This window comes from Nannobrachium achirus, assembly GCF_963921795.1.
Source record: "Nannobrachium achirus genome assembly, chromosome: 3".
NCBI classification, from domain to species: Eukaryota; Metazoa; Chordata; class Actinopteri; order Myctophiformes; family Myctophidae; genus Nannobrachium; species Nannobrachium achirus.
The window spans coordinates 23241204-23385382 of record NC_137812.1 but is presented as its reverse complement, the minus strand read 5'-3'; the positions used below and the strand labels follow the sequence as shown (position 1 = coordinate 23385382).

Here is a 144179-nt window from a genome sequence, read left to right as displayed (position 1 = left end):
TATGACAGAGGAGTCACAATGCTATTAATCCAAAATCATCATCTCCCCATCCTACAAGGAATAGAACCCCAGGCTGATCGGTAAACCGCCCTCAAGAAAAAGCCATTGCTTTCCCCATCCCACAAGGAGCACAACCCGGGCTGCCCTCATCCTGTCCATTCACTAATTACAGTCACGGTAAAGCCACCCTTTAGAGAAACAATAAACCCCACTGTCTTTAAGAAAGAAGACTAAACAATAACCCAACAGGGGCCCTTTACACATGCCTCTACACATATTCACTTTTGAAACACACACACACACATACACACACACACACACGCACGCACATGCACACACACACACACACACACACACACACACACACACACACGCACGCACGCACGCACGCACGCACATGCACACACATGCACGCACACCTACTGTGACGTCACCAACTGCCCTCCCGACCTAACTGCCCCTTATCCTACTGAGGCCATTAAGTTGGCTTATGATGGTGTGAATTTGCCTAGACCTGAAGGTTTTACTGCTCATTCCACTAGAGGAATGTCTTCCTCTTGGGGTCTCTGGCAAGGGGCCACCATTCAGGAGGTTTGTCTGGCAGCAAACTGGTCGTCGCCCTCGACTTTTGCAGCTCATTATCAGTTGGATGTGGCCCGCGCTCGTTAGCGCATTCGGTCCTCCAAGCAGCTGCTACCTCTTCTTCTTATGTGTGAAGAGAACCCTTGTTGTTCTCTTCATGGGAGGCCTTCAGTAAGCCATTGTGCTTTCTGTGGGGTCTCCTGCCCTTACCTTTTACCTCCCTGACCAGCTTGTTGTGGTCTTCGTGGAGGAGGGGCCTTCAACTTCTCTACTGGTGTAGGGAAGCTGGGGTCCCTACTCCCTACTTTCCTATTCACCCCACCCCTTGGGTCCCTTGGATTCGGGGGGTTGTATAGGCGGGGCCACGTCCGAGAGGGCGTGGTCCTGGATACATGTATATGTGGTGATTAGACGTTGGCCTACGTCGCACGGGAGTTGACGTACCCATAGGATGGAGTACCGACTGGAAGACCAATAATAAACACAAGTGTTTCGAACGAAACACCTGTTTATTTAGGTCTGGAAGGAGGTACTCCATCCGAGTCTCTGCCCTCTGTTCTAATTTCGGAGCAGAAGCTTTCAAGAGACTGAACGGAAGGAAGTCGCGGGTCTTATAGGGGGTGGGCCCAACGGCCCGAGACCTGATTGACATCCCCATTGGCCAATCGGAGATTGACCTCCGGGAGCTGACGAGATACGTTTCTGTATTTGGTGCCGAACAAGCGCCACCCATAGGATGGAGTACCTCCTTCCAGACCTAAATAAACAGGTGTTTTGTTCGAAACACTTGTGTTTTCACTGTTTGGCATCTACCATATTGCCAAGGCCCTTACAGGGCTTGGCCACTAATAAATTAATGCCTACTTGGATCTCATTTGAAAGGCCACTGAGGGAGCTAATTGACACTGAACAAACTTTTTAAAGGGACTACACCATGAATTTCATTGTTTTTGGTCTTCTCAGTGTCTCTTCCAGCCAAAAAAACAAAACAAAACAAAAGAAATTAATGAACTCTAAGGCCTTGCCTTTCATTTCAGTGATTTTCTGAATGGGCATGTCTGAATGGTACTCTTTTGAGATCTGCCCTCAGCGTACCGGTAGGTCACCTTTGGGCTCATTCTGGGCTTGCCGTAGGCGAGACTACTATGTTATCCTCATTATTTATAGTGAGTTCCGCCGCATATTTCCGCTGCAGACAGTTGGCATTTTCTGCCACAGACAGTAGAAAGGCAGAGCCACTAGCCAATGATGTGGCTATGTTATCCTCCACTAGCCAATGAGGTGGCTATGTTATCCTCATTATTTATAGAGTGAGTTCCGCTGCATATTTCCGCCACAGACAGTAGAAAGGCAGAGCCACTAGCCAATGAGGTGGCATGATTGTATTTGAGTTCCGTCGCAGACAGAATAAAGGCTTAGCCAATGAGGTGTAATTGAGGTGTGGAAAATCTGGGAGTGGTGTTAGCTGGGGTATTGGTTGAGCTTCATATGACAATTAATACGTCGCCTTTTGGGGGAAATATATAATGAGTTCTGTCGTATATTTTTGCCACATATTCCTAATATGTTGATATAGCTTTGAAAACAGACTTTGGGCATATTTCCGCTGCAGACAGTTGGCATTTTCCGCCGCAGACAGTAGAAAGGCAGAGCCACTAGCCAATGAGGTGGCATGATTGTATTTGAGTTCCATCACAGACAGTATTAAGGCAGGGCCCTTAGCCAATGAGGTGTAATTGAGGTGTGGAAAATCTGGGAGTGGTATTAGCTGGGGTATTGGTTGAGCTTTACATGACAATTAACACGTCACCTTTGGGGGGAAATACATAATGAGTTCTGCCGTATATTTTTCAGGAGGACTGGATAATGTTGTCTACATAGAGAGAGTAGAAGATAGTTTGAAACAAGGAATAATACGCAGACAGTTTCCCATAAGGCTTTCATTTGCATGTACAATACACAAGGTTCAGGTCATGACAACCTCAACTGCAGTAATATCACTAAAGAATATCTTTGAACCTGGTATGGCTTACGTAGCTCTCAGTAGAGTTAGCTCTCTCAGTGGATTACATATTATAATTGATATGGATGAGAATACAATCCAAGTTAGCTTTGAAAACATAATGCCAATTGTTCAGAGGACACAAACTCTCAACGGTCATGACACACTAACCATAATCCATCATAACACAGAAGGACTAGCTCCTCATATCGATAATATAAGATATCACCATGAGCTGTGTTTAGCAGATGTATTATGTCTTACAGAAACTCATCTACAAGGATCATTTTTAGTGACCGTTTCCATTTAAAAGGTTACACAATGTTCAAACTTAACCGACAATTTATTTAATTATGAATCTTTATTTCTATTTTATTTCTTTTTAAAACATTTTTTGAGCGGTGGTAAACCGCTCCATAGAATGGCTGTGCGTGTGTCTGTAGCCTTTTTCCTCAGCGTTTTGCCATAGCAAAATGTGTGTGTGTAGCATATCGCTCCATAGAGTGGCTGTGCGTGTGTCTGTAGCCTTTTTCCTCAGCGTTTCACCATAGCAAAATGTGTGTGTGTAGCATAGCCTGTACATCCTAGACTCAAATCCTAGTCTGAAGACGTTATGCAAGCACGACCACCGCTCACTTCACATTGGGTGTGATTTTTTGTTTTACAAGCGAGCCCACACTGTTTCGTAGGAACAGTATCTCTAGTTTCCTATTGGGCCCCCTCGAGCAGGGGGCGGTATTTTTTGGGAGGCTATATTCTATTGAGACTATGAGGTGGGCGGGGTAAAGAAATAGAGTCTGACTGCAGACCACAGAAACTGTCGGGTAAAGTGGTGCTAAAATGTAAACGATACAGAGAAGATTAGCTTGGTGCCATGCTAAAATTGGAACGATACAGAGAAGATTAGCATGGTGCCATGGTATCTTCTCTGTATCATTCCAATTTTAGCCCAAAGACAGCGCCCCATTGCCAACAAAGGGCATTTTGGTATCACATCTGAAATAGCTTGGAATTAGAGACAGACAGAACATACAATTTCAATATCGGAGTGTTTTTTTAGGCTAAAATCGGTATAAAACCGTATTATGGACCAATATTTATATAAACTATATATTTTTAAAATCATGGTGTGGCCCCTCTAAACCTTTAGAATTTATGAATATCACAATATCAAGCAGATCCTACCACACTGGTACACCAGATTTACAACAGGTCACTGACTGAAGAGTACACTATTCTTTCTCTTCATCACACCCTGGCGCAAGTTTATCTTAGCTGCTATGTTGCACCGGCTCGACCCATAATGGACTTCTTAGTGTTTCTCTGAGGTCTTAGCAGGATGTTATAACACTTTGGGCCAAACAGAGGCACCAAAAGGCCAAAACTAGATGCTAAAATAGCAAATACCTCCACTGCATCTGCATATTTGCCTGGAGAGCTGATATATGCTGGGATGAAGGCTATCCACACGGCACAGAAGATCAACATGCTGAAAGTGATGAACTTTGCTTCGTTGAAGTTGTCTGGAAGATTCCTGGCCATGACCCAGCAACACTGCAAACCCAACCGTTGATCCCACGGCACATTCATAGACTATCTTATCACTGTGGTATTGTGTGTTTTTATGAGGAGCTGGTGAGGAAGACACAAGCCACACTATGCAGATTATTCCCTGGATGAAAGTAAGGACCAGAACCGTTCCTCTCTGCTGCATGGCACCAAACCACTTCATAGTGTCTGAACCTCCAGGCTTGGAGGCCTTGAACACCAAACCACTTCATAATGTCTGCTCCTCCAGGCTTGGAGGCCTTGAACACGGCCAACACCACCATAGTCTTTACCAGGATACACGAGACACACAATACAAAGCTCGTCGTACAAACGTGTGGGTGGTGTCATTTGACTCGTTTCAGAGTTCTTCACCTTAATTGGTTTAACTTAGCTCCACCCCCTCTTCTGATTGGCCGAAACTTTATTTGGCTATAACTCATCAACTTTTTGTTGTACAATACAAACTTGTGGGTGGTATCATTTCATTTGTTTCAGAGTTCTTCACCTTAATTGGTTTAGCTTAGCCTTGCCCCCTCTTCTGATTGGCGAAGCTTTATTTGGCTCTAACCCATCAACCATTTGTCGTACAACATTGTGGGTGGTGTCATTTGACTCGTTTCAGAGTTCTTCACCTTAATTGGTTTCATTTAGCCCTGCCCCCTCTTCTGATTGGCCGAAACTTTATTTGGCTATAACTCATCAACCGTTTGTCGCACAAACTTGTGGGTGGTGTCATTTGACTCGTTTCAGAGTTCTTCACCTTAATTGGTTTAACTTAGCCCTGTACCCTCTTCTGATTGGCCGAAACTTTATTTAGCTCTAACTCATCAACCGTTTGTCGTACAAACTTGTGGGTGGGGTCATTCGACATTTTTCAGAGTTCTTTACGTTAATTGGTTTAACTTCACCCCGCCCCCTCCTCTGATTGTCCAAAACTTTATTTGGCTATAACTCATCAACCGTTTGCCATATAAGCTTGTGGGTGGTGTCATTTGACTTGTTTCAGAGTTCTTCACCTTAATTGGTTTAACTTAGCCCTGTACCCTCTTCTGATTGGCCGAAACTTTATTTAGCTCTAACTCATCAACCGTTTGTCGTACAAACTTGTGGGTGGTGTCATTCGACATTTATCAGAGTTCTTTACGTTAATTGGTTTAACTTAGCCCCGCACCTTCTTCTGATTGGCCGAAACTTAATTTGGCTATAACTCATCAACCGTTTGTCGTATAAACTTGTGGGTGGTGTCATTTGACTCGTTTCAGAGTTCTTCACCTTAATTGGTTTGACTTAGCCGCACCCCCCCCCCCTTTCTGATTGGCCGAAACCTTATTTGGTTATAACTCATCAACCGTTTGTCGTACAACCTTGTGGGTGGTGTCATTTGACTCGTTTCAGAGTTCTTCACCTTAATTGGTTCAACTTAGCCCCGCCCCCTCTTCTGATTGGCCAAAACTTTATTTGGCTATAACTCATCAACCGTTTGTCGTACAAGCTTGTGGGTGGTGTCATTTGACTAAGCCTTGCCCCTCTTAAGCCCCACCCCTGTCTTCCTATTGGCTGAGCTTTAAAGAGCTATAACTCCAGTTTGCAGCATTGTGCCGTCTCAAAACTTGGCGTGAGTACTTAGATGGCCAATAGGGACGAGCTGTAATGATAAGTCCCGCCCCCTATTTATTCCTATTGGCTGGGCTTTAAACATCCATAACTCTAGTTCCCAACATGTTACTGTTCTCAAACTCGATGGGTGGTCCGACAGACCTAACGGCTAACCGCTACTTCAGCTAATGCTAATGCTAAAAATGCTAATGCTAACATTAAAATGCTAATGCTAATGTTAAAATAATATTTATTTAAAATAATTGCTGCTATTTCGCACCGGCACGACCCATAATGGACTTCTTAGTGTTTCTCTCAGGTCTTAGCAGGATGTTATAACACTTTGGGCCAAACAGAGGCACCAAAAGGCCAAAACTAGATGCTAAAATAGCAAATACCTCCACTGCATCTGCATATTTGCCTGGAGAGCTGATATATGCTGGGACGAAGGCTATCCACACGGCACAGAAGATCAACATGCTGAAAGTGATGAACTTGGCTTCGTTGAAGTTGTCTGGAAGATTCCTGGCCATGAATGCTAATAGGAAACTTAGGAGTGCCAGTAAACCAATATAACCCAGCAACACTGCAAACCCAACTGTTGATCCCACGGCACATTCATAGACTATCTTATCACTGTGGTATTGTGTGTTTTTATGAGGTGCTGGTGAGGAAGACACAAGCCAAACTTTGCAGATTACTGCCTGGATGAAAGTAAGGACCAGAACTGTTCCTCTCTGCTGCATGGCACCAAACCACTTCATGATGTCTGCTCCTCCAGGCTTGGAGGCCTTGAACACGGCCAACACCACCATAGTCTTTACCAGGATACAGCTGACACAGAGAACAAAACTAATCCCAAATGCTGCATGCCTCAGCTGACAAGTCCAGAGCCGAGGCCGACCGATGAACAGAAGAGAACACAAGAAACACAGTTTGAGTGACACCAAGAGAAGGAAGCTGAGTTCTGAGTTGTTGGCACGCACCATGGGTGTGCTTCGATGATAGATGAAGATTCCCAGGACAATGGCACAGGTAAGTGTGCCTAGCAATGAGATGGTGGTCAAGGAGATCCCCAGGGCCTCGTGGTAGGAGAGGAACTCCATGCTCTTGGGGACACAGTGGTCACGCTGGGGACTGGACCAGAAGTCCTCTGGACAGCTTGTGCACTCTGTAGAGTCTAACAAAGAGGTCAAGATTAAAGGGACAGACAGTAAAGCATCATTCCAAAGATAACTCACTGTAGATCGAATTTTATGAATGTAGGTCAGTTAACCTACCAGTCTCGTTGCTGATCTCTCCCTCAGAACAAGCGATGCAGTCAAAGCAGCAGACAGGTTCTCCTTTCCTTCTGGCCACCCGGGTTCCAGGGGAACAGCTCTCACTGCACACTGACCGAGGTGCCTACAGAGGAAAGAGAAAATTATCACTTTCAGACTAGGCAAGTCAAATTCCTTACTAAAGCATATTTAAAAACAATTATAATTGGCCAAAGTGCTGTACATACAGTACCAGGTCACCATGGTTTTTCTTTAGCTCAAATGCCATATAGAAACAAAGACACAGAGGCACAAATAGACAATCAGCAATAAATAAAAAACAATTCAACTCAGCCTAGTAGGACAAATTAAAATTCATTTTATTCAGATGTTTTCTGGCATCTAACACTTTATAAGGCAGCTTCTGAGGCTGACTAGTCTAAACTAAATTACATGCACAACATTAGCTCGACATGAGCCATTTTAGAAAGAAAAGTGACCTTTGTGAATACAAAGTTCCAGAAGATTCTGTGCTCATCAAGGACGAGCTCTTCATCTCCGGAGGGCGTCTTCTTGACCACACCCACATTTTGAACCTGTGTGTTTCCGTCAGGGAGCCACGCCCAGTTCATGACATCATAGATTGGTATAGGATCACCATTCTCATCAAATGACACATGATCACCAAATGATGTGGTGTAGTTGATCTTCTCCAGGTAATACATAAGCTACAGTTATACGGATGTAGAAGCGATGATAAGCAAAATAATGAACAGTAAGAGACCCTAAAGATTTTCTCTATGTTCAGCCGTATACCGGTACATGAATATTGAAATGTGTAAATTATTATGCTTGTAACGTGTATTCCCAGTCCCACAGAAGGTGCCCATTCTGTTGTGCCTGGAATTTCTAATATCTTTTTTTTTATTGACACAGTCAGGAAGATGCTGTTATGAGGGAGCTGCCAGTTTGTGTGATTCGTGCCTGAAGCGCTGATTGAGGGGTGCCTATAGCTGATTGATTAGACTATGGGGAGCATCTTGGGTTGATTTGAGTTGTAGTTTCTTGAGTTGTACAGTTTCCCCACAATTTGTTGTCCAGGCCTAAATCCAATTATTTTCTTTTTTTTCTCCCTTCTTGCCTATTTTGGAGTGGTGATCACACCGGGTTTTCATCGACTTTGTGCCGATCTACACTCCCACTTTTTAACATCCTTTTTAACAATACAACTATGTTAGGAGAAGACTGTCGCACACCCAGTAGTTCCTCTCAAGCAGGTGCGTAGGTCACAAAGCAGTAGAATTAATGAATTTCAATGGAGAAATACACCTGCACACTGCCACTTGCACGTTCCAGAGGTAATTTTATTAAAACGATACAATACAACTCTGAATTAAAGTTACCTGCCATGGCTGTATTGTCTGCAAACTGGCACAGCTGTGCCCAGTGAAAGGCCCTCTTCCTGGCACACACTGCAACATGTCATGGAGGGCGTGGGCCACAGCATACACAGCCTTGTACACATTGTACTCTAGCCTGAGCTCAGACACATCCAAAATTGTAGTTTCTGCTGTTTCAAGGTCCTCTTGTCCAGTACACACCCCTCCACCGGCATCCACCCACCCTGACGGAAGGGGTGCAAATTTACACCCAAATGTGTTCTCCCAGAACTGCCTCTCCTGAGAAACACAATAAAGACTTACGCATAGATGCATGCCATGTGAATATTGATCAGACATCAGTTGGAAATAGCTTCACTCTCAATTTCCCCCATAATTTTTATTTAGTTTTAGATACATGCAAAGTACATTGTTTACCTAGTAGTTGAGTTATATACAGTAGTTGCACTGTACTTTAAAAAATAATCTTGTTTCTTCTGCTTATTATCTCACACTCTGCTAAATGCCTGAATTGTAAATACCGGTACTAGTTTAAACAAAATACTCACTATGGTATTTTCATGTCTGTTCTCAGGGTCATTGTCAGGATGTATTTTCAACAAGAAGTCCTTGAGACCTGCTATCTCTCCACGACGGACGGCAACCCCCAGGGTGCCTGCCAGGAACGGCATGAAGTGCGGAGTCTGGAAATTGGTGTCTGTGGTCCAGCCCACATCGGATATCCATTGCAGACCTGTGACGTTCTGCTTAACCACCTAAGCGATTAATACAATTCAGATTAATCATTGTTTAATCCTTTCTCTGTAGATTTTTGGGTAAATAAAATCACACTTTATCTCTCTCTCTCTTTCAGCCTACGTAAATTGGGCAGCCTTTTCACGAAAAAAGAAAAAGAAAAAAGACTAGTGTATTCTCCCAATCCAAATAGGGCCATCCAAGCGTGAGTAATCAATAAAAAAAAGTCATTTTGGGGGTGAACTACTCCTTATATTATATCTCATTTCAGATTCCTTAATAATTATGAATCACTAGAGTCACATCAATCATAACCCCAACCTCCTCCAGCAGATTAAACATATGGATCCCATAGACAACTGGGATCACCACGCGCGCTGTGGAGGTCTTCATCACGGTGACAATCCTCTGCAGTTCAGCTGGGTCATTGTTCCAGGGCAGGACCTCCACATAGGCCAGACAGCCCAGACCAGACTGGGCCAGCTCAGACTGGAAGGTCCTGGCTGCATCGCGGCCATAGGCGTCATCAGTGAACAGCATTCCTGCCCAAGTCCATCCAAACCGCCTCAGAATCTGCAGCATAGCTCGCACCTGATAATGTGTGTAGGGATGGATGGGACGATATGAAAATGTCATGTCACGATTATTGTGACCCAAAAAAATGCTATTTAAGAGATTATTGCGATAATCAAAATATCCCCAACATCTATTATCCTGGGGAGGAACATTTGCCAAAAAATAGCTGATCTACAAGCTCACAATGCATCAAGTATGTTATTTCCAGGTCTGTTTTACTAATTATAGAGGGTTTAAATGGTACCGGATATGCAGCTCGGCAAATAAAAGGTGAATTGATTAATTTCATGATACAATGATACGATTCGTTTTTTTTATCACGATAAACGATAATAACAATAATCGTCTCATCCCTAAATGAGAGGTGATATTGATTACACTCCATGCTTGACCTCAACGCCACTGCGCTCCTTGTCATTTCCTTCAGCAGCTGAGCTGGCCTCGTCCGCTAGGGAAACGTTGTTGCCAAGTGTGTCGAAAATGTATTAGGCTACTTGATAACAACCGTTGTTTACCTGGAAAGCACCACTTGGGATTGTTCTAAAGAAGGATGGAAACTTATTCCGGTCACTCAGACAGGAGCAGGTGGCGTAGTAACTAACCTGCAAAAAGAACAAAACATGTGTTCTGTACTACTACTACTACTGCTACTGCTACTGCTACTGCTACTGCTACCACCTTTCCCCTGCAAGCAGAGCATGTGGTGGAGCTGTGTGGGGAGAAATCCCTCTCCATGCTCACAGACCCTGTCACTCTGCATACTGGGTCAAAAATAATCTAGAAGATTCCCTCCTCTCCACTCACCGCTCACAACCAAAACACATAGAGACAAAACTATTATCATTATTTTGCTGCGCACACAGTGGCAGCTACCCTGCCAAACAGTTGGAACGCAATGCATTGTTTTGAAACAAGCACGTACGTACGTACACTATGCCTGTGATTTGAGGCATTTTGTCCAAAATGGACCAATCTTACAAACTTTGAAAGCCAATATCAGCCAATCAGGATGGAATATGGACAATCAGACAGATCCGTGTCAATCACATGACTGTAGAGATACTGTCTACCGATTTGCGTGATTTTTGGACAAAATCTGTAGGAGTAGTGTACATAAATGTGTTTTGCAAACATCGGCCTCATGGTGGCGCTAGAACAGGGCCATTTGAGAAATATAGGGCAGAGGTTCTAAATTGGCATCCAAGGAGTGTATGTGCTCATTTTGGCAGCGACCGGGCCAACGGTGCCAGAGATTAGCTGGTAACAAACTTGGAGGACGGACGGACGGACGGACGGACGGACGGACGCACGGATAGGGGCGAAAACATACTCTCCCCCTGCCTTCGGCTGGTGGAGAAAATGAACTCAAAGGCTTTGACATATATTGTTGCTTAAAGCTGTAAAGAAAGATGACATTATTACATAATAAATCAATTATACTATAAACAAAACATAACACAATACAATGCGTTGTTTATCTGTAAATAACTGAATTAAACATATCAAATTGGTGATGATAAGATGTATATTCACGTATAGGAAACTTACCATGGGCACTCTGTACAAACCTAATATACTAGAGATGGCAATGGAATTTGTTGAGGAATCATCACCCACAATTCCGAGCACTGGAGGAGACCCGACACAGCTCTCATCCAGTTTGAACTGCTCCTCTCTCCCACTGACCATTGACAACGCTGCACGGAATGCCACTCCAAGAGAGTAGCAGTTATCATGGAGACTGTATCCCAGAGTCACATTGGGCAGCAGGCTTGGGCTTCTGTTGATCTCTGCAATGGCAAATGCCATGGTCTGGGCCCATCTGAACCCTTCAATGTTAAAACTAACACACAGAACGCCACTGTAACCTTTTAATATGTATCATTGTTGAAATGTACAGTATCAGTGAAATTGACACTCGCTGATATCTCTTCTTGCACTGATGTCTAGGAACAGATACCATGCTGTTCACTTCATTTTAAAATCTCATATCCTATGTGTGTAAATATGAAGGTATTGTCTCTTTTCTCCCTTCGAAATATATATATTTTTTTGTCCACCTGTAAACAAGTGATGTGATAACAAAGATTCTGATTCTGATCTATCAAAACAAGTCCCCCTTTCTCTTGCTTGCCATTGCATTGCGTGACACTCACGTGTTGCAAGTGGGGTCCAGTGGCTTGGAGGTGAACGACAGCTCCGGGAACACGGAGGAGAAGTGGATCGTGAACAAGCCACCCAGAATGAAGTCCCCGGCCTTGTAGATTCTGTTGAGATTAAACTGTGCCTGCAACTCACAAGAAGAGGAGGGCGAGGAAGACAAAGGAGAGAAGGAGGGAGACAATAGCAAGTACAAGTACAGATATGGAAGCAGGTGTATGTCGAGAGAAGCTCTCATCATGACTGACTGTCCTCGTCTGTCTAACCCCCCCTCTCCCCAAGTTGTTTGTCCAGTTGTTATGTTTTATAGAATGCTGTGCCGTCCCCTGTGTCGACACCCATCTGGTCAGAGACAGAAGTAGGGGCATGGCTGTAATTTAATTAACATTCATTTCATATCAAAATAGTGCGTGCACGCGTGTGCGTGCGTGTGTGTGTGTGTGTGTGTGTGTGTGTGTGTGTGTGTGTGTGTGTGTGTGTGTGTGTGTGTGTGTGTGTGTGTATCCTGTAATAAACAACACTATCTCACCTGGGCTACTACAATTAAATGAATTATGGATATTAATCATGGACCGGCCTGGGGTTCTTTTATCATATTATTTGTGAAATTATTCACAATTGATAAACTCCCATTGGGCCAGGACAATGACTCTGATTCAGAATCTCGACTCTTAGACTTGACCCACCTGCCATGGAGGCCCCTCTACTACCCCTCTACTGTGAGTTCACACATAGGACTTAATACGCCAACAACAGCGAGTCACATCCAACCTATACAATTTGAAGGCAAAGCCCAACTTGCTTAGCCTGTTTCCAGCCCAGATAGGCCCGCCCAATCTCTGAGCAGACGCTTCAGCTGACTCTGAAATCAGGCTACAACTTGCTGCCACACATAGGCCTACTCTATGTCCTGAACACTGTTGCCTCTGAAAGGGGCCCAGGAAGTTACTATCCCTCTGGTGGAAACCTGCTTCCAGCTGCCCCTTGCTGCTGTATGCCAAAGCAGTCGCCTGCACAATCCAGTGGGAGAGGCGGTGTTTGCTAATAGGCTTACCTCTATGAAGTTTCACCCATGATTGGACATCCATAGGCCTTGAGTTCTCTACAGGCGTGATGGCCTTATACTGGGCAAAGCGAGTGCAAGGCCTGGTGAGAGAGGGCGAGATCATTTAGCGACCTACAACCGGGTTGCAACCTGGTCGGTAGTTTTCAGCAACCGGGTCGCTAAATCTACCGACCGGGCCGGTAAATCACGGACTGGGTCGCTAAATCTACCAACCGGGTTGCTAAATCGACCGACCGGGTCGCTAAATCCACCGACCGGGACGCTAAATCCACCGACCGGGACGCTAAATCCACTGACCGGGTCGCTAAATCCACCAACCGGGTAGGTAAATCCACCGACCGGGTCGCTTATCCACCGACCGGGCTGCTAACCCTAACTCTAACCCTAACCCTAACCCTAACCCAGTATCCCAGCACACTTTAGGGAAAAAGACAATCTGACGAAATTACAAGTAGCTGCACTTAGATCATTAGCGAATAACAAAGACATAGTTATAAAGCCAGCAGACAAAGGGTTGTGCATTGTTTTAATGGACAGACATCAATATCTGCTGGAGGGTGAACGGCAGCTCAGCAACCCTGATCATTACAGACAACTAGAAGAGCCGATTTACAAACAGACGGCCATCAAAGCCAAGGACATTATACAGAGACTGAGGAGAAAGAGACACATTAATGCAAAACAAGAGACCTATTTACTGGGTCAAGACACACCTAGTGTTTTACTTATTGCCAAAGATACACAAGAGTCCGGAAAACTGGACTGTACCGTACCAAGTACCCCCTGGGAGACCAATTGTAAGTGATTGTTCTAGTGAAACGTATCACACCGCTGAGTACATAGAACACTTTCTCCAACCGCTCTCAACCAGACATCCCAGCTATATTAAGGATACATATCATTTTTTGGAGAAAATCAAGAGCATTTCAATTCCACAGGATGCCTTTCTTTTCTCGATTGATATAGATTCATTATACACTGTGGCGTCTCGGTCTCTAACCGCTCTTGTATTAAGTTGTGTTACACAGGGGAGAAGTGGAGAGGAGACAGAGGCGGCATTCACACAGGCACGTTTTATTACGATTAAAACAAATCCTATAACGTATTGTTGGAAAATACACAACAGTTGGGCATGTGTGAAGACGCATCCGTATTCTTTTTCGAATAAAAGAAACGAATGCAAATCCACAAAAAAATGGTGGTTTCGATGCGCTACCGCAAACGCTTCCCTGTTGGTGTGAATCCATCCGTCTCAAATACAGGCAATATATAGAGCCATGTGCGGGTTAAATCCATATAGTTATTTATAAAAGGTTAAATCCCCCTCCAGACCGTCTGCTCTCATTAGATTTCTGACCATTCTGGCCGCCTCCTCCCCTCATTGATATCATTTCTGATCACCGCTCCCTCGATCGCACACAGTGTATTATTTGTGAGGAGTTGCTCTCAGTTAGATGAAAGGCAAGTGCCACTGGAGTCACTTGTATATCATATAATATAATATATAGGCCGATGTGTGGGTCTCTCGCCCTCGCTCGCGCTCTTGCTCTCTGTGCAATCATGTCCAAATGGAGACGCTTTACGAGCGCCGCGGAGCGCAGAGAAGGAGCCAGCGGAGGGCAAGACGAGGGGCAGAGAGAGAGAGAGAGAGAGAGAGAGAGAGAGAGAGAGAGAGAGAGAGAGAGAGAGAGAGAGAGACGTTGACGTTGTCCTCTTCGTAGATATTCATATCTTGCTAAAGTAGGCCTATTTGCTGTCTGGTTTATTGCTGCTAGATTTTGCGAGTCCCTCCCGCCGCCGCATGGTTTTATTTTTTGATCGCCCGTTTACGACCGTCCACCGCAGATAAATATTTGCGGGGGTCCTGCGGTTACATTGTGAGTTGAACTTGAAGAATTATTAAACACAGGGAGATGGAGGAGGCATTATGCAGCTTGGATACATGTCATACATTGCATCAGTCACCCGGTCATGTAGGTTCACACTCTATAACATCCGTAAAATCAGACCCTTCCTCACCCAGGAGGCAGCCCAGCTCCTCATTCAGACATCTGTCATATCAAAGCTTGACTATTGTAACTCTCTCCTCACTGGTCTCCCGGCATGTGCACTTAAACCTCTCCAACTGATCCAAAATGCCGCGGCACGACTGGTCTTCAACCAGCCTAAGTTCTCACATGTCTCTCCCCTTCTCCGCAGCCTCCACTGGCTCCCGGTTGCGGCCCGCACTGAATACAAAACACTGATGCTGACCTTCAAAGCAGCCAAAGGTATGGCTCCTCCATACCTCCAGAAGCTGATCAACCCCTACACCCCCACCCGGTCACTTAGATCAGCCAACACAGGGATGCTGACAGAACCCTCGCTAAAAACTCCAGGGCAAAAATCCACTTATCCGAGACAGTTTGCCCTCCTGGCCCCCAAGTTGTGGAATAAACTCCCTGTCGCACTTAGAACAACAGACTCACTCGCTAGCTTTCGCCGTGGACTGAAGACTCACCTTTTCAGACTCCACCTAAACCCTTAGCACTACAGAAAAATCAATGAATACATGAAGCTAGTTAGCATTTGTTTTGTTTTTTATGTTTTTCAGAACTTTGATTATATGGTGTTTTTCTAGATAGATATCCTTTTGCATTTGTTATATTGTTGATGATGTACTGACATATTATCTTGTTTATTATTGTGATGTTATCTGCTGATTGTAAGTCGCTTTGGATTAAAAGCGTCTGCTAAATGCCTAAACTGTAAACTGTAAACTGTATGTCCCGTGGACAAGACGTGGACTCAGCGATTCCTTGTTTCGGATGACAATGTGTGTGAGCGCAAACGTATCAATTAAATATGCAAGAATGTGGCAACTTCACCCCTCTCATTCGCACAATTAAACCGAATTATATTATGAGAATGTGGCCAGAGGCGCCCAGAAGGAGCCACACTCACACTGGAGCCGTGTCACTGTAGGGCGGTGCCTGCCAATGAACTGGGCTCGTCAGTGTGATCAGTGGGCACCTGTGAGTGCCCTACCCCAAACATATAAGTAGGCTCCCTGGGCTGCTGGGCTTCAGTTCTCCTCTCCTCTCCTCCTCCTGTGCTGCGGGAACACAGCTTTGCGGCCGCAGGGCTGTCCCGCGCCAACCCTCGAGCCTGGCCTGGCATGCTTACTTGAGATAATGATGATAATGATGATGGCATGAGAATGGACTCTTAAATACCCCTGAAGAAGGGAAGAACTTGTGTTGAGTATAAATACTCCCCTTACCTTAAATGAGCTGAGAAGGCAACGGCCTGCCTGGGCTCCAGAAACCTTGAACTGAGTAAAAGTACTTGATTACTCACCTGATTGGATACTTACCTAGCCCTACCTGCTAAAGTACTCGATTACTCACCTGATTGGATACTCACCTGGCCCCACCTGCTAAAGTACCAATACCTACCTGCTGTACTCCCCTTTCCCGAAGTGTCCGATTACCTACCTGGTGCAGCTCCTACCGCCCCGCCTGGAGGCCGGGTGACCTGCCTGAAGTAACCAAAGACTCACCTAGGTATCCGAGTAGTCACACCCCTACCTGTGCCTCCTGGCACCGCCCCGGCCCAAAGACTGTTGCCCACTCGATCCTATGTTGTGAATGAACATTTAAGTTTGATTTCTGCTGTTCTCCCTTGTTTTTCTAAATAAACGCCGTCTGGAACGGCTCAAACTGTGAACTTTGACTGGTCTCTTGCCCCCGTACTCTACAACACAAACATTGAAACTGAGGCTGGATTGCAAGCGGTGAGAGAAACGTGCCAAAAGTACCCAGATAGCAGCAGACCAGATGAAGAACTGCTGGAATTGCTAGAACTAAATCTAACGCAGAATGATTTCGAATTTAACAACAAGTATTATCTCCAGATAAAGGGCACGGCTATGGGTAAAAGATTTGCCCCCAGTTTTGCCAACATTTATATGAGCCTTTGGGAGCACACAGCTCTACAAAAATGCAGGCAACAACCAGGCCACTATTATAGATTCCTGGATGACATTTTTGGGATTTGGCCTTATAGTGAAGAGGACTTCAAAGAGTTTATCAACACTTTGAACACACACCACAGGTCAATCACAATCAAGTACGTACTGAGTGCAGAGAAAATAGATTTCTTGGACGTAACAGTGTTCAAGGGACCAGAGTTTGGAACTAGCCAAAAGCTGGATCTGAAAGTCTTTTTTAAACCCACAGACACACATGCACTCTTACACAAGACATCCTTTCATCCGGCTCATTGTTACACAGGAATAGTAAAGTCACAACTCTTAAGATTTAAAAGGATCTGTACTCAGGTCAGTGACTTTAAAATAGCCTGTAAAACACTTTTTAGCCCATTGAGACACAGGGGATACTCACGAACCTTTCTGAGAAAAGCATATGATACCTTCCAACAGATAAGAGAGAGGGACGAAAGGCCAAAAATTGCCCTCGTAACAACCTTCTCTACACAGAGTAGAATAGCAAACACCAGATTGAAAAGAAACTTCGAGAACAGAGCAGAGGGCCTATTGGAGGGCTTTACAATCATATCTGCCTTCAGAAAGAACAAAAATCTCAAGGATTATTTGGTTAAAAGCAGACTGGCGGATTCAAACAGACCACCACGCGTACCAGAATATTTTCAACCCAAAAGGCTGGTGAAAAGTAAAACTACAAAAATAGTATATGAAATAAAGCAGAACATACACCAGAACACAACCAACTCGGTCTACCTGATCACATGCAGCAAATGCAACCTACAATATGTAGGAGAGACAGGTAATACGATAGCAGATAGAATTAACCAACACAAGTACAATATTAATAATGACAAACAAAACACATTAGTGATTGTACGACACTTTAGGACACATGGGATAGAAGCCCTTTCTGTGACCGGGCTAGAACATAACCCACATTGGACAATGGGTCAAAGGAGATTCCATGAGAGACGGTGGATAGACAAATTAGACACAATGTTCCCAGCGGGACTGAACATGAAGGGGAGACTAATGTCCCTAGAGCAGTAGGCAGATAGAAACTCAGCAGAATCATCAACACATCTCACACCTGGGGGGAACAATAGGACAAGTGTCCTTATGGGCCATCAGAGGTCTTTCTCACCCAAGGTGTGATAAGTCAGGACCACTATGCTTAGTCTCCAAGGAGATCTATTGAAATGTAAAGTGAATAGCTGTTGCTGTTGTTGAATAGCTATTGCTACTGTTGAATTGCTGTTGATGTACTGACACATTATCTGGTTTATTATTGTGATGTTTTATCTGCTTATTGTAAGTAAGTAAATTATCATGGCGTTTATCGTGCGCTTGCCCAGGCCTTACGGCGTGGGCATAAATAGAACGATTACATTCACCACGGCTTCGTAACTCGCGCGGCCGGCCCTGGCCCGCTCTTCGCGGGCACTCGCGCCTGCGGCGCTCGGGCGCGAAGAGCAGGACCAAGGTCCGCTGGCCTTCGCGCCGCTTGCAATGTCGTGGACAATAACTGTAATCTATTATTGGGGGAGAATAGGGTTGTTAGTTATGAACAATGTACCGGTATAAATCTGAAAGCCATTGGTATGCGGTCAGAAATAAGAACACTTCTGGCTCACGAAATTTGACCATCGTGCCATGCACAGTCTCACACATAAAACCCACAGGACATAAACTACAAGATGACCTGTAGGATTTTATGAACTAGGGGAACCAGCCCAATTTAAAATTGCAACATTCTTTCTTTTTAAAAACAAGATGGCGAAAGCACTTTTCTCTATACTGCATCTTAGGCATTGACTTGGCCTAGGACAATATATTGAAGTCTTCACTCCCTAACCTAACCCTAACCCTAACCCTAACCCTAACCTTAACCTCAGTAACCGTACCTCAGTAACTAACCTGCCGACGCAACCCTAAATCACCGACCGTGTCGCTAACGCTAAATCTTCCGACCGGGTCGCTAAATCACCGACCGGGCCGCAAAATCACCGACCGGGTCGCTAAATTTACCGACCGGGTCGCTAAATCTACCGACCGGGGCGCAAAATCTACCGACCGGGTCGCTGGATCTACCGACCCGGTCACTAAATCTACCGACCTAAAACTGCAGCCCGGTTGGTAGATTTAGCGAACCGGTCGGTAGATCTAGCGACCTGGTCGGTGATTTTGCAGCCCGGTTGGTAGATTTAGCGACCCGGTCGGTAGATTTAGCGACCCGGTCGGTGAAAACTACCGACCAGGTTGCGAGCAGGTTGGAGGTCGCTAAATGATCTCGCTCCTACTGGGCCTGGTGCTCCTGAGATCAGAAACGGGGAGGCTTAAAGCCTACAACTCAACAGGAACACACTCCATCCATAAGGGGATTCTTAGGTGTGAATGGCAGATGGGGCTTTAATACCATCCTTAGGATATTTTCTGCAGGTGCACTGCACCAGCACAGATCCCTCCATCGTTGTATAGTTTTTATCACACCTGCATTGGCTGTATTGTCTGCAAACTGACACATCGGGCCCAGTGAAAGGCCCTCTTCCTGATGCACACTGTAACATGGAGGGCATGACATGTTCATATATGAAGTATAGAATATGATGAATGCAACAAAAGACGTAATTATAACGGTTCTAATGTGTATGGATACATTTGACTTACAGTCTAGTAGAAAATAATTAATAACTGTGATTCATTCATGTTGTACAATGGGGCTTTTAAGCCGTGACATCATTTTGTAGTCAGACCTCCAAGCAGATTTATTGTCAATATCTGTCCCTCGCTATTTCAACAGATCCGAGACAAAAATAACGACTAAAGTATAATTCTACCACTTTCCTTTCAACAACAAAGAGAAGAAAAATTAGTAAATAGTAAAAATAGTAAAAAGATTCGCTTTTTTGGGGGGCAAAAGTTCTCCTCTGCCTACAAAATGATGTCAGACTTAACAGCCCCATGGGCCTAGCTGTAAATTATGTTAGGTAAATATATAAATGAGTATTTACTAAATACTAAATACTAGAGAATATTGTGGATATCCACCAGGTAGGAATATTTAGAGGATACATTTTTTTTAAATTAATTGCGGGATCAGTTGTCGGCGGGTGAGATAATATTATGGTGAACATTTTTATCTGCTCATCCACTGTCATGTCAACAGAATGTCTACAACAGGAGAGGCTTGTGTAATGTGTGCGAGGCACAGCAGCATTACTTGATTACTTGAGTCTACCTCCCCATTGAATCAGCGACAGTAGGCTATCAGTCTGCTAAAACCATTAGATGGATACACACAACATACGAAACGTTCCTCACCAGCGTATACAGTAGTTGCCCGAGAATATGTGCAGGACTAACGGTTGGCTTGTTCGCAGAAACAATCAACTTTTCGGTCTATAGCAAACGTGATGGAGGCATGAATTAGTGTCTGCACTCTGTAGCAGTGTGGTGTAGTTGTTACAGGTATAGGTGAACATGCTCACTATGTCACTACCAACTTTTCTTTTGTATTTAATGAATGGATTAATTAATTGAAACACATTCTTTCTTTCATTGTCTGAACAGTAACAGTTTTGTACAACCACGCTTTCCACCCTCCTTACTGGGCCCTGGGTTCAAGGATTAAAGGGATGTTTCACTTTCAAAATAACTTTTGGTCATTCATTTTATCATCTAATCAGGCTTTAATGAAAACCCTGAACAGTTTTTAATTTTCTCAATTCAATATTTAGATATTTGATGTAAATGTTATCAGGCCCTCCAGGCCCAGGGCCTCTCCCCATACACACCCATTGTAACTTCAAACTCCATTTTAACCATGATAGATTAATTAAAAAACACCCAATATTCTTTTCTGGTGACTCATACTACCCTCCTTATATGTGAGCAGGCCGTGTTTTTTTTTCAATAACCTTTTTCATTTATTTTTAATAATTATTTGGGAAAATGGAAAAAATGTTATACAATAAAGTAATATTAAAAATAAATGAAAAATGTTATCGAAAAAACACGGCCTGTTCACATATTAGGAGGGTAGTATGAGTCACCAAAGAAAATAATGGGTGTTTTTAATGAATCTATCATGGTTAAAATGGAGTTTACAAGTGTGTATGGGGAGAAGCCATGGAGGAGGAGGGCCTGATAACATTTACATAAAATATCTAAATATTGAATTGAGAAATTTAAAACTGTTCAGGCTTTTCATAAAAGCCTGATTAGACGATAAAATGACCAAAAGTTATTTTGAAAGTGAAATATCCCTTTAACTCAAATTTTGTGCTTTAATTATTGAAAAATAGCAGATATACAAGCTCACAGAGCAAGCTTGTAGATCTGCTATTTTTGAGTCTTTGAATATTTCAAATTTCAAAGTTAAAAAAAAAAAAAAACCTATGTTTCTATGTCAGTGGTGCTCAAACTTTTTCATGTGAAGGACCCCCAAAATGTATTTGGCCACGTATTTGGCCACGGACCCCCATCTAAAATAATTTGTTCCAGGGACCCCCTAGGAGCAAAATTTGAGTCATAAATGTTCACTTAAAAATACATTCAAAGATTTGCACACATTCTCATGACTTTTCAAAAATAGCAGATCTACAAGCTTGCAGTGTGGCAATAGCTGAAGTATAAAATAATTAAGGCCCCTCCACCTTGGGCCCTAGTAACCCAGAACCCCCAACTCCCCCCCCCCCCCCCTTGTGACGCTCCTGGATATTGGAGCTGTGACATGGTTGGTCTCAATAGCAGCGGTCATATAATATAGTAGCTCAACTAGCTTGCATTCAGAAGTCCCCAGATGTTTTGGTCGTCTGGCAACACGACACTTATGCCCAGGTGGGTGTGAATCCAACGTGAGCTAGGCAAGCTGCGACAAGTATTTAGTACATGTTTTCCAGTGATCACATCGGCGCCAGGGGCTATGAAACAGGTGTGATATTAGAAAATGTTTTTTTTAACAGATCTAATGAGAGGATTGAGTCATTGGAGATCGTTTCAAAAAACACGCTAACGTTAATTACCGCAGCTAGGTCCATTACAGTATGTTATAACAGAGACAGGGCAACAATACAACTGTGTGGTTAACCAAATACCCCAAAATTAGAAATCTTGATAAAAGTAACAGCATACAGTTTATGTATTTTGTAAGCTTTGAGGAGAAGTTTGAAGAGCACAATATGTAATGTTCTTTTTTCAGTAATAAAATATGCTTCACAATCACACTTTAAGGGTGTGTTCACATAGTTAAGGGATAACTTATCAAAACCTTATCAGAACCTTATCAAAACCTTATCCAAATAAGAATCTATTTCCCACAATGCTTTGCGGGAAGTGGGCGGTGTCACTGCAGACCAGATGCTCTGATGTAGACAAACAATCAGACCTGATGGTCATAAAGAGTAGATTTCAGACTCTGCTCACGCTTTAGTCTGAAACTGTGCTCTATTCTGAACGATTTCTGGGGGAGGGACTTTTGTGCGAGCGTGCACGCACGCTGCCGCACACGAGTGATCGCGACGCACGGCGATCGCGATGCACGGTGATCGCAACACACGGTCGCGGCGTGTGTGTGTGTGTCTTTGTCTGTGCCAGTTACTGCTTCCACACAGAACTGCGACCAGAAACATATAATCAAAATTAACAGCTTGGTGAAATCAGCGCACACGTGCGCGCGTGTGTGTGTGTGTGCCTGCCTGCCTGCCTGGTGGTGTGTGAACTTTGTTTGAATCGTTTCAACTGCTGCGTGGATTGGATATTCGTTAGACCCACCCCCACCCCCCGCGCTCATTGGAGCAGCCGCAATTTTTGGTTGGGAACGGCCGATTCATGGGGTGCGTTCGGAAACCCGCACCGGGTGTGTGCTCAGTGTAGTGAGTGCAGTGGGCGTGACGTTGGAGAGTGCGTTCAGTGTGGCTTATTTACGAACGACCAGTTTTAACAGGCAGCTGTGTGCTTTTTCACTCTGAACTCTGAAGGCAAACTTTCTGAAAAGCAGCAGTTGCTAAGTATGCTAACGTAACGTTGATATTGAAAGGAGATGTAACATTGGCATACCTGCTGTTAGTTTACACGTTAATGAGTGTGAAACTATCAAGGCCAAACGACCAATTAAGCTGCAAATGCTGCATTTTGCGGTAATTTCCTCCATTGTTCACAGCTGAGAAGCATTCGAGACACGGCCATGAAAACCAACCAATCAGAACACCGCACCACCGCACCACACTGCCTAACCCCATCTTCTGAGTAGGGTTGGTGAGTGCGTGCACTCAACACACCAGTGCGCCGCGCACTGGATTTCCGAACGACAACGCACCAAGTGCACCGAATAAACGAACGACAACATAGCACACCAGTGCGTTGAGTGCGCATTTCCGAACGCGCCCATGTACTCAGCTCCAGACCAGAGAAACAGTCCACTCTGAGAGTGGGCGGGGTCTATGGTCTGGAAGCAGGCTACATAAAGAGCAAAGATATATTTATTGTACAGTAACATCTAAATTCTGCCCAAAGCCCTTAAGACTTCACATTGGTTCTGTAATGCAGTTATTAGTTTTGTCAGGATCTGTCTCTGTATACCCTTATTCTGTAGTGTTGTTCTAGTGTGTCCTGTATTACCAAGTTACTGTTGCCTGTCTTGTCTCACCTCCCTGTGATTAGTTATTGTTCTCCACCTGTGTCCTGTTAGTCTTCAGCCAATCATGTGTTGGTCTTGTGTCTATTTAAACCCTCACTTCCTTGTGTGCCCTTGTCAGATCTTAGATGTTTGTTATGGTGTTTAGTCCTCGTCATGTTACTTGTATTCTCCTGCATCCATCCGTGTGTTCCTGTGCTTTGGAGAATAAATCATCTTGCATTTGACCTGCTCTGCCTCTTGACTGTCTATTCTGCAATTGGGTCCTACATCTACTGATCTGCACCGTGACAGTAAGATCTGACCAAAAGATGGGCCCAGCAGAACAGAGACAGTTTGAACAAAAGGTGGATGAATTTGAAGATGCAGTGTCTTGCCTCATTGCCTCAGCTCCCAATCAGCATGCTGAGATTGAAAAGAGGATTTCTACCCAGCAGCTATGGTTCCAGGAGAGGCCGTGGGTGAGTCACTTTGTCCCTCACTTGAACATTGTCCGTGAGAGGCTAAAAAGCTTTGTTCACTCCACCTCGGTAACAACTGCTTTCCAGCCTGCTCCTCCTGTCAGGATTGGGGCACTGAACCTGCAACCTGCCGGCCCCATTCCTCCCCCACAGAAAATTCAGATGAAGACCCCTTCCTAGATACCAGCCTGGCTCTGGGAGGTCCCTGTGGGGTATGTGATCAGACCTTTGTCTTGGGTCGCGTTGCCACTTCTGCCCAGTCAAATCCTCGTAAGAAGTCTGGTCGCCGCTGCTCCCGTCGACACCAGCTCAACGCAGTGAAGCCCACGCCGCCACAGCTCAACGCAGCTAAGCCCACGCCGCCACAGCTCACGCCGCCACAGCTCAACGCAGCAAAGCCCACGCCGCCACAGCTCAACGCAGCAAAGCCCACGCCGCCACAGCTCAACGCAGCGAAGCCCACGTCACCGCAGCTCAACGCAGCGAAGCCCACGCCGCCGCAGCTCAACGCCACAGAGGCCCCGTCCTCGCAGCTCGGCTCCTCTGAGGCCCCGCCGCCACAGCTCGGCGCCACAGTGGCCTCACCGTCGCTGCAGTTCAGCCCCGCAGAGGCCCCGTCGTCACCGCAGCTCGGCGCAGCAGAAGCTCTGCCCCCACAGCTCAGCAACGCAGAGGCTCTGCCCCAGCCTTCTGCTACACCAGAACCTTTGTCACCCACCGTCACCTTGTCTGCACCCCAGTCAGCTTTCCCAGGTGACGATCATTCTGAACTGCCAACGGTCCACAACACCAAAGTCAACCAACCACTCAAGAGGTCAGTCTCTGCCCCTGTCCCACCGCCCATTAGCCCTTTTGTTCCCCGGGGCTCAGGGCCTTCGTTTCCACAGACTGCTACCTCTCCACAGACCCCTCTGCTCGGCTCTGGAGCTCCATGCCCATTAGGTGGTTCACAAACCAGTCCATTGACTGTTCTTCCGAACTGTCTGTCTGCCTGTATCCCAATATGTATGTCTGCTTGTGTGTCTGCCAGTCTGTTTGTACGCCTGTCTGTTCCCCAGTCTAGTCTCCCTTCCATCATGTTTAACCACCTGTTATGTCAGACCGCCTGTTTGTCCGCTTGCCTTTCTGTATGTCAGTTTGTATGTTTGTCTCTTGGTTTGTCTCACCTTATGCCTGTCTGTTTGTCTGTGTGCTTGTCTGTGTGTCTTCCCGCCTGCCTTGCTGTGTGACTCATTGTATTGCCCTGCCCTAAATTAGTCCAGTGTGTCCAAGTTGTGTGCCCCAATATGATTCTTTGTAGGCCTTGGACCCTCCGTCCGACTCCCCTCCACCCACCCTGCTTGGTGTTCTGACTGTTATTGTGGGATGTCTGGGATGTCTGGGATCCATCCCTTGAGGGGGGGTACTGTCAGGATCTGTCTCTGTATACCCTTATTTTGTAGTGTTGTTCTAGTGTGTCCTGTATTACCAGGTTACTGTTGCCTGTCTTGTCTCACCTCCCTGTGATTAGTTATTGATCTCCACCTGTGTCCTGTTAGTCTTCAGCCAATCATGTGTTGGTCTTGTGTCTATTTAAACCCTCACTTCCTTGTGTGCCCTTGTCAGATCTTAGATGTTTGTTATGGTGTTTAGTCCTCGTCATGTTACTTGTATTCTCCTGCATCCATCCGTGTGTTCCTGTGCTTTGGAGAATAAATCATCATGCTTTTTACCTGCTCTGCCTCTTGACTGTCTATTCTGCAATTGGGTCCTACATCTACTGATCTGCACTGTGACAAGTTTACTTTATTTTGATATTTTCATGACTAGTTTCCACCCAGTTGTGTTTTTATTTTTATTTTTTTCTAAATGGTAATACATTGTATTATTTATTATGTCACTATCCAGTTCATTAGCATCTAATATCCAGAATCTGACTTATGAAGTACAGTATTAAGGTCTTTGCACACTGCTGCGTTTTTCGTTGCGAAATGCGTTTTTTCAGGGCAAGGAGAGAGAGAGAGATAGAGAGAGCAAGGGACCGAGTGGTGCGCGAAACGGGCGGCAGTGTGCAAACGTGACTAACATAACGTGAGGTTGATTTTTTATTTGCGCGCTCCGAAATTCACTCCGATATTCGGCCCGAAAAACGCAGCAGTGTGCAAAGACCTTTAATCCATTAAAACCGAGCATCCAAGTCATTTTAGATTTAACCGCATTAACCACTATTAGATACTTAGGCAGCGTGTCACCCTGTGCTGCACAATGAACTTTAAACTAAACATTTTTAACTCAAATCTTTGCATCTGGGGGTCCCTCCCTGGAACACAACAATTTGAGATGGAGGCCAAATACATATCATTTTGGAGGCCCTTGACATAAAAAAGAGAACCACTGTGGAAACATGTTGTTCTTTTGTTTGTTTTTCCAGAACATTGTTAGTATTTATAAGGCATTTGCAGAATCTGCCTCAGGTCTTGTTACTGCATTGTAATGAATATCATGCAAATATTCTCCAGGTACTGGTACCACCCTCAGCCTGATAACAATGGAGCGTGGTACAGCACTCTGAATACAGAAGAAGACTATGTTCTTGTCTTAGCCGTTGGATTTGTGAAAGAGTTGTCTAGAGTCAATGTATTACTCCATTGCATTACAGTCTAGACTCTAGACTCTTGACTGTAATGTTCGCCCATACCCTAGGTGGGGTTGGCAAAAAGGCCTTTCTGTGTGGAGTTTACATATTCTCCCTGTGTCTCATAGGGTAGGTACCCTCACAAAAAACATGCATTAATCCTAGTCTCTATACTGCCTCCCCCTGGCCAGCTGGGGTGCCTGATGGAAGGGAAAGGAATTGGTTGGAATAACGTGTTCCTTCCATGCGCTATGTCCAGCTTGGGAAACTCCCCTCTGTCAGGTGAAAAGAAGCAGCTTGGACTCCTCATGCATAGAAGGAAGCATGAGGTTAGTCCTTTGCTCTCCCCAGGTTGGCAGAGGGAGTGTAGCTCTAGACAATTGGCACTGCAATTTAGAATTGGACGTGGACAAGTCTTCTAGCTTGCTAAAATAAATCATCCCCCACTGCTATTCTGTAAATATACGTTTCTGTTCCTAGCATTGATTATCTCTTATATAGTATATGTCTTTATATGTCTTGATGAATTGAATACAAAGGATCACAACAACGGAAAGAAGCCCTCAGGGCTTTTTATGTTATCCTTTTAGCATTATTGTATATAGTCGAGGACCCACAAGCCCAAAAGCTCAAGGAATAGGGTTGAACCTGTGATTTTCTGCCGTACTTTTTATTTCTGTTTTATCTATTAGTTTGGTCATTAAGGTCCACCGGACATTTGTATATTCACTGTCCCATCGACTCCACTAGAAATATTACAAAAATAAAATAAAAATCTGCTTTAAGTAGCATGTGAGGGGTCAAACTATAGGGGTTCTTCATGATTCTGAATCCATTGCAAGCATTTGTTTTGCATGAAAAACATTCCTTGGAAATGCAAAATGTCGGCCACCCAAAACTGTGAAAAGTGGAAAAAAGTGATAACTCATCACTTTTCACAGCTTTTGGTGGCTGAAATTTTGCCCAAGGAATGTTTTTCATGCAAAACAAATGCTTGCAATGGATTCAGAATGATGAAGAACCCCTAGTTTGACCCCTCACATGCTACTTAAAGTTTTTTTTTTCTTTTTTTAATATCTCTAGTGGAGTCGATGGGACAGTGAATATACAAATGGCCATAACTTTTCTTTGCGATGTTTCTGGCAGAGCAGGCCTCTCATTCTGTGCACCATAATGACCAAAATAATAGATAAAACAGAAATAAAAAGTACGGCTGAGTTTGAACACAAACCCCATCATCCCACCAATAACTGAAGATGGGAGATGAGCTAATCCTGGCCTCTTTATCATAGTCAGGCGTGAATAACATGGATCCAACATCCATGTTCCATTTGTCAGGGGATGCAGAGGATTCTCATACCCGAATTTCGCCACGTACGCTCAACGCTAAACTGTAGACGGGCAGACCTACTCCCTCCGATTCCAGAAGACGTGGACGATGTTTGCATAGAAGGTACATGGGCCAAGACATGGCGGTGGAGGCCCTTTATATCTCGCCAGGACAATGAATTTTGAGAGAATTTTGCAAACCTCACAAGGTATAGGGACATCTTCATGGACCTTCAAAACCTGCCCCAGTCCCTCTACCCAATTCGTCACCATCTATGGCAGATACCTTGGCAGAGTGGTACCTTTTTTATGTGCCTGGTGTCAGGCAAAACTGTCGTCCAGTACCACCAAATCCTGGTGCATGTAAAGTGCAGGGTGCTGTGTGTAACAGGGCTTCAATGGACACCTGAGCGCATAGTGACTGACTTTTAAAGTTTCTTGCTGCTGGCCATCATCCAAACTGAGCTCCCTCACGTCCGCCCAGCAGCACGCTACTTTCATTTCCGTCAGAGCCTTTGGAGAAGAATCCAAGCGCTCGACCTCGCAGGCCCCTACCAGAGGCACGTGTGTCGATGCTTAAGAAAGTTTATGGCCAGTTTATGGCCATGGTTTATTAAGAATAATTGCTGCGGCATAGGAATCATTGCCGCGGCTGTTGCCGGCACTTCTGGCGGCGCCGCAGCAGGTGCCGGTGCCGGAAAGTGTATTGGCTCTTTCTGGCTTTTTTCTCCCTACACCAAACCTCTTTGCTGAATATAGCCAATCTACGAACTCACAACACAGGATTGTCCTTGGCCTCGGCCTCTAGGGAGTGCCTATAACTCCTCTCAGTGTTTACCACCATGAAGCAGTGGCATTTCTTCCTCTGCCTATTGGGAATGTGCGTGCACAATTTCACCAAAATTGCACTCTGTGTTCGTGATTTGAGGCATTGTACAAAATGGCCCAATCTTGCAAACTTTGGAGGGCAATATTAGCCAATCAATGTCTACCGATTTGCGTGATTTTCTTGGCTAAATCTGTATAAGTACTGTCAAAAAAATTTGTTTAGCAAAAATCTACCTCATGGTGGTTGCGGAGATTCGCTGGTAACAGACGGACGGACGGACGGACGGACGGACGCACAGACACACGGATGGACGGACAGGGTGCAAAACATAGTCTCCCCATGCCTTCGGCCTGGCGGAGACAATAAAGGAATGACGAAGATACTATCTAATACTTCAAATAATGTGGAATACACCATTCAGAAGCTTTGGTAAGAGAGTTTATTGCTGCCACAATAGCATTTGTTTCATTTGTTCATATCAGCATCACAAAGTCTAGAACTCTAGAACTTTAGATCTCTGGCAGATGGTAGGCTTGGTCCCTCAGAGTTACTGCAAAACTTGACAGACTTCGGCCATGATAGGCAGACGTCCAACATTTGTATTGTTCTACATCTATGTTACGTCACACACAATCTGGGAACCCATTGTTTTTTTCTTCCTTTGAATTTGCCTCTGGGGGCACGGCCCAATAGAATGTGGATGACAGGATGTTGGCCTGTTTGTTCCCCCCTCAGCCCTCCACTTCCGGTCCACGTGTCCTTCCTAACACTAACGGGAGATGCCAACGGATTCAGCTGCGGAGCTCTGAATCTGTCTGGACTCTGGAGAGATTACGTCACACACAACGCATATATAACAACAACCAGTATGGAACAAGGCAGTTTATAGCGTTTGACAGCATCAGTTAGAATTATATACTGTAAGACACCACTCAATAAATGAACAACAAAACACTAATAGTTAACTGGCTATGCTGATCTGCCTATATATGTCATATACAAAATAGAGAAACATGGAGGTACACCTGACAGCCCGTGCAAGAGCCACATCTCGGGGGATGAAAGAGATGGTGGAAGACAACAGCCACATACAGGTTTCGGGCAATGAGAGGGATGAACGTTTCACAGAATTAAATATATCCAGGGAAAACCAGATCTTGATGGAACATTTAGAGAGCCGTAGGGAAAAGATCTCTGCAGAAGCCGGAGAAAAGGAGGCGTTGGCAAAGAGGTTCTTCTTGGAACTCCAGAACCAACTGTACCTCATTCAAAGAGAGCTGAGAATCAAAGAGATTGCATTTCGTGAACTTTCAAATTCAGTGCGCCGTCTTATTGGCACCAAGGATAACCAGATCAAGCAACTTCACTCTGAAAAGGAAGCGATGCTGGCTGAGCTTTATGATAAAGAAAACACAGAGCTGGCCGGTCTCAAGGAAGACACTGGAAGTCGAAATACTGTTGTGGAGAAACTACAGAGTCAAATGTGTATAGCCATGCGAGAGATGGAAAATAAGGACAGGATTATACAACAACAACAGTTCAAGTTCCAGGTAAAAGATGAGACCCTACTCAAAGTCCAAAAGCTACTGGACGAGAAAGAGGAGGAGATCAGGGCACTCAAAGAGAGTCTCTTGATTCAGGTGGATGCCTGTAAGAGGAGTCTGTCTAAGAAAGAAAAAGCCTGGGAACAGGCTAGCAGGAGAGGAGAGCAGTTGGATGACCTGTGGAAAATCAGGGAACAGATGTATCAGGAGGAGCACATGAAGATGATAAGTGAAAATAGACAACTCCAGTACAAGCTGGAGCAAACTCAGGAAGAACTGAGAACCAAAAGCATTCTGTTTGATGAACATTCAAAGACAATGAGTCTCAAGGCTCAGGACCTGCAGCACCTTAATGCAACCATGGATAGCCAGATCAAGCAACTTCAGACTGAAAGGGTAATGATACTAGCTCAGCTTCATGAGCAAAGGGGAGAGGGGGCAGGTCCCCCGAAGAAGGACAACATGCTGGAAAGCCCAGGGGTAGAAAAGAAGGCCATGGCCAAGGACGAGCAACTCCAGAAAACACTGGACCTCATTGAGGAAGAACTGAAAGCCAAGACAAAGGAGTTGGAGGAGAAGGAGGAAGAGATCACTGCCCTTAAAGACAATCTCTACAAGAGGAGTCTGTCTGAGAAAGACAGAGCCTCGCAAGAGGAAATTGAGAAGTTAGAAGAACAGTGGAAAATGTATGAACAGATGTATCAGGAGGAGTACGAGAAGATGACCAGTGACAGCTCTCAGAAGGAAATCACAGATGATTATATCCCTACGGCAGAGAAGGAAAAATGGCAGAAGGAAATACAGGGGCTAGTTAGAGATAATGAGGCTTTAGCTAAGAAAAATGAGCATCTCCAGAATGAACTGGACCTCATCCAAGAAAAACTGAGAACCAAAGACGATGAAATCCACACAAAGCATGAGACCAGCCTACAAGTCCAAAAGGTGTTGGGGGAGAAGGAAGATGAGATCACCACCCTTAAAGAGAGTCTCTGCATACAAATGGACGACAAGAGGAGTCTGTCTGAGAAAGTCAAAGCCAGGAAAAAGGACATTGAGGAGTTAGAAGGGGAGTGGAAAATTAAGGAACAGATGTATCAGGAAGAACATCAGAAGCTGATCCGTGAAACATTAATAATAATCACTGAGGATAATAGACAGAACGAACTGAACACGAAAGAGACTCTTTGCTTAATGGAGGAGGAGAAGTGGCTGAAGGAAATAGAAGCAATAGCTGGAGAAAGAGATTATACTGTTAAGAAGAATGAAGAACTCCAGAACGAAGTGGACCTTATCCAGGATGAGCTGAGAACCAGAGAAGATGAGTTACATAAAACACTCCTACAAAATAAGGCTTTGACTCAGAAGATTGTGCAACTCCAGAAGGAACTGGACACCATTCAGGATGAACTGAGAACCAGAGTAGATGAGTGTCATAAAAAGGATGAGAACCTGCTACAAAATCAGGCTTTGGCTCACAAGAATGAGCAACTCCAGAATGAACTGGCTCACAATAATGAGCAACTCCAGAATGAGCTGGACATAATGCAGGACGAGCTCAGAACCAAAGCAGATGAGTTGAATACAAATCATGAGACACACCTACACGTCCAACGGGTGTTGGGGGAAAAGGAGGGAGAGATCACCACCCTTAAAGAGACTATATCCATCCAAATGGAGGACTACAATGGGAGACTGTCTGAGAAAGACAAAGCCTGGCAAATGGAAATTGAGCAATTAGAAGAACAGTGGAAGAAGAAGCAACAGGTGTATCGGGAGGAACACAAGATGAACAGTGACACTTCTCAGAAAGAAACACTCGTCCCAGAAGAGAACATCCAGGAAGATGTGAGAACCAAAGACAATACACTCCAGACAAAGGACAAGAACCTCTTGAAAGTCAAACAACTGTTGGAGGAGAAGGAGGAAGAGATGACCGCCCTCAAAGAGAATCTCTACATTCAATTGGAGGACTACAACAGGAGACTTTCTGAGAAAGACAAAGCCTTGCAAGATGAAATTGAACATTTAGAAGGCCAGTTGAAAATGAGGGAACAGATCTACCAGGAGAATATAATCAGTGACAACTCTCAGAAAGAAGCACTCATTACAGGGAACAATAATAATAACACAGAGAAGGGGAAATGGGTGCAGGAGATGAGACAGGGACTAGCTAAAGAAAAGAAGGCATTGGCTAAGACGAATGAGTTACTCCTGAATAAATTGTACCTCATCCAAGAAGAACTGAGAACAAAGAAAAAGGACGATACCCTCCTACAAGTCCAAAAGCTGTTGGATGAGAAGGAGGAAGATATCGCCACCCTTAAACATAATATCTGCATTCAAATGGAGGACAAGAGGAGTCTGTCAAAGAAAGAAAAAGCCCACAAGAGGGAAATTGAACAGCTAAAAGGCCAGTGGAAACGGAGGGAACAGATGCACCAGGAGAAGCACAATAAGATAAGTAGTGACAACTTTCAGAAAGAAACAGAGCAGGAGAATAAGCATAACGTGGAGAAGGCGAAATGGGAGGAGGAGAAACTGGGACTAGCTCGAGAAAAGGAGGCTTTGGCTGAGGAGAATAAACAACTCCACAACAAACTGGACCTCATCCAGCAAGAATTGATAAACAAGGAAGATACATCCCAAAGAAAGGATGAGACACTCATACAAGTCCAAGAGTTGTTGAAGGAGAGAAATGAAGAGATAACTGCCCTTAAACAGAAACTCTACACTCAATTGGTGGATTTCAAGAGGACTCTGATTGAGAAAGAAAAAGCCTTCCAGGAGGAATTTGATAAGTTGGAAGACCAGTGGGAAATTAGGGAACAGATGTTTCAGGACGAGCACGAGAGGATGATCAGTGACAGATCTGACAAAGAAACTGTTATCAGAGAGGAAGCTAGACAGCTCGAGTACAAACTGGTCCTCATCCAGAAGGAACTGAGAACCAAAGAGGAGGAGTCCCAAACAACCTACAACTCTCTCCTACAAATCCAAAAACTGTTGGAGGAGAAGGAGCAAGAGATCAACACCCTCAAAGAGAGTATCTCTGTTCAAACAAAGGACAACAATAGGAGATTGTCTGAGAAAGACGATGCCTGGAAAGTGGAAATTGAGCAATTAGAAGACAAGTGGAAAATTGAACAGATGTATCAGGAGGAACACAAGAAGATCAGTGACAACAATGCTCAAAAGGAAACACTCATCTCAATGGAGAATGACCGTAACATGGAGGAAAAATGGGAGGCGGAGAGACAGGTATTAGCGATAGAAAAGGAGGCTTTGGCTAATATTAATGAGCAACTACAGAACCAACTGGACCTCATCCAGAAAGAACTGAGGACCAATGAGTCTATTTTCTTAATGGACAAGGATAATTGGGAAGAGGAGAGACGGGAACTAGCTAGAGAAAATGATGCAAATAATCGTAACATGGAGGAGAAATGGGAGGCAGAGAGACAGGGACTAGCTAGAGAAAAGGAGGCTTTGGCTAACATTAATGAGCAACTAGAGAACCAACTGGGCCTCATCCAGAAAGAACTGAGGACGAAAGAGTCTCTTTGCTTGATGGACAATGATAAATGGGAAGAGGAGAGACAGGAATTAGTTAGAGAAAGCGATGCTGCGGTTAAGAAGAATGAGCAATTTCAGAACCAACTGGACCTAATCCAGGAAGAACTGAGAGCTAAAGAATACACACTCCAAATAAAGGATGAGACTCTCTTAAAAGTCCAAACGCTGTTGGAGGAGAAGGTGGCAGAGATCACCGCCCTTAAAGAGGTCTATAAGAGGAATTTGTCAGAGAAAGACAAAGGATGGAAAGAGGCAATTGAGAAGTTAAAAGTCCAGTGGAAAATCAGGGAACAAGTGTATCAAGATGAGCACAAGAAAATTATCAGTGACAGCTCCCAGAAAGAATCACATGTCAGACAAGAGACTAGACAGCTAAAGTACAAACTGAACCTCCTACAGGAAGAACTCAGAACCAAAGAGAATAATTTCTTAATGGAGAAGGGCAAATGGGGGAGGGAGAGACAGGGACTAGCTGGAGAAAAGGAGGCGTTGGCTAAGAAGAATGTACAACTCCAGAACAAACTGGATGTAATCCAGGGAGAGCTGAGAACCAAGACGAAGGACGAGACCCTCCTACATGTCCAAAAGATGTTGGAGGAAGATATCACCACCCTTAAAGAGAATCTCAATCTTCAAATGGAGGATTACCATAGGAGTCTGTCCGAGAAAGACAGAGTCTCACAAGAGGAAATTGAGCGTTTAGAAGACCAGTGGAAGAAAAGGGAAAAGATGTGCGAGGATGAGCACACACAGTGGATCACTAACAGCTCTCAGAACGAAACGCTCCTCACTGAGGAGAATAGACAGCTCACCTACAAACTGGATCACATCCAGGATGAACTTAGAACCAAAGAGACTCTTGGCTTAATGGAGGAGGAGAAATGGGGGAAGGAGAGACAGGGACTTGTCGAAGAAAAGGAGGCGTTGTCTAAAAAGAATGAGCAACTCCAGGGAGAACTGAGAACCAAAGAACATAGCATCCGGACAAAGGATGAGGCCCTCTTACAAGTCCAAAAACTGTTGGAGGAGAAGAAAGAAGACATGACTGTCCTTAAAGACAATCTCCGCATTCAAACAGCGGACTACAAGAGGAGTCAGTCTGCAAAAGACAGATCCTCACAAGAAAGAATTGAGAAACTTGAAGAACAGTGGAAAATTAGCGAACAGATGTATCAGGAGGAACACAAAAAGATGATCAGGGACAGCTCTCAGAAAGATAAACAGATGAGAGAAGAGGCTAGACAGTTCAAGTACAAGCTGGATCTTATCCAGGAAGGACTGAGAACCAATGAGACTATGTCCTTAATGGACAAGGAGAAATGGGTGAGGGAAAGACAGGGACTAGTTGGAGAAAAGGAAGCTTTGGCTAAGAAGAATGAACAACTCAAGAACAAACTGGACCTCATCCAAGAAGAACTGACAAGAAAGACAACGGACAAGACTCTCCTACATCTCCAAAAGCTGTTGAAAGAGAAGGAGGAAGAGATCACCACCCTTGAAGAGAAACTCCTCGTCTGGAAAGTGGAAATTGAGCAGTTAGAAGTCCAGTGGAAAATTAAGGAACAGAAGTATCAGGACAGCTCTCTGAACCATAGCATGGAGAAAGATAAATGGGAGGAGGAGAGACAGAGAAACACAGGAGAAAACGAGGCATTGGCTAAGAAGAATGACCAACTCCAGACTGAACTGGATCGCATGCAGGAAGAATTAAGAGACAAAAAAGATGTGTTCCATACAAAGGATGAAACCCTCCTACAGGTTCAGCAGCTGTTAGAGGGGAAGGAGAAAGAGATCAACATCCTTAAAGAGAATCTTGGCGTGCTAACTGGGGGCTACAAGGTGACTCTGTCTCAGAAAGATAAAGCCTTGCAAAATACAATTAAGCAGTTAGAAAGCCAGTGGGAGATTAAGGAACAAATGTATCAAGAGCAGCACAAGAAGATGATCAGTGACAACTCTAAGAGAGAATCAGACATCAGAGAGGAGGCTAGACAGCTCAAGTACAAAGTGGACCTCCTCCAAGATAAACTAAATACTAAAGAGAGTGTTAGCTTAATGGAGAAGGGTAAATGGTACAGGGAAAAACAGGGACTAGTTCATGAAAAGGAGGTGTTGGCTAAGAAGAATGAGCAAATCCAGAACAAACTTGGCCTCATCCAGGAGGAGCTAAGAATAAAGACAAAGGACGAGACCCTCCTACATGTCCAAAAAATGTTGGAAGAAGAGATCTCCACCCTGAAAGAGAATCTCCACATTCAAATGGAGGGCTTCAAGAGGAGTCTGTCTGAGAAAGAAGAGGAAATTGAGCAGCTGGAAGGCCAGTGGAGGATTAAGGAACAGAAGTATCAGGATGAGCACACACAGTGGATCACTGACAGCTCTAAGAATGAAACACTCATCACAGAGGAGAATAGACAGCTCAAGTACAAACTGGATAGCATCCAGGAACAACTGAAAACCAAAGAGTTACTCCTCCTAATGAAGGAGGAGGAATGGGGGAAGGAGAGACAGGAACTAGTTGAAGAAGAGGAGTCTCTGGTTAAGAAGATTGCACAACTCCAGAACCACACAGACCTGACCCAGAAAGAACTCCAAACCAGAGAACACGAGTTCCAGACAAAGGGGGAAACCCTTCTACAAGTTCAAAAAAATATTGAGGAGAAGGAGAAAGAGAACACTATGCTTAAAGAGAATCTCACCATTCTAACTAAGGGCTATAAGAGGACTCTGGCTGAGAAAGACAAAGTCATGCTTAAGACAATTGAGCAGTTAGAAAGCGAGTGGGAAATTAAGGCACAGATGCATCAGAAGGACCAAAAGAAAATGATCAGTGACAACAGCTCCCAGAAAGGATCATCTCTCAAAGAGGAGCATACCCATAACATGGAAGAGAAATGTGAAGAACTGAGAACGATTCTCCATAACATGGAAGAGAAATGTGAAGAACTGAGAACGAAAGAGTCTATTTACTTGGCAGAAAAGGTGGAATCTGAGAAGAAGAGACAGAGACTAGCTGGGGAAAATGAGGCACTGGCTATGAAGCATGAGCAACTCCAGAACCAGCTGGACCTCCTCCGGGAAGAATTGAAAATCACAACAAACGAGACCCTTCAAGTACAAACGCTGTTGAAGGAGAAGGAGGAAGAGATAATCACCCTCAAAGAGAATCTCTACAAAAGGTGTCTCACTCAGAAAGACAAAGACTCCTCGCGAGAGGAATTTAAAATCACAACAAACGAGACCCTTCTCCATAACATGGAAGAGAAATGTGAAGAACTGAGAACGAAAGAGTCTATTTACTTGGCAGAAAAGGTGGAATCTGAGAAGAAGAGACAGAGACTAGCTGGGGAAAATGAGGCACTAGCTATGAAGCATGAGCAACTCCAGAACCAGCTGGACCTCCTCCGGGAAGAATTGAAAATCACAACAAACGAGACCCTTCGAGTACAAATGCTGTTGAAGGAGAAGGAGGAAGAGATAATCACCCTCAAAGAGAATCTCTACAAAAGGTGTCTCACTCAGAAAGACAAAGACTCCTCGCGAGAGGAATTTAAAATCACGGCAAACGATACCCTTCGAGTCCAAAAGCTGTTGAAGGAGAAGGAGGAAGAGATAATCACCCTCAAAGAGAATCTCTACAATAGGAGTCTCACTCAGAAAGACAAAGACTCCTTGCGAGAGGGAATTGAGCAGTTAGAAGGCAAGTGGAAACTTAAGGAACAAATGTATCAGGAGGAGCACATTAAGGCGATTAGTGACATCACTCAGAAAGAAACACTCCTCAGGGAGGAAGCTGAACAGCTCAAATGTGAACTTGACCTCGTCCAGAAAGAACTGAGTGCCAAAGAGACTATTTACTTGAGGGAGAAGGCGAACTGGGAAAAGGATAGACAGGGACTAGCTGGGGAAAGGGAGGCTTTGGCTAAGAAATATGAGCGACTCCAGAATCAGCTGGACCGCATCCAGGAAGAGTTGATAACCGAGGCAAATAATGAGACCCTCCAAATTCAAGAACTGTTGGAGGATAAGGAGGAGGAGATCAGTTCCCTCAAAGAGAATCTCCGCATTCAAATGGAAAACTATCAGATGAGTCTGTCTGAGAAAGAAAAATCCTCACAAGAGGAAATTGAGCATTTGAAAGGCCAGGAACAGGTTTATCAGGAGGACCACAAGAGGGTGATCAGTGAAATCACTCAGAAAGAAACAGCCATCAGGGAGGAGGCTAGACAGCTCAAATGTGATCTTGACCTCACCCAGAAAGAAGTGAGGACCAAAGAGACAATTTACTTCAGGGAGAAGGCAAAATGGGAGAAAGTGAGAATTGGACTAGCTGGAGAAAATGAGGCTTTGGCTAAGAAGAATGAACAACTCCAGCACTACCTGGACCTAATCCAAGAAGAACTGCGAACCAACACAAAGGACGAGACCCTCCTACGAGTCCAAAAGTTTCTGGAGGAAGAGGTCACCACCCTTAAAGAGAATCTTCGCTTTCAAATGAAGGACTACAAGAGGAGTCTGTCCGAGAAAGAAGAGGAAATTGAGCAGTTAGAAGGCCAGTGGAGGATTACAGAACAGATGTATCAGGATGAGCACAAGAAAGTTATTAGTGACAGCTCTCAGAAAGAAACACTCCTCACAGAGGAGAATAGACAGCTCAAATACAAACTGGGTCACCTCCAGGATGAACTGAGAACAAAAGAGTCTCTTTATGCAGCGAAGCAGGAGAAATGGGAGAGACAGGGACTGGCTGGAGAAAAGGAGGCTCTGGTTAAGAAGAATGAGCAACTCCGGGACCATTTGGAACTTATCCAGGAAGAACTGAGGACCAAAGATGCCAAGTTCCGGAAAAAGTATGAGACACTCCTACAAGCCCAAGATCTGTTGGAGGAGAAGGAGCAAGAGATTGACGCCCTTAAAGAGAGTATCTCCATTCAAACAGAGGACTACAATAGGAGACTGTCTGAGAATGAAAAATCCTGGAAAGTGAAAATTGGGCAATTAGAAGACAAGTGGAAAATTAGGGAACAGATGTATCAGGAGGAACACAAGAAGATGATCAGTGACAGTACTCAGAAAGAAACTCAAAATAGACGGATCATGTATAAACTGGATCATATCCAGGAGGAACTGAGATCCAAAGATACTCTTCGTTTAATTGAGGAGGAGAAATGGGGGGAGGAGAGACAGGGACTAGTTGGAGAAAAAGAGACTTTGGCTTATAAGAACGAGCAACTCCAGAACCAACTGGACCTAATCGAGGACGATCTGAGAACCAAGGAGACACGTTGGTCGCTGTCATTTAGCTTGGAGCGGGAGAAATGGAACAAGGAGAGATTGGAACTCGTTGAAGATAAAGAGTCTTTGGCTGCAATGACTGGGCAGCTCCAGAACCAACTGCACCTCGTCCAGGAAGAACTGAGCGCTAAAGATACCCATCAGCGCATGGAAAGGGAGAAATGGGATGAGGAGATACAGGGACTGGCTGGAGAAAAGGAGGCTTTGGCTAAGAGGGATGAGAAGAATGAGCAACTCCAGAACCAGCTGGAACTTGTCCGGGAAGAGCTGAAAACCAAAGAGACTTGTCTGTGCATGGAGAAGGAGAAATGGGATGAGGAGAGAAAGGGGCTGGCTGGTGAAAAAGAGGCTTTGGCCAATAAGAGTGGGCAACTCCAGAACCAACTGGACATCATCCAGGGAGAACTCCGAAGCAAAGAGTCTCGTTGGTCCCTGGCATTTAGCTTGGAGCGGGAGAAATGGATGAAAGAGAGGCAACAACTTGTTGGAGACAGAGAGACTGTGGCTACAAAACTACGTCACATAGAGGAAGAACAGTGCATAGAGAAGCAGCAATGGTCGGAGGAGAGACATGGACTGTCTCGAGAAAGGGAGGCTTTGGCCAAGAGGAATGAGCAAATGGAGAACCAACTGGACCTTGTCCATGAACAAATGCAGAAGAAACTAGACCTTGTCTCCCGTGTGGAGCGGGAGAAATGGCAGAAGGAGAGGCAGGGACAGGCTAGAGAAAAGGAGGTTTTGGCTGAGAAGAATCGTCAACTCAAGTCCCAACTGAGCTACATCAGTAATGAGCTGATAGTCAAAGAGAAAGAGTTAAGTCAGCTGTCCCATTCGACCAGCGTCCATGCTGCAGACCTGTGCCAGAACATCAGAAACATCTATCCGCAACACTGTTGTGAACAGACGCGGATTTAAAATAATTACATATGATTACAACAAAAACACTTTCTGCTAGAGCAATCTTTAAAAAAAGGCGATTTTGGGATTTTTTATCATTAGATTAGACCACCAAATAGTAATGTTGCCAGGATAACTTAGCCTGTTACCCTCGCCTGGCTAAGCTTATCCATGACTCAATTTGACGAAAGCAGTGACTCATAAGTTACCATGAAGATTCATTCTGTGAAGCTAACCTGTTCACAGACCAGTTTAACACCCAGGCTGGTGCCTTATCAGTCAGCTGTCAGACTGATGAGAAACCAATGAGTTTTTCAGAGTTATTGCATGTTCTTATGTGTATGTTTCCTTATTTTATTAGCCTGTATTAAAATACCAAAGGTTTGACATTCACTTAACTTCTTAAGCGGTTAACCCTCTACACGCTCACAGAGCTTACACATATCTATGTTATTGTCTGCCTATATATTTTTTTGTTATTTTTCAATTTTTTATATTATCAATAAAATCTCAATGATTTTCCAATTATTTGGGGCCCACTCGTCAGATCCCCATGGCCCATGGGTCTTGCTCTCTTATTTCTTTATTGTAGTTCCTTAGGTCCACTTAGGTCCTGGAGCACCACCAAGAGTTATGGCCTACTTTGATCTTGGTGTTTCTTTTCCTTAAAGGTAGGGTAAGTGATTTCATTTAAATTTCAGATTCAGTTTTCATGTAGGTGACATGCGGGACCTTCCTCCAATCATGATCAAGGCGTGCCTTGGTGCACATAAGGCCCACCCCCACTCAACCATGATTGGAGGAAGGCCCCACTCCATCCTAATTGGAGGAAAACCTGTCTCCTCCACCAAAACTGAAACTGCTTTTTTCTCCACACAGGGGATAAGGCTGAAGTCCAAACAAGGACCAAACACTTTATAGTAATTAGTACTATCAGAACATAGACCCATCTTGTTATTATTTATAATTAAAATTAAATCACTTACCCTACCTTTAAATGTGGGGTAAGTGAAAATGTTTAGTCAAAACAAAACTGTTTTTGTTCAAAAGTGAAACCTCCATTATAGTTTGAAAATAATCATTACTACAGTGTTTGTTCAGTAACACGTAACTCTCCCAATCTTCAATAAATATAAAATTAATGGTCAGTTAATGTTAAAATACTTATTAAATACTTATTATAGTTATTAATTAAAATATTCACAATTATAGTTATAATATATGGCCAATGATCCGTGGGTCGGCTGTTCAAATCCGTACTCCTCCTGTCAACATGTTGAAGTGTCCTTCTCCTTGGGCAAGGAGCTGAACCCCACATTGACTCCAATGAGTTGGTAGGTGCTAGCCTGCCACCATTGGTGTGGGGTCCTTCCAAGATGGCGCCATCCAGGGCTGCTATGGTGACTAGGTGTGTTGCGTCTGTTATTTGTGTTATACGTGTCCTGGGAGCCTTCTTACACTAAAGAAGAGCTGCTGCACATTGGGTGTTCTACACCACTGGACATTATACCAACATTACTCACCCGTTCCACGGATGTAATGGATATTCTGTTGAGGGGGGTGGCGTTCTTTGCCAGTGCTGTACGTTGGACCAGAAGACAACGGGGAAGCAAAGGAGGTTGTCTGGTTAGCCTACGGCGGAGAAGTTCGCGTCCACCGCTCCCAGGTATATTCCTCTACAACGTGAATTCCTTACCCAATAAAATGGATGAACTCCAGTTCCTAGTTTCACAGGAAAATTACTTCAAATCCACGGCTGTTTTCACGTTCGTGGAAACGAAACCGACCCCGACAGTCCCAGACGGGGCTGTACAGTTAGATGGCTTCTCCGCGTTTCGCGCTGACAAAAACTTCGAGCCAGCTGGGAAGTTGAGTGGAGGAGGATTAATGTTCTTTGTGAACAACTGCTGGTGTTCTGACGTGACAGTGTTGCAACAACACTGTTCTCCTGCCATTGAAACTCTTTTCATCCTCTGTCGCCCATTCTATTCCCCCTGTGAGTTTAATGCGTTCCTCCTCGTGTGTGTGTAGATTCCTCCGGATGCTGATGTCACCGCAGCAGTGGACACACTGGCCGAACAGCTGTCGGGGGCGGAACGTAATTACCCGGACAGCTTTGCTGTGGTGCTTGGGGACTTTAACCAGGCTCATCTTAGTCGGGCACTCCCCAAATACAGACAGCAAGTTACATGTGCAACTAGGGGTGTGAACATTCTGGATCACTGCTACTGTACTATCCGGCAGGCTTACCATTCTGTCCAAAGTACTGCACTGGGCAAAGGTGACCACCATCTCATCCATCTAATCCCCCGCTACAGGCAGAGATTAAAAATATAAAAACCTGTAGTGCAGAGTTTGAGTGTGGTCCAGTGAGGCAAGTGAGCGCCTCTGTGCCTGGCTAGAGAAAGCGGGCTGTGGCCAGGACTTTGTTGAGTGGGCTGAGGCTGGAAACAAACTGGATGAATACACAAATTCATAGACACTGTGACGAAGTCACAGACACTGTGACATCATTCATCAGCCTTGGCGAGGAGGTGTGTGTCCCCCTCCGCTCCAGGAAGATCTACAACAACGACAAGCCCTGGTTTTCAGTCCATCTCAGGAGGCTGAGGTCGGAGAAGGAGGTGGCCAGGCGTAGCTGCGATGTGGCCTTGTTTAGGCGAGCCAAGTACGAGTTTGCCAAAGCGGTGAGGGAGGCGAAACATCGCTTCTTGGAGAAACTGCGGCAGCAGCTCTCTGAGGGGAACTCCTCCTCTGTCTGGAAAGGCCTCAAGACCATCACCAACTACAAGTCCAGGTCCCCACAGGCGTCTGACAACCTCCCCCTCGCCAACAAGCTCAATGAGTTCTACTGCAGATTTGAGAAAGAGGTTCCCCCCGGCCCTGATTGGCCGTCCCCTGCCCTCCCTCAAGTCCCTGCACGACTCCAGGGCGCTGAGGAGGGCAAGAAAGATCATGGCCGACCCCTCCCACCCTGGCCACGGCCTCCTCACCCTGCTCTCCTCTGGGAGAAGGATGCAGCTGCTGGGAGCCTCTACTGAGCGCCACAGACGCAGCTTTTTCCCCTCAGCCGCCGGCTGCTCATGGACTCTGGTTTACCTTCTTCCCCTGTCCCCTAGAAACACCAGAAATATGACTGTGCTGCTCAACTGAACTGAACAATACTGCATTTTATATTTATTTATTTACTTCTTGCACAGTGTTGTTTGTGTTGTGGGTTTACGTTATATGAGGACTCTGGCGCCGAATGTTCGTCGCTTCACTTCCCAATGTATGAATGAATGGCCCATTGTAAAGTGCTTTGAGCACTTGGAAAAGTGCTATAAAAACACAATCCACTCAATCCATTACAAAAACACCCAGCATGAGACCGGCCCTTTCCTTTGACCTCCATATTTACTGTACTGTACTGTACTCTCTCTCTCTCTCTCTCTCTCTCTCTCTCTCTCTCTCTCTCTCTCTCTCTTTCTTTCTTTCTCCCCCCCTCCCTATCCCCTCAGACGGCCCTCAGGACCACAGTTAGAGCATTGGCGCTCCACACTGTGATGGAACAGGCTAGGTGGCTGGACAAGTCCAAACTCAGCAGCCCTGAGAGACGCTACGTCCTTCACTACATTGTTTCCCAGGAGGGTCTATTTGGAGCCACAATGGCCTCCATGGCCACCAACTGGGAGCAACGCAGGAGGGAACAAGAGGTGCTGAACATGTAACGTGCCTCCCTAGGAGGACACATCAGCAACCATGGCCTCCCGTTCGGTCCAGCCAAGTGCCGGCAGCCCTCAGGAGTGGTCGCAGAGGCTCTGCACCCCTGGCGGTGCCACAGGTCACTCAGGCCTGCCCACGGCGACCTAGCCGGGACAGGCAGGATGCCAGGCACAGGCCCACATCACATCCATCAGCCACAGGTTCACGCCAAGGCAGCTACAAAGGCCACTACAACAAAATTGTGTTATCAAGAAATAACACACCGCTGATTTCAGCGATCAGAATCATGCATCCAACCAAGCCGTGTAATAAGTGCATATACGTACATATGTAAAGCTTAAACTGACTGTTTTCTCAGTAGTTTCGCAAAGCTACCTTCTGCCTCTCATACTCTGATGAAGACATACCGGTAACATGTCGAAACGGGGCAAAACTTTGCTATTTCGTCCCATTATTTCAACTATGGGCGTCGGCAGGTTAGCTACTCAGCATCAGGGTTACTGAGGTTAGGGTATGGGTTAGGTTTAGGCATAGAGGTTAACATTCACCAGCGTCGGCAGGTTAGCTACTCACCAGCGTCAGCACGTTAGCATTTCAGAAGGTTAAAGGGATATGAAACCCAATATCACCTTTTCTCTGCATACTTGACCTAGAGTGCAAAGTGTGGAAGAATCGTCTATTTGCACAGGAGTGATGTCAGAATAAGTCAGCAGAAGTGATGTCACAATGAGTCAGCGCTTGTGCAGGTTTCCGGAACAGCCTGATGTCAGACATGTCCCTGCTCTAGTCTATAGGTGTTCCTCTGCGTGGCCTCCTCATGGAGATGTGGAAGAAGCACACAAACATCTATCTATAAATGCGACAATGATTCAGTGGCTATTGCTATTATTCAAGAGTGCATGCTGATACAGTATTTGTTTCGATTGCTTATGGCATTAGAAATAAATGAACTAATAAATTGCCTGTATAAATTCACTCAACTGATGATTCCTATTATCCATGATGATGATGGTGATGGTGTGGCTCTGCCATTTAATCCTGTCCCCATGCATCAGCCATTTCATCTTGTCCCCACAGATCAGCCATTTCATCCTCTCATTCAACAGGATCAGCCATTTCAGGTACAGCAACACTAATGAACAGAGTTGTGTGTCATTTTACACTATAGTATACAACATAGTCATATCTAAAGCTATAGACCGATTTGGCAACCAAGACTGTTACCACAACTGCGGTGTCAAGTGGCACCTATATGTGCAGCTGGGTGCCGACACCGCATGGCGGTGCTCTGGAAAAAGCTTGATACACTACCAATTCGGCCATTATAGCCACTTCTTCCACAGAACATTGACTGTTGCAGCTTTAGCTTTCAAACACCATGGCAAGTAAGTCAATTCCCTTATGTTAATGAACTGTATAAAGGCACAGTATAGGCCTATGCACATGACACAACTTCAAGTGACAGTGACGTGGTATGTCATCACATCAAAGTACATCATGAACTTGTAATATGAGTTTACCTGCGTTATCCGCAGCTTTTACAATGTATACTGCTGCGGCATTAACAATGACCAACAGAGTAAAGAGCAGGAACACAATTTCTTCATTTTCTGTAAGAATGTTGTAAGACGAATTTGTTAAAAAAGGGTCTGTTATAAACAGTGTACAGTACATGGTCAATTAATTATAATAAGAACATTGAACATAATGTTATGTCATTTTCATATGCAATCATTGCATATTAGCAAGCCAATACGTAGCTCACCTCCAGTAGTTTGTGGAAGTTGTTTCTTTTTGGAGGGTATGTTTACTTACTCTGAGGTTCTGGATACCTGACCAGCTGTAGCTGCTGAAATGTGTGTGTTGAGGAAATCAAAATAGCTCTGAGCAATATGATCAACTGGACTGCAAATAGTCCTGAGCTCCAAGCTGCAGTGCCTATGCCTTATGTGAACACAACGGACAGTGTTCACAGTATAGGGAATCTGGCAGGGGAATCATAAGGGGGGACATAGATAAGCTTTCCTGGCTGGAGATTGTGTCCCTGCACCAGCGACTTAAAGTAGGTTAAATACACCCTTGTAGGCTGCCCGGTCCATATTTGGACACTGTGCTACATCTGCTTTACGTCACAACCAAATGCAAATACTGAGGACACAAGACAGTATAGGTTCAATGCTTGAACAAACAGAATACTAACAAGTAAATAGTTGTTAATGCTGATTACGGTGCCATGAAGCCATACATGATAGCCCGACCAGGAGCCACACGTGGGTTTCAGGAGATCAAAGACACAGCAAATGACAACAGGCCGGGCGACAGAGACGTGTGCTTTAGCTGCATGGGAAGTATTTCTGAAGGTGAAATGGAGGCTCTGGGTAAGAATTATATTGAAGACCTACAGAACCGACTGTCTCACAAAGAAGAGATTGCATGTCCTGATCTGGACACCAAAGACAGCCAGATCAAGCAACTTCAGGTGGAAAAGGAAGCAATGCTCGCTGAGCTTTACAGGCAAAGTGCAGAAGAGGCCATTCTCAGGAAAGATCTGGGAAGATGCAATACTCTTGTGGAGAAACTTAAGAATGACTTGCGTACAGCCGTGCGTGAGATAAGAATGAAGGAAATGTTAATACAACAGCAAACATGCAAACTTAAGGTAAAGGACGAGACATTCCTGAAAGTGCAAAAGCTGTTGGAGGAGAAAGATGAAGAAATCACCACCCTCAAAGAGAGTCTCTTCAGACAAACAGACCTCCAGCTGAAGATGGAGGCCCACAATAAGAGCATGTCTAAGAAAGAAAAAACCTTTAGACAGGGAAGCAGGAGAGGAGTGCAGTTGGATGACCTACAGAAAATAATGGAACAGGTGCATCAGGAGGAGCACATGAAGATTATAAGTGATAACAGACAACTTCAATCCAAGCTGGATAAAATTCAGGAACAACTGAGAACAAAGGAGTTTGTTTTTCATGAAATTACAAAGACAATGAACCTCCAGGCTCAGGCCAGGGATAGTGAGATCAAACACCTTAAGGAGAAACAGGAGGCTGAGGCACAGGGGCATGGTCGAGAGAAGGAGGGTTTGGTTAAGAAGAATGGGGAACTCCAGATCAAACTGGAGCTCATCCAGGAAGAACTGAGAACCAAAGTTACTGATTGGTGTGTGGAGGAGGATAAATGGAAGGAGGAAAGAAAAAGACTAGCTCAAGAAAAGGACGCTTTGGTTGAGAAGAATGGGCAACTCCAGAAACAACAGGATCTCACCCAGGAAGAACTGAAAACAAAAGATACTTTTTGGTGCAAGGAGAGGGAGAAATGGGAGGAGGAGACAGAGAGACAAGCTAAAGAGAAAGAGCTTTTGGCTGAGAAGAATAGACAACTCCAGAACCAACTGCACCTCTTGCAGGAAGAAATGAAAGCCAGAGATACTGTTTGGAGTGCGGAGAAGGCAAAATGGGTTGAGTGGCAGGGTGAAGCTGTAGAAAATGAGGCTTCGCTTAGGCAAAGCCTGCTCCTCATCCAGGGAGAACTGAAAAACAAAGATACTCAGTGGTGCATGGAGAAGGAAAAATGGGAGGAAGAGAAAGAAAAATGGGAGGAGGAGAGACAGGGAACATCTAGTGAAAATGAGGCAATGGCTGAGAAGAATAGGCAACTCCAGAACCAACTAGACCTCGTTCAGGAAGAACTGAGAAACAAAGATACTTATTGGAACGCGGAGAAGAAGAAATGGGAGGAGGAACTGGAAGAACATGCTGAAAAGGAGTTGTTGCTTAGGCAAAGCCTCATTGAAGTCCAGAAGCAGCTTGACCTCTTCCAGGGAAAACTGCGAAACAAAGATACTCAGTGGTATGTGGAGAAGGAGAAAATGGAAGAGGAAAGACAGGCACTAGCTCGGAAAAATAATGATTTGGTGGAGAAGGTTCTACAACTCCAGAACCAACTGGAAGAAAGTAAAACCAAAGACTTCCAAAGAATTATTTGCATCGAGAAGAGGGTGGAGGAGAGACAGGGACCAGCTAAAGAGATGGGAGCTTTAGATAACGAGAATGAGCAGGTTCAGAAATGGGGGGAAGTGTGCCAGGGACAAACTGGAGGGGAAAATCTGGATATTTTTAGGCAAAGCCTCCAGCTCCAGAAGCAATCGAACCTCCCCCAAGAAGAACTAATAAACACAAATACTCAATTGAATGTGGAGAAGGGGAAGGGGGGGGAGGAGACATTGCGATTAGCCCGGGAAACGTATTATTTGGCTAGGAAGAATGGGCAACTCAAGAACCAATTAGATCAAGAAAAAGACTATGAGGCTTTGGATTTGAATGGTCAGCTCCCAAAATGTGAGGAAGAGATAAAGGCACAAAACCCCAGCTTGTGCACCAGCATGGAGATGGTGAAACAGGAGGCGGATAAATGGGAGGCGGATGTCCAGAACCAACTGGACCCCATCCAGGAAGAGGAAAGGAAAAAGGTGAAATGGGAGGCGGTGCAACCTAGAGAAAAGGAGGCTTTGGGTGAGATGAATCATCAACCCCGGAACCAATTGGACATCACACGGGAAGAACAAGTTAGAGAAAAGGAAGCCTTGGAAAGCCAGGATGAAGTGGACAGACAGAGACAAAGCGGGGAAAAGGAAAAGGGGGTGTTGCCCCAACTGGACCTCATTCTGGAAGAAGTGAGTATGGAAGAAACTGGTGTGTGTATTAAGGAGACTGAGAAGGAGACATCAGGGGACAAAAGACCACACCAAGCTAATGGATATGAGTTTTTGGCAGAGAATGCACATTTCTACAACCAACTGGATCGGATCCAGGAAGACGTCCCAACCAAAGAGAAGGATACATGGGAAGAGAAGAGACAGGGACCAGCTCGAGAAAATAACAATTTGTCCAAGAATGAGCGACTCAAGAACAAACTTGAACACCATCAGGAAGAAATAGAAAACATGGAAAAGCAGAAATGGAAAGAGGAGAGAGAGAACAATGACAGAGAGGAGAAAGAATTGCATAAGACATATGGGCAGGTCCCCCAGAAATGTGTGGAAGAGAGACAATCTGGAGAAAATACCCATTCACCTAAGGTGGAAGGTCAACACCAGAACCAATTTAGCCTAGAAGCGACAACCAAAAGTACTAATTGCTACGTGGAGAAGGATAAACGGGAGGGGACAAAGAATCAAGCTACAGACAATAAGGCTTCGCCTGAGAGGAAAGTGCAACTACAGAAACAACTAGACCCCACCCAGGAGGAAATGGCCATGGAAAAGGAAAACTGGGATCAGGAGAGACAGAGACATGCTAGAGAAATGGAGGATTTGGTTAACCAGAATGGAAAACTCCAGAACCAACAGGAAATCGTCCAGGAACTGACAGACAGAGATACTCCTTTGTGCAAGGAGATGGAGCAACGGGAGGAGGAGAAACCGGGACAACCTAGACAAAATGTTTTTATGGATGAGAACTATGACGAACTCCAGAACTTGGGGGTGAAGAGAGAGCGCCAAGCTAGAGATTGGGATGCTTTGGTTGAGAAGAATGGGCAACTACAAAAGCAAATTAACCTCATCCAGGAAGAACTGGGAAGAAAAAAAAGTCATTGGTGGACAGAGAAGGACAAATGGGAGGCAGAGAGATTGGAACAAGCTAGAGAAAAGGACACTTTCATTGAAAAGAATGGGGGACTCCAGAAACAACTCGATCTTGTCCAGGAAGAACTGAAAACAAAAGCCACTCTTTGGTTTACGGGGAAGGAGAAATGGGAGGTGGAGAGACAGGGATTATCTCAAGAAAAGAATGATTTGTGTGAGAAGAACGGAAAACTCCAGAACCAACTAGATCTCATTCAAGAAGAAATTAAAACAAAAGAAACTTGTCTGTGCATTGAGAAGGGGAAATGGGAGTTGGAGAGAGAAGAACAAACTAGAATACAGGTAGAACTGAAAACAAAAGACACCTTTTGGTGCAAGGAAAAGGATAAATGGGAGGTAGAGAAACAAGCACAAACTAGAATAAAGGACACTTTGATTGAGAAGAATGAGGAACTCCAGAACCAACTCAAACTTATAGAGGAAGAAATTAAAACCAGAAATACTCAAAAGGATGCTTTGGTTGGAGAAAAGGAGTATTTGACTGAGAAGAATGTGCAACTTCAAAAACAACTAGACCTCATCACAGAAACACTAAGAACAAAGGAGAGTTATTGGTCCACTGAGAAGGTGAAATGGGAGAATGAGAGACTTAAACAAGCTACCAAAAAGGAAGCTTTGGGTGAGAAGAATGTGCAACTTAAGAACCAACTAGATGTCTTCACTGAACAACTTCGAGAAAAAGAGAGTTACTGGTGCACTGAGAAGGTGCAATGGGAGAGAGAGAGACATGAACAAGCTTGCGAAAAGGAGTCTTTGGATGAAAAGGTCAACCAACTCCAGAAACAACTGGACCTCGTCCATGAAGAGCTCAGAAAAAAAGATACTGATCAGTGCAATGAAAAAGAGAATTGGGATGCTGAGAGACAGGGAGAAGCTAAAGAAATAGAAACATTAACCATGACAAATGGCCAACTCCAGAACCAACTGGATCTAGTGATGGATGAATTACACGAACAAGCTAAAGAAAGGGGTACTTTGGCTGAGAAGAACAGAAAACTCCAAAGCAAATTTGACCTCATCCAGGAAGAAATGGCTGCCAAAGACGATAACTGGCGTATGGAGAAGGAGAAATGGGTCGATGAGAGACACACACTATCTAGAGAAAAGGAAGCATTGGCTGAGACAAATGGTCAACTTGAGAATAAACTGCATCTCAACCAACAAGAACTGGAAACTAAGCGGAGTCTTTGGTGTGTGGAGCAGGAGAAATGGGAAAATGAGAGAAATGGACAAGCTAAAGAAATGGACACTTTGGCCAAAAGGAATTTGCAACTCCAGAAGAAACTGGATCTCACCCAGGAAGAATTGACAACAAGAGATACTAGTTGGTGCCTTGAGAAGGAGAAATGGGAAAATGAGAAAAATGGACAAGCTAAAGAAATGGACACTTTGGCCAAAAGGAATTTGCAACTCCAGAAGAAACTGGATCTCACCCAGGAAGAATTGACAACCAGAGATACTAGTTGGTGCCTTGAGAAGGAGAAATGGGAGGCTGAGAGACTAGGACAAGCTAGAGAAAATGTAGAACTACAGAAACAACTGGTTCAAACAAAGGATGAATTGAGAACTAAAGATATTCATTGGTACCTTGAGAAGGATAAATGGGAGAATGAAAAACAAGGACACACTAGAGTGAATTTACAAATCCAGAACCATATGGATCTCATTCATGAAGAATTGAGAACCAAAGAGATGAGTTGGTGCCTTGAGAAGGAGAAATGGGAGGCAGAGAGACAAGGACAAGCTGGAGAAAGGGAGGCTTTGGCTGAGAGGAATAGACAACTCCAGAAACAACTGGTTATCATACAGGACACATTGAGAACCAAGGAAAATCATTGGTGCCTGGAGAAGCAGAAATGGGAAGAGGACAGACAGACACAAACTAGAGAAAGTGAGGCTTTGTCCAACAGGAATTGTCAACTCCAGAACCAACTAGATCTCATACAGCAAGAATTGAGAACCAAAGATACTCATTTATGCCTTGAGAAGGAGAAATGGGAGGCTGAGAAACTAAGACAAGTTAGAGAAAAGGAGGCTTTGGCTGAGAAGAGTAGACAACTCCAGAAACAACTTGATCTCATCCAAGACAAACTGAGAACCATAGAAACTAATTGGTGCCAGGAGAAGCAGAAATGGGAGGCAGAGAGAGAGGGACAAGGAGAGGAAAATGATGCTTTGGCAAAGAATAATGGGCAACTCCAGAACCAACTTGAGCGCATCCAGGAAGAACTGGAAACAAAATATCGTCGTTGGTGCACAGAGAAGGAGAAATGGGATATTGATAGACAGGAACAAGCTAGAATGAAATTGTCTTTGGATGAGAACAACTGGCAACTGCAGAATGAACTGGATCTCATCCAGGAAGAATTAAGAATGAATCATAACCTTTGGGTTGTGGAGAAGGGTAAATGGGAAGATAAACTACAGCGACAAATAAGAGAAAATGACGCATTGGCTGAAAAGAATGTGAAACTGCAGAACCAAGTGGAACTCATTGAGGATGAACTGAAGACCAAAAATATGGATTGGTGCATGGAGAAGGATCAATGGGAGGAGGAGAGAAAGGGGCTAACTAGAGAAAAGGGGACTTTGGCTCAGAAAATTGGGCAACTCCAGAAACAGCAGGGCCTAATCCAGGAAGAACTGACAACGGGAAATTCTCATTGGAACATGGAAAAGGTGAAATGGGAAGGGGAGAAGCAGGGGCTAGCTAGAGAAAACGAAGCTTTGGCTAAGAAGAATGGGCAACTCCAGAACCAATTGGACCTCATCCAGGCAGAACTGAGATTGAAAAGTTCTCTATTGTGCACGGAGAAGGAGAAATGGCAGGAGGAGAGACAGGGACAAAAAAGAGAAAAGGAGGCGTTGGCTGAGAAGAATGGGAAACTCCAGAACCAATTGGATATCATACAGGTAGAACTGAGAATCAAAGATACTCATTGGTGCATGGAGAAGGACAAGCGGGAAGTGGAGAAACAAGGACAGGCTAGAGAAAAGGAAGATTTGGATGAGACGATTGGGCTACTTCAGAATAAACTGGATTTCAGCCAGGAAGACCTGAGGACAAGATATTCTCATTGGTGCACAGAGAAAGAGAAATGGGAAGAGGAGAAACAGGGGCTAAAAAGAGAAAAGGAGGCCCTGAATAAGAAGAGTGGACAACTACAGAAAAAACTAGAAATCATTGATGATGAAATTAGAAGTAAAGCATCTCAATGGTGCTTGGAAAAGGATAAATGGGACGAGGAGAGACAGGAACTAGAAAGAGAAAAGGAGGTTTTGGTGGAGAGGAACAGGCAACTTCAAAACCAACTGGACAAAATCGAGGAAGAACTGAGAACCAAACACGTCAATTGTTGCATGGAGAATGAGAAATGGGAGGAGGAGAGACAGGAACAAGCTAGAGAAAGTGTGGCTTTAGATATGAAGATTGAGCAACTCCAGAAGCAATTGGACATCATCGAGGAAGAACTGAGAACCAAAAATACACATTGGTGCACAGAGAGGGAGAAATGGCACAAGGAGAGACATGGACAAGCTAGAGAAATTGAAGCCTTGGATGAGAAGAATGGGCAACTAAGGAACCAACTGCTTGTCATCCAGGATGAACTTAAAAGCAAACATTCTCATTGGTGCAAGGAGAAGGACAAATGGGAGGAGGAGAGACTGTTTCTAGCTAGGGAAACGGAAGCTTTGAATGAGAAAACTGGGCAACTCCAGAAACAACTGGCTGCCATCCAAGAAGAACTGAGAACCAAACATACTATTTGGTGCACGGAGAGGGAGAATTGGAAGAAGGAGAGACAGGTGCAATCTAGAGAAAAGGAGACTTTGATTGAAGAGATTGAGCAACTACAGAAACAGCTGGACATCAACCACGAAGAAATGAGAACAAAATATAATCATTGGTGCACAGAGAAGCAAAGGTTAGAGGAGGAGAGACAGAGAAAAGCTAAAGAAAATGAGGTATTAGCTGAGAAATATGCTAAACTTAAGAAAAAACTGGACCTCATTCAAGAAGAATTCAGAACCAAAGACAAGGATTGGTGTGTTGAGAAGGAGAAATGGGAAGAGGAGAGACGGGGTCAAGATCGAGAAAAGAAAGCTTTGACTGAGAAGAATTTGCACCTCAAGAACCAACTGGATCTCATTCAGGAACATACTCATTGCATGGTTAAGAATACATGGGATCAGAGACAGGGACAAGATCAAGAAAAGGAGGCATTGGCTGTGGAAAATGAGAAACTCCAGAACCAAATGGATCTCATCCAGATAGTGCTGAGAAGCAAAGATACCAGGTGGTGTTTGGAGGAGAAAACAGAGGAGAAACATGGAAGAGGAAAGGATGCTTTCAGACAGGTACAATCTAGGGAAAAGGAGCCATTGACTGAGAAGACTGTGAAATTCCAGAACCAATTGGATCTCATCCAATTAATACTGAGTGCCAAAGACACTCAGTGGCGTGTGGACGAGAAATGGCAGGAGGCACAGCATCACACTAGAGAAAAGGATGCTTTGACTGAGAATAACTCTCAACTCCAGAAATCGGGGGAAGAGATAGTGGGACAAGCTGGAAAGATGGAGGCTTTGGCTAAGCAGATTAGGCAACTTCTGAACCAAGGAGATCTAATGCAGGAGGAACTGGGAACCAAAAACACTTGTTGCATGGAAACAGACAATTGTGAAGAACAGAGACAGGCACATGCAATAGAAAAGGAAGATTTTGCTGAGACAAATGAAAAACTCCAAAACCAACTGGACATCATACAGGAAGAACTGAGAACAAATGATGCTCACTGGTGCCTGGAGAAGGAAAAATGGGAGGCTGAGAGACTGGGACAAGCTAGAGAAAAGGATGCTTTGGCCATAAGGAATGGACAACTCCAGAACCAACTAGAACTCATCCAGCAAGAACTGAAAACCAAAGACACTTATTGGTGTTTGGAAATGGCAAAGTGGGAGGCTGAGAGACAGAGAAATGTTACAGAAAAGCAAGCTTTGGCTGAGAATAATCGGGACCTTCAGAACAAGATGGATCTAATCCAGGAAGAACTGATGACCAATGATGCTCGTTGGTGTTCTGAGAAGGCAACATGGGAGGCTGAGAGACTGGGACAAGTTACTGAAAATGATGCTTTGGTGGAGAAGAATGGAGAACTCCAGAAACAACTTGATGTCATCCAGGTAGAATTGAGAATTAAAGAGTCTCATATGTGTGTGGAAAAGGAGTCATGGGAGATTGAGAGACAAGCAAACGTTAGAGAAAGGGACACTTTGGCCATGAATAATGAGAAACTCCAGAACCAATTGGATCTAATCCAGGAAGAACTGAGAAACAAAGATACTCACTGGAACATGGAAAAACTCCAGAACCAACTGGATCTCATCCTGCAAGACTTGAAAAATAAAGATATTCATCATTGTATGGAGGTGAAATTGGAGGGGAGACAGCAACAAGTTAGAGAAAAGGAGCCTTTGGCTGAAAAGAGTCGGCATATCCAGAAATGGGGGGAGGAGATACATCGACAAGCTGAAAAAGGGGAGGCTTGGGCCGAGCATATTTTGCAACTCCAGAACAAAGTGGATCTCATCCAGGATAGAATGAGAACCAAAGATACCAATTGGTGTATGGAGAAGGAGAAATGGGAGGAGGAGAGGCAGGGACATGGGAGAGAAAAAGAGGCATTAGCTAATGAAAATGGCACACTCCAGAACCAACAAGCTCTCATCCAGGAACAACTGAGAATCAACAACACTCAATGGAGTAGGGAGAAGGAGAAATGGGAGGCGGAGAGACAAGGACAAAATAAAGAAAATGAGATTTTGGCCACAAAGAATGTGACAATCCTGAAGCAATTGGATTTAATTCAGGATGAACTGAGAACTAAAGATACGATTTGGTGCCTTGAGAGGGAGAAAATGGAGGAGGACAGACAGAGACAAGCTAGAGAAAAAGGTGCTTTGGCCAACAGGAATTGGCAACTCCAGAACCAACTGGATCTCGCCCAGGAAGAGTTCCGAACAAAAGATACTCATTGGTTTCTAGAGAAGGAGAAATGGGAGAATGAGAGACGAGGACATGGTAGAGAAAATGATTCTTTGGCTGAAAATAATCGACAACTCCAGAAACAACTGGATCTAATCCAAGAAGAACTGAGAACCAAAGATAGTTATTGGTGCACGGAGAAGCAGAAATTGGAGATGGAGAGACAGGGACAAGCTAAAGAAAAGGACACTTTGATTCAGAAGAATGGGGAACTACAAAACCGACTGGATCTCATACAGGTCGAACTGGGAATCAAAGATGCTCAATTGTGTATGGAGAAGGAGAAATGGGAGGCGGAGAGACAGGGAAAAAATGGACAAATTGACACTTTGGCCAATAGGAATGAGCAACTCCAGAAACAAATGGGCCTCATCCAGGAAGAACTGAAAACCAAAGACAGTCTTTCACGTGTGGAGAAGGAGAAATGGGAGGAAATACTGGGACACGCAGGACAAAATGAGGCTTTAGCTAAGCAGATTAGGCAGCTCCAGACCCAAATGGATATCATCCAGGATGAACTGAGAACCAACAATATGAATTGGGGCATTGAGAAACAAAAGTGGGATGAGGAAAGACGGGGTCAAGCTAAAGAGAATGATTCTTTGTCTGAGAAAAATAGAGAAATCCAAAAACAGTTTGAACTCATACAAGAAGAACAGAGAACCAAAGATAAAAATTGGCGTGTTGAGAAGGATTCATGGGATGCTGAGAGACAGGGACAAGTTGGAAAAATTGACGCTTTAGCTAAGAAGAATGGGCAACTCCAGAACCAACTGGACGTCATCCAGGATGAACTGAGAACAAAAGATACTCAGTGGTGTCTTGATAAGGAGAAATGGGATGAGGACAGACAGAGACAAGCTAGAGAAAAAGAAGCATTGGCCAACAGGAATTGGCAACTCCAGAACCAAATGGATCTCGCCCAGGAAGAATTACGAACCAAAGATACTCAGTTGTGCCTTGATAAGGAGAAATGGGAGGAGGACAGAAAGAGACAAGCTAGGGAAAAAGAGGCTTTAGCTAAGAAGAATGGGCAACTCCAGAACCAACTGGAAGTCATCCAGGATGAACTGAGAACAAAGGATACTCAGTGGTGCCTTGATAAGGAGAAATGGGAGGAGGACAGACAGAGACAAGCTAGAGAAAAAGATGCATTGGCCAACAGGAATTGGCAACTCCAGAACCAAATGAATCTCACAGAGGAGGAATTGAGAACAAAAGATACTCATTGGTGCAGAGAAAAGGAAAAATGGGAGGCTGAGAGACTAGGACAAGCTAAAGAAAATGATTCTTTGGCTAAGAAGAATAAACAACTCCAGACACAACTGGATCTCGTCCAGGAAGAGCTGAGAACCAAAGAAACAAATCGGCGTGTGGAGAAGGATACACAGGATAGTGAGAAACAGGGACAACTTGGAAAGATGTATGCTTTGGCTAAGAAGAATGGGCAACTCCAGGAACAATTGGACATCATCCAGGAAGAACTTAGAACCAAAGATACTCAGTGGTGTCTTGATAAGGAGAAATGGGAGGAGGACAGAAAGAGACAAGCTAGGGAAAAAGAGGCTTTGGTCAACAGGAATCGGCAACTCCAGAACCAACTGGATCTCACCCAAGATGAATTGCGAACCAAAGGGACTCATTGGTGCCTAGAGAAGGAGAAATGGGAGTCAGAGATACAAGGCCAAGCTAGAGAAATGATTTCTTTGTCTGATAAGAATAGACAACTCCAGGAAGAACTGAGAACCAAAGATACTATTTGGCGTGCAGAGAAGGATATAGGGGATTCTGAGCAACAGGGACAAGTTGGAACAATTGACGCTTTGGTTAAGAAGAATGGGCAACTCCAGAACCAACTGGACATCATCCAGGATGAACTGAAAACCAAAGACAGTCAATGGTGCCTTGATAAGGAGAAATGGGAGGAGGAAAGACAGAGACAAGCTAGAGAAAAAGAGGCTTTGGCAAGCAGGAACTGGCAACTCCAGAGCCGACTGAATCTCACTCAGGAAGAATTAAGAACCAAAGATGCTCATGGGTGCCGAGATCAGGAGAAAAGGGAGGCTGAGAGACTAGGACAAGCTAATGAAAGGGAGTCTTTGGCTGAGAAGAATAGACAACTCCAGAACAAACTGGACATCATCCAGGAAGAACTTAGAAGCAAAAATATGAATTGGTGTATGGAAAAGGAACGTTTTACGAAAGAGAGACAGGGACAAGCTCTAGAAAATGAGATTCTGGTTGAAAAGAATGTGCAACTAAGGACCCAACTCGACCTCATCCAAGAAGAACTTAGAACCAAACATAACCATTGGTGCCTGGAGAGGGGAACATGGGAGGAGAAGAGACAGTTACACGCTAGAGAAAAGGAGGCTTTGGAAGGGAAGATAGGGCAACTCCAGAACCAACATGAACTCATCCAGGAAGAACTGGGAAAGAAAATGTCTGATTGTTATATGGAAAAGGAGAAATTGGAGACTGAGCGACAGGTACAAGCTAGGAAAATTGATGCATTGGCTAAGAAGAATGGACAACTCCAGAACCAACTGGAACTCATTCAGGAAGAACTAAAAACAAAATATTCTGATTGGTGTGGGGAGAAAGATAAATTGGAGGCTGAGAGACTGGAAAATGCTAGAAAAATTGACACTTTGACTAAGAAGAATGGGCAACTCCAGAACCAACTGGATCTCATCCAGGATGAACTGAAAACAAAAAATATGAATGTGCACAAAGAAAGGGACATCTGGGAGGAGGAGAGAAGGGGACAAGATAGAGAAAAGGAGACTTTGGCAGAGAAAAATTGTCAGTTAAGGAACCAATTAGACATCATCCAGGAAGACCTTAGAACCACACATGCTCATTGGTGTGTGGAGAGGGGGAAATGGGGGAAAGAGAGACAGGTAAATGCTAGAGAAAAAGAAGCTTTAGGTGAGAAGATTGAGCAACTCCAGAAACAACTGCATCTCTCCCAGGAAGAACTGACAACAAAAGACACATACTGGTGTGTGGAGAAGGAGAAATGGGATACTGAGAGACAGGTACAAGCTAGACAAATGGACACTTTGGCTAAGCAGATTGGGCAACTCCAGGAAAGAGAAAAAGAGGCATTGGATGAGAAGATTGGGCATCTCCAAAAACAACATGACATAATCCAGGAAGAAATTAGAACAAAACATTGGTGCATGGAGAAGCAAAAATGGGAGGAGGAAAAATGGGAGGAGGAGAGCCAGAGTAAAGCTAGAGAAAAGGAGGCATTGACTGAGCAAAATGGACAACTAAAGAAAGAACTGGATCTCCTCCAGAAGGAACTGAGTACCAAAGAAACTGATTGGCGTGTGGAGAGGAACAAATGGGAGGCTGAAGGACATGAACAAGCTAGAGAAAATACGGCTTTGACTGTGAAGAATCGCAAACTCCAGAACCAACTCGACCTCATTGAGGACAAACTAAGAACCAAACATTCCCATTGGTGTGCAGAGAAGGATAAATGGGAAGAAGAGAAACAAGAACAATCCAGACAAAATGAGGCTTTGGCTAAAAAAAACTGTAAACTCCAGAACCAACTGGACATCATCCAGAAAGAACTGAGGTCCAAGGACACTGATTTGTACATGCAGAAGGAGAAAAGGGAGATGGACAGACAGGAACAAGCTAGAGAAATTGAGACTTTCGCTGATAAGAATGTGCAACTCCAGAACCAACTGGATCACATCCAGGAAGACATGAGAAATAAAGAAACTAATTGGTGTACAGAGAAGGGGAATTGGGAAGAGGAGAGACAGCAACAAGCTGGAGTAAAGGAGGCTCTTTCTGAGAAGAATATGCAGCTCATTCGTGAACTGAAAACCAAAGAATCTCTTTTTTGTGCAGAGAAGGAGAAATTGGAAGAGGAGAAACAAGAACAATCCAGACAAAATGAGGCTTTGGTTAAAGACAATAGGCAACTCCATGACCAAATGGACCTCACTCAGAAAGAACTGAGAATGCAGAAGGATAAATGGGTGAAGGAGACAGAGGGACAAGCTAGAGAAAATGATGCTTTGGCTGAGAGGAATGGCAAACTTCAACACCAACTGAACCTCATTCAGGAAGAACTGAAATCTAAGAACGCTGATTTGTACATAGCGAAAGAGAAATGGGAAGCTGAGAAGCGGGGACATGGCAAAGAAAAGGAAGATTTAACTATTGATAATGGTAAACTTCAGAATCAACTGGACCTGATCCAAGAAAAACTGAAAACCAAAGATAATTATTGGTGCATGGAGAAGGAGAAGTGGGAGGCTGAGAGTCAGGGACAAGCCAGAGAAATTGAGGTTTTGTCTGATAAGAATGGGAAACTCCAGAACCAACTGGATCACATCCAGATAGACCAGAAAATCACTGATATTCATTCATTCAGACCTGGACTAGCAAGAAATACAGAGGTTTTGGCTGGACAAGGACAAGCTAGAGGCACTTCTGCTTTGACTGAGAAGAATGGGCAACTCCAGAATCAAGTGAATCACCTCCAGGAAATACTGAGAAATAAAGAGTCTTATTGGAGCCAGATGAAGGATAAGTGGGAGGAGGAGAGACAGGGACGGGCTAGAGAAATGGAGGCTTTGGATGAGAAGAATGGGAAACTCCAGAACCAAGTGCATCACATCCAGGAGATACTGAGAAAAAAAGAGTCTTATTGGAGCCGGGAGAAGGAAAAGTGGGAGGAGGAGAGAATGGGAACAGCTACAGAAAAGGAGTCTTTGGCTAACAAAAATGAGCACCTCCAGAACCAACTTGATGTCATCCAGGTAGAACAGAGAATCAAAGATGCTAATTGGACAATGGATAAGAAGAAATGGCAATATGAGAGACAAGAACTTGTACGAGAAAATGAGTCTTTGCTTGAGAAGAATAGGCATTTACAGAAAGAACTTAGGACCAAAGATACATTGGATGAACGACCAGCACAAGCTGGGGAAAGGGAGGCTCAGAGGAGTTGGCCACTGCATCACAAATTGGACGTCAACCAGGAAGTGCCGAGAACCAAAGGTGAGTTCAAGAGATGGGACGAGACCCTCCTAAAGGTCCAAAGGCAGTTGGAACAGAAGGACATAGAGATCACCACCCTTAAAGATATATATAAGGAGGAGCACACTAAGGCAACACTTATCACAGAGGAAAATAAACAGCTGAAGGAGAAGTTGCATTGCCTCCAGAAAGATCTAAAGCAACTTTCAGAGACGGCAGACTACCATGCTGAGGACATCAGAAATTGTCAGACATTATCATCTGCATGACCTTTGTGATAGGACTGGAAAGTAAAATGTGTAAGGCCATGTGGAAGATCCAAAATGAGGACAAGGATTATACGACAAACTTTCAGCTGGAGCAATATTAAAATAAGGAGGGGGGACAAATTTATAAATAGTATATACTAAATCGTGTAAAGAGAGAGGACTGATGTCAGATAGGACCTCAATCAAATCAAATAAATCACGGTGGTACCATGATTTATTTGATTGACGTTTTTGCGAATTTTGTGGTTCTGATGGCACCATCGGTCCGGGACCTTCAGCTCTAATTGGATCGGTTCGCAGAGTGTGTGGCGGCTGGGATGAGGATCATATCCAAATCTGAGGCCATGGTTCTCAGCAGGAAAACAACGGATGGATTGGCTGGCTCTGTGACGTCACCACCTCAGAAGGGCTAGTCGACAAGGTGTAAGCTGGTATAAAATGACTGTGCCATTTTTTTTTATCTCCTCAAAATAATGAGCGACAGTAAAAGGCAGGGCCCTTAGCCAATGACGAGCAGCGTTCTTGGTGACATAAATAACAACAAAACGGTGGGCTTGAGACCAGCATGTTATACCAAAACTTTATAGACCAAGGTTATTCTCCTCAAAAGCCAAAGGGTAGATCTTTGTGCCCATACATGGTGTTCCATGCGAGCCTACACTGTTTCGTAGGAACATTGTTTCTAGACTTTTTTTCTGCTGCCATTGGAAATGGCAGAGTAACTCCTCAAAAATTATGTAACTTTCATCATCAATGATTTTATGAACTTTATTGATTACTAGGGTAACTTTTCTGCCATTGGAAATTAACAGAATCAATTGGAATGGAAATCAATAAGGAATCAATGGGATAGGGAATCAACAGGGCAACAGATTATAGTCCTTGGGAAACTTTATAGACTTCTAGGGCAACTGTTTATAGACCTCTAGGGTAACTTTAGCTTACTGTAGAATATAGTCAGCAACCGTCAGCAACCACACTCGCAATTTCAAATTGCATCTTTCTAATTTTTATTGTCATCCAGACTGCTGAGAAATCTTATACAATAATTTAACTGCCTATAATTAGTTAGGATTCTTGTATTGTTCGGAGTCTTCGTAATGCCAGGGATATGACCAGGTTTAGTTAAAAAGTAACGCATCGTTTGTCAATGCATACTTATTAAGCTACTGATGTGTGAACTAATGTTTAAATAATGCTTTGTCTGTACATCTGCTACTGCGATGGTGGAGAAAAGATCACACCCAGTGTAAAGTGAGTGGTGCTATTTATAAGTTAATTACCGTACTTGCACCAGCAGAGCGCGCAAGTAGGGTGATGAGTGCTGTCTGTATGTACGTAGGTGGGTATGCGGCTGACAGTACAAAGGCAGGGCCTTTACCAATGAAGGAGCGGCGATCTTGGTGACGTCACCACCAACCAACAAAAGCGACCTGATACAAGGCATGAGCTTGCACCACTTACCCACAGACAGATATCATCAGTCATCACCCTAATTGCACGCTCTGCTGGCTCGCAAGCAGGGTGATGTAGTACCCTACAAGTGCCACCTGATACAAGGCGCAAGTTGTCATCTCGACAGAATACATTCTGTTTTCATTAAGTGTCCCGTGAAGCTTGACCAATGTGACCGCTAGTGTACAACAAACTTTGAGAGCTTTGTGCAAATATGTAGGCAAAATGTAGGCCAAGCTTTGCGCTGCCAATGTGACCCTGGGAGTAGATGCCTGCAACGGGAGTGCACTCCCACGGGACCTGCAGGACCCGTCACCATATATTGCGGCGCGGGCGATATTTTAATCCCCGCGGGCGGGGACATGCGGTCAAAATAAAATCAGCGGGCGCCGCAAAATCCCGCACTCTCCCGCAATAAGCTTATATCTATACTTTAACATAGGGTGACCAGACGTCCCGTTTTACCCGGGACAGTCCCGTTTTCAAGCTGCGTGTCCCGGTGTCCCGACAAATATCTCTAAAACACCAATATGTCCCGGTTTTCAACATTCACTGCAAAATTGTCCCGGTTTTCGCCAGAATTAAAATAATAGTAGCTGTTTTCAGTGGAGGCTTTGGCTAAGCAGATTAGGCAACTTCTGAACCAAGGAGATCTAATGCAGGAGGAACTGGGAACCAAAAACACTTGTTGCATGGAAACAGACAATTGTGAAGAACAGAGACAGGCACATGCAATAGAAAAGGAAGATTTTGCTGAGACAAATGAAAAACTCCAAAACCAACTGGACATCATACAGGAAGAACTGAGAACAAATGATGCTCACTGGTGCCTGGAGAAGGAAAAATGGGAGGCTGAGAGACTGGGACAAGCTAGAGAAAAGGATGCTTTGGCCATAAGGAATGGACAACTCCAGAACCAACTAGAACTCATCCAGCAAGAACTGAAAACCAAAGACACTTATTGGTGTTTGGAAATGGCAAAGTGGGAGGCTGAGAGACAGAGAAATGTTACAGAAAAGCAAGCTTTGGCTGAGAATAATCGGGACCTTCAGAACAAGATGGATCTAATCCAGGAAGAACTGATGACCAATGATGCTCGTTGGTGTTCTGAGAAGGCAACATGGGAGGCTGAGAGACTGGGACAAGTTACTGAAAATGATGCTTTGGTGGAGAAGAATGGAGAACTCCAGAAACAACTTGATGTCATCCAGGTAGAATTGAGAATTAAAGAGTCTCATATGTGTGTGGAAAAGGAGTCATGGGAGATTGAGAGACAAGCAAACGTTAGAGAAAGGGACACTTTGGCCATGAATAATGAGAAACTCCAGAACCAATTGGATCTAATCCAGGAAGAACTGAGAAACAAAGATACTCACTGGAACATGGAAAAACTCCAGAACCAACTGGATCTCATCCTGCAAGACTTGAAAAATAAAGATATTCATCATTGTATGGAGGTGAAATTGGAGGGGAGACAGCAACAAGTTAGAGAAAAGGAGCCTTTGGCTGAAAAGAGTCGGCATATCCAGAAATGGGGGGAGGAGATACATCGACAAGCTGAAAAAGGGGAGGCTTGGGCCGAGCATATTTTGCAACTCCAGAACAAAGTGGATCTCATCCAGGATAGAATGAGAACCAAAGATACCAATTGGTGTATGGAGACGGAGAAATGGGAGGAGGAGAGGCAGGGACATGGGAGAGAAAAAGAGGCATTAGCTAATGAAAATGGCACACTCCAGAACCAACTAGCTCTCATCCAGGAACAACTGAGAATCAACGACACTCAATGGAGTAGGGAGAAGGAGAAATGGGAGGCGGAGAGACAAGGACAAAATAAAGAAAATTAGATTTTGGCCACAAAGAATGTGACAATCCTGAAGCAATTGGATTTAATTCAGGATGAACTGAGAACTAAAGATACGATTTGGTGCCTTGAGAGGGAGAAAATGGAGGAGGACAGACAGAGACAAGCTAGAGAAAAAGGTGCTTTGGCCAACAGGAATTGGCAACTCCAGAACCAACTGGATCTCGCCCAGGAAGAGTTCCGAACAAAAGATACTCATTGGTTTCTAGAGAAGGAGAAATGGGAGAATGAGAGACGAGGACATGGTAGAGAAAATGATTCTTTGGCTGAAAATAATCGACAACTCCAGAAACAACTGGATCTAATCCAAGAAGAACTGAGAACCAAAGATAGTTATTGGTGCACGGAGAAGCAGAAATTGGAGATGGAGAGACAGGGACAAGCTAAAGAAAAGGACACTTTGATTCAGAAGAATGGGGAACTACAAAACCGACTGGATCTCATACAGGTCGAACTGGGAATCAAAGATGCTCAATTGTGTATGGAGAAGGAGAAATGGGAGGCGGAGAGACAGGGAAAAAATGGACAAATTGACACTTTGGCCAATAGGAATGAGCAACTCCAGAAACAAATGGGCCTCATGCAGGAAGAACTGAAAACCAAAGACAGTCTTTCACGTGTGGAGAAGGAGAAATGGGAGGAAATACTGGGACACGCAGGACAAAATGAGGCTTTAGCTAAGCAGATTAGGCAGCTCCAGACCCAAATGGATATCATCCAGGATGAACTGAGAACCAACAATATGAATTGGGGCATTGAGAAACAAAAGTGGGATGAGGAAAGACGGGGTCAAGCTAAAGAGAATGATTCTTTGTCTGAGAAAAATAGAGAAATCCAAAAACAGTTTGAACTCATACAAGAAGAACAGAGAACCAAAGATAAAAATTGGCGTGTTGAGAAGGATTCGTGGGATGCTGAGAGACAGGGACAAGTTGGAAAAATTGACGCTTTAGCTAAGAAGAATGGGCAACTCCAGAACCAACTGGACGTCATCCAGGATGAACTGAGAACAAAAGATACTCAGTGGTGTCTAGATAAGGAGAAATGGGATGAGGACAGACAGAGACAAGCTAGAGAAAAAGAAGCATTGGCCAACAGGAATTGGCAACTCCAGAACCAAATGGATCTCGCCCAGGAAGAATTACGAACCAAAGATACTCAGTTGTGCCTTGATAAGGAGAAATGGGAGGAGGACAGAAAGAGACAAGCTAGGGAAAAAGAGGCTTTAGCTAAGAAGAATGGGCAACTCCAGAACCAACTGGAAGTCATTCAGGATGAACTGAGAACAAAGGATACTCAGTGGTGCCTTGATAAGGAGAAATGGGAGGAGGACAGACAGAGACAAGCTAGAGAAAAAGATGCATTGGCCAACAGGAATTGGCAACTCCAGAACCAAATGAATCTCACAGAGGAGGAATTGAGAACAAAAGATACTCATTGGTGCAGAGAAAAGGAAAAATGGGAGGCTGAGAGACTAGGACAAGCTAAAGAAAATGATTCTTTGGCTAAGAAGAATAAACAACTCCAGACACAACTGGATCTCGTCCAGGAAGAGCTGAGAACCAAAGAAACAAATCGGCGTGTGGAGAAGGATACACAGGATAGTGAGAAACAGGGACAACTTGGAAAAATGTATGCTTTGGCTAAGAAGAATGGGCACCTCCAGGAACAATTGGACATCATCCAGGAATAACTTAGAACCAAAGATACTCAGTGGTGTCTTGATAAGGAGAAATGGGAGGAGGACAGAAAGAGACAAGCTAGGGAAAAAGAGGCTTTGGTCAACAGGAATCGGCAACTCCAGAACCAACTGGATCTCACCCAAGATGAATTGCGAACCAAAGGGACTCATTGGTGCCTAGAGAAGGAGAAATGGGAGTCAGAGATACAAGGCCAAGCTAGAGAAATGATTTCTTTGTCTGATAAGAATAGACAACCCCAGGAAGAACTGAGAACCAAAGATACTATTTGGCGTGCAGAGAAGGATATAGGGGATTCTGAGCAACAGGGACAAGCTGGAACAATTGACACTTTGGTTAAGAAGAATGGGCAACTCCAGAACCAACTGGACATCATCCAGGATGAACTGAGAACCAAAGACAGTCAATGGTGCCTTGATAAGGAGAAATGGGAGGAGGAAAGACAGAGACAAGCTAGAGAAAAAGAGGCTTTGGCAAGCAGGAACTGGCAGCTCCAGAGCCAACTGAATCTCACTCAGGAAGAATTAAGAACCAAAGATGCTCATGGGTGCCGAGATCAGGAGAAAAGGGAGGCTGAGAGACTAGGACAAGCTAATGAAAGGGAGTCTTTGGCTGAGAAGAATAGACAACTCCAGAACAAACTGGACATCATCCAGGAAGAACTTAGAAGCAAAAATATGAATTGGTGTATGGAAAAGGAACGTTTTACGAAAGAGAGACAGGGACAAGCTCTAGAAAATGAGATTCTGGTTGAAAAGAATGTGCAACTAAGGACCCAACTCGACCTCATCCAAGAAGAACCAAACATAACCATTGGTGCCTGGAGAGGGGAACATGGGAGGAGAAGAGACAGTTACACGCTAGAGAAAAGGAGGCTTTGGAAGGGAAGATAGGGCAACTCCAGAACCAACATGAACTCATCCAGGAAGAACTGGGAAAGAAAATGTCTGATTGTGATATGGAAAAGGAGAAATTGGAGACTGAGCGACAGGTACAAGCTAGGAAAATTGATGCATTGGCTAAGAAGAATGGACAACTCCAGAACCAACTGGAACTCATTCAGGAAGAACTAAAAACAAAATATTCTGATTGGTGTGGGGAGAAAGATAAATTGGAGGCTGAGAGACTGGAAAATGCTAGAAAAATTTACACTTTGACTAAGAAGAATGGGCAACTCCAGAACCAACTGGATCTCATCCAGGATGAACTGAAAACAAAAAATATGAATGTGCACAAAGAAAGGGACATCTGGGAGGAGGAGAGAAGGGGACAAGATAGAGAAAAGGAGACTTTGGCAGAGAAAAATTGTCAGTTAAGGAACCAATTAGACATCATCCAGGAAGACCTTAGAACCACACATGCTCATTGGTGTGTGGAGAGGGGAAAATGGGGGAAAGAGAGACAGGTAAATGCTAGAGAAAAAGAAGCTTTAGGTGAGAAGATTGAGCAACTCCAGAAACAACTGCATCTCTCCCAGGAAGAACTGACAACAAAAGACACATACTGGTGTGTGGAGAAGGAGAAATGGGATACTGAGAGACAGGTACAAGCTAGACAAATGGACACTTTGGCTAAGCAGATTGGGCAACTCCAGGAAAGAGAAAAAGAGGCATTGGATGAGAAGATTGGGCATCTCCAAAAACAACATGACATAATCCAGGAAGAAATTAGAACAAAACATTGGTGCATGGAGAAGCAAAAATGGGAGGAGGAGAGCCAGAGTAAAGCCAAAGAAAAGGAGGCATTGACTGAGCAAAATGGACAACTAAAGAGTTAAGAGTTAAGAGTTAAGATCTGTTTATTTGACAGGGACCTTGCTCATTAATGGACATGTCAGTTTTCACTTCAATGTAAATGAGCCAGATTTAGCCCGCTGTGGGCTAATTTCCATCTGCAGTCCCTGGACCCCCATTGGTGGTGATCAACCCCCCCAATCCAACCCTTGATGCTGAGTGCCAAGCAGGGAGGCATTGGGTCCCATTTTTATAGTCTTTGGTATGACCCGGCCGGGGAATTGAACCCCCGACCTCCCAGTCTCAGGGCGGACACTCTAACCACAAGGCCACTGAGCTGGTCAGACAGACAGACAGACAGACAGACAGACAGACAGACAGACAGACAGGATCCCCATTGGTGGTGGTGATCAACCCCCCCAATCCAACCCTTGATGCTGAGTGCCAAGCAGGGAGGCATTGGGTCCCATTTTTATAGTCTTTGGTATGACCCGGCCGGGGAATTGAACCCCCGACCTCCCAGTCTCAGGGCGGACACTCTAACCACAAGGCCACTGAGCTGGTTGAAAGAACTGGATCTCCTCCAGAAGGAACTGAGTACCAAAGAAACTGATTGGCGTGTGGAGAGGAACAAATGGGAGTCTGAAGGACATGAACAAGCTAGAGAAAATACGGCTTTGACTGTGAAGAATCGCAAACTCCAGAACCAACTCGACCCTCATTGAGGACAAACTAAGAACCAAACATTCCCATTGGTGTGCAGAGAAGGATAAATGGGAAGAAGAGAAACAAGAACAATCCAGACAAAATGAGGCTTTGGCTAAAAAAAACTGTAAACTCCAGAACCAACTGGACATCATCCAGAAAGAACTGAGGTCCAAGGACACTGATTTGTACATGCAGAAGGAGAAAAGGGAGATGGACAGACAGGAACAAGCTAGAGAAATTGAGACTTTCGCTGATAAGAATGTGCAACTCCAGAACCAACTGGATCACATCCAGGAAGACATGAGAAATAAAGAAACTAATTGGTGTACAGAGAAGGGGAATTGGGAAGAGGAGAGACAGCAACAAGCTGGAGTAAAGGAGGCTCTTTCTGAGAAGAATATGCAGCTCATTTGTGAACTGAAAACCAAAGAATCTCTTTTTTGTGCAGAGAAGGAGAAATTGGAAGAGGAGAAACAAGAACAATCCAGACAAAATGAGGCTTTGGTTAAAGACAATAGGCAACTCCATGACCAAATGGACCTCACTCAGAAAGAACTGAGAATGCAGAAGGATAAATGGGTGAAGGAGACAGAGGGACAAGCTAGAGAAAATTATGCTTTGGCTGAGAGGAATGGCAAACTTCAACACCAACTGAACCTCATTCAGGAAGAACTGAAATCTAAGAACGCTGATTTGTACATAGCGAAAGAGAAATGGGAAGCTGAGAAGCGGGGACATGGCAAAGAAAAGGAAGATTTAACTATTGATAATGGTAAACTTCAGAATCAACTGGACCTGATCCAAGAAAAACTGAAAACCAAAGATAATTATTGGTGCATGGAGAAGGAGAAGTGGGAGGCTGAGAGTCAGGGACAAGCCAGAGAAATTGAGGTTTTGTCTGATAAGAATGGGCAACTCCAGAACCAACTGGATCACATCCAGATAGACCAGAAAATCACTGATATTCATTCATTCAGACCTGGACTAGCAAGAAATACAGAGGTTTTGGCTGGACAAGGACAAGCTAGAGGCACTTCTGCTTTGACTGAGAAGAATGGGCAACTCCAGAATCAAGTGAATCACCTCCAGGAAATACTGAGAAATAAAGAGTCTTATTGGAGCCAGATGAAGGATAAGTGGGAGGAGGAGAGACAGGGACGGGCTAGAGAAATGGAGGCTTTGGATGAGAAGAATGGGAAACTCCAGAACCAAGTGCATCACATCCAGGAGATACTGAGAAAAAAGAGTCTTATTGGAGCCGGGAGAAGGAAAAGTGGGAGGAGGAGAGAATGGGAAGAGCTACAGAGCTACAGAAAAGGAGTCTTTGGCTAACAAAAATGAGCACCTCCAGAACCAACTTGATGTCATCCAGGTAGAACAGAGAATCAAAGATGCTAATTGGACAATGGATAAGAAGAAATGGCAATATGAGAGACAAGAACTTGTACGAGAAAATGAGTCTTTGCTCGAGAAGAATAGGCATTTACAGAAAGAACTTAGGACCAAAGATACATTGGATGAACGACCAGCACAAGCTGGGGAAAGGGAGGCTCAGAGGAGTTGGCCACTGCATCACAAATTGGACGTCAACCAGGAAGAGCCGAGAACCAAAGGTGAGTTCAAGAGATGGGACGAGACCCTCCTAAAGGTCCAAAGGCAGTTGGAACAGAAGGACATAGAGATCACCACCCTTAAAGATATATATAAGGAGGAGCACACTAAGGCAACACTTATCACAGAGGAGAATAAACAGCTGAAGGAGAAGTTGCATTGCCTCCAGAAAGATCTAAAGCAACTTTCAGAGACGGCAGACTACCATGCTGAGGACATCAGAAATTGTCACACATTATCATCTGCATGACCTTTGTGATAGGACCGGAAAGTAAAATGTGTAAGGCCATGTGGAAGATCCAAAATGAGGACAAGGATTATACGACGAACTTTCAGCTGGAGCAATATTAAAATAAGGAGGGGGGACAAATTTAGATTTTGTTCTTATTCTTTCTCATTTATAAATAGTATATACTAAATCGTGTAGAGAGAGAGGACTGATGTCAGATAGGACCTCAATCAAATCAAATAAATCACGGTGGTACCATGATTTATTTGAATGACGTTTTTGCGAATTTTGTGGTTCTGATGGCACCATCGGTCCGGGACCTTCAGCTCTAATTGGATCGGTTCGCAGAGTGTGTGGCGGCTGGGATGAGGATCATATCCAAATCTGAGGCCATGGTTCTCAGCAGGAAAACAACGGATGGATTGGCTGGCTCTGTGACGTCACCACCTCAGAAGGGCTAGTCGACAAGGTGTAAGCTGGTATAAAATGACTGTGCCATTTTTTGTTATCTCCTCAAAATAATGAGCGACAGTAAAAGGCAGGGCCCTTAGCCAATGACGAGCAGCGTTCTTGGTGACATAAATAACAACAAAACAGTGGGCTTGAGACCAGCATGTTATACCAAAACTTTATAGACCAAGGTTATTCTCCTCAAAAGCCAAAGGGTAGATCTTTGTGCCCATACATGGTGTTCCATGCGAGCCTACACTGTTTCGTAGGAACATTGTTTCTAGACTTTTTTCTGCTGCCATTGGAAATGGCAGAGTAACTCCTCAAAAATTATGTAACTTTCATCATCAATGATGTAACTTTATTGATTACTAGGGTAACCTTTCTGCCATTGGAAATTGACGGAATCAATTGGAATGGAAATCAATAAGGAATCAATGGGATAGGGAATCAACAGGGCAACAGATTATAGTCCTTGGAAAACTTTATAGACTTCTAGGGCAACTGTTTATAGACCTCTAGGGTAACTTTAGCTTACTGTAGAATATAGTCAGCAACCGTCAGCAACCACACTCGCAATTTCAAATTTGCATCTTTCTAGTTTTTATTGTCATCCAGACTGCTGAGAAATCTTATACAATAATTTAACTGCCTATAATTAGTTAGGATTCTTCATTCTTGTATTGTTCGGAGTCTTCGTAATGCCAGGGATATGACCAGGTTTAGTTAAAAAGTAACGCATCGTTTTTCAATGCATACTTATTAAGCTACTGATGTGTGAACTAATGTTTAAATAATGCTTTGTCTGTACATCTGCTACTGCGATGGTGGAGAAAAGATCACACCCAGTGTAAAGTGAGTGGTGCTATTTATACGTTAATTACCGTACTTGCACCAGCAGAGCGCGCAAGTAGGGTGATGAGTGCTGTCTGTATGTACGTAGGTGGGTATGCGGCTGACAGTACAAAGGCAGGGCCTTTACCAATGAAGGAGCGGCGATCTTGGTGACGTCACCACCAACCAACAAAAGCGACCTGATACAAGGCATGAGCTTGCACCACATACCCACAGACAGATATCATCAGTCATCACCCTAATTGCACGCTCTGCTGGCTCGCAAGCAGGGTGACAAGTGCCACCTGATACAAGGCGCAAGTTGTCATCTCGACAGAATACATTCTAGTTTCATTAAGTGTCCCGTGAAGCTTGACCAATGTGACCGCTAGTGTACAACAAACTTTGAGAGCTTTGTGCAAATATGTAGGCAAAATGTAGGCCAAGCTTTGCGCTGCCAATGTGACCCTGGGAGTAGATGCCTGCAACGGGAGCGCACTCCCACGGGACCTGCAGGACCCGTCACCATATATTGCGGCGCGGGCGATATTTTAATCCCCGCGGGCGGGGACATGCGGTCAAAATAAAATCAGCGGGCGCCGCAAAATCCCGCACTCTCCCGCAATAAGCTTATATCTATACTTTAGCAGTTTAGCAAGATGTGAATATGTAGAGAACGTAATTTCCCCTGCTGAGCCTGAGGACAACACGCAGCACACACCTACAGCACGTGGACTTTCTCTTTCTCTCTCTCTCTCGCTCTAACTCCCCCTCCCTCCCTTTCTCGTTTGTTCTCAACGGTTAATCGGTGTGCAGATATTTGCGGCGGCAGTGTCACTCACTATTTAGCCTAACTATTTATTATAATTCTACTAGATTCTACTGTCTCATTCACACCACAGCAAGAGATGGCACAAAACACTGCCTCCTTAGTCCCTCAGCTAAAGTAAAAAAAAAAAAAAAAAATTCTATGGTTTCTTGGGCTGGAAATGTAGTGCAGCTAAACTTGCATCTGAAAATATAGCATTTTGTCAAGATGGGGAGAAAACAAGTGTGGAGAATATTATAATACCTTGACCATTTTGTTAATTTGTAGTTATTTTACTGTAATTAACAACATAATAAACAGCACAGATAGACAAAGATACATTCATGGATTTATATTTAAAACTTTTATTTTCCCCCCTGGACCCAGGGTATGGCAGCTGCATACCCTGCCATACCCAATTGACGCCCCTGACGAATAGGTGATTTTGGTTGCACATTCGCACCCCCAAATCTCCAAACCCAAAAGTGTGACTAATAGATTATTATAATTTCTTTGTTTGTTTTTCAAGTAAGAAGGACAGAGAAGCTTATTGCCGCTATCGGCTGCAGGCCCTGATGCAGGCTATATTTACCATGCTTGTGTACCTCGCCCTCTCGTTTGAACATGTCTGTGGCTCTTTTAACTCGGAATTGACTGGATCACTTGACCACATGGGGTGTCACTGGCAACGTGTGTAAAAAAAAAACAGGATCTTGGGTAAGGCAAGACATGCCTGCGGAAGCTCTGATTGGCTTCGTTGCCACCCCATGTGGTCATGTGATCCAAGATGGCCGCGGTGTAAATATGGTCAATTATACGTCTTGTTTTGACTGTTCAAAACTGGCAACTGAAGTGCAAACGAATTCACAGCAACACCACTAATAACACAATAACACAATCCACAATAAAGTGTCTCTCCTGTACCTCCTAATGAACCACATTTTACACTGGTTATTATTTGACAGGAACTGTAGTCTTAGTCGCAGTAACATAATAGCATGTATGTTTGAGGGAGAGAGAGAGAGAGAGTGTTTGCGAGGAAGAAAGAGAGAGAGAGTGAAAGAGAATGGAGCGGACCACCCCACCCTGGGCACTGAAGCGACTACATCCCCCTGTATCCCCTATACCAGTGCTTCCCACACTTTTTAGTCCATGACCCAAAACGGAAATTTGGGTCCCCTTCCGGAATCGATGGGAGTAAATTTACTGTAAAGACTTTTTTTTCATGGGAATGCGACAAATACAAAACATATATATTATTGAACTCAAGTCTCCATGGTGTGAGTAATAAATAGAAAAAAAGGTCATTTTGCGGGTGAACTACTCCTTTAAATGTAAGGCATCTTTTGTAACGCAAATAAAGATGTTTAGTGTGTGTGTGTGTGTGTGTGTGTGTGTGTGTGTGTGTGTGTGTGTGTGTGTGTGTGTGTGTGTGTGTGTGTGTGTCGGGGGGCTGATCAAGTTGCAGAGGATGAGTCGGCTGGTGTGCGTGCGTGCGTGCGTGTGTGCCGTGTGTGCATATGTGTGTCTTCATGACCCGGGGAGTTGGGGAATACTCAGAAGAGTGAGAGAGAGAGAGAGGAGAGGGTGCATGGGGCAAACGGCAAACCATGTACAGTACACTTCACATTTGAACTGGACATGGAAGAAGCATTTTGCAATCACACCTCACTGGCTTAGAGTTAGGATTTAAAGTTTAGAGATTGTATTTAAGAGTTTAGAGCTTGGAGTTTGGAGCCCAGTGTTTAGAGTTTGGAGCTCAAGGTTTAAAGTTTGGAGTTTTGATCTCAAGGTTTGGTATTTGGAGCTCAGAGCTTAGAGTTTGGAGTTTGGATCGTACAGTGCTGCTAGGAGGGTTCAACTGATTTCAGTGTGAATCCTGTCAGCTGTGGGAGAGACACGGCACAGGCATGAAGACGTAAAGTTCACATCCCTTCCTCTGACTATTCAACCTATTAGATATACGCCGTCATCTCTGGATTTTCGTCTCCTTTTTGCCGTAGTAGTAATTTGTTCATCCTCCCGTTACAATCTCTGCTGGTGACCAGAGCTGCCCTTCTCTGCTGGTAGCAGCCTGGACATGCAGAACAGCAACAGAAAGAGACAGGCTCAGAAGACCACTCTGCAGGGAGGCACCGTAGTGGGCAGCAGACCCACACATCAGTGAGTAACAACATCTCCATAAGACCCTAGGAATATGTTTATGTGTGTGTATATAAGTATCAATTTATCTATGTTCATTGGTTGTTTTTATAGTATGTTGTGTATTTGTTTTATGTCTAAAAGTGGGCCACAATGGAAACAAGCTATGGCGTTTTTGTCTGTCCACGTTGGTGATTTTATGAAGTTATGACGTTGTGGTGATTTTTTATCTGCCAATAAAGTATTCTATCTATCTATCGATCTATCTACCTGTTCACACTCGTGAAAAGTAACTAAGTACATTTACTCAAGTACTGTACTTACGTGCAATTTTGAGGTACTTTCCCTTTACTGGAGTATGTCCAATTTCCATTACTTTTACTTCTACTCCACTACATATCGGAGGCAATTATTGCACTTTTACTCCAGTATAATTATTGGAAAAGTTAAACTTTAGTAACGAGTTACTGTACTTTGTAGATTTTGATTGTTAGTACAAAAATACGTTAACCACTTCTTCAACGCTACATTTCAGTCATTTGAAAAAAGGCAATCTACAACCCAGCAAGCACGGTCAGGACCTGGACCAATCAGTGACGTCTCGATTGGGGCCAGATCAAGTCAAAACCATGAACTAGTCAGATCTGGCCTAGAATATCACCCGAACATAAATCTTGCCCACAAAAACAGACGTCCTGGATTAATCAGAGCGGGTATGATTGAGGCCAGATAAATATCATAACTAGTCAGATATGTCCCAGAATATAACCTTATATGCTCATATTTCAACTAACAAACAATAACAATAATCCTGTCAAACAGAAAAGTCCACATGAAGTCCTGGTAATGACGTCAAGATCATCCCCATATGAGCTGTGATTTGGCCTAGTTCTGAACGTCACCGGAGTCACTGGAGGATGTTATCATAACGTCATTATGGCGTCATTTGGCTTGCAGGGAAGCTCACAATGCACCGCAGCTATTTTCAAAAGATTTTCATACATTTTGGAAATGGGACATTCTGGACAATGAGTACCTTTACTTTTGGTTACTTGTAACAGGGTATGTCTAGATTGCAGTATTGATACTTTTACTTAAAGGAGTATTTCACCACTTTTCAACCTGTCTTCATATAATAGGTCCTCACTAATGTTCATGATAAAATATCACAATTTCTTTCTACTCAGTCCAAGTCTCCTAGGAGAGCTGTGGGAAGTTCAGAATCCATCCTCTTGTGACATCATCATTTTCCCAAAAAAAAGATTTTTATTATCGCGAGAACAATGGCTTCCACTTTAAAATTGCAACTTTTCAGGAATAGTAAGCCTGCAGTTTCTATAAGCTGGATTGGCAATCGATGATGTCACAAGACGATGGGTTTCTGACCTGCCCCACAGCCCTCCTCTGAGGAAAAAAAATGTATTTTTGAGTGAGGACCAATTATATGAACATAGGTTGAAAAGTGGTGTAGTGCCAATTTAAGTAAAACATTTGAGTACTTATTTTCTACCATTGGTAACAACGTCTCCATAAGACCCTGTTCGCACTGCAGGCACAATCTGACACGTTTCTGAAAATGGGACCAGGTGTGCTTTATACTATGATTATTAGTGGCACTTGAGCAAAGGTGGAAGAAGTACTCAATACCGAAATGTAGAACGACTCTGTTACAAGTACGAGTCTGATATAAAAATAAATAAATAAATGACTGTAAAGTACACATCAAAACAATTGGCATCAAGATATACTGAAAGTATAAGTATTGCAAAATGTCCCATTTCACACGTTTCCAATTGTTGTGTGTTGCATTTACCCATTCACACACACATTCATACACCGATGGCAGTTAGGGGTTCAGAGCCCAGGATCGAACTGGGAACCCTCCGTGTTCTACTGATAGTTTCTCTCCCCTTGAGCCACTGCCACTGAGCCACTGGGTCTTCAATGTATTCAAAGCATAACTAGGTAGTTGGAGTGCTGTGTGCAAATATTGCTTTCTTTAGACTTGAGAGTGTAGAGACGGGAAGCTGAGGTCAGAGACATGAGGTCAGAGACGAGCAAACACACGACTCTGTCTGGAATTGAACACTGCAAGAAACCAGACCTGTTGAAAGAGAGAGAGCTATGGCACTTTTTGATCTTGCCGCAATGCGATCATGTGGCTCACGTCATATTTTAGTCTGCACTTTCTTTGAGGTATTTAGTGTCACTGTACTGTACTGTGCATTCAATCCCTGAAGAAGATCATTCCAGGTTGAAACGTTGGTTATCATTCAGTTATTTGTGCATCACTGCACCAAGACCTGCAGCACCTCAGCAATACTGGTGTACGCCATTCACCTGTTCGTTTGCCTGCCAGTGTCACTGTACATTAGCAATTCATGTTCCATTTTAAGAAAAGGTTTACCACAGTTCACCCCAAAAGCTAACAATACTCTGAAGAAGGCTCTATAGCCGAAACGATTAAGTGATCGTTTATTGGTGTGTGCCAATAAAAAAGTGGAAATGTGAGTACTGGTATGTGCTACCCTTTGGAGATCTTTTCAATTCCTATTTTTGATTGCGACCGTCAGGTCGCAGTTACTATCAAAACCTCTACCGGCTGTACAGTAAGTCACACGTCACACGTCACGTCACACTTTTGCCCTACTCATATCTCCGCCACCGTTGCCCCTATCCTTGCCAAACTTTGCACACACACTCCTTGGCTGCCACCATGAGGCAGATTCTTGCAAAACACATTTTTGGACACTGCTCCTACAGATTTTACCCTAAAATCACGCAAAGCGGTATACAGTATCTCTAAAGTCATGTCATCAACATGGATCTGTCCCATTTCCCATATTCCCTCATGATTGGCTACCATTGCCTTCTAAAGTTTGTGTATGCGACCTGACGGTCGCTTATCTCCCGATTTAGGGAGTCTTACTGGTAGTACTGTATACTGGATTTTGGGTCTTTAGCACTCCAATGCGCAACCTCTTTCTATTATGTTATTTTCATGTTGCCATATTTGCAAACCATTTTATAAAAGCATTAAAACAAAAGAGGCCACAGTAAATCACATACTCTTGTGTCTTATTGCTGCATCAGAATCCTCAGTTGTTATCCTGAACTCTCTCTCCTAGTCGGAGGTGGTGACTGGTCAGTCTGATCGAATTACCGTTCTGCGAGAAAGCGTGAACAAGATGACACCGAGGCAGTATCACACATGTTCTATCGTTTATGAGAGGATACTGTGTAAGTTTACACTCGTCATATTATGTGGCCTGGGAGATATTATGCGAGTTGTGACTGATACAGAAGTAGGCAGGAAAATATTTTAACTAGCAGATGACAGGTATACTTTGGATAATCTGTATACATGGGCCCTCATTTATCAATGGAGTGTACAAACTAGTGTAAACAGGAAGCCAACGTTGAAGTGGTATTTACCAAGGGATCCTATACAGCCGATCCTAGCATATATTTGGTCGGAGCATTGATAAATCTCACGGCTGAAACAGACCTTCTTAAAGGAGCTATAGTCAACATTTTCTTGAAAAAGCCCCGGGTCAAAAATCCACTCGTCCAAGACACTTTGCCCTCCTGGCCCCCAAGCTGTGGAATAAACTCCCTGTCGCACTTAGAACAACGGACTCACTCGCTAGCTTTCGCCGTAAGACTCACCTTTTCAGACTCCACCTAAACCCATAGCGCAAGTTTCCCAGTAGCGCTTTGGGGGCCGGACGCGAACGGACGCCGTGTGGCCGGAAATATTTCCCCACATGCACGCGCACGGACGGCACCGAACGGTGCACGACCGTGTAAACGCGTGCATACCCCCCCCGCAAGAGCCGTGACAACCCCCACCCCGCGAATCCGCGATAACTACAAGCAATACTTTAATCAGTGGCTACAACTTTGCATAACAGGTTTCTAGTGGTGAATGTGTGAGCGTCCTCAAGCCCCCTCTATTCATATGGATATAGCCTACTTTAACACCTAGGTTTCCAGCTGTGACTGCATGTGCGTGTGTCGATGTGTGTGTGTCCTCATACATAGCCTATATGTCCTCCATATTACTGTGGTATTTAGTGTTTGAGATTCGTTCAAGGCAAACTTTGTTTCTCTAGCCTATACAGCGCTGTATTTTCGAAATGAATTAAAAGAAAGTAGAACATAAAATCTTAAGTAACAATGCAAATGTAATTAAGACAAGAAAAGTATTGTTTTCCCACCATTAGATCTGCTGACATCCTTTCTATCTAAATAGCCTCTAGGGGCGCGTGCACGCGGCGTCAATAAATGACCGTCCGCCCGGGAAAAAAAATCCCAAAGCACCACTGAGCGCAACTGAAACACTCAATGACCATACATGAAGCTAGTTAGCATTTGTTTTTAGGTTTTTTAGAATCCTTTTCTTTACTGATTATATTGTTTTTTTTTTATATTGATATTCATATGCATTTGCTATATTGTTGATGATGTTCTGACATGTTATCTTGTTTATTATAGTGATGTATTATCTGCTTATTGTAAGTCACTTTGGATTAAAAGCATCTGCTAAATGCCTAAACTGTAACTGTAAACTGTAAATTAAAAATAATGTTCGAACATATTTTATAAAAAAACATGCTTCATATATGTGTTTCTGTTCAGAAATGTCCACAAAAAGCGTAAAATAATGATAAAATAAGCTTTTTGTGGACATTTTTGAACAGAAACATAATGAAGCATATATTTCTTTTATAAAATATTTTTCGAAACATTATTTTTATTTTAGCATCCGTTTTTCAAGAAAAAGTTGACTATAGCTCCTTTAATAACACGCCCTTAAATATTCTTGAAACGCCCCGATTTTATGACCAACCCTATGAACAACCCTAATACGACCAAACAACGCATGGAAAGCCAATAAGAAGAGTTTACCCCACCTCGCTGCATGTCAGTCATGCAGCATAATGACTAAAATATCGTCACTGTCGGGCAGAAACCTTGTATCTCCAAGTTTCAAATGTGTACGTCGTTTGGTAAAGCAAAGCCCTGCTTCATCATACAAGACTGTCGCACAAAACTAGTGAAAACAGACAATTTACAAGCACACAACGCCTCGCGATTTTATCATTTATAGATGATAAATACAAAACAAACGCTTTTGGACATACAAGGTTTCCACCCGACAACGACGATATGCTATAAATATTAAGTGCTGGGAGTGAAAATTATAATGTAGGGGTGCCTCGGATTTAAGAAATATTTATGGGGTGCCCTGAGACAAAAAAAGTTGGGGAACCCCTGGTATAGAAAATGAATTAAAAAAATTCAAAATAAAAACAACATTAATTTTGTTTTAACTTTTCAAAAATACAGAAAACAGCAGATCCACAAGCTCACAATGTGAGGCTATTTTTGCTGCAGCATACCGGGCTCATGTGGTTAAGAGTGATTAAGTATAGGCCTATGTGTAGATGCCCTGGGATGTGAGTCAACACTCGTGTGTGTTACCACCACCGCAGATGTCTTTGGACCAAATAAATAACTGTCGTAAAAAAGAACTACCGCCACTAGCACTGGAAGCTCGACACTTCTACTGTAGCTCAGCGCTGGGCAAAACAAACACAGCGACTATAGCGATGCATATGTCAGCGGGTGAGCTCTCTCTAGCCAAAGAAAAGAGAGTGTGCGATCACCCAACCCGCGGCCCGGCTGCAAATAAATGTCAGTTTTACGATGAGCAGCGATTCTCAGGCTCTACCGCCTGCGGTGTTGGGAGTCAGTGGTCATGAGACCCAGGCGTATAACTGCCGTATCACCTGTCACATTCCGAGCTCCCTTAGGCTTGGGTGACACTCAGGCCTTGGATTCGTGTTGGAATAGATAGATAGATAGATAGATAGATAGATAGATAGATAGATAGATAGATAGATAGATAGATAGATAGATAGATAGATAGATAGATGAAGAAGAAGAAGAAGAAATAAACAGGTAGTCATTTGGGGGTGGGGGCCGTACTTCAGCTCAGAACACTTTGACACGATGCAATATCCAGAATCGAACTGGATTAACTTACTTCCCAGGCAACCTCTACTATACCTCTGCCACCAAAGAAACCTGATAAATGCCAGCCGTAGCAGAAGTTACACGTCACAAGATTTGACTTAGATCAAAGTTCTTCTCAGTGCATTCGAGGAGAGCATGGCCTATCAAGGTTTCAGTGACCCTGTTACTTAAAATTGCCAGATACAAGCTTGGAGAATTTGAGAGGCAGACCCCTGCCGGTGTTGAGGAGGGTGTATCTCCTCAACACCGTGCCTCAAACACACACACACACACACACACACACACACACACACACACACACACACACACACACACACACACACACACACACACACACACACACACACATTTACGTACTTTTAACACCTTTTTAAAAAAGGAGGAAAGAAGAAAGACCATTACTGCAATATTTATTCTACAAAAACTGGACAAATATTGGCAAAATTGTCAAATAACATTAAAAAATATATATAGGTCATCTATTTTATTTTCACAATATTAATCTGCCGAACCGAGTCAAACGAAATGTAATGCCTCAACTCCAATTCCATGAGCCTGTTGGGGGGGTCCCCATGGTTCAAATATCATTATTTTGGGGGAGTCACAGTGTTTGTCTGTGTGTGTGTGTGTGCGCATGTGAGTGTGTGTGTGTGTGTGTGTGTGTGTGTGTGTGTGTGTGTGTGTGTGTGTGTGTGTGTGTGTGTGTGTGTGTGTGTGTGTGTGTGCATCTCCTGTAACATGTGTTTTGAAGACCTCCTGCCTCTGGCCCTCACAACAGTCACAAGTATGTCCACTGTGCTGAACTACATAAATCCTAAAGACCTGGTTGTACAGGACTATATCAATCTTAAAGACCTGGTTGGGTAAAAGGCATTTGACAGCTCGTTAACTGGTGATGGAAATCAACTAAGTATACATTTACTTTACTTAGAAGGGTATTTCATTTTAAAACACTTCTGGGGTCATACATGACTTTTGTGTGTGCAGCCCAGACAGTTTTTAAGTTGCTCAATTCAATATTTAGATATTTGATATTCATTTAACCACACCCCCCTCCTATAGAGAGTATGCGCGTGACATCATCATCATACCCAGAAGTTATGTGGAAACGCCTACCAAGTACTAAAAAACGACTTTCTGGCCTTGACAAACAATGTTAAATGACGTTAAACTCACTTTGCCACTCACTTTGCCACTGGATTTGCCACTGGATTTTCCATTCACTCTATATGCCCATTGGCATTGAACTTCAAACTCCATATTAAAGGACAACTTTGTTATTTTACAACAAGGGTTCATATTTTAGATAGTCATAATCAAAATTGTTAAAATCAGTAAAATGATAGAAAGAAGTAAATGAAAACATTTTAACACTCATCTTTTATTTTCCCTAATGACTATCTAAAATATGAACCCTTGTTGTCAAACAAAAGCGAAATTAACACACATCCCCGCTACCGATATTGTCCATCGAATGCATGATATTCTCGTCATTATTCAATTTGTTTGTTATTTTCTTATTTTCCCCCACACATTTTCATTGTTTAATCTGTCCAGCCGGGTTTGTTCCCTCATGTCGGCTCATTCATGTTATACACATACAGTCAGATGTTTTAGGTACAGTGTTGCTTGGAGTTTACAATATCAGGGACTTGAACAGAGCTGTAAATGTGATCCGTGATCCTCAAGTAAACCCTTGCTGTAGAGAGTAAGGGCGCTTGACTGCTGGGTGAACTTTCCCTGAGCAAATAAAGGTTAAAAATAACAGGTGGATTGCAAGGAACCCATCAAACCCAATAAAGAGGCCAATAAATTCACAATAAACAGCCTTGAGCTGCCATGGCTGAGTGATTGATAGAGTTTATCATACTGTTGAGTGAGCCACTGCCTTAAAAAGGAACTGAATATTTAGGCAGCATGCATGCAGGCATAATTTTACAAGGCTCACCACCACCAGTCTGTGTTGGGACATTTAATTTAATGATGGACATCATGTATTAATGCGTGCCGCCATGTGAGTGCATTGGTTTAGTGTGTCCGAGTTGCGAAACCAAGTCAAGTGTCGCACTGTGCTGAAAAAAGTATCATCAGTTCATCGGGAAAGCATCAGTATCATTTTAGACTTCTTATAGTCTATTTTTGAAATATCATGTCATTTTTGGCAAATCTTGAATATATAATCTGAATAAAATTATACAAAATTTTACAAAGCAAGTTCATAGCGCGGCACAAAGTGACTCGTATAGTATACGAAGTCAATGTCTGTCTGTCTGTCTGTCTGTCTGTCTGTCTGCCTGCCTGCCTGTTTCCCTTTTATGCCCATAAATATAATGTACAGAGATCCCTGTATCGGTCTGTCTGTCTGTCCATTTTTTTATTTCATTTATTTCATTCAACAATGCACAAACTCTAATCCAGGCTTCTTCCCTAATCACTGGACTTCTGTAACTCTCTATTTCCCGGAATCCCTCAAACATCTATCAACCACTTTCAACGTGTCCAAAATACTGTACAGTAGCTATACAGCCTCCTACACAAACCAGACAATAATGACCAGTGACACATTTCTCCTGTTCTTAAATCTTGCCTCTCTGCGGTGGCGGTGTTCAGAATGTATTTTAAGTGCTATTGTTTGTATTGTTTTAAATCACTGAATGGCTTTGCACACACACACACACACACACACACACACACACACACACACACACACACACACACACACACATTTCACCCTACGGGAGACAATCACACCAGTGTGCAGTGAGAGGTGCTGCTGCTGCTGCTGCTGATGATGATTGTTATGCCTGTTAAAGCAGCTTCGTAAACTTGTACTATTTAAAATGTTATTATTATATCGCGTATTTCATTCAGTCTGACCAGAAGCAGGGATTAATTTCCAAACTGGATGTAAAAAATAACAAGAAATGGCACAGTCATTTTATACCAGCTTGTGCCGTGTGGAGTGGACTAGCCTTATAGCGGTGCTATTTACTTGTGCTTTACACAGTTATCACTTCTTGTATTTTTCTCGTTCCCAGTGAATCCCTATGGGAAACAAATTTTGTCTTACCATTTATATCACTGCCATCCACAGTTTTTGGCACTTTAAACTAGTCCACATCTTTTGAGCTAAAAATGTCACTGTTACAGTAATTGGGATTCCCTGTGTAAGCGTGTCGCCATGACCTTTCGGCGCAACATTCGATCTCTAATGAAGCCGTCCTTATGATTCACTGGAATGTTTCTCCTGGATGCTAACAGGCTGAGCGGTACAGGTTTCAAATTGACACAGATTAGGTGGCACGGCTAGACTAAAGGTTCCTGCCAATGCAGCCCTGTGGAGACTCTAGTTTCTCAAAGTGGGTGCCGTGACCAGTGGTGTAAAGTAACTAAGTACATTTACTTAAGTACTGTACTTAAGTACAATGTTGAGGTATTTGTACTTTATAGTGTTGTAAAGACCAAGTTGAGACTGAGATCAGGTGGGAGCGTGTCGCTGTGTCATCTTTTCGACACCCGACTCTAACCCTCACCCTAACCTTAACCTCCGTGGAGTGAGTCGCTAACCCTCCGGTCGAAATGATGGGCGTTCGCAAAAGCGAGATTTCCCCAATCAGGTAATATTAAACCTAGCCTAACCTCCCCCTCCCCGGACTCTTCTATTTGTATATAGGCCTACCTTTTTTTGCACAGTTTTTTGTTATTTTGTTTACAAATGTTTATTTTTTGCTGAAGATATTTACTGCATAGTTTCCTTTTAGTTGACCTTGTATCAGTGAACTGTACTGTCATGAAACTACCTTTTCCTATATGCAAAACTTCTGATAAATACCTCAATCAATCAATCAATCAATCAATCAATCAATACAAAATAAATAAATACAAATAAATAAATAAATAAATAAATAAATAAATAAATAAATAAATAAATAAATACATACATACATACATACATACATAAATACATAAATAAATACATAAATAAAGAAATCCTTGTTTGATACCGGTAGGTACTGTGGAGACAGACACGAAACATGGAAGTTGCATACCGGTATAGCAATTGGTCCGGCTGGCCAGGAATCTAATCTAATCTGGAAGTAAGTTAAATGTATTACTCTGGTGCTCTTTGAGAGCAAAATGAAGAAGACAGATATGAATCACAACATAATTTAACATCTTGAAAAGAAAAGTATTTCTATACTGCAGTATTGATATGATTGCTTTGTCATGCATCCAGCTTGACAGTCATCCCAAGTAGTCCCAATGTGACTCCCGATTTAATTGATCACGCTGGTGGTTCCTAATCTTTTGTCCTTGGAGGCCCCCTTCATGATCTGACCAGCTGAGACCTGCTATCACATGCATGCATTTTTCACCAGAGATGATCACACTATTAGCGAAAATGTATGCCTGTCACTGTATTGTTTATTGGTTAACTTAATCCATCTAACATAAATGTATAATTTAATACCCAAGGGATGTTAATGAAGACACGTGCTTAAACCCAAACAGGCAGTACGCATGCTGGTGCATTTTCAACTGTAGGTTAAGGCTTTGCAATTTGCATGGAGGTTACTAGAGGAGAATGTTTGAAGAGATGTGACAGTCAGTGGCACCTGGCCATTTTTACAACACAACTATGTTCTGTCCATGTAACCTTCATCTGATCTTCTTCACATCATGAGCTTGAGTTCAACACGGGTTAAGTGCTATTTTATAAACACTTGACGCATGTTTGCTTAACCTCACGCCAGACAACTCTCTCACTCCCACTCTTCAAATAATACAGTCTGTAAGTGGACATTGGGAAAGTTGTATTTTTACATATTTTTAAAGTAATCTTTGTGAATTTACATTTCAGATTTTCACCAAATGCTCTAATCTAAATGTTAATTGTAAAGCAAATTTACCCTGACTGACTTTGGTGACTCAAGACAACTCATTTTCAACGTCCTCTTTATTAGCCAATGTGACCCTGGGCGTACAACAAACTTTGGCCAAGCTTGGCAGAGAGAGAGAGAAAGAGAGAGAGAGAGAGAGAGAGAGAGAGAGAGAGAGAGAGAGAGAGAGAGAGAGAGAGAGAGAGAGAGAGAGAGAGAGAAAATTGGCAATAATTTCAACGACTGGTCCTTTGTGTTTGAAGTTCACCAACTCTTGCCAGGCTATTGGACAGAAGGTACATGCAAAATAAGATTTAATGATTTAACTCAAATGTAAACTCCAACGGCTGCAGTTTTGTCCCTATGGCATCTCCTGTCCCCTGGAAGAGATATTCAGTAATTGATCTAGTACACAACGGTGCATGCAAAGGCCTGCAGAAAATGGCACGCATGGTGAGAAAAGAAGATGATATGATTTAATGATCTAACTCAAATGTCAACTCCAACGGCTGCAGTTTTGTAACTATGGCATCTCCTGTCCCATGGAAGAGACATTCAGTAACTGATCTACGTAGATGTCTCAATGTCACATGATGGCGGTAACTGTTGGCCTCACCTCAGTCTCAACACACACATACTATCTCTCTCTCTCTCTCTCTCTCTCTCTCTCTCTCTCTCTCTCTCTCTCTCTCTCGCTCTCTCTCTCAGTACACTTTCTCTTCCCTCTGTCGCTCTTCCGAACATGCACGTTCAGTTCACAGATATTATTATGTCAATTTCTTCTTTATTTGTCTTTGAATCACCAGTCACTTATAGCTAGTTCTCAAAGTGGGGTCCTTAGGGATTTTCCAGGGGCACGTCACAGCACATCACTTTGTGCCATGCTGGGAGTTTTTCTTTCGGTAGAAATATATTGGAAACATTTGGAAACTTTTGAATAATCTTTTAGCCGTGAATAAAACACATTCATGTCGGCTAGTTTGACGTTCAGGGCTTGTTGACAGCTGTAGAGTCTTCATAACAAAATAACATGATGATTGTAGAAAGCAAAAGGATTATATACTTTCTTCTTTTACTCTTCTCTTTTGGGGGTCCATGGGCCAAATAGGCCACATATCAATTTGGGTGTCCTTGGCATGAAAGGTTGTATCATGCAGACAAGATGTAGATACAGGCTGTAACTTTTGGCCTCTCAACACAGTCACACACGCAATCTCTTTCTTGTCGCTCTTCCAAACATGCACATTCACAGATTATGTCCACGGACGTTTCACTCACCAGTCACTCCTCACACACATTCACTCACCATGTATTCTCCATGCCTGGCTGTCATATGGCATGCAGTGCAAGCAGGGGCGTCACAAGGGGTAGGAAAGTGGGACTGAGTTACTGGGGCCCAAGGTGGAGGGGCCCTTATAACTTTATCTATTGAAAAATAGCAGATATACAAGCTCACAGCGCGGCACCGAGTGCCGCGCTGCGAGCTTGTAGATCTGCTATTTTTGAAAAGTTGTGAAAATGTGTGAAAAACTTTGAATATATGTATTTTTTAAGCGAACTTTTCTAACTCAAATTTTGCTTCTGGGGGTCCCTGGAACTAAATATTTTGAGATCGGGGTCCGTGGCCAAATACATATCATCTTGGGGGTCCTTGACATAGGTTTCTTGCACACATTTTCACGATTTTTCAAAAATAGCAGATCTACAAGCTCGCAGCGCGGCACTCGGTGCTGCGCTGTGAGCTTGTATATCTGCTATTTTTCAATAGTTAACATTCATGGGGGGCCCGCAGTGAATCCTTGTACCCAGGGCCCAGAATTTGGTGTGACACCCCTGGGTACAAGGCTGCGAGCTACCTAGCTGTCTCCATTTCCTCCTGGCCAGCCATGCAGCCAGCCACAGTGACAGACCGGCTCAGTAAATAACCATTAGAATAACAAGAAGGTCTGGGTGGTGCCGCTGGGTCCGGGTGCCTCTGACTCTGGGGGGGTCTGGAAAGAGGAGATGTCCAAAAGGAGATGCCGGGGAGTTTTGGTCTGTACGAAGGGTACAAGCGTGTGCGTGGATGTGTGTGTGTGTGTGTGTGTGTGTGTGTGTGTGTGTGTGTGCGCGCACGCATAGTTGTGAATGAATCCCGCTAACACAGGGATAGAGCTGACTCTTCTCCCTCGTGGCCCCCAAACTGTGGAATGAACTCCAAAATGCAATTAGAACTGCAGACTCACTCCCTTAGGTTCCGCCATAGCACTTAAGCCTCGAACAGAGTCGGGTCCGCGGTGGAAGGCGGTGGAAGGCTATCCACCGCGGTGTAGTGCGGTGTAGTCTTTTTGAGCGTTAACGTTGTAGTTTTATGACTCAAAAAGACTACACCGCACTACACCGCAGTGGATAGCCTTGGACCCGACTCTGTTCGAGGCTTTACCGTAGCACTTACAGCCCGGTACTTGAAAGGGCGTCAGTTGTCTGACGCTTTGAAGGTGAGAATATGTTGGCACTTACCACTTATCTCAATGACCATGTTTTTCTTTTTTTTTTTTTTTTAGATTAGGCCTACTATTTCTATGCATTTGATGTATTGATGTTGATGTATTGTTGTATTTATTACTGTAAAGGTGATTCTCCACCAAACCAGACTACAGACTTTCCATCTTTCCAACTCCTTCACACTGGCAGTCTGTGGCATTTATTTGGCACAGACAAACTCCAGTTGGCCGAAAGAACATTGTTTTTGTGCTGATTTGTGTATGCCAGTGTGTTGCCAGGTCTTATAAGTGACTTTGGGCTTGTAGCCTACATAGTTGTGAGTTGCTTTTGTTTGGTCTTAATTGTTTTATGAAGTGTATAGTTGCTTATTTGGGCTTGCTTTCAAGATAATAACAAATAAATAAAAGCTGATGTAATGAGGCTCAAGTGGTAAAAATGGTCGCTTCTTTTGGGCTTGTATTCATAGAGCTGTACTCAACAAGCAGAGCAAGTAGGCCTACAGAGCCAATTCATGTCCGTTTCACCAAGTTTGAAGTGCAAAAAGGGCAGCTCGTTCTTTGTGTGTGTCAGTGTGTGTGTGTGTGTGTGTGTGTGTGTGTGTGTGTGTGTGTGTGTGTGTGTGTGTGTGTGTGTGTGTGTGTGTGTGTGAATGAATGAATGAATGAATGATTTTATTTTCGTGTCTGGCTGCCTTTCGCAGCCCATCCCTTACGGGATTATTCAGACACAATTACATAACATTTTCTTTTTCACATACGTGTGTGTGTGTGTGTGTGTGTGTGTGTGTGTGTGTGTGTGTGTGTGTGTGTGTGTGTGTGTGTGTGTGTGTGTGTGTGTGAAGAATTAACCTGTAGAGCAGAGTGACAGTGCAGTTGTAGTTTTCAGCCTGCAGAGGACAGTGTAGCTCTGGGATTAAACACCATGGCACTTTAAACCAGGGGTCTTCAACGTTTTCAGGCCAGGGACCCCCAAACTGATGGGGTTGGAGCAGGGAGGGTCCCCCTACCTCGTAGGGTGAGGGTGGGGCTACAACATATATTTTATATTTATGTATAAAATGGTGTTTCTTGTGTAGCCTATAAACATACCATGTTATTGTGTATTCAATACTATGCTATTAAAATAATATAGATTAGCCTAATATATGCATGCTTTTATTTTAAACATGCATGTACAAGTGGCCCCCTGTTGAAATCCCCTGCTTTAAACTCTTCTTTCTATTCTACTTATTAAAAGTCACTTTGTAGAATTAACTAGGCCTACTAGGTTGTACAGGTTTTGTCCATTTTATAATAAGGACTGTTAATTTATTTTCACCATTGAACTGCTTTGCAAATTATAGTTTTCTTGTATCTGGGTCATTTATTCATTTTATGGGGAATTTTCTTCCCCAGTAATTACATTTTTGTAGCCTACATAGTAACATCACTGTGTTTCCTGGTAGACTTATTTGATTGATTGATTGATTGATTGATTGATTGATTGATTGATTGATTGATTGATTGATTGATAATTATATTGGGTTAACTCGTAGTGTCCTGGTAAATACTAAAAATATAGGTCTATTATTTGTGAGTTCCCCCCATAGAGTTAGGTTCCCCCCTTCTCGATTAATCTTCCTGTACGCAGCTCGTTCTTTTCATTTATTCTGCTATCGATTAAGCATCCTGAGCCTGTACTCCGTGTTGCCATGTCTGATTATTATAAGCGACTTTATTTGGTCTTGTTTCCTAGTCTCGATCTCAATCATTTTCATTTGTTCGCAGACCCCCATAATGAAAATATCTTGTTCCAGGGATGCTGTTTTGCTGTTAAAACGTTTCAAAAATATTCCATATGTTTAGATTTAGGATTTAGCCCCTTCCCCCCTCAGTATTGTAGTAATATTAAATAGTTAAAAAAATATATATATATAATAATAATAAATAAATAATATATATAGGGTGCGTTCGGAAATACCGCACTGAGCGCACTGGCTAAAACTAATAGACCTACGTGAGAGCGTTCGGGGTGCGCATTTCTGAACGCAACCACCATAGTGGACGTTTATTGCTCTCGTAATATCTGGCAACCCTGACAGTACAGTACATGACCAGAGCAGCAGACCGCAGGACCAGACTCTCCGTGGAGGAAAAAACTAAAACAAACTACCATTAAATAAAATAAAACAACAACAACACAAGCTCTGCGACAACTAGCAACTACACCTCACATAAAAAGGTACACTTTTAACTCTCCGTGTTGTTATAAAAGACTACGTTGATTCACGGCTCCTGCAGTCACGTTAACAAAATGGCTGTGCGGGCAGTCTGTCTGCTAGCCTCTTTTAGCTAGCCGTTTAGCTTTGAATGGATTGAATAGAACGAACGTTGGCATTGTTGTCCAGCCTGTTGCTGTTTGACAACCTGCATTCTGCAGTCTTCATAACAACATAATGTGTTATTACGTGGGAGCGTCACGGCGGTGTGTGTGTGTGTTGACCTGTGTTTAGTTGTAGTATTAGCAGCATTAGCATTAGCTCGCCCTGTGCAAAGTAGTAGACGGGGGAAGGGTTGGTGGTTTCACCACCCAGCTGAGGTACACAGGATGCCCCAATGCAGTGTTTCTCAAACTTTAGAATGTCAAGATCTCCCCTTAAATAAAATCTAGGCTCGTTTTCCTACTTACATTGATCCCAAATTACTGTCCATGGGGTCTGTTTGGCAGAAATGCCCCTGTTGTACAGTTTCCCCAGCAAAACCCAGCAGCCCTCATAGCATAGAGTGGAGCCTATAATAAAAGTGATTTATTTTTTCATGCATGTGTAGTAGTTGTCATTACAAGCACATCCATGCCTTGGTTGTCGGTCCCACAAAATAAGCCACCACACTCTGCTAAAGAGATGTTATGCTGTGTATTGCCAAGTCTCAGAAAAGACGCACTGTGATTGGCCAGTATATCACTTTGATTGGCAGTTGTGTCGAATGCTCACCCTAAAACATGATTTATGAGATTGTGGTACTTGTGTGACAACCAAGGAATCGGTGTGTTAGTAATGACCACTAGTAACACATTCAAAAAAACTTTTGACTGCAACAAATAGAGTAAAAGCTCCACTCTGTGCTATGGGAGCTGCTGGGTTCTGCTGAGGAAACATTTCTGACTAATATGCCCCATGGACAGTACTTTTGGATCAATTTAAGTAGGGAAATTAGCCTTGATGTTATTTAGGGTGGAGATGTCCTTTACTACGGCTGTGTAGTGTGTACAAATGTAACCAAATAGACGCGTTAGGGTTCATTTGGTTCCATTTTGTACACTGTCAGGGTTACAGACTTGTATGGGTCAGTTTAGACCTCCCTAAAGAAACCCACAGAGTGCCTGAACTCCACTTTGAGAACCCCTGCCCCAATGGATGCTCCGTCATACGACGATGTCACACCACCAGGTCATACGACAAAGTCAGTCATGCTCCAGCGAAGCAGACCGGTGGATGGTTGCGGTGCATATATGTAGTAGAGCAGTTCTCCAGTACACTTTACGATGTGTGCATTGCATCCACAAACTGGTACAGTAAGTGTACAATTAAGCAAGTAATGCTAAAAGGATGAAACAAAAAGCCCTGAGGGCTTGTTTCCATGGTACCAGTGCCGCCTGGCGCCTGGTAGAAGTGTTAGTGGGCTGCAGTTTCATCTACGCAGAGTGCTTGTTCTGTTTCACTAAACGTCTATCTACACTACAGTATGTGCAGTGCCCAGCTGGCACAGAGCCTGCCCACCACCACAGAGGTTGTGGGTTTGAATCCATCTGGTTTTGTCGAGTGTCTACAAGAACACAATTCCCCGCGTCAGGGGGAGGGAAGCCAGGGGGTGAAAATTGTCACTGCACCACGTATTCCTACGGGCAGGGAGGAATACGTGTCAGCGAGGTGTGCTGGGCGGGAGGAGTAGGGCGAAGGCTTTACGTTTTCCCGGAGGGTGCTCCTCACTGCATAGGCGTGTAACTTTCCCCTATGTTCTCATAACAAATAGACATCTTTTACCCATACATTTCCCTCTTATTACATTACCAGCAGTCATCATCAGCCACTGAAGTACTGTGGTGGTGTTTACCTGCATATACTTTTTGGTTACCACCGCGCTCTGACTCAACTGGTGCGGTGTCCCTTTAGATGGATCGCACACAGTGGCAAGAGTTGTATTTTCTTTCTTTATTATTGCATGGATGAGAAACAAACGTTTCGGCTATCAGCCTTCTTCAGTTTACCTGCAGAAACACATTGCCCTCTTGCTGCATTTTGCCGTTTCATCACTTAGTTTTGGTAGACAGGGAGCAATTATTTTAAGTAATCGTGAAATATTTCCCAGTGAGCTACAGCTACCCCAGGTGATCTTACTAACTACGTTGCAGGACTTTAACTTAAAGTAAAGTATTTCAAAGCGTATTTTCTTTCTACGGAAACATATTTCCCATTGCCCATTATGTAGCTTACATGGATCTCAACTTGTGAATGGATCTCTTTGTCAACTAGTAGAAGTTAAATAGAGGTATGGTCTTATAGATGACATGTTGCTTTTTACGTGTTTTCGATACTTGGTTAGTCAGTTAATTGCTATCTAATTATATATATTATGCTTAAATATATATATTTTATATACACAGATTTAGAAATAAAATACATTTTCATGTAAGGTCGCTTCCTGGTTTTCTCGGTGCGGGCAAGGGGAGATTGGTCGGCTTACAGACGTCATCGTACATATTAGCAGATCAGATCTGATTTACCCTTTTTTGATGGCATACGGTCTTTAACTTGCACATGATACGTTATATTGGCTTTTTACAAAGCATGGGTTACTAAGCCTGCAGAACCTGAAGTAAAGTTTTATTCGTCATCTTTAACTATGTTGGCCTTGAAAGGCTAAATGTGTACACCATCTGTCCTTGTTTTTGGGTGTTGGTCAAAATCGCAGTCCGTCTCCCTAATTTGCAACATTGTGGGGTACTGGAACCTGTTATTGTTTGGTGACTGGTTTAAACTATAGCAGATTTTCTTTTTCTTTTTTTTTGCCTGGAAAAAAAATCGGCTAATTGAATATATAATTACCATTTCTATGGATACTTTTAAACGGCTTTAGTGGGAACATGAGAGTGCAAAGCTGGTGTAGCATACTGAATGATGGGATGTAATGAATCAGTAATTCCGTATAGGCTTATCTTCAGTTTACAGTATTGCAAAAATGTATTTGCATGGTGCTAACCTAGATTAGTGACAAGTCTACTCTCCTCCATGGCTCTTGACTTTATGTGCCCTTAGTATCCAGCATAACATATTGCAGTTGTTGCGTTTGAATTCTGTATTTATTGATTGATTTCTACGAACAGTAATAGAACGGTAATAGACGTCGCACTGGATTACAATCCAGTGTATGGTAAATGGACATGGTTCTTAAAGTCAGCCTGTACTGTCCTGGGTGTGCGCTAAGCAGTAGATGGAGACCAATTTGCTTTGCAATTAAACATCTTTGACAAAACTTGCACGTTGGCTACATTTAATGTAGACTAGGGGTCGGGATGGGGAATTGCATACATAGCTTACAGTAAGTGTGGTGTGCTGGTATTGTCTTTGGTCTGTAGGGCAAGGCCTAGATGTATTTGCTTGTTTTTTTTGTCCATGTCAAGCTCATTTAAGCTACCTGAAGATGAATGCTTCTCATTGATTCACTGTTGTTGCTTAACATTGCTTTGCTTTCCCGTCCTGCAAGACAACCATGGTGGATCCGTTGGACACAGAGGAGATCTCAAATCTCACTGCATTTTTTTCTGCAATGTAGCCTAACAAGATGTCTTTTGTCCACAATCAAACAGGAAGACTGTCAACATTTAGTGAAGCAGTGAAAAACAGACCAAGGACTTAAGCTCAAAACATTTTCAAGATAAAAAAAAAAGGAAAACACTTGTTCATCTTTAATATATTTCTGCTTTTCATCTCCCAGCTTCGCTCTGCTCACAGACAGTCAATCGCCTCTTGTTCACACCCTCCGTTTGGGCCCGAGCGGAACATTTGGCGCCGCCACTACTGGCACCAGAGGGGCCCGTTGCCTCTTTGGACCCGCAGCTGGTGCTGTAGCGGCAGCGGCAGCTCTGCAGTTGGTCCACATCGAAGCTCAGGCCCAGCTCGCCCTTCAGCACCTCACCACTCTAGCAGCTGTGACTTTCGGCAGCCAGCGTGATCGCAGTAACCGCTTAACGGCTGCGTTGTCACCTCACCTCGCTATCCTGAACCTCCTCGGCACACAGCAGGTGTCGGGAGTGAGCTTAAACGTCCCAACAAACAGGAAAAACTGCAGAATATCATTGCCATATCAGTGCAGCACAATGTATCACCACCATGGCCAGCAACAGGGGCCACCACAGCCTTACTCCAACAGGCCCAGTCCTTCTCACCACCAGCAGCAGCAGCAGCAGCAGCAGCAGAGTCGCTTCCGGTACCCTCCTCGCACCCAGCTACCGGACGAGCTGGAGTCAGCCCTGGCTATCAGGGGCTCCAGGGACATGGACCATCGTCTCATGGACCTTATGAACCGGCCAAACCCCAACCAAGGGCCAGGGTCTGGAGGCTACAGCTCTGGCCCGCCGCCTCACTCAGAGAACCAACCGCCGGGCCACCAGCAAGGAATTGAATGGTCAAACTACCAACACCCTGGCAAGCTGTTTTCCAATCCTCCTCCAGCCGTCGTGACCCACGAGCCCCAGCACCATCAAGGGCCTCCACCGCAACAGCCCCAGAGCAGCCACTCTGCAATAGGTAATATGCAGGCGTGGAATGCCCCAGTCAATGGTCCACTTTCCCCTCAGACTAGAGGCCCACGTAGTGGTGGAGGTGTCGATATGCTGGGTTTATACACCCCAGAAAGTGCAGGTAGTATTTTGGCTAGCTTTGGGCTCTCCAATGAGGACCTAGAGGTCTTGAGTCATTACCCCGACGACCAGCTAACCCCTGACACTTTGCCCTTCATCCTTCGGGACATCCAGATCAATAAATCATCAAGCACCCAGGACAGTGCGGCTCCCTCATCCTCTTCGTATTCGCAAAGTGCTTCACGCACCATCCACGAAATACTGCCGCCTTCCCCTCGCCCCACACCAAGGGCGGGGCGTTCGCGGTCCCCAGACGTGCCCAGTCTTCTCAGCGTCACGCAGACTGCAGGAAAGGTCATTGACTACGGTCATGCCAGTCGAGCCGCTGAAGACAGCAGCAGTGGTGGTGGCAGAGAGACTTTCAAACGGGAGCAGCTGTCTAGCGAAAGGAAAGTTCAAATGGTATTTCCCCATCCGCCGCCTTCGTCATCGGCTACCAAACACAAAATGGACATCCCCGAAAGGCGGCAAGTTCGTTTGCAGCCCGCAGCCGAACCAAACAAGCACGGAGACCTGGACTACCGCAGGCCAAGTGGTGAAGTTCACAAGAACAAACGGCGGTCGTCGCCACCGGGAGAATTGCCCCCGCCAGCCAAATCTCGTCGTCCAGAACGAGACAGAGACTACAGGAGGGACGGCCCCAAACCGAGCCCGTCGTCGTCGATGGAAACACGGAACGACTCATCGCGGAACGACTCATCACGGAACGACTCATCACGAAACGACTCATCGCGGAACGACTCATCACGGAAAGACTCATCGCGGAACGACTCTTCGTCTTCGTCCTCCAGACGTCCTGCGTCGTCATCGACATCCTCCGTTTCGAAATCACACGGCAGTGCCAAGAGGTTGCCCACTCCCACCATGATATGTGATTTCTCAGCAGAGCCTCCAAAGGTGTACCCCCACACCTGCTCCCTGTGTGAGACACAGTGTGATCAGGCTAAGGTGAGTGCCAACGTGTCATCGTCTCATTGTCTAGGGGTCTTCTTGAAGGAATGAACCAAAGAGGAAAATATCCGTACTCTGTCTTCTCATGCTCCCAAAACGTTATCGAAGACAGAAGAATACAACCCCCTCGATCTGCGTGAGGTCTTGGTTCATTGCAACTGGCGAAGACACCGAGGTCGAAACGTTGTGTTAATCTTCTTCAATAAAGTTTTGGGAGCATAAGAAGGCGGTGTGAGGATATTTTCCTCTTTAGTTCAAGTGTCCTTTCCAGCACCCATTGTACTTTTTTTGGATGTGGGTGCAACTGGACTACTCCTCAAAGGAATACCTGCGCTCTTTGAATTCAAGTTTCTATTTATCCTTTGCAAGGCAGTTGTCATATACGTGGTTGTCCCCTTTGCCATTCAGAATCAGATTCGGCTTAATGGCTGCGGTTACATGGACAATATTTATTCATTCAGAGTGAACTAATTCTGAACAGAGATTCATACCCAACTGTTTACATGGAACCCTAATAAAAGAATATTCAGATTCAAACAGCATAAACCACCCCTCCAAACCCAGATGAAAATTAATTCAGATCAGACATGAGCATTTTTATTCTGAATGAGCAGTCATTCTGAATGCAAGTGGAATATAGGTGTCCATGTAAACGCAGCCACTGTTCTTCATTGAAACCTATTGTTATTGCTAGTTTCAAACGGCCATGCTGGCTAGATCAGTGGTTCTCACATGGTGTGTTGAGGCACACTGGTGTGTTGAAAGTCCAGGTGTGCCTTGGGATTTTGACTTCCCATTGCTGTGCCCTGTGAAATCCACTGGACTAATGGCTACCATTCCTATTGGTTTGAAAGTTGGATACAGTGCGGAATCATATACCCACAATTGTGGTAACTGCCTTTAGAAGGGAAAAATAAGGCCAAAAATGTACAATATCAAGGAGACTAGTTTTCTTTAAAGGCCTGATGAGCCAAGCCAAGATCTATTTCATAATTTAGAAAAAAAAAAAAAAATCCCATACACTTGTCTTCAGATACAAAATAATCTGGGATTTCTTTATTGGGAAACAAAAATGGTCAGTCTTGAAACCTTAACAAGGTGATCTGATGAGGGTGATCTGAACTAGCCTTTTTTATTTTATCGTATTTATTCTTTTGGCAACAGTTATGCAGCCAATGTGCACCGATTTTTAATCTTTGTCGCTATCCTTTGGGCATGTCATTCAAGACGTTTAAAAAATAGCAGATCTATAAGCTTCTGCAAGCTATTTTTGAAAGACTTTGTTGGCCTAAATGTTCTCAAACTAGCTTTATCGAATCTTGAGTTTTTCAAAATGATTAAAACATTTGACACTTTAGCAAATTATCAGTCTACACAGATTAGAATCCCTGATGTTTTGCAGTTGAAGTTGTTGGGAGTTCATGAGTAACCTTATTAGGGTCCTTGTTTACACATCAATCAGGACCAATACATACTTTAATGATTCAATAAAAGTGTAAAGACATTATACTGTCATCATACAACTGACAAGGTATCTTATTTCTAGTAACACAATTACCTAATGTTCCTTTGTTTACTTGAAGAGAGAACGGTGTAAAAAGACAAATGAGCAGTTTGAGCACATTGTCTTCAGTTGCTGTTGGAACTAAGAGCCTGTTTTTATATGAATTTAAGATTATCAGTTTATGAGAACCCAAGCTACCAAGGTCGGTATGACTTGCATTTCCAAAGTACTCTCTAAGAAGTGGCAATGATAATCAAAAAGTAATGAAAACAAGTTTGGTTTGTCCTTTTGCCTTACATTTGCTCCAGCCAAAATACAAAACTAAATACGATATTTCTATATTTGATTAAAGGGATTACTTGAAAATTCACATGCCTTCACAGGGATTCAACAAATCATAACCATTTCTGCTCTTACAGAAATAATCGCAGTTCAGTTTAATTCTATCACTTTTTGGGTGCAGTGATTCTTTAATATAATTATGTTATTAATACATCTTTAGGCAAATGGCCCTTGCACATTTAGTGTCCATCAAATGATAATACAATATCACAATTGTACTTTTGCGCATATACCGTATGTGTGGATAACAATGTAATTTTTTTTAGTTGAATTACATACTATGTTTTTTATTCTATTTTAATCTATAGCAATTTAGGACCAAACTTCATTCTGAGTCACAGTGTTTCTAGGATCCTCAATTTGAAAAGCAATGAGAGCCACTGGCCTAAATAATGAAGACCTATACTGTTAGGCCAGCAGTGAGTCGGTAAAGAGGCATTATAATTATAGAATATCTAGATTTCCCTGTTTAACTTCCATTCAGCCAATTGGATGTTGTGGCACTTCCCCGATCTTAGATGGATCTTATTGCTCTGAACATTCCTGTACTTGCATCTTTTTTCTTTAGAACGATCTTTACTAATCCAAAAATGCCATTTTCACTTAATTCAAATAATGCTGTTTAATGTATTTTCCCCATTATTATTATGATTATATAATTAAATTAAAACATTTTTTTTTCTTTTCTTACTTTCTATTGTACTCAATTACGAAAGATGGGTTGCACTGAATTATTTGAAGTTGAGAGGACACAAAACACATCTGCTAAAGGGGAGAAAAAAAAACCATTGAAGTGCAACAAAGAGAGGTTTTGTGACAAAATCCACGATCTACGTCGGTCAATTCTGTTTGGCCCATAGCCTACTTGTAAGGACGGTGCTTTTGTTATTTGTAACATGTCATGTCAAAGCCCATGTACCCTAGTGTCATGTGTGCATGATCGTCTCCGTCAGGTGTAAACCTCATATGTCCGAAACAAGTTGCAGATCGACAAGCTCGAAACACGTAGCGGAAAAGTTTTGAGCGTGTTGATCTGCTTCTTTTGACGCTTTTGTGTGACGCTGTAACGTGATCAAGTAGTTTAAGGAGAAAACAGTTAAAATGTTGATAAGAGTATCCAGCCCATATATTAGCTGTCGGTGTGGAAACCTTATGTCCAAAACAGAAAATGTATGAAAAAAACAAACAAACTTAACAGTTAATACTAAGTGTCTGTGACAATGTAGTTATTTAGTAATAAAACCATAGACTTAAGCGCTTTAAATCTGGTGTCCCTTGTGATTGTAGGTGTTGTATATATATTTTTTCTTTTGTTGGACGTCCTACTACAAATTATAAAATGGGGCATTCTTTTATGAATTATTTAAAAGAAATGTTGAAAGATGAAATATGGACAAGACATACATGGTTTCTGGCCAATGGCTAATATACTTAGTCAGTACTAGAGAATCATTTGGAAAGTATTGTTTATTTATAAGCTAATTTTGATATGGATTTATTGTGGGGGGAAAAAAGAGAAAAAAAAGACCTGCACACACCAGAGAAAAGTACTGTATAGTTGTATGTTTTAATATCTGCATATTTAACATGTTCAAGCTTGAAATGTACAGCCGGCAGCCACCAGAAATGAAAAGTAGGCTTGTAGTGACGAGTCAGGGGAGATGTGACGCGTCAGCGTCTTAGAAGGCAAGCTGAAATGAATGTCTTTTGTAGTACACGGCCTTCTAAGATGGTAGGTGGGCATTTTAACATAGCTGCTTTCTGTTTCAATTTGATTTCGATCTGCATTTTACTATGCTTTTTTGCTTTGTGCCTCAAAGTTACCTGCACCTAAATATTTTGAGGATAATTTCCATTTTTTTCCCTCCTGACTCTCCTGTCTGTCTCTCTCTCTCTCTCTCTCTCTCTCTCTCTCTCTCTCTCTCATATATCTATCTCTAGGATTGGACTGATCACATAAATACTGTTGGGCACACTGCGGCCTGCCGTGACCTACGCAACAAGTGAGGAGGCATTAGCCACATGAACCCTAGCGCCCCTATTCTGGGGGGCAAGCAGAGAAATATGAAGTGGAAATAGACAATCTGTGTTGTATAGAAGCTTTGGTCATCCTCTGATTACTCAGTCTGAGGAGAAAAGGGGTGCATTAATGCATTTTAATATTTTAAATTCGTTTTTATATAGCACCTTTTTTTAAACAAAGTGCATAACATAAAATATAACTTGTTAACTATTTGTAAAAATAGGAAGACAAACCAGCAACACACAATTAACAGTAACAATTGCAGGTGGGTTGTGTCATTAAATTCTAGATCAAACCGTAAGTCAATAGGTGGCGATGGTTATACTTTAATTTACATAATATCATGGTTAGACACTGTCTAACACAGGTCGGTGCCGGTGGTGTGGTAGTTCTGCCAACTGACCATAGTTATATTAGCTGCTACAATGACAAAGCTGAACTATAACAGACATTTTGGCTCCTATAGGCCAGTGGTTCTCAACCTGTGGGTCGGCCCAAGACGGTCCCCAAGGGATTTTGGGGGGTCCCCAGATGATTAACTTAAAGTGCAACACTGTTTTCTCACTCAACAGTAAACAAACCGGCATAAGGTTGTATAGCTGAAATTGTGAAAATAGCCAATCTACATGCTCGTTGTGAGCATGTACATCTGCTATTTTCACAATAGAACCGTGATACAAAATCTAATGCCTCAACCCTTAGTGCTCGTCAGGGTGGGGGTCCCCAGTTCAATTATGATTATTTTGGGGGTCGCGGCCGGAAAAGGTTGAGAACCACTGCTGTAGACGACCAAATACGTCATGTCATATCATAATGTATCATATAATTATTATAAGTGATGGTAAAATTTAAAGGTTAGACATAAACAACTAGCCTGGGATCCAGCCTGCTTGCTACATTCAGCGCTTAGTTTTTTCTCACTCCGCTTTACAGTCTGGAAAGCCTTGTGGGATCTGATTGGTCTGTGGAGGGGGCAGGACCAGTGTTGACCAAAGTAAAACACGAGTTTTGTCTAAGCCCCACTTGTATTTAACTGATGGTTACTCTGTGTGTGTGCGTGTGCGTGTATGTGTCTGTGTGTGTAGATACCCCGACTGGAAACCCAAGCTACCAAGGTCAGTAACTTGAATTGCCAAAGTACTCTCTACGTAGGTTGCCTAGAGAGTACTTTGAAAATGCATAATCGTTTACATGTAGAAAAATGTTGAAAGATAGTGGAAATAGCAGATCTACAAGCTCACAAGTGAGCTTGTAGATCGGCTATGTCCACTATCAATGTTCTTTTTTAAGTATAACATTTTTGTATATTTAGGTTATCTGTCATATCTGCCATGTGCAACTACAAAGCCTAAAAGCCAAAACACAATTTAATCGTTAATCGCAATTGTTTGAGTGACAATAAATTGTCATGTAAAATCGTCATATTAATCGTGACTGCCCTGTCCGTCTACCTCCTGCGTAGGAGGGAGCACTCTCCTCCGGGCCAGGATGCCGGCCGCCCCGCCTGGCAGCACCAAGGAGCCAACAAGGAGCATCGTTCTCCCTCTCGCTCCGTATCCCGCTCCCTCTCCTACTCTCCCAGCCCACCCAAGCAAGCAGGAGGATTGGGTGGTGGGGGTCCCCACGCTCACAGGCAGTACAGGAGACCCTACCACCACCAGCCCCACCATCATGCTCACCGTCCTCACCACCAAGGTACTGTACATTATCATGTTTCTCAAACAGTGGGCCGCGTGGACACATTTGTGGGTCGCGGACACATTTTTATGGGTCCCCTTATTTTTAAGTAATTTCATGAATAAACTAAAGAAAAATAAATAAACAAGTGAATAAACAATAGAAATTTCATAAATTGGAAAACAAATGTTTAAGAAGTAGTGAAAATAGACGATCTACAAGATCGGCTATTTTAACTTGTTTGGGTACCGGGCAAATGTCTTATTTCCAATTTGGGTTCTGGGCTAAAACGTTTGGAAACCACTGATGTACATCACATGCCAGACCAAGCTTATGAATTTGTCTTTCTGCTATTTTTTTGAAAATGTGAGATTTAAAAGATAAATAAATAATGAATACATTTTCACTAATAATGACAAAAATAAGGACGACAGGTTGAAAGTGTTTGATATTAAAATTGTTTAGAATTTGCCCCTGCGTTCTGTTATCGTTACCCTACTTCGAATCGTTTACAGTAGGCTTATAGTGTCACACACAAGTAGCAAAAATAGCCGATCTGCAAGCTCACAGTGCGTGGAAAGTTTGAGTTATGTTCCCTCTGTCCATTGTGTAGCAGAAGAGCATGTCCGTCGCACAGAGACGCGGCCCAGCGGTGTCCACAGCCCCAACCGCTCTCATCGACCGGAGAGGAGAGCCAGCCAATCACCAGGTCAGCATGTCTTCTTCTCTCTCCTTTCACTTCCTCACAAATTCTGTTAATTTGAACGTATTCATTAATGTCTTTAAACCCTACTCTTATAGTGACACACCTGAGGTCACAAATAGGTTTCAGGGTTTCCTGCAGGAAAAAGTCTTGACCAGGGGGGGGTCTCATGGCGCACGCGCAAAGCGCGTGCGCCGAAATTTTTTGATAATTAATTAATTAATTCGAGTAATTAATTCACTTAATTTTTTATATTAATTCTTATTTTTGCCCTATAAAAAACACATGAATGTGCCCATGATGACGGAAAACACAACTACATGCTATCATTCACATTTATTCAACATTGAATAGGCATTCAGGAGATACCAGCCCTTATGTTTTCTTCAAATGTAAACAAACATGGCTGCCATGTTTGAAAGATAGGGTTGGTATGGGGGTTAAACATGCAATTTCGCGATCGCGATCATGCCTAGTACATTGTTGGAGGTCCAAAAACTTTTTTTGAGAAAAAAAAAAAAAAAATTTTTTTTTTTTTTTTTTTTTAGTCCCTTGGGGGGGCGGGGGGGTTTTCAGGCCGGGCGGGGCGCCTGGCCTGTAAAGTGCTGCAGGAAACCCTTTAGTTCACTCAATTGAGGACTTTTATTTTAATCTGTGTTTTCGCTCTTTTTATTCTACTGTTCTAGCAAATTATATTCATATATCAAGGGACTTGAAACTTTTAGGTTTAAAAGTACACTACGTCATTATTTGTTTATTGTACATTATAACGCAATGGACCTGTTCCATAGTAACTCAACTTAATGTGGAGTTAAACCATTGCAATCCCTGCTTCTCCCCTCAGTATGGCCTAAGGCTTTTTTTTATGAAGAGACATTTTTGTGTGGAGGTAAAACAGGAAAGGACCTAGTAAAGAGCCCTGGGGAACACAGGTCAACTAAATACAATTAGGAAAACTCATTACTGTCTGTGTCGTTTTGTGTGTAAAAATCTTCTTGGATTAAATTCTCAGATTTCAGTCATTTGGATTCCATAGTCAGCATGTCTTCTATGGAAGCATGTTGAGCAGTGGAAGTAGCCGATCTACAACTGAAAGATCGTCTACTTTCGGTTATTATTTTAAGATTAGAGATCTCTGTGTGTCTCCATTCTTTATTAATTCTTTCCCTTTCTCCTGTCTCAAATCTGCGGCTACAGGACGTTCTTCCCGCGATGGCTTGAAGCGTCCCCGTGATGACTCAGCGAAGCGGGACGACACTGCCCGGCACGGCGACTCGGACAAGCGCGGCGACTCGGCCAAGCGAGGCGAATCAGCCAAGCACAGTGACTCTGCCAAGCGCGACGACTCAGCCAAGCGCAAACTACCATCGTCTACCAAGACCCCTGTAAAGACGCCAGTTAAGCCTGGGACAAAGATAACTAAGCCAGCGAGCTCCAAGCCTGTGGACACGGTGGGTCTTCTTAGACCTTTTGTATGAAATTATTAAATGAGTTCTTAAGCTTGTGCTAAGCAAATTTCACCCACTGGTGATTCCATACATAAAGTAGCCTGGTGTGTGCATTTTATTCATTTTTATTTAATTTATTTTAATTGACTAAAATGAGGACTTCTTCCACAATCTATAAAAAAGTCTGTGTGTTTTGCAGTCTGCCAAAGCTCCAGCAGCCAAGAAGAAGAAGAAAGTGCCCACCGCCAGTGCCCAGGCCTCCAACAGCGTTGCAGCTCGTCTGGTCTACCTGACGGGCATCCCCGCCGCCGCCACAGAGGACGAGGTCAAGGATCTGGTCGGGAGCTTCGGAAAGATCAACAACGTGGTCCTGTTGTCCGGCGGCAGCGAGGCCAATGGGGAGAAGGACAGTGGACAGAAGGTACTCCCTGCCTCCTTGACGTGAAAAATGCACACTTAATGCACACTGTAAGAGGCTAGCCATCTATTAGAGCCGTGGTTTTCAACCCTTTTCATATCGGGGTCCATTTGAGCTAGAGACCACCGTGAGATTTAGTGTCTCAGACCCAAGACTTATTATATTTTGTTATCATTGGATAGGATTAGATAGGATTTTGTCCACAATCATATGCTTTATTGATGTGTTACCATGGGTGAGATAAAAGTTGATTAAACTTAAATTAAGTAATGCAGATGTTTAACAATAATTGAACTCTTGAGAGCGTAAATTACATTTGGTTTCAGTTGACACTGAAGAGTTAAAGATGTACAGTATAAGGGTCCATTTGATGACCAACTCTCCATCATTTAGCTGGGGACCACCTGGCTGGAACCCCCTCAAGGACCACTGGTGGTCCAAGGACCACTGTTTGAGAACCACTGTATTAGAGCACTGGTTCTGTTTGTGATATTAGTGCCAATCTTTGCTACGCACCAGTCCAATAACAGGATGTGATTGTGTTGTGTTGCCAGGCGTCAGTGTGCATGGTAGCGGCAGAGGATGCTCTGGCTCTGGCCCGTTCTCCCAGCCTGTCCATCAGAGATCAGACCATTACTGCCACCTTAGCCAAGGTATGTCTGCACACCGTTTGATGGGTTTACACCAGTTGATTCTCAAACTCACACACTTTTCAAGGGTGTTGGGCATGCATTAGGCCAGTTATACTCAACCTTTTCAGGCCACAACCCCCCAAAACGATTCATATTTGAACCGGGGACGACCCCACCCTGAGCACTTGACTCCGTTCCACAGATACTTATGGTGAAAATACCTTTTTGTGGAGATATGGGACAATTTGGCCAATGTTGCACATTGAGCTAATGACCAGTTTTGATATCCACTGCATTAGGTCACGAACCCCCATAACTCTGAGAGTGTACACATGGAACCAAATGGACCCTTACAAGTCAATTTGGTTCATGAGGTGCCGGCATCTACATATATAATGTTTGTCAATGGTGCTTGGTTCTTTATGTGATGCATATTCTTGTGTATGCATTTTATTTATGGCGTTGTCTACTTCCTTTCAGAAATCAGAGGCAGACGGATCAACATCCAGCAAAGGGTATGTTAGATGTTTTCTGCCCTGCGTGTTCTCTCTCCCTTCTCTTCTTCTCTCCCGTCTAGTCTCTAACATCAGAGGTAAAACTACTTGTGTATCTGTCTTCACAGGATATCTACCCTGGAAAGTTCTACCACAGATTGTGAGGATTCAGGTAAGATGACACCAAAATCAATGGAGAGAATAAAACTGACAAACTTAAAAACGGAGGTGATCGCACCATTAACACTTTCCACTTTTACCTCCTGTGAGCGCCTGTTTTTTCTTTTTTTCTTTTTTTTCCTGACGAACTTAAAGTATCGTTTCATGAATCTAGGACCCTCCTTACCGAGGCAGGCTCTCTAACCATTCAACTATGCTGCCCCCTAACTACAGTGGTTCTGCTTAAAACTGGTGGAAACCCAAGCTGGTTCTGTGAGAGCTCCATGGTTACAATAATCTGGAACGGAACCTGATCTAGAACCTAGATCCAGAAGTTCATTCTATGTCTCTGTTTCTCCTACGCTGTCTCCATCTCAGCTTTCTTACTGTTTCTCCTCTACGCTACAGTCTTCCTCTCAGCTTTCCTACTCTCTTGCAACTACGCTGTCTCCCTCTCAGCTTTCCTACTCTCTCGCAACTACACTGTCTCCCTCTCAGCTTTCCTACTGTCTCTCTCAACTACACTGTCTCCCTCTCAGCTTTCCTAGTGTCTCTCTCAACTACACTGTCTCCCTCTCAGCTTTCCTAGTGTCTCTCTCAACTACACTTTCTCCCTCTCAGCTTTCCTAGTGTCTCTCTCAACTACACTGTCTCCCTCTCAGCTTTCCTAGTGTCTCTCTCAACTACACTGTCTCCCTCTCAGCTTCTAGTGTCTCTCTCAACTACACTGTCTCCCTCTCAGCTTTCCTAGTGTCTCTCTCCTCTACGCTGTCTCCCTCATCTTTCCTACTGTCTCTCTCCCCTACGCTGTCTCCCTCTCAGCTTTCCTACTGTCTTTCTCAACATAGTAAGAAATAGGAGTGCAATCTAAGGTGGTCTATGCAAACTTTAAGCCTGTCATCCTCCTGCTCTGTTTTCCCCTACAGGAAATGGGCTGAAACTTGGCAAGAAAACCTCAGAAGAGGTATGCATGTCTAATTTCTAATGTTCCATTACTCCTACATGATCACATTGACCACTGATGGGACACTTTGTGAGCTTGTAAACACTGTTATGTGACTTAAAGCTCTATTATTCAACTTGTTATGTGAATGAAATGTAATTTTGTCCAACCTGTATTGTGCAGTACAGATGTGCCATTTCAAGACTTTGCACATGAATAATCTATAGTTGCAGCCATTGTGTTGACGTGTAACTTGTTTTGTCTCAGAAGGGCACTGTGTTGATCACTGGACTTCCTGAGACTGGCTGGACTGAGAGTGATGTCATCAAACTGGCCCAACCGTTTGCAGCACCCACTGACCTCATCCTGGCCAAACAGCTAGGAAAGGTGGGTGTTAAGAGTTGTTCCTATAGCTGCCGATACTGCCTAAAAATGCTGGTGGTATCCGGGTCGGCGAGTATGCCATTCTGATACCATGTAATTTATCACACGATGGGATTTCATTTACAGTAATATTTTGAATTGATGTTGCAATACAGTTGTATAATCTTACTTTATTTATTTATTCACTAACTTGGTGCTGCTTCAACTTATTATGAATGTATTTGTATCTATTTATTCCTAGATCAGTGGTTCACACATGTTTTAATTTCGATCATCCCCCCAAACAAAATATCAACTTGCTTTCTTGACCGGGGTCCATCATGGGCCTGTAATTGGTCCTGTCATTTTTCTTCCCTCTACACCAAATCTCCTCACTGCAAATAGATCTAAACTGATTCAAGTGCTATTTCCGCTATCCCTTTTAAAACATGCCCAGCATAGGGATGCTTGGGTTCATTTGTTTAAAACAGTGAAAATGTTGGGACAGCCTGGAAGTTGAAAGGTTGTTTGTTTGCTTGTTTGTGGGCCAGGCGCTGCTGTTGATGCCGGACGCAGAGACCGCGGAGGAGATGGTGAAAGTCCACAGCTTCATCCCGGCCAAAATCAACGACTCTCCGCTGACGCTGACCAACTTTAAACAGGCCGTCAGTCGCAACACGCCGGTACGCTTCTTACTCATCCTCTCTGCTTCACTCCTAATGTATTTGACACAGACATAACATAAAGCTTGTAGGGTTTCTGTCTTTTGGGGACATAACCTAGTCTCATGCAGTTTTCTCAGTATTTCTGTTGTACTGAAAATAATCTTAACTGTCCCTGCAGGTTGCCTTGTACAATCTTCTGAAGGTATCACAAGACCCATTAGTAAGTATCCAGCCTTTTCCTCTTGTGCAGGGGTCGGCAACCCAAAATGTTGAAAGAGCCATATTGGACCAAAAAAACCCAAAGCAAGTCTGTCTGGAGCCGCAAAAAAATATAAAAGCCTTATATATTGTCGTTGTCGGCTGGAAACCTTGTATGTCCAAAACTTTGTTTTGTATTTATCATTTAAAAAATGAACTAAACTAGTGAAAACAGCTTATCTACAAGCACACAACGACACGCTTTGCGAGGCGTTGTGTGCTTGTAGATCTGCTGTTTTCACTACTTTTGTGCGTCAGTCTTGTATGATGATGCTTTACTTTGCGAAAAAAAAAAAAAAACATACAAATTTGAAACTTGGAGATATTAAGGTTTCTGCCCTACAGTGACGATAAAAAAATCGTTAAAACAAAAAATATTTTTTTTCCCCCCATCTTTTTTCATTTTCATACATTTTTGAGAAAGCTCCAGGGAGCCACTAGGGTGACGCTAAAGAGCCGCATGCGGCTCTAGAGCCACGGGTTGCTGACCCCTGCTCTTGTGTTATGGGCACAAATCAAGTCAACTTTGGCTGCCAGATAGCGACAATATACACACTCTAGCATAATTCAGCTTGTACAGTATGTACATGAGGTTTGACACAGAGGTCGTAGCACTATGTTGGGTCCAAAAGGCATCATTGTACATGAGATAAAAGTGGAAGTAGTCCCCAGAGGGCTTTAACCTTTACTGGTAAAATCCACATGGTAGATTCAGAAAGGAAAAGTCCAGGGCTAGCCCAGGCTTCTTTTGGCGATTGGAAGAAAAAGAAGCCTGGGTGATCGCGTTATGATCACTGTTGGAGGAAGTGTAGAATTTCCCTAACCACTCAGAGTGCAGAGAGCGTCGCACCGAATGTGTTGACGTCATGACGCAGCAGCGTTCTCTGCGCTGAGCAGAGGGGGGTGGGGGGAGGAGAACACATGCTATTGGCCAGAGACTCGCGGAGAGATTCGCCGCGCCCGCCCATCTGCCTACACAAACTGTTCCGCGTTAGGTTAGAGTGGGGCTAGCCTGATGACAGAGGGTTGTCAGGCCTTTTTTTCAACGGTAGTTCAACCGGGTAGAAGCTTTTCAGAAACCTGGTGGTCGTGCCCTCGATACTTCGGTTGGCCTCCTTGCCTGCCGCTGAGATTCGGTTGTTTTCCACTATCTGCTGTACGAAGAATGTTTAGTGCTTGAAGTGATTTCCTGATTCCACTGGTTAATAACTGCTGAACTTGATCTCATTGACTACATTGGTGTAATTAATTATTTAGACCTTAGGCAAATTCTATAAATGTTACAGTTTTCTGTGAAAACTGTTTCTACAGTATATATGACTGGTCAGTCTTTTTCATGTCAAGGACCCCTAGAAGTACAGCATATGTATTTGTCCACAGAATTCCATATATCCGTGGATTTGCACACATTTTCATCCTTAAAATTTTTTAAAAAAGCAGATGTACAAGCTCATAGCACGGCTATAATGTGCCATGCTATAATGGATGGATCCCCTCCTCCCCCTCTCCCTTAGGGGGCGCTAGCAACCGTAGGCTGGAGCAGTCTGTTGGTGATCGGCAACGTTCCGGACACGCCCAGCGGCCCGACCGATGTCCAGAAACTGGTGCAGCGCTTTGGAACGGTGCACAACAGCTTGGTACTCAACCACAGCATGGTGAGACACTGATGACTGTACATACTAGCAGTGATGCTCAAAACCTTTTTGTGTCAAGGACAGTAGGGATGGGATGATAAGCGATATTATCGTTTATCGTTTCCCCAGACCCCACATTGAGCCAATGACATAAAGTTTATTTTTACTTTACCCTGTAATCTGATCGGTAGGTATTTGTTTATGCACCCTTGTATGTATTCATGTGAACTGGTTGCCCATTCTGCCCTGGTTTCCGCCTCATGTCAGATGATCTGTGAGATGGCCACGGCCGCCCTGGCTCTGGCCATCCACAAGCGCTTCCAGAAGTACCCCTGCATCGTCCAGAGCTGTCCCCTGTCCTTCACCCGCAAGGCAGACCCCAAACCCAGCACCCAGGGCAAGGTCATCACCACCTACCTGGACACACCCAAGGTACCAATTACTCTCTCGACACCAGCAGCAACCTGGACATGTAGTTTATTCATTTAACTCTTTTCATTTATTTTTAATGATTTATTATTGTATTACATTTTTTCCATTTTCCCAAAGAATTATTAAAAATAAATGAAAAAAAGTTATTGAAAAAACACGGCCTGCTCACGTATTAGGAGGGTAGTATGAATCAACAAATAATGGGTGTTTTTAATGAATCTATCATGGTTAAAATGGAGTTTGAAGTTGCAATGGGTGTGTATGGGGAGAGGCCCTGGGCCTGGAGAGCCTGGTGACATTTACATCAAATATCTAAATAGTAAATATTGAATCAAGCAAATTAAAATCTGTACAGGGTGTTCATAAAAGCCTGATTAGATGATAAAATGACCAAAAGTTTTTATGAAAGTGAAATATCCCTTGAAGACCTGTGAAGGAAGTAAGGACCAATTTCTTTACTTTATGGCTGCTGTGCATAGAGCCCATAAGGTGAATAAGCAGACATGGTAACACTGAGCTTGACGTGTCCTTTTTTTTTTGTCTGTCCGTCCCCAGGAGTCACCCGCCAACGGCGCAGACGGCCACCCAGCGGCCACCGCCGCTGCTCGGGAGGACACGGCGGCACCTCAAGAGAACGACGCGGCTGTCCCCGCAGCAGAGGCGCCAAAAAAAGAGGACGCCGTCACCATCGCGGACAACGGAAACGCGGAGGGTGACGACATGGCCGCGAAAGCGCACATAGAATCCGCTACGAGTAGTGCAACGCTCAAGAGTGACTTAGACGCCAAGAAGCTGAAGGAGGAGGAGGAGGAGGGGATGTCGAGAGACGGCGCTGAGAGCAGCGGCAAGGACCAAACCGCCGGTAAATCCTGTCGCTGGTTGCAGTTATTTTACCCATTGAGACCCTGAGGCCCGATTTTTAAATTAAAAGCCTTCTAAATCGGTTCTCAAGCCTTTGCGTGCCAAGGACCCCCATATTGATTTATATTTGGCCACACACCGCTTCCTCCCCATCTGAAAAGACGAGAAGATTTGTGTAAAAAAAAATGTATATATCAAACGAAATGATCCTGTAGATACTGTATGTAAAGCACATTATTTATTGTCTTCCCCAGTCATTTCTTTGTGTATACAGTATTTCAGTCATTTGCATTTGCATATCTGCCCTGTTTGCAAAGCCTAAAAGGAATACTGACATCATTTATGTTTAGATGTTCAGTGCCATTAAAAAACACAGCAATGACTCAGTGATTAACATATCAACTAAAATGTCATCTTGACTGTTTGACAGGTTCAGTTGATGACAAAGAACCGAGCAAACAGCCGGAGGACCCGAAGGTCAGCGAGCAGATATCCTCCGGCGCTCCCACGCAGGTCTGTGACATCGTGGCGGATGCGACAGCTGACGAAACCAAAGCGGTGATCGCCAAGGAACCCGAAGAGAGCCAAGCAGGCGACGAGGCACCACGAGAGGGAGAGCAATTGGACAAGACCGACTCTGGACCAGCTGAGACCCAGGCATCCGGCTCCGTCGATGGAGAGGTCTCGTCCGGCAAACCTGAAGATATGGCGCTTCCTAAGGTATGCGTGGATCAGAGTTGTCAGTCGCCACGATTGATTTCAATCATTTGGATTCCACAGAAGCCAGCATCTCTTCTATGGACGCTTAATCGTGTCGGATATTTCATTTAGACAACGGTTTGCATCTGTAATGCATTTTAATCTCAGGAAAAACACACAACACAACTTATGTCTTACCTCAGGTACTTAGGTACCGGCTACACAGAGCTGGATATTTCTGAAGCTAGACATTTCTTTGTGCGGTTGGGGCTTGCAGCCACACAAAGCTGGATATTTCGGCCGAGAAACTCAATATTTTTTTAACCGGATAAATAAGTGAAGACATTGAAAAATATCCGATTCACTGGATCCATGTAGGCATGGAACCCGGATATCTCTGAAGACTTTTCTATGTGTGTGCTTGTCCCCCTAGTTGAGGTCTGCTGGGGACTCCGATTATTTTAGACCTAGATATCTTTGTCGTGTGGACCTAATTATTTTTCTTTGTGGATATCTGAAAAACCGGGATATATGACATTTCCAGTTCCGTCTGGCCGAGGCATTAGTACACTGGATAGATACTATATGTAAATATGTAGATAAATTCGCTCTCTCGCTCTCTTCCCCTTGTCCCCCTTCTTTTTCTTCTTCCCTTTATTTCTTTTATGGACATAACAAAAACGATAGAGCTTGCACTAAAACAAATTTCACTCACAGTTTTTAAACCTGTAAACCTGTGAAGTGGCAATGAAGTTGATTCCAACTCTGAAAGCTCCTTGCGTCGTGTCCTGTTGCTCCAGGTGACATCGGACATGGTGGACGCGCTGCTCGTGGAATGCCGGACGAGCACGGCCAGCCGACCCGCTGACGCCAGGGCGGCGGCAGCAGCAGCAAAGGCAGAGACCTCCAAAGGCAAAAGCGCCGTGAAAACGGCGACGGAGGAGGAGAAGAAGAAGAAGGAAGCGGCGGCGGCGGCGAAGCGGGTAAAAACGCAGGAAGAGGAGGAGGAGGAAGCGAGGCAAAGGAAGAAGGAAAGCGACGCCAAGCGAGAGCTCCGGGAGCGGGAGAGGAAAGAGAGGGCCAAGAAGGACAGAGAGACCAGGTTACTATACCTTTTGTATTTGTTTATTCATTTTTATTTTTTGGTTATTTTAGTTTTTCACTTTTTGCTAAGTTGGTTTATGCATTTAGTTTTTGAAGAGGTTAAGTTGTCTGTTAAATTTAAATATAGGCCTAATAGTTTTTTGGAGAATATTTGGCTAATATTAAGACTAAAACTAATAACATTTAAGTTCTAATTAGTTTTGTAAACATTAGTAAAGTTACTTATATTTTTTCTTTCTAAAGCTTGATTTTCATGGAAAGAAAAAGAAATGTGCAAACTAAAATGTTTGTATTTTTTGTTATTCTTTCCAACCCCTGCAGGGAGAGACGGGAGAAGGAGAGGAAGGAGGCGGAGAAGAAGGAGGCTGAGAGGAAGGAGGCGGAGAGGAGGGACAGGAGGAGGAACCACAGGGAAGGTTCCGGTTCAGGGTCCAGGTCGGAGGGCAGCAGACGCAGCTCCAGGAGAGACGAGGTCAAAAAGGTCAGCTACCCCAAGACCTCAGCTTTAATATGTCAAGATAGGGCATCCTGGTAGAGTGCGACATGCCCTACAAGCCTGCAAATAGCCTCCTAAGTGGGTGCCGGTGTCTGACGGCAGATCTCGCGCACGTCCCATGTTTACTGGTGCTAGATCCCACGAGAGTGTGTTGCCGGCACAGAGAGAGGTGGATAATAACCCATTCAGAACGGGTACACATTATTGTGTATCATTATTTTATGCTTTAACTATTGAAAAATAGCAGATCTACAAGCTCACAGCGCGGCACCGAGTGCCGCGCTGCGAGCTTGTAGATCTGCTATTTTTGAAAAATCTTGAAGATTTGAATTTGGACCCGATTCTATAAGTGTCTTTTGAATCCTTCTAAGATTTTTTGAAAAACCAGCAATGTGGCTAGCCATCGTCAACGAAAAGGTCAATGTGAAGGACCCCCAAAATGATATGTATTTGGCCACAGACCCCATCTCAAAATATTTAGTTCCAGGGACCCCCCCAGAAGCAAAATTTGAGTTGCAAACGTTCGCTTTAAAAATACATATATTCAAAGAACCCTAACCCTCATTTTCACGACTTTTTCAAAAATAGCAGATCTACAAGCTCACAGCGCGGCACTCGGTGCTGCGCTGTGAGCTTGTATATCTGCTATTTTTTCAATAGTTAAAGCGTTCAATAATCCTGATTTTCACGTTATTTGTGTCTCTGAAAAAAGCCATTTTAATATTGTGTGGCTTGTGACGTTTGGGTCCAATGTTTAGTTCAGTGACCATTAGGGATGAGGCCGAATATTCGGCACCGAAAATTTTCGGCCGAAAATGGCTAAAAATGCATTTTCGGTTTTCGGACGTATTGTTTTTAAAACCGAATAGTATAGCACCGAATACTGTGAAGAACAGGGGTCCAGTATAATCTCTCAAAAAGCAGCATCAGCATGCCACAGTAGTTGGTGTGGCCAACAGCGTTAGCTAGAATCTAGATTGTTGAAACTTGTAAACAAAGGGAACGGAGGGCTGCTGTTCCTCGGGCGCGCCTCCATATAGTCCATGTTAAAATAATTTACCGCATTGCGGTAAAAGAAAAACATTAGCGATTAGCGGAATAGCAAAGGCCGCGGGCCGCGATTTTCTGAGCAATCTAATAATGTCCTTAAATCCTTGTGCATTGATTAAAAGCTGCAAAGTGAAAGTGATTTCTGTGCAACTGTGGCTCCCCCTCCTCCGTCCCCTGCATGTGAAGTGAAACTTTTGGTGTGTGTCTTAGGGTGCTTTTTTTGCCTTGATGAAACTTAAGCAAGGCAGCGACATACAGTACTTTCTTCCTTGACAATAATGAGAGGCAGACAATACCATTACTGACATTTTGCTGAATATAAAAACGTTTTATATTGCTAATAAACAAAGTAAAATGGAATCTTTTGGAAACTTAATGGGTCTGTAACTCAGTGAATAAATGGAACCAAATGGACCTGTTCCATTTGTACTCTAGTATTTTAACATTTAATATAAATTGGGGTCCCAGTGATATAAATATAATTAAATGGGTGTCTGTAGCCTAGTGTATTTAGAAATCCTAGTTCTAAGTTCAAACATTAGCCAAATTGTAAAATAAATATAAGAAAAGTGGGTCCCTGGCTGGCACACAATATTTTGAGAAGGGAGTCTGTGACTAAATTGGCCTATATAATTATGGTTTTGACATAATCACGTTTGCCATAATAAGGTAGCTTTACAGCAAATGTACTGTAATGACAGCAATGATACAAAAATGGCAATAAAAATACATTATGCGCATAATAATATATATTAATAATATTCGGTATTCGGTTTTCGGCCGAGTGTTTCCATTATTCGGTATTCGGTTTCGGCCAAGAATTTTCCTTTCGGCACATCCCTAGTGACCATGGAGCTAAAGAATGCTTTTTCAGGTTCACTCTCCCATTGGAAATGAATAGACACCAACCTACTAACGCCTCCAAAAAGGTGTACACCTATGTCACGCAAATACGGGAAGTAAACCGGAGATGCCATGTCTTGCTTATTTCCGTCTTGGCCTCAGCTCACAGGGCTGTGGCTTTCAGCCGTTTCAGAGCCACAAAATCACGACAATTTGTCTTTGAATATATTGACACGATTCTACAAATGTCTCCTAAATTTCTAACAGATTTCTGAAAAACCTATCTTTCTCTGTCAGCGGTGCTCAAACCTTTTCATGTCAAGGACCCCCAAAATGATATTTATTTGCACTCGGTGTGAGCTTGTATACCTGCTATTTTTTCAATACCTAAAGTATAACATAATTCCAGATCTTAATGGGTTTTAAAAAGGTTTAATTCCGGTTTCATCCCCATCCTCAGGCGGCGGCAGACGAGGCGCCCGACTTCCCGTTCGACATGGGGGAGTTTGTGACGGTGGACGAGGTCGGGTTCGTCACCGACCTCCCCGGGACCACCGATGCTTCCGCGCCGGTGGTGGACGAGGTGGGGGACACCACCGACCTACCCACTTCTCCTCCTCCTCCTCCTGTTGCTCCCGCTACCGTTACCATGGAAACCACCGATGCTACGGCGATGCTGGTGGACGAGGTGGGCGACACCACCGACCTGCCCTCTTCTCCTCCTGGTCCTCCCGCTGACGTTGCCATGGAAACCACGGCGAAGGGAGACGTCGCCCCGTCTCCCCCGGCCACGGAGACCACATCGACGGTATAGGATGCCTTTTCCTTGTAGATCGGCTATATTTGGTGTAGAGTCAGACCAGAGTGGAACAAAAGAGCAAGCCAAGTACAGTGGCAACTTGTAGAGGATTTAAGTGGTTAAATTATGCATCATATACGGTACTGTGCAATGTTTGTTTACAAGGCCTGAAAGGCAAACGAGAAATCTCATTTTGTATTTACTGTCTCTTCCTGTGTGCCCAAAAACTAAATTAAATTATTTAATCTCAATTAAGATTAGATTGATGGGTATTGGCAAGAACCTCATGATACGATTGTATCACAATGTGATACATACATTATTGCAATATTTTGCTTCTGCTGTTGGTTATATGCATGGGAAGAGCTCCCCCGGCTGTCTGTCCGTCTGTGTCTCACGTCACGGCACACTTTTGGCCCTACTTTTATCTCTGCCACCATTGGCCCTATCGATGCCAAACTTTGCAAACACACTTCTTGGATGGCAAATCACAACCTCCGCCCCTGATTTCTCACATGGCCCTCTTCTAGTGCCACCATCAGGCTGTTTTTTGCTAAACACATTTTTGGACACTGCTCCTACAGATTTTGCCCTAAAATCACGCAAAGCGGTACACAGTATCTCTAAAGTCATGTCATCAACATGGATCTGTCCCATTTCTCATATTCCCTCCTGATTGGCTACGACTGCCTAAAGTTTGTGTATGTGACGTGGCGGTCGCTTATCTCCCGATTAGGGAGTCTTACTGTTTTTTTATTTTATTTATTTTTTATCGCAATACTACAGCCTAGTGTATCGATACAGTATTGAGTTATACAATATTGCCATATAGATTATATACTGTAGCCCATCTCCAATCTTAATGTGTGTGGTGAAATCTCTAGACGGTAGACGAGGTGGGAGACGTCACCGGCCTCCCCAGCTCTCCTCCCCCTGCGGAGACCATGGAGACCACAGTGACGGGAGCAGAGGAGGGAGGAGACGCGAGTGACCCCCCCGGCACTGGCACGGTCGCTACAGAAACCGCAGTGACGACGGTGGACGAGGTGGGAGACACTGCCGGCCTCCCCGACACCGGTACGTATGGTTTGAAGTTCTCTAGTCGCCACCACTCATTTAAGTCATTTGGATTTTATTAGAAACGAGTCTGTCTGGAAGCATATGGAAGCATGTTGCGCAGGGAAAATAGACAATCTACAGGCTCTCCATGCGATGCAGACGCATTGAGAGCTTGTAATGTTGGTTATTGGCAGTGAAGCCAAGGAAACTCTAGTAGTTTGGAAGAGACACAAGCCAACTTCCAAATGGTTGTGGCCGTTTAATGAACATCGCATAGCGGATACACATTGTGTGTCACTCTCACAGACCCGAGTTCTCTTTCCATTTTCTGCCCATCCGGCGCAGGCGGGAGCTGGTGCTCAATGGACCTCCAGCCAGTGTGCAGCGGCCAGCAAGGGCCAGTCGGATATGTATCCGCCCTGCGAAGCTCATTTATCGGCCATAAACATTCTAATGCCTAGGACCTCCAATATTTACAAGCGAGTCGACTTCGGCGCTAGCCCTGAGAGTATGAACTGACTTTTATAGAGCCAAATTAAATTCGACTCCTTAGTGGAGTATGCATCGGCCTTACAGGAGCATCGCTCTAAAATAATAGAGCCAGCCAAAGCATCATCATTTTACATATTGTTTAATTGTGTAATCCTTTCACACTGCATAATATAGGACTTGGTCATAAAAAAAAAGAAGAAAAAAAAGCAGTTGTGAGATGTTAATGTGCTTTATTCCATGGATACCACAGTGACGGTGGACGAGGTTGGAGACACGGCCGGCCTCCCCGGTTCACCTCGGCCCCCCGCCGCCGCCGTGTGCGGTGAAATCTCCAAGACGCTAGACCAGGTGGGAGACGTCACCGGCCTCCCTAGCTCTCCTCCCCCTGCATCCGTTTCCATGGAAACCACTGTGACGACGGTGGACGAGGTGGGAGACGTCACCGGCCTCCCCAGCTCTCCTCCCCCTGCGTCCGTTGCCACGGAGACCACGACGGTGGACGAGATTGGAGACACGGCCGGCCTCCCTGACACCGGTACGTATGTTTCAAAAGTTCTCTAGTCGCCACCACTCATTTAAGTAATTTGGATGTTATTAGAAGCCAGCGTGTCTGGAAGCACCGTTTATCGTCACTGTCGGCCAAAACCTTGTATCTCCAACTTTCAAATATGTGTGTTTTTTTATTTATTTTTTCTAAATTAAAGCCCTACTTCATCATTCGAAAAATGTTGCACAAAATTGTAAAAAATATTTGAATTTATATTTTTCAAAGCAAATTTTTGTAACTCAAATCTTTGCTCCTGGGGGTCCCTGGATCAACATATTTTAAGATGGGGGGTCCTCGGCCAAATATCTACTTTTGGTTGTCCTTGAGAACCACTGATTTAGAAGAAGGATTTATAAGACATTTATAGAATCGGCTCAAGATATTCGAAGACTTGCATACATTTTATCGATTTTTCAAAAATAGCAGATCTACGAGCTCGCAGCTTGGCAAGCTTGTACGGCAACCGTATCCGATATTTTTAACTAGGTAAAGCATAAAATAATGGTTAAAGCGGTTAAAATCACAGATGACACAGATATGCGTTCAAGGTCTAAATGGGTAAAAATGAATAAGTTGTGAGATTTTAATGTGCTTTATTCCATGGACACCACAGTGACGGTGGACGAGGTGGGAGACACGGCCGGCCTCCCCGGTTCACCTCGGCCCCCTGCCGCCGTTGCCACGGATACCGTGGTGGCCGAGAAGAGCACGGCAGAGGCCACGCCCCTCACAGAAGACACGCCTCCTCAGGTAATTCCTTTGGAAAATGACCACATCTAGGCCAGGCCACAGTTAGTACATGCCTGGTCTCACTTACAGTATCTGACATAATAATCCCTTCTTTTGCATAATCGTCATAATTCGTCAGTGGGGAAATCATTAAAGCCTTGCCCAAGTGTTATACTGATGTCTGACGCCCTAAGTCACCCTAAGTTCAGAGAGGGAAGGATATCCTTTATTGCGACCGTAGGGACCGAATCAAAACCGAGTCACGCCTCATGTCACACTCCATATATGTCTGTCCTTGTCCCTTTCATGCCCATATATGGAGATTTCTAATGTCATCAATATAAAGCCCATATCTGGGAAAGCCCATTTATGGACATATTGTGTCAGTCTCATGTGGTCTCAACGGAGTCTTACTAGTTTTATCTGGTTTCACAAAAAACAAAAAAATAAATGGCAGATCTAAAATGGCAGCTTGTAGATCTCCTGTTCTTGGAAATGTTTTGGCTATTATTATAATTTATATGCTCAATGTTCTAACCCTGCGCTGGTTGTCAACCTCTTCAAGGCGTCACCCGGGCCAGACACCCTGGCCACAGCGGCTCCGGAGACGGCTGAAACCCCTGGATCCACGTCGGAGGCCTTGCCCACTGCTCCTGTGGCTCCGCCTCTAGCAGGTAGCACTCTACATTTTTTGTAGACACCCATTCTTTGAAATGACTGCATACTGTCCTCAGTGTTTTTACTTCCTGAAGTCTAGATTGAACACGATTTCACCCGTAACATCATCCAAAGTTCCCTTTGAGCCGCCATAGTCCACTAGGGAGGCTCGTTTGGGATACACACACTGTGGAGAGTATTTATGTCTGACACACATCTACACATTTTTTTTTAATTTATTTATTTTTTCTTGTTTTTTTGTGATACAAATAAGCAATGTCATTGAGGGAGTGCCAGGCGATCCTCCAACAAAGTTATTGTTAGATAGGAAAACACATGGACCCTTATGTCTGTAACTCTGGCAGTGTACAAATGGAACCAAATGGGGCTCGCTTCGGTCTTGAATACCATAGACACTTAATTATCATGGCATTTATCAAGTGTGTGTGTGTGTGTGTGTGCGCGCGTGTGTGTTTTTGTGTTTTGTTGTAAGTGTTGTTTGTCTCATTAATCATTGAACATTTAACGTATTTGACTGTGTTTGTTTTCTGTTTTCTGTGGCGCGCAAAGACGAGAGAAGGAAGGAAGAGCAGGCGAAAGAGCGCACGCAAAATAACCAGAAGGACGCGGCTGAGGACCTCCCTCCATTTGACCCCACCACTGCTGTTGGTGAGATACTCTCCATGCTCATTCACTCACCCATTCATAGTTGGTGAAAGTCAGTGGTAAAAAGAATTACTGAAATGTGTAACCCGTGAAGACCTGGGTCAGATTCTTATACATTTTGTGGGTGGCCTGTATTGGACACACAACTGCCGTTACTAGGGATGCACGATTAATCGGGCCATCATATCGGTATCGGCAATATCGGCCATAAAAATGCCGATATAAAAAAACTGATCAGTTTAGTCGATATTTTGTTTTATAATATTCAGATTTGAATGTGAAGCTGAAAAAGCCATTTGCAATGATAAAGGCTGAAGATTCAATCAGGGTTTTCTGGGAAAGCTTTTCAACTTGGATTTTTTTTAAATAAAATATTACATTTTAGATATTTTCAGTGTCATATCTGTCGATACCGAAGATATGTATTTCATTATAAATAATAATGTAATACATATCGGTATCTGTATCGACAGATATGAGCCTGTAAAATATTGGTTATTGGATATCGTCCATAATTTTATGATTGTGCATCTCTAGCTGTTACGATATAAAACAGGTTTCAAGTGAGAGGTATTCTCCTTCTCTGTCTTTGTCTCTCTTTTAGCCCAAAGACAGCGCCCCGTTGCCAACAAAGGGCATTTTGGTATTGCATCTGAAATGTCTTGGAATTAGAGACAGACAGAACATGAGTGGTTGTTTGGACCAATTTTTATATAAAATATATATTTTCCCCTTTAAGGGCGAGTTTTGAGTTTCCACTGTTGCAATATTTCTCGCTCAGGGTGTGATAATATCGGGTCTCTGCTCTACACGCGAAGTGTCTCGAGACAACTTCTTGTGATTTGACAGTTTAATAAAACTGGATTGAATTGAAGTGGTTGTCTGTGGTCGCTTGCAGGCATGGAGTACCTGGTTCCCAAGAAGGGGTTCTTCTGTAAAGTGTGCAACCGTTTCTTCACCGGGGGCCAGGAGGCCGAGCTGAGCCACTGCAAGAGCCTCAAGCACTATGAGAACCTGGAGGTACGATCAGCATGACCACTGTTCATTTTGTCTACTAAAACTATGACAAACAAAAATGTTTGTCAACTACCTTTTTTTCACTGACGAAAACTAAATAATAAAATAGAAAGGTGCAATTCTGGGGAAATTGCAAGTGTGGTTGCACTGATGCGAGGAACCCACTGGGAAATGAATTCCTTCTTACCATTTATATTATATATTCGGATTTCCATTTTTACACGCGCACACACACACACATACACCGTTCGGTTAAACAGCTGAGTTGTCTGTGAAAGCCACAGCCACGAGTCATAAATATGCTGTAATCGCTATAAAAATATAAAAGTATGATCGCAGATCCGCCATGTTTTTTCGCTATAGAGTCGGGAGAGTCCATGTGAAGCGGAAACGGAAGTCGCAGACCGGATCAGGGGGGCGGGGCTACCAATCCCCTGTAGCATTCACTTCTATGTTAAGCAATGACCACGTGGCATGCAGACTGTTTCGCTATGGAAAATGGAGGGCTGTTGTTTTTTTGTCGCTTAGCATGAGTGGATACTAGAGCGAAAGCGATCGGTGAACCATCACGCACGAGATGCGCGCACGCGCCCACGTTAAAGGTAGGCAAAATCCTGGCGGTGTGGAACATTAGAAGGGTTTTAAAATAGCAGTAAATGAGTAACAGTTAATGCACAGAGCCTATTGGAGCTAGCAAAGCATTCTTGCTATGTTTGGTTAGCCCCCATTTTTTTCAATTCACGCTCTCCTTCCTTCCTTTTACAGAAATTCCTGAAGGCCAGGAAGACGAACAAACCGTAGCTGAACATTGGAACGATGAGAAGCTTGACTGACACGAACACAAGTCATTCCTCTATGTAATAGGCTCTATGCCCATTAGCCATTTTTGGAAATCAATCAGGCCTCTTCCCTACTAACTTCACAGGTGTTACCAACGATGCTAATGGAGGCTCTGTTCCGTTTAGTGTAACACAGTGGTTCTCAAGCTTTTTAATTTCAATGACCCCCATAAGTCTTGAGAGTGTACAAGACTTAGCAATTGGTTCCATTTGTACACCAGTAAGGGACCATGAGGGTGGTCCCTGGACCACACTTTGAGACCCACTGGTGTAGCAGAGTGTTTCCAGGGAGCCAACATGCAACAATATCAGCACCCCGAATGGAAAAGAGACCTCATTAGTAGCGGAATTAAGGAAGAGGCCCAATTTCTTTACAATAGAACCTATTAACGCTGTTGTTGTTGTTGTTGTCACCCGTTCAAATGTCCACACGCTGTGTTGCTGTTGCTAAATATGTTGTTACATTGTCACGACCAGGGATGGACATTTTCAGTTTTGTTTGTTTTTAGTTTTGCTCTTTAACATTCGATGAGTAATGAGAGTCAAGTCTAGGGTTGGGCGATATGGACGAAATGGTCACTATTTTTGATCGGGGTACATCATAATCAATATTGCGACGATAATATATTGTGAGGATAATATAATGTACAAGTTGCGAGCTTGTAGATCTGCTGTTCTCACAATTAATTGAAAATGTTTCTTTTATTTTTTAAGTGTAAAACCAGGGCGTGAGTTATTACAACTAGGGAAAGATGACATTTAAAGTATGCCATATTACCATATCCAAAATCTGGTAAAAAGAATATCCATATGTCGCCCAGTCCTAGTCAAGTGGACTGTCTAAGAAAGCCAGACATTAACAAACACACCCAACACGTTTCATGTGAGCGTAATGTATTTAAATTAATGAGGTCGTTGAGGTGCTGGCCACAACAAACGTTTAATTATTATTATTATTACATGTAATATAATTTGTTTAATTAAACAATGTTTTGACAGAAAAGGCCTTTCAGGTCAGTGCATGATTATGGATTTATTTTTATTTTTTATAGACAGACATTTCAATATAATCTAAACTAATCTAGAATGGCAGTCCTACCATCCTATCCTACTATCCATTCTCACCCGATCTTGTTTTTTTTTTTTTTTTGTATCTGTTGAATCGACAATAGATTGCCTCAACTCCTAAAACTCCAAATATGATTATTTCTGGGGGTTGAGAACCACTGATTTATGCCATAGGCCAGTGGTTCTCAAACTGGGATGTCGGGACACCAAAATAATTTTGGGGGTCCCCAGATGATTATACTCTAGCTTAATGTGCAGCATTGTTTTCTCACTAAAGGGTAAACAACATTATAAGTGTATACAGGGTATCTACACATTTCTAAAGTGACAATTTAATGACCTTTTAAGACCTTTTTAATACCAAATTGGCAAATATTACGAAAGAGGGAAGCAAACTTTGTGAAAATAGCCTATTTTCACAATGTTTATCTGTGGAACCGAGTCAAACTAAACAGAATGCCTACAAAAATGTAATGCCTACAATTCCAAGTGCTTGTCAGGAGGGGGGGGGGGGGGGGGTTGTTTCAAACATGATCACTTTGAAGGGGTCCTCAGTTCAAATATCATTATTTCGGTCACAGCCTGAAAAGTTTGGGAATCCTTGCCATAGGCCATGATGTCTGTAGTCACATTACCCAATAGGCTATGGCATCTGTTGTTTGGTCACCAGATGTTTGCCCTCAGAATAGGATGCCAGGGTTCAGTTGGGTCAAGCTTGGCGTTCTCTGCTGTGCTGTAATCCAGTGTTTCTGGAATGTGTTCATGTCAAGGACCTCCAGGTTAATATGTATTTGGCCGTGTGCCCCCCATCTAAAAATATGTTGTGCCGGGAACCCCCCCCCCCCCCCCCCCAGTCAAGATGTGTGTTGTTCAAATGTTTCACAGAATTGATTTGTTTTGAAGTTTCTTTTTTTTTAATCACACAAGCTCACAACTGTTAACTTATATATCTGCTATGTTCAAACAGACCATGTGTATAAAGTGTTTGGAAGTGATTTTGATGCTTTGTTACCTAATTTTTCCCGGGACCCCACATTGAGAAACACTGCTGTAATCCTCCGGAGTAGAGAGTGCTGTTTCTAATTATCATTAATAACCATAAAACCTGGTCTATCAGCATTATCATAATTATAAACCTGTTACCTGATAGTAGACGCCTGTCTCACCCCATGTGATTTGTCCGCTTTTCATGTCCACTTTTTACCTTTTTTTTTCTTTCTTTTTTTGTACTTTGATTTGTCCTGGGTGAAAACATGTTAAGAGCTTTTTTTTGCAGAGAAACTGTAAAAACAACATAAATAAAGTTGGTTCTATCAAGTTGCTGCTTCTGTCTGTCTATGAAATACTAATAGACCAATTATTTGTATTGTCGCTGTTGGGCAGAAACCTATTATTCAAGTTTAAACTTTGAAACAACAAAAACGTCCTTTGTCATACTGCACTGTCGCACAAAAGTTGACAAAATAGCCGATCTACTTGTAGGCTAAGGCTATGTGCTATTGTTTGCCATTTCTGAAAAAGTGAAAGTCTGTTTCAATGGGTTTTATTATTTTAGTAAACCTTTTTTCCTCATTTCCTGTAAAGTAACCATTTTGGACATACAATATGGGGTTTCCGCCCATCAGTGATAACATGATATAAACATGATACTGACAGGAAAGCACCATAAATGACAGATTTGCTGTTGATTTTGTTGATAAAAAAATGTATTTTGGCAGGCCTTAATGGAATCGTAATGACTGATTGTATTCTTGGGTACGCTGAAAATAGCTTACCTACTACAAGCTCACAACGAGCGTAACCAAACATAAAATGACTTGTCTTTTAATTCTTCAATCTCCACTAGTGCCTGCCTAACATTTTAGTCTAGCTGTATTTTTGCTGCATTTGTTGATGAAATTGACAATATATTTAGTCTTGACCCCTGTTCATACTTCGACCGAAACTGAAGATTGTGGTAAAAAAAAGTCCTTTTCGACAATAAAATCATGGCCCTCGGGACTTCTGAAAAGCCTTAGACCGAATGAGAGTTTGGAAATTTGCACGTCGGAAAACACAACTCACCGAACATTTCGGTCGAAGTATAGACAGACAGGCCTTTAGTTTGTCATCATAGCTTTGTTTTTATTTAGTTTTCGTCAAAGAAAAAAGGTAGTCGACGAACATATTTCGTCATAGTTTTAGTCAACGAAATTAACACTGACTTCAAGGCGTATTTTGTGTTGAAAAGTGAAGGTTTGAATACCTGTGTTGAATTAAGTGACAGCTCTGAGGTACTTTACCATTTCCATGTATGACCAGTAGATGGCAGCACCGTCCTGTTAAAGAGCAGCAGTCTATAAATGTGGCAACACTTGAAAATAAATGTTTTTCCTGAGGTGTAGCAGACATTTCACTTTTATTGTTTACAATAATCACAATAATGTTGCAGATTACACAAAAATGCAGATCATAGAAGACAATATTGTAATTACAATAATTACAATCGGATAGAACTTAACGCAAAAGATCAATAGTTCCCAAACAATAGTAAAAGTTTCAATTTTGTTCATCACCTTTTGTAATTAGAGGATGGTTATATAACATTGTTTATCTGCAACAAACATAGCTAAAAGTTAAAGCAGTCGGTAAACAGTGTTGGATTTTGAGAGAGAAATAAGCAACCAGTTCTATGAAAACAAGCCCAAAAGAAGCGACCATAGGCCACATGAGCAGGTTGATATACACTGGCTGTTTTGCAATAGAAGATCTAAGTACCCTCACAAAAAAACATAGTTTATACGTAGTTACTAGTAGTTACTTTGTAGATTTAGATTATTCTTACAAAACATATATTAACCACTTCAACCTATAACTTCTACAAGCTCACAACGTAAGCTCACAACGTGTCGCTTGGTGACGCGCTGAGAGCTTGTAAATCTGCTATTTTCCAAAGATTTGTAAACATTTTTTAACACTTATAGGACATGCTGCACTATGAGTACTTTTACTTTTGGTACTGTGTGAGCAAATTTTGATGCCGATAGTGTTGTACTTTTACTCAAGTAAATTTTGATTTATGGGACTACTTGTAAGAATATATCTACATTGCAGTATTGATACTTTTACTTAAGTAAAGCATGTGAGTAGGGTTGGGTATCGTCGGCGATACTTTTAATGGTATCGATTCACTGACGTCGATACTATCGAGTATCGGTTCACGTAAAAACGAACGATACCTTGTTTCGATACTTTTGAATGCACCCCTTGTCGGTTGCATCTGTAACAGTTGGGCTACTGAAAGTATAATGACTGATTTAGTAGGCTACACTCGTTATATTACTGTGAAAATAGCCGAGAATAGCCTATAATGTTTATTATTATGATAATAATCCAAAGTCTATAAAATAGCCCATAGAAAAAGGCAAATAATAATTATAATAATAATAATAAATAAAAAGTATCGAAAATGGTATCGAAAAAGGTATCGTATCGATTCCCAGGTATCGAAAAAGGTATCGTATCGATTAAAAGGTGAATGATACCCATCCCTACATGTGAGTACTTCTTCCATCTCTGGTGCTCTGGACTATGGAATGCAGCAGTTGTACTGTATACAGAATCCCCTTGAGTGACAACCCAGTTCTCTCTCTTTAGCATTGTAACAAATTGTCTCATTGAGGCGCTGTGTCGCGTTTCCTGTCATATTTCCTGTTGACATCATTACGATCCATTCCTTCCAGTGACGAAGTCCGTCATTGTCTCCCTCGGACGAAAAGAATGAAACCATTCCAATCATAGCTGAGAGACATTCCCAGCTGCATACACACCTTTGTCTCAGACTCTCCTGTTGTCTACATTATTACCCCCTGTGCTATTGCCCTGGCGGCTCAGCTGGCTTAAGAGCGTGACCCATAATAGTGTGGCTTCATTTTTCAAAACAAAAATAAATCCCAAACCCATAAAATAACAATTGAGTCCTGAATAGTTGGATGGATGTGTGAATGTGACTCAGGGGAGGCCGTGGTTTATTATTAGAAACAAACAGAACCTTTTGAAAATGAATAATAAAGTTTAATGTCCCTGAAGGGATATTTGTCTTCACAGGTCTGTTCAGAAACAACAACAAAAAAATGACACACAACCATATAATACAAGTAAGATGCCCTAAGGGAGAGAAGCTACCGTCAGGTCGCACTGAAACACTTGAGCTTCTAAATACGGCACATTCAATAATTAGGAGTTAAACTATTAATCTGGCAACGCACACATACACAGAGACACACACACATAGGTTGCAGGCGTGGTTGTTGACAGAGCTGCGTTCTGTTAAACAGCATGTTAAACAGCAATTCCCCCCATAGAAGAATACGTGAACTCCCTAAGCAGAGTGTTATAGAACAGCGACAGGAGAGACACGGCTGACTGAGCAGAGTTCAGTTAAACAGTGTGTTAAACAACAATCTGAGCTGTCTGTGAAAGGCACAGCCAACTGACCCATGTGAGTGAGTGTTGCACCAAATGTGTTACTTACAACTTTTTGTGACCTGCCTTCATGGATGGAATGGGAGGGAGGAACTATGGGAGGGAGGAGCCTACTAAGTCGAAATGTTGTGTATTAGTGTGACTGACGGACGGCCTGACATGAGGTAAAACAACATATCACTAACTGTACACAGAAAGCCATCCTATCGACGGGGCAGTTTGTTTAGTGTTGCAGTGGCTGAGGTGACAAAACCCTTGCTGAAACTAACCTTTTCCCACTTCAAGGTTCTGTATCTTCGCCCAGGTGGCATGAGAATGAAATTAACGTGAGCTTGTAGTTCGGCTATGTTGTGCTTGTCAGTATGGGGGTGGGGAGGTCGCAGCCTGAAAAGTTTGGGAACCCTTGCTGTAACTGCTATGGGTCTATTATGTATTTTCCTGTGTTGCCCTGTGTAGGCCTATGTATTATTCCCTCATGCTGTAGTTAAAGAAAGTTAGACAAATTCTTGACCAACCGGTGGATAGCCTTCCACTGCGGACCCGACTCTGATCGAGGCTTAAGGGTCCTACAGTACATCTGTTTTGTCTGTTTGTCCCTCCTCTGTCCGGACACAATTCACCCTTTGTCAGCTTTCTCAGCAGGCTCTTTCTGCCTTGTCCCACCCTGGTTCCGCCTTTTTTAGGTTGAATTTGCTAAAACATCATTTTTGGAGAAATAAAAACATGCCCACTCACTATACTGCAACTGAGAGGCTCCTTTTTACTGAAACCAAGTTTAAAATGAGAATTGAATACACAGAATAACAATAAGAAGCAACTGAATTTCAATGGTAGTGGATGGAGAGAAAGGATTTTTGTCCCACCAAGACTCAGCAACCAATGGGTGCGAAGAGGGGTGGGACATCGGGCGGGACTTGACAAAGGGTGAATTGGTCAATTGGTGTCTGTTTGAACACCCAGGGGTCACATTGGCCAAGCTTCATGGGACGCTTAATGAAATTAACTAAATAAATAACACCGCTCATTTCACACTATGTGTTTGACTAAAACACTGGGGCTCTGTTGGGAACGCGTTATCGACCAATATGCAAGTTTTGCGTATCAGAATCGCTATCTGGAAAGAATATGTGTATTTCTTATGTGGGAAAATCTCGATATTTCTATGTTTCATTATTTTGACAAAGGGTTAGGTAGGTTTAGGCATAGTTTTACTGAGGTTAGGTTTAGGTTTAGGCATAGTGGTTAGCATTCACCAGGTTAGCATTCACCAGCGTCAAACAAATGGAACGTCGAACAAATGTCATGTTGCAATATCTCCCTTCTAATACGTGCCCTTAGGCCACAGAGGCCTTGACGTTCCACTATAGTGATGTAAGGATCATACAGTATACGTCACTGTGATGGTGCAGGCTATAAGACAAGGTGTGCCGCTACATGTCATTAGTTTGGTTTAGAGGAGAGCAGAGAGATCAGTAGTGAACTCTTAGGATAACGGCTACAGTGTCAGTGGCTATTTTAACCCATTTTTGGGTGTACAATCCCAACCCAACATGCTGGGTTACACACCCTAGACACCCTATTGTATACCAACCCTGTTGGTATATAATAACAACTGGCTGGGCAGGTCCTAATTTGGATTTTGGGTTACCAAAATAACCAACTTGGGTTATTTTCAACGCGGTTTTAAGAGTGAGAAAATCGTGTTGGAATAAACCATCCTTACCCTGAATCAGCATCTATGGGGCAGCACCTCCGTCATTTTTGGCTGCGCTTTTCTTATTAGTATTATTTAAATTATAGTGTGAAGTTATTGTTTGGATCAAGTGCCATCTGCTTTTCCCTTAGACCAGGTTTTAAAAATATTCACACATATTTACATATTTCAGGACTGTTTTGTGCACCGCAAAATCCAATTCACACATATTTTACTCATTGTAAAATTACAAATCCTGTTTTACAAATCTCAAATTGCTCTTTAAACGGCATGAGAAAGTCTGTGCATGTCAGACAGTGTGACATAAATCGCATATGTGCCCACATATGGAGATCTCTGTATCTGTCAGTCCTTGTCTATCCGTGTGCAAAAGTTGGAGTCTGTAGAACCAACCAGCCGTGTGCTATGAGACCCTGTTCATGCTTCTACGGACAAGCTCACAATGCGTTGCGATGCGACGCATTGTGAGCTTGTAGATCTGCTATTTTCTACAGTACATTTTGATAACAATACCTTTGTACTTTTACTCAAGTAATTTTTTTATTCCAGACTTCTACTTGTAACAGAGTATTTCTGCATTGCAGTATTGATATTTTTACTTAAGTAAAACATTTGAGTACTTTTTCCGCCCCTGGTTCAGACCAGCCACCTGGCTGTCTGTGGGTGGTTGGGACGGGAGGATGTCCGCGGACGCTCTACTTGTCACTTCTTGCTTTCACGCCAAGTATCTGTACTCGTCTGCCGAGCTCTGGCTGCGCTCGATGTCTGTGAGCAACTCGATGCACTTTTTGATCATGCTAGCACTTGGTTGAATTTGATTCTGGGGTCGATCGATATACTCAACTCTTGGATCGTCGTGTCAGCACCTTGCGTCGTGTCAGCACAGGCTGCTTTATGCTGAAATGTTATCACATAGGGCATAGCAGTGGTGGCCGATTTGTGGTGCCACAGATAGAATCCCCACTTATTTTCCCCTTAGAGATTTCCCAAAATGTCGGTCTCTGCGTATTTTCTATGACTCTTGTGATGTTAGCCACGTGCTCATGAGCCTCATACTGACATCTCGTGCTCATATACGGACACTCATACAGACAAAGAGACCTACTATACACAAAACCAATTAGTTAACCATTAGTTATCTCCATACATAAGTGAGCACCAACCCCTTACCTTAGCACCACCCCCTTGTTTGCCCTACCCTATACATGTAATGTTTTTATAACTGCGATGACATTTGAATGTTTTCCTTGCTTGCTATTTGTTATGTTATCTTGGCCACATATCTCTGTCTGTCTGTAGGTCACGCCTGACACTGATGTGGTTCCCCTGACACATCACTGTGACATCACAGGTCTATGGGTCTGTCGCTCTGACATTATGCATCAATGTGATGTCAGGGGAACCACTCTTAACAGAATGGGTTTACAGCTCTGACATCACGCTCTGGCTTCACTGCGACGGCACACTAACAGAATCCCTTTTATGCCCATATATGCATTCCCTTGATCAATATTAAGCCCATATCTAACAGGATATCCTATGGTAATGCCCATATATGGAGGCCACATCGGCCACATACCACACTAACAGAATCCAAGACAGATGGCCAAGACAGCCCATATCTGTGAGGCTGGTTCTACAGACAGGGATGTATGGGCATAAGGACTTTCCCATAACGAATAACTGAGTAAGCACGTTTGGGCTCTCACAGTATATCCCCCTATACAGTACATGGATCTCCATATGGGTACCAGGGGTCTCCATATATGGGTAACTGGTCTGATACACATCACTGGCCAGATGGCAAAGATTTGGTGCGAGGTTGCATGCCGTCCTGAGGCGTCTTACTAGTATTAATATTGCCACTAATAGAGACCGGACAACCAAATGTCACCACATTTCGATATATATATAACTAATATTACTATATAAACCCATTGTAAATTCATCACAGGAGCAGCATCTGTAAATATGTAGAATATGTACAATTGTAAAGTTCTGTATCTCTAAGCGACTAAAATACTGCTTCATTGGTGTCTTCATGTAATCAGTACTTTTACCAAAGTTTGAAATTGGAAGGATGACTCTCCAGTGATGTAAGGAACATATAGGCCTACGTCACAGCGTGGTGCAGGATATAAAGCAAGCTAGGTGTGCTGCTTGGTGTCATCAGTACATTTTAGAGGTGAGCCCTACATATGTACTAGAAATGAAGAGGCCCAGGATGGTGGATTTTTACGAGGCATGGAACAATCTCCAGCCAACGCTCAAAGCCCTTCTGACGCGTGGTGATGGTTTGGTGGTGGGGAGAGGTAGATGGAATGACAACGTCCATGACCTTATTGACTTGTATGATGCAAACCAAAAGAGATTACACACACAGACCAGGGTGTTTCTGAAAGACCATGTCCGGCAGTTGTCTGTGGACCTTGTGGAATCAAACAACGCTTCTCGGATGTACGAACAATACAGGGAAGAGTACAGCAAGGGCGCTGACAAAATAGGCTGTTTGTACAATTCTTTGTATCGGTGCTCGTTCGATTATCAATTATCAATTATCAATGCTCCGAACAGAGGTCCGCCAGCAGACGAGATCCGAAAGATGGCGTTAGACGTGTGGAGGGAGTTTATACTCCGGCCCTGTGAAGTTAGGCTGATCCAGACGCACCTCAACGAAAACAAAGATGAAGTCAGTACTTCATTCCTACTAGACTCCTTTGGCCAAATAGAAAAAAAGCACAAGAAGAAGCTCACAACTGTGTTTTATCAGGAATTTCTCGAGGAGCCATTTCTTACACAAATGGGGAAATTCTATGAATGGGAATCCAATGTGCTACTGAAAATGTCCAACTGTTCACAGTATATGAAAAGGGTCATAGCCAGGTTGGAAGGAGAGGAGGCACGGTGTCCTAAGTACCTGCAACCCAGCACCACCTCCAAAGTCATTCTGGAATGCCAGCAGAGGATGGTTGGCGGCCACCCAAAGTTCCTTCTTGACAACTGTCAGAACATCATCCAGCAAGAGAATGCAGATGACATGGCCAACATGTACATCTTTCTGCAGACCGTGGATGGTGGCTTATCCCGCATGATCCAGGAGCTGCAGAACCACGTCCACAGCGAGGGCCTCCGAGCAACTAAGGACCTCTCCCAGGATGATCTGCCCACCCGCTTTGTCAAGTCTGTGCTGGAAGTTCGTGGTAAGTTTGTTAAGCTCATTAACACGGTTCTGAATGGGGATTGCTATTTCCTGAGTGCACTCGATAAGGCTTTGAATTCTGTGGTGAACTACTCGAAACCCAGGTCTGTCTGTGAAGCCCCAGAATTGCTGGCCAGGTACTGTGACAAGCTGCTGAAGTCAAAAGGGTGGATAGAGAGTGCGGTGGAGGACAAACTGACCAGCTTCATCACAGTGTTCAAGTACATTGAAAACAAGGATGTATTTCAGAAGTTCTACACCAAAATGCTAGCTGAGCGTTTATTACATGGCCTTTCCTTTTCGTCAATAGTCTCGGAAGAAGCCATGATCAACACCCTAACAAAAATGTGTGGGAGCGAGTTCACGCGCAAGCTCCGGGTAATGTTGACGGATGTGAGGTCAAGGAGCCTCAACCTCAACGATCAGTTCAACAACTTTGTTTCCCGAAAAAACAAAAAGGCTGTGGTAGACATCATCTTCCACTTCCTTGTATTAAATCTAGGAGCCTGGCCCATGGTGGGTAACTGCTCCCCATTGGCCTTACCACAAGAACTAGAGGGGAGGGTACAGTTGTTTGAAGTGTTCCATAAGCAGCTTAGTAGAAGGTTGACCTGGCTGCATAATCTCAGCACAGGAGAGGTCAAGATCAACTATCTGTCCAAGCCCTACGTGGCCAATGTGACAACACACCAAATGGCTGTGCTGTTGGCCTTCAATGACAGCCAAACAGTGTCCTCCAAGGTGCTGCAGGTCAGCACACAGATGGGGCTCCTGGAGCTACAGAGGACTATCAAGTCCCTGTTGGACGCCAAGATTCTCAACTGCCACTTGCAAAAGGAGGAAATAGATGAAGAGTCCACGTTTTCATTAAATATGGACTTCGCCAGTAAAACAAAATGGTTCAGGGTGGCGGCGCCGATGCTGTCACTGCCGATGAAGAGAACCATAGACAGTGAAAGTGAGGACCACAAGTCTTATTTACACCTTGCTATAGTGAGAATCATGAAGATCCGCAAGGTGCTGCGACAAAACGCCCTCATCCAAGAGTTGAGTATCGACCCCAGAATCAAATTCAACCCCAGTGCTAACATGATCAAAAAGTGCATTGAGGTGCTCATCGACAGGGAGTACATCGAGCGCAGCCAGAGCTCGGCAGACGAGTACAGATACTTGCCGTAAAAACAAGAAGTGACATGTACAGTAGAGCGTCCACAGACATCCTCCCATCCCAGCCACCCACAGACCTCACTGCAGCCAGGTGGCTGGTCTGAACCAGTCAGTAGTGCTGTCGTCTCACAGTTAGAAAGTCCTGGGTTTGATTCCCGCCGGGGACACTGTGGGCTGTTGGGGCGTGTTCTCTCCTCTGCGTCATCAGTGCCCATACCCTAGGTGGGGTTGGCAAAAGGTCCTTTCTGTGTGGAGTTTGCATCAAATCAAATCAAATCAAACTTTATTTATATAGCACGTTTACAAACAGGCAAGCTGAACCAAAGTGCTGTACAACATTAAAAGACACAGGCAATACAAATCATCAAATGAGTTTAAAAAGGAAACAAAGATGCAGGAAAACAATTAGAAAAAACAACAAAACAAAAGATTACTTTAAATGCAATTAAGAGCAATTAAAAACAACTGGGTGGTTTGAATTTAAATGCAATTAAAAGCCTGGGAAAACAAATGGGTTTTTAATAAGGATTTAAAAACACCAATTGACTGGGCAGATCTAATATTAAAAGGTAGACTGTTCCATAGTCGAGGGGCCGTGGCCGTAAAAGACCGGTAGCCCCTGCTCTTTTTGAACCTTTGTTTTGGGACTTCCAGGAGTAACTGGTCAGCGGACCTTAAGGCCCTGGCTGGAGAATAGGGTTCCACGAGGGCAGAGAGGTATGAAGGGGCAAGCCCATTTATTGATTTGTACGTAAATAAAAGCATCTTAAAATCTATTCTAAAATTAACGGGAAGCCAGTGAAGGGAGGCAAGGATGGGGCTAATGTGTTCGCGTCTTTTGGTACCGGTGAGGAGACGGGCTGCAGCATTTTGTACGAGTTGTAGGCGCTTAAGTGATGCCTGCTCTATGCCTGTGTATAATGAGTTGCATGTTCTCCCTGTGTCTCCTCGGGTAGGTACCCTCACAAAAACATGAGGTAATCCTGGTCTCTATACTGCTTCCCCTGACCAGCCATGGGGCCTGATGGATGGGAAAGAAACTGGTTGGAATAATGTGTTCCTTCCATGCGCTATACGTCCAACTGGGGAAACTCCCCCCTGTCGGGTGAAAAGAAGCAACTTGGACTCCTCATGCATATAAGGAAGCATGAGGTCAGTCCATTGTCTCCCCAGGTTGGCAGATGGAGTGTAGCGCCCAGGATTGCATTAGATAATTAACACTGGGTGAAAAATCTGTTACAAAGGTCGTGTTATAAAGAAAAACAAACTAAATGCATTTTTACCATGACTGCCCACCAGTTAAAATCGCTATAACGATAGAAAGCTTCTACACTCTCTACACTACAATCTTTTAATTGCATTACAAATTAATAAACAACCCTTGTTGTCCAAAAATTACCCAATTTTTGCACTGGGCGATAAAAGAGAAACTGTGTCTCAGAGGAGGGCTGTGGACAGTTCTAATTCCAAACTAATAGTAGATACCTACAGCCTTTCTCTTACTGGGAAAGTAAGCATGCTGAAACAGAAGCCATTGTTCTGGCATTAAGGAAAAAATTTGAAAAATTAAACATTGTTCGGTAACAAAACAAAACCTGCGTATCATCACTGGTAGGCAGGTTTCGGAGCAGTCCACAGCTCTGAGACAGTAGACAAAAATGTTTGCATGGTGCAAAAGAAACACACACACACACACACACACACACACACACACACACACACACACACACACACACACACACACACACAGAAACACAAACACAAACAAATTATCATAAAAAAGCCCTCCAGATTTGGTCTAGCACCGCTCAGCTGTGATTGTATTTACTCCCCCCAATGTTGTGAGGGACCAATCAGGGCCCAGTAAGCAAGTATAGGGCGGGTTTATCACCAGACCTTTACCTTAGATATGCAGGTTCCACACAGAGATTCCAGACTCTTTTGATTGGTCTTGCCAGGCAAAATTATTGTAGCATTCAGGGATGGAACTTAAGTACAATTTTGAGGTATTTATACTTTACTTGAGTATTTCCAATTTCCAATACTTTTACTTCTACTCAACTACATCTTGGATCCAAATATTGTACTTTTACTCCACTACATTTATTTGAAATCCTTAGTTACTAGTTACTTTGTAGAATCTTTGGATTATTATTATTACCAGTAAGACTCCCTATTGGGAGATAAGTGACCGTCAGGTCGGCAACCTCATGGTGGCGCTAGAAGAGGGGCATGTGAGAAATCAGGGGTGGAGGTTGTGGTTTGCCAGCCAAGGAGTGTGTGTGCAAAGTTTGGCATGGATTGGTGCAACGGTGCAGGAGATAAGAGTAGGGCCAAAAGTGTGACGTGACGGACAGACTGACTGACTGACAGACAGACAGCCTGTGGAGCTTTTGATAGTAAACGAAAAATACATTACCCACTTCAGCTCTACAGTATATATGTTACAGTTAGTTTGGGTAACTCAGTTAGATTGGGGTAAGAGCGCTCGTTTTGTAGTTCACCACACATCCCTACCACCACCTGGATCAATTCACTTTGATAGTTACTTATCAACACACCTGTGTAATTCTGCGTATTGACCAGACGATGGTGACAACAGCCGTTCACTTGTGCAGTCGGTGACATCACTGGTCTGCGACGGCTCTTTGTTTATCTACTAGCCTATCTCATCTGTGTTTAGCCATTAGCTTACTATGCCAAACCCTAACCCTAACCTTAACCTCAGTAAAACTATGCCTAAAACTAACCATAACCTCCGTGGGGTGAGGCGCTCGGCTATCCTGCCGACGCTATGTTATCTCGTTGTCATTGTTGTGGATCAAAGTGTCCACTTGCTCCGCCCCGCACCGCACGACGAGCAATCCTGTTCTCAATCTAACTGAATCTCAAACTAACTGTGACATAATACATTTTGGCCATTTGAAAATAGCTGATACAAGCTCAGAATGCGTTGCTTTGTGACACATTGTGAGCTTGTAGATCTGCTTTTTTCAGAAGATTTTCATACGTTTGAAAACTTGAAACGGGGCATTCTAGTAGGCCTACATTTTGAATTCCGGACCTTTACTTGTAACAGCGTATTTCTATTTTCTACATTATAGCATTGATTGATACTTTTACTTAAGTAAAATGTGTGAGTACTTTTTCCACCACTGGTAGCATTTTGACACTGCAGGTTGAAAATGGTTGAAGTCTTCCTTTAAAAACATAAAAGTACCTCTTCCACCTATGCACTCGCACAAACACGCGTGCACACGCACACAGCAGGTGTTGTTTATCAAGAGCATTGTAACAATTTGTGTTTTGCTCTTTATTTTTACCATCCCAATGTCACTCATTGTGTCAGTGATGACAAGACATGGTCAACAGCATTCCACAAATACCCAAATATGCACGCACGCACGCATGCACGCGCGCGCGCACACACACACACACACACACACACACACACACACACACACACACACACACACACACGTGTGCGCATACACACACTCACATGTACACTCACGTGCACTCACACTCCTATCTTCTCCATATTTCAACTTTTATCAGTTTCTCTTCGGAATTTGTGTCACAATACAGGGTCACCTAAAAATAGCACAACATAGCCGATCTACAAGCTCACACAGCGTGTCGCACAAAACCTGTTGTAAACTTGTAGATCTGCTACTTGGGGGGCGGGCGGGGGGAGGGGGAGTTGTGAAGTGATCGTGGCTAAATGTGTCTGTGAATTTCATAAACAGTGAACCAATGAAAAGTATTAACATATTATGCATGGCTTGTATGCCTTTATTGATGTGTTACTATAGACAATAGACTGAATGGGGGAGAGAGATGGGGAGTGACATGCAGCAATAAGGCCGTCGGAAGCGGGACATGTCCCCGTGACCGTGACACGCTGTCAGACCATTGGCCCAGGCCTGCATTGCATACTTTACTAAACCAGTAAGACTCCCTAATCGGGAGATAAGCGACCGTTGGTCGCTTATCTCCACAAATAGGCCAAAAGTTTGTTTTACCAATTATTACACTCTATGTGAACATTTACATCAACAAATCCCAAGTACTATGCAGAACGACCCATTTCAAGTTTTTAATGTACAACAATATTTAGAAAATAGGTCTACAAGCTGACAGTCCTCGTCCCTTATATTCCCATAGGTTATATGGAGATCTCAGTGTTTGTCAGTCCTTGTTCATTTATGCCCATATATGGACATCTCTATATCTACTGTAACAGTCCTTGTCCCTTTATGCCCATATATGGAGATCTCTTAACTGGTAAGTCCTTGTCCCTTTTATGCCCATATATGGATATTCCTGATGTCATCAGTATATGAACATATATGGGCTTTCTGATATGCCCATATATGGAGATCTCTTAACTGTAAGCCCTTGTCCCTTTTATGCCCATATATGGATATCCCTGATGTCATCCGTATATGCCCATATATGGGCTTTCTAATATGCCCATATATGGAGATCTCTGTATCTCCATATATGGGTATAAAAGGATACTTCAGGTCTGACATCAGGTTTGTTTATATTGGGTTGCTAGGTTTGACATCACAAACTCTATGGGCCATCTGACCTAGAAATCTATATTTGGGCATAGATGACTCATCGTGACCTCATCACACGTCGACCGCACGTGTGACGTGCGGTCGACCGCACGTGTGACCGACGGACGGCCGGTGGAGGTTTTCATACTAAACTGCGACCTTACGGTCGCAACTAAACTGCGACCTTACGGTCGCAACCAGTAAGACTCCCTAATCGGGAGATAAGCGACCGTTGGTCGCTTATCTCCACAATATGGAGATAACCAACACATCCCTCCATATATGGAGATAACCGACGAATCTCACTAAGTCTGACCTCACAAGCCCCATATTTGGACACGAACAACATATAACTCCATATATAGAGACATAGCTGCTGACATCAGTATGACATCACACTGCTGACATCAGTATGACATCACACCGTACACAAATGACCCTTATATAAGACCGGCATTATCTACCGACAGATTAGATGCAAGCAGGATCTCGACTCTGACACAACTCATCGGCTCATAAGCTGGTTCTCCCTCCATATATGGAGATAACCGACGAATCTCACTAAGTCTGACCTCACAAGCCCCATATTTGGACACGAACAACATATAACTCCATATATAGAGACATAGCTGCTGACATCAGTATGACATCACACTGCTGACATCAGTATGACATCACACCGTACACAAATCGATTTTGACATCTTGTTACTAATCTGTCGGTAGATAATGCCGGTCTTATATAAGGGTCATTTGTGTACGGTGTGATGTCATACTGATTGCGGTCATTTGTGTACGGTGTGATGTCATACTGATGTCAGCAGTGTGATGTCATACTGAGAGATATCGGAGATATGAGCAGGGCAAAGGTGTGACGTGTGACGTGTGACCGACGGACGGACGGCCGGTGGAGGTTTTGATACTAAACTGCGACCTGACGGTCGCAATAATAAATACAATGAATTCGGTTTTATTTTTCTTCTTTTTTCCCCCTCAAAAGTACGAGGTTTCCACTCGACAGTGACTACAGTATATCAAACCATAATATGACATGGTGGTCCTCAAACTTCTTCATGTCAAGGACCCCCAAAATGATACATAGTATTTGACCGTGAGAAGGAAAGACTGTTCAAAATGTTGTTATGCACTATGAGCTTGTATATCTTTTTTTTTTTCTTAATAGTCAAATAATTAAAAAGTCAAGGCTTGACATTAATAATGCTATAATAACTATTTATGATGGGGACCTCCTGGACCCCCCATTTGAGAACAACTGCTTAAGTGCCTGACATCTGTTTGTCAGTGTTATATATAATAAATACAACAAAAAAACATTCCATACATTCCTGGATGTTTTCTAGCGCTCTATTGTCACCGTGTGACGTGCCTTTCCTGTACCCCATTTGAGGAATTCTCCATGAATAATAGAGGGACCTCAAAACAATCAACAAGGGGAGCTAAAGCCACCTGGTGAAGGATTTTTTGGGGATTTTTTTAAAATGTTTTGAAATAACAATTAACAAAATGTAGAGAAACAAAAAATCCAAGGGACCCACAAATGGGTCCCGGCCAAGTGCTTGGGAACCAGTGACCTATAGGGAGCATGTTGCCGGCCTTGACCTTTGATCATCTTATGTCTTCCCTCTTCTCTCGCACTCATCCTCTCCTGCCTCTCTCCCTCATCCTCTCCTCTCTGGGTACGTTCAGACAGTCAGAGACACGATGCATTGGCCCTCATCCACTCCCATGTTTTAAGAGAATAACCCGGAAGAGGCAAGAGGTCTCTGAACGAAGATGCATTATGCTGTTGCGGGGTCACAAGCTCAAGGGTTCCATACGGGTTCATGGTTCAGCACTGCTGTGCTCTCACCCACTCACTAACCAACGGGACAGAGGGACAGACCTAAACACAGGAAGTACGTCACTTTGTTGACACTCACATTAGCTGCTCAAGTGTGAAGGTTCAAAGGTAAGGGAGTAATGCCGCTATAGGCAGGGCCGTTACGCTGCCTTGCGAGCTAGATATCTGAACGTACCCAACCTCTCTCTCTCTCTCTCTCTCTCTCTCTCTCTCTCTCTCTCTCTCTGGGTTACACAACAAATGCTTTGCTCAACATTGTCCCCTTTTGTTGGGTAATTAATTGCAAACACCCACACACGTGTACTGTATACACAACACTGCCCACACACGCGCGAGCACGCGCACACACACACACACACACACACACACACACACACACACACACACACACACACACACGGCTGTCGCTGCACTACTATGTCTCTCTATTTTTCTGGATTTCTCTCTTGCTAAAGAATGTGCCTGTTTGCTGTGTGTGTGTGTGTGTGTGTGTGTGTGTGTGTGTGTGTGTGTGTGTGTGTGTGTGTGTGTGTGTGTGTGTGTGTGTGTGTGTTTGCCAGAGTCTCCGAGGGTCTGTGTGTGTGCGCGCACGCTTGCATCTGTGTGTGTTCCCTCCTGCAACGCCATGCTTTTGGGTAGCGCAATCACAGAAATCTGTGGAATTTGAGCCGATAGGAAAATAATTGCCGCAGCTTAGCTCCAGTTTGTCTTTGTAACAAACGCAAACAGGGTCAACATCATAACACACACACACACACACACACACACACACACACACACAAACACAAACTGGAAACCGCTGTTTAACTGTTTAACACAACCGCTTCAAGCAGGAAAATACGTGGTTTTAGATCAGCAACTATCAACCTTTTTGGGGGGGGGGGCTTGTATGCCTTCATTAATAGGACAGTAGATAGACAGGAAATGAGAGGAGAAATGGGGAGTTGCACGCAGCAAAGGTCGTCTGGATTGGTATTCGAACCCGCGACACGCTATCAGGCTGGCATTGCAGCCTGGGTTTCCCGGACCACCACGCCCACGGGCCGGGCCTTTGTTTTCAAGTGTGCCCTGAAGACCCCCAGTTTGATAAGCATTAGGCCGTGGACCTTCTATGGAACTAAACTGACCCGAAGGGTTCATTTGGTTCCCTATGGGAAGAGTTATGGTGGTCCTTGCTAATACAACATTTGAGAGACACCAGTGGACTCGCAATGTACCATAGTTTCAAACATCCCGAATGACCATCCTCTTATGGTCATTCAGGGCTATCTCTTTAGGTGTTTCTGGTAATATTATTGTCTGCTCATTTTCTATGTCCATGGCAAAAATTTAATTTTGACAAAGCCAACATAGTGATGACCCCTGATTATAATTACAACATCCATGGGACATGCGTTCCGAATGGGCTTCGGCCAAGCAGCGTATAACATGCATGCCAAGAACAGAGATCCCTAAAGTCATCATGATGTCACTGATTTCTGTCTTTGTCCATTCTGTCTTTGTCCATGACAGTTATTTGATTCAACCCAGAGAATCAAACATGTGTCAACAACATGAGGGTCTGCAAAATGGAGGGTCTTGAGCTATTAAATACAGTACTTCGAATCTGACCGTGGGCCTCGACCAAAGGGAATGCACTTGATGCTTTGAATTCGCTAAAAGCAAGAAAGCACTCAGAGTAAATGCTGAAACCCTCTGAGACACTTTGCAAACATTTAGTTGAACAAATCATTGAAAAAAAAAAAAAAAAAAACCCGCCTGTTAGCTCAGCTGATCAGAGCGTGGTGCTAATAACGCCAAGGTCCATGTGTGGGCCATAGAGTACTCATTAGAATGTGTCCATCTCTAAGATGTAAAAAACTCTCTTTGGTTAGTAAACAACTGTCTGTATTTATGCTCATCCATTCCAATATGCTCTTCATTCCATTATTCAGCAGGATTTATGCCACCAAACAGAGCGATAAGCTGGCCTCATGGACATTTCATCCCACTACCGTACCATTCTGAATATAAATCTCTCTACAAGGGCCACCAGGCACATTAGGCAGAAAAGGCCCAAGCATTCTCCACTTTTATGTGATAACACATAAACAATGATTTATGTGATAACGTTTCACATATTGTACATTTTGTATATGCAGACAGCAATTTTGAATATGTCACATATATGATAAACATACTGTATGTTGCATGTATAAAAATATATACTATTTTCATATATTTTACCCCCACCTGGCAGAGGCGAAAATCGCATATGATTGTGTGGGCAGGGTGGTCATGTGTGTGTGTGTGTGTGTGTGTGTGTGTGTGTGTGTGTGTGTGTGTGTGTGTGTGTGTGTGTGTGTGTGTGTGTGTGTGTGCGTGCGTGCGCGTGCGTGCGCGTGTGTGCGCGCGCGCGTGCATGCGTCCATGCGTGCAGGGTTCTTACGTACATGAAAAATCCCACCTAGTGTGAAGTGAGCGGTGCTACTTGTGAGTTAATTTCATCAAGCGTCCCACTAGCCAATCACAGCACTCCCTGCGAAGCTTGGCCAATGGGACCCTGGCGTACAACAAACTTTGAGCCGTTTGTGCCAGGTGTAGCCACGCTTCAGGTTACGTAAGCCCCGGACATCTTTGAACGGGTTTTTGCCCTGGTGGACAAAGCCAGATGATGGAGTTATAGCTCCAGTTCCAGGAGCACCGCTCAAAAAGCAAGGTGAGGGGAAACAGGAAAATAAATCACCTGCGATGCCAACATTGTCTGATGCACCATCCCTCTCTTTCACAAACACACAAACTCTCTCACTCACTCACTCAATCACTCTCACACACAAACACACACACACACACACACACACACACACACACACACGCGCACGCACACACACACACACACACACACACACACACACACACACACACACACACACACACACACACACACACACACACACAGGGAATGAGGGAAAGCATGCTGGTACGGCGATAAGGCTCCTTTTGTTAACAGCTCGACAGTGACACACCATTAATTAGACTGGGTGTGTAGGAACCCTGTCCATTGCCTCTGCATCAAATGGTTCTCAGCCTGGGCAGACAGACTGTTTGGAGGTCTACAGCCTACAGTCCATGTGTTTAGGGCATAAAACATCAAACATGTTGAAGCTCACAACGTGTCACGTCTTCTCTTTCGTCGGTTCCACAGCTTGGAAGATCTTCTCTTCTGTTGTCCTCTGCGGCTGCCTACTTCTGCCAGTTCCCACCTGACGTTGTGTGGGAGTTCCGATGTCTCCAGACCGCACTGAATAACCGCCCGCTTGCATAACGTCTTCAGACTAGGACTTAAGTCTAGGATGTACAGGCAATTGTTGATGTTGTAATAGGATCCTCCAAAGAGGATGATACGATCTCCCACCATGCAGTACATGCCAGGCCTCCCACATTTCCCCTTGGGCTCAAACCTCTTCCAGGAACAGGTCCCTTGGTTGAATTTCCACAGATAACTTAAGCCCACTGATGTTTTTTGACGAAATGTGTACAGCTCTCCTTTATAGGCAAAGGCTGAATGACATGACAATGGCAGTGCAGAGCGTTTTGTCAGCCAGCGGTTGGTTTCTGTGTCAAACCAACCCATTCTCACCCCCTTTGCTTCACCCTCCCGACGCCGTGTCTTTCTTTCCTTTGCTTCACCCCTGTGAAGTTTTGGGAGAGACTATTGCATCTAGGGTGCGACGGAGACGGAGAGTTTTTGGACGAGACAGAGTCTTAGTACGCATGCGCCGACATGTGATTTTTCACTGACGGCCGTCACGGGGAATCGAACCCCGGTCCCTGGATTTGTATCTCCACGCTCTACCGACTGAGCTAACCAGAGTGACTGGGAAGTTCCTTTTTTTTTGTGCTTTTATCTTTGACAAAACGTGGAATGATAACGTAGTCCCTTCTTTGAGCCACATTCGGAGGCGGAAGCAGTCCCCTGGTCAAGATTTACTATTCTGTCCATAACGGCACGTAATTCGGTAACGCGGCTGAGTCGGCTCATGCGCCGTTCCCACCGCTCGCCGCGGCAACTCGGCTCGCTATCGCTCGCCTCGGTGGCGACTCACGGGGGTCATCGGCGCCTGAGACGGCGCTGCTCCGTCGTTTATAGTGGCGTGAACGGTAGCGACGGGTGGCTGGTAAACCAAGAAGCCTTCAGAGCGGTATCGAATCCCGCATCAGGAACTACTTTTTTTTCTTTCTTCTTAGACCACCCAATGCGTCTAACCCTTGAGACATTAGGCAATCCGTCCGCGTCTATGGTGAGAAGCATTCGGTATTTAAGATCGCGTCAGTTGTATGACGCAATAGGGGTGAGAACCTGTTGGTCAAACACATTCACATGTGAAGAGAGTAACTGAACGACAAACATCTTTGTCCCAATAATGGTGGCATCTAATTCGGGATTCGGAAAAAACATTCCAGTGGCTCTGGTGTTAATTAAAGACCAGGCCATTCTGGTGGTGTCCAACTTGTGGATGTCACTGCAATTTGTATAACCTAACTTGAAGTATCCTCCACAGATATACATGACCTTCCCTAAGGCACAGGCTGTGTGGCTTCTCCTTGCCTCTGGAACAATCCCAGAAACCTTGGGTTTGAACCATCGGTGGGTTTCGACATCAAACGCATAAAGCACGTTGCAGGGCTTATCTAAATGCCTAAATAAGTGGCACTTAACCCCGCCCCAGATGTAGACGACATCTTCTATCAGCACAGCTGTGTGGCCTTCCCGCACAGCGTGAACCTTGTGAAGACATTGTGGTCGTTTACTTCCAGGTGTCGCCGGAGGTGACTTCCCCCAGCTTAAAGACACTGTGTTGAAGACGTTCACCTCGATCTGATCCGTGTCGTCCATGTAAGTCTCCATGTCACAGTACACTTCAAAGCAGTAAAGCTTGTGCCCGACGGCTACAGCAGCATGACCCACACCCGCAGGTCCTGACTTCTTTTTGGTCACTGTCCAACAGAACATTTCTCTTCTCTGTCTCTCTCTGTCTGTTTCTGTCTGT

The 144179-nt window shown here is 43.7% G+C and overlaps 3 protein-coding genes across 4 annotated transcripts; 2 read left to right on the top strand and 1 right to left on the bottom strand.

Annotated features, from left to right (window-relative positions):
* Positions 1-6000: 6000 nt before the first annotated feature.
* Positions 6001-16086, bottom strand: LOC308281525 (extracellular calcium-sensing receptor-like; the record flags this gene model as incomplete). The annotated part of the gene is made up of 10 exons (XM_080721743.1): positions 6001-6911; positions 7012-7135; positions 7491-7718; positions 8394-8669; positions 8939-9145; positions 9447-9716; positions 10217-10303; positions 11250-11544; positions 11858-11988; positions 15955-16086. The coding sequence occupies 10 exons, from the start codon at positions 16084-16086 to the stop codon at positions 6001-6003; spliced, it is 2661 nt and encodes an 886-aa protein (XP_080577869.1).
* Positions 16087-89794: 73708 nt separating this feature from the next.
* On the top strand, positions 89795-123480 carry LOC308281807 (uncharacterized protein). 2 transcript variants are annotated; one of them, XM_080722118.1, is made up of 29 exons: positions 89795-89928; positions 93681-95553; positions 99344-99405; positions 100511-100540; positions 100888-101120; positions 101716-101811; positions 103003-103256; positions 103453-103674; positions 104226-104324; positions 104784-104818; positions 104926-104969; positions 105883-105920; positions 106167-106286; positions 106814-106945; positions 107106-107147; positions 108700-108840; positions 109087-109251; positions 109807-110113; positions 110543-110832; positions 111612-111913; positions 112237-112396; positions 114765-115112; positions 115988-116180; positions 116905-117189; positions 117815-117951; positions 118496-118604; positions 119158-119256; positions 120152-120273; positions 121036-123480. In XM_080722118.1, exons 2-29 carry the CDS (start codon positions 94063-94065, stop codon positions 121069-121071), a joined length of 5592 nt encoding a protein of 1863 aa, XP_080578244.1. In that variant the 5' UTR covers positions 89795-89928; positions 93681-94062; the 3' UTR covers positions 121072-123480. The 2 variants fall into 2 exon arrangements, with proteins under 2 accessions (XP_080578244.1, XP_080578245.1); XM_080722119.1 differs by lacking the exon at positions 116905-117189.
* A 7717-nt stretch (positions 123481-131197) lies between these two features.
* Positions 131198-132733, top strand: LOC308281524 (cullin-2-like; the record flags this gene model as incomplete). Its single annotated transcript, XM_080721742.1, has 1 exon — positions 131198-132733. One exon carries the CDS (start codon positions 131198-131200, stop codon positions 132731-132733), a length of 1536 nt encoding a protein of 511 aa, XP_080577868.1.
* Between the last annotated feature and the right edge of the window lie 11446 nt (positions 132734-144179).

Excerpts from the sequence above, each read along its gene's own strand:
- LOC308281807 (XM_080722118.1), top strand. The coding sequence starts at position 94,063 with ATGTATCACCACCATGGCCAGCAACAGGGGCCACCACAGCCTTACTCC. Across the intron at positions 103,257-103,452 it reads GCTCCAAGCCTGTGGACACG|TCTGCCAAAGCTCCAGCAGC; the intron begins GTGGGTCTTCTT and ends TGTGTTTTGCAG. Across the intron at positions 119,257-120,151 it reads TGACCCCACCACTGCTGTTG|GCATGGAGTACCTGGTTCCC; the intron begins GTGAGATACTCT and ends GGTCGCTTGCAG.